General features: G+C 31.2%; 2 protein-coding genes across 2 annotated transcripts; one reads left to right on the forward strand and one right to left on the reverse strand.

Annotated features, from left to right (window-relative positions):
- Positions 1–19,692: 19,692 nt before the first annotated feature.
- LOC114939890 (proteoglycan Cow-like) lies at positions 19,693–112,223 on the forward strand. The gene is made up of 4 exons (XM_085479903.1): positions 19,693–20,381; positions 94,665–94,722; positions 102,269–102,371; positions 112,091–112,223. The coding sequence occupies exons 1-4, from the start codon at positions 20,268–20,270 to the stop codon at positions 112,221–112,223; spliced, it is 408 nt and encodes a 135-aa protein (XP_085336029.1). The 5' UTR covers positions 19,693–20,267.
- On the reverse strand, positions 38,125–38,844 carry LOC146724433 (KRAB domain-containing protein 2-like). Its single transcript, XM_085479899.1, has 2 exons — positions 38,344–38,844; positions 38,125–38,217 (listed from the first exon to the last, which is right to left on the reverse strand). Exons 1-2 carry the CDS (start codon positions 38,842–38,844, stop codon positions 38,125–38,127), a joined length of 594 nt encoding a protein of 197 aa, XP_085336025.1.
- Positions 112,224–116,188: the final 3,965 nt, after the last annotated feature.

Raw genomic sequence — 116,188 nt, forward strand, 5'->3', positions numbered from 1 at the left:
GTGACAGCAAATTTAATATTTTATTGTTAGAAATATATCAGTTTCTTTGTAGGAATATTGTGCAATATAGTTTAGGAGCAGTATATATTGCAAGATTTCAGCAATACAGATTGTAGGTAAATTCTTAACGTGTCTATTTTCCATGATACAATTTTCATTGCACATAACATTGTGGTTTTAGATGTATACACATATTTTATGCGGGAGTGAATGTAATGTATTTTTATGAATATGTATATGTACTATATGTGTGAGTAGGTCTCAGCTTAAAAGTAAAACATGTATTTTTAGGAATTTTTTTTGAAACTGAAAGATTTTTTCAAATAAATGATTAATTATTCGAATGTATACATTTTGAAGATTCTATAGTATTTTTTTATTACAAAATATTAAAAAACTAAAAAGATATCAGCAAGAGCATTTTTTTGTAAGTTTTTTGCGGTGATCACTGTAGCTTTGAGCTCGTTCATCTGAAATGAATAATATATTCGAGCGAATTTAGTTAGTATATTAGTTTATCTAGTGCTCAATCAAAAAATCAGAAATATAAATCGCATTCATAGGATGGTAGTGAACAATATAATTCTATTGCAGACTGGCATCACCTTAGCAATTATTTTAAAGAGCACTGTGACTTGGTTGCTTTCGAGCTGTTAACATCGTTATATACGTTCTGTCTGTAGTATGGCACTTTTTGCATTGTTCTTTAAAATAATTGCTAAGGTGATGCTAGTTTGCAATAGAATTATATTGTTCACTACCATCCTATAAATGCGATTTATATTTCTGATTTTTTGATGTATTTGAGAAGGACTGCAATGACGGTCGAAACGTCGTACTTATATTAAACAGTGTAATAAATTATTGCCAGTTTGGTCGACTCCTTTTGTAGTTATTATTGTAAAATGGATTTAATATTATATTATTTTGAAAACACATTAGATGAAACAAAAATATAAATCTTTATTTAAGTTTTATTTTATTTATTTATATAGACAACGCCATTTAAAGTTAAATGATTACTAAATACATCTTTTAGTGACAAATAATTATTTGAAACCTTTTTTTTCTAATTAATGTAAAGAAAACATAGTTCCTTTAAAAAGGTGTATATAATTTATAACATATTTTTTAAAAAGCAATTATGTGTTTTCTTTACACCAATTGATTGGTCTCATTGTTTTGTGCATATGAAAGTATTAATTAAGGTATGATTACTGAAAACTAAATATTTTGCAAGATATTTTGCATTTTATGTCAAAAAATTGTTAACTTTAAACTTTTATAATTCAAAAAGTATACTTAATGAAAAAATGTTTTATTATAGTGTTTTGAAAAGGTCTCGACATGAGATATAAGAATATGTAATAAAAAATGAGTTCCGCTGAATATTCTCATGTTAACCTTTACCGGGCTTTTCAAGGTCACCTCAAGGTCAAACAGATATCATCCAATAGTTTTTTAAGCTATACTTTTGTTTAAAATATTTTTTTATAAAATCCATATTTTTTTAGATATTTCCAGAACATTTGCATCTCCTTGTTTATATTTGATATTTTGAATATAATATATATATATATATATATATATATATAAATTTGTATTAGATTATTATATATAAATTTTTCTTACACAAAAATAATTTATAATTGTATTTGACATAAATAATTAAAAGAAGATAATATATTATCTATCTTATCTTTAGTAAAAAGAAATTAAAATGTGTTACACTATATATTACACTGCTTTTTTCTGAATAAGTTAATTTTTAGTTGTCAAAGTGCAGTTAACTGCATATTATGTATTATTAGAGCAATTTATATATAATATAAAGTGTGTTCTACTTATTGCCATTCGCAAGAATTATTTATCTGTTTTTGTTTAACTTTTAATAAACAATCAGAAAGAAAGGATCCTACAGCGTTGTAAACGTCAAGTGGAATATGTCTTTAATATTGCAGAATGTAATTTTTTGTCGAAAATAGGTAAAAATTTTTCTATGTGTACATACATATGTTATAAATAAGAAATAGTGACGATCGAGACGTATCTTAAATAAAAATTCTAAATATTTCTGTTTATAGTACATATATATGGTAGAATACTTTCTTTGTAATTGAGATTCAAGCTAAGCCACTATTTGAAATATTATCCCCATGTTTCTTGATATAAGATGTAACAAAAATGATGCAAAAATGTGATATGAAAAGAGGATAACAGAGATGTTGTAAATAAGAGATTTTTTAATGTACTTTGTATAATAATGCATTCAAATTTCAAAAATGTTATTTTCTAAATTCTTTTATTTCTCTTTTTCTGTATTATTAAGAATTTTGCTTAATAATACAGACTTATTTTAATAGAAAAAATAAAGAATTGAATATTTAATGTCAAATTTATATATTTATTATTATCTATTCATTTATTCATTATATATGCATTATATGGTAATCTTGTTTTTGACGCTAGAAATTCTCTTATATCGTTATATTCGCTTCATTCATATGCGTTTTATGATATTCGTTATTTAGTGATAGCTCCTTTTTGTCATAAATAGATCAACATATATCGAAAGTAGATTACCATAAAAATAAATATGGTATAAATCATTTTTATTTATGAAGAAAATGTTTTTATAATATTACAACAGCACAACATATCTGAAAGACATTTAGATAATATTCTATTTATGTATATATACATATATGTGTACAGGGTGTTCGGTAATTCGCGCCTCACCCGTCAGGTGCAGGTAGAGCAGGTCAAACTGAGTAGAAAAGTCCTCTACCATTTTGCAAATTCTCAATAATTAATTATATTTAATGAGAAATTAATTTATAAATCGGCCAATTCGCGTGCTTTACACAAACGCAAAAGATAATAATCGACAAAATATAATAACATGCATAAAGCTGGACCTTTGAATGGGCTGGTTTTTCTTGCCGCGCGCTACCACTCGTGTGGATTAGCCAAACTTTGTTAATTATTTTCTCCTTTATTATTGAGAAAATCGCTAAACAGTAAAGAACTTTTTTACTCAGTTCGACTTGCCCTACCTGCACCTGACGGATGAGATGCAAATTACCGGTCACCCTGTATATATGTATGTACCCAATAAACACTGTTCTGTAACTTTTACAGACCATTTACAAAACAGTTGTTCGCGGTTCTGGTAACCGTTATGTCAACTATTAAGTAACATTTAGATGGAAATGTCAGCAACATTATGCCTGTATATGATATGTAATAGATACATAAAATTTAAACGTAATAGATACATAAAATTGGATATAAAATTACGTAACTATTACAGAATCTATATTAAATATTATTTGTAACATTTACATAACATTTACAGAACATTTACAAAACATTTACATAACATTTACAGATAAGATATTCTCTGTTCAGGTAACCGATATGTCAACTATTAAGTAACGTTTAGATGGAATTGTCAGCAACATTATGCCTGATATGATATGTAATAAATACATAAAATTTAAATTAAGAGTTTAACTAGGCTCTGTAATATAAATATAAATTTAACATATATAAGATAGGCAATAAGAGCCAAATCGCGGATGACAGTGCGTTATTCTAAACGAAACTAAATTTTTTCGTTAGAATTAAATACCTGTGCACAAGGCACCAAATTTTACTTGGACACGGCCAAGATATAAGATTGGAATAATCTCTACAAGAGATTTTTAATTCCATGTATCCCCTATTCCCCCTAAAGAAATAAATGCGAGAGAAAAATATAGATCCGAAAGTCGCAGAATCGGGAATCGAACCCGAGACCTTTCGCTTGCCGGGCGACTGCTTTTCCAACTGAGCTATTCAGATCCTTTCGATTCTATACTTTTCTCTGTTATATATATATTAATGTTGGTAAATAAACGCCTTTAAGCCAGCGTGTATATAAATTAAGAGTTTAACTAGGCTCTGTAATATAAATATAAATTTAACATATATAAGATAGGCAATAAGAGCCAAATCGCGGATGACAGTGCGTTATTCTAAACGAAACTAAATTTTTTCGTTAGAATTAAATACCTGTGCACAAGGCACCAAATTTTACTTGGACACGGCCAAGATATAAAATTGGAATAATCTCTACAAGAGATTTTTAATTCCATGTATCCCCTATTCCCCCTAAAGAAATAAATGCGAGAGAAAAATATAGATCGAAAGGATCTGAATAGCTCAGTTGGAAGAGCAGTCGCCCGGCAAGCGAAAGGTCTCGGGTTCGATTTACGATTCTGCGACTTTCGGATCTATATTTTTCTCTCTCACTTTATTTCTTTAGGGGGAATAGGGGATACATGGAATTAAAAATCTCTTGTAGAGATTATTCCAATTTTATATCTTGGCCGTGTCCAAGTAAAAATTTGGTGCCTTGTGCACAGGTATTTAATTCTAACGAAAAAATTTAGTTTCGTTTAGAATAACGCACTGTCATCCGCGATTTGGCTCTTATTGCCTATCTTATATATGTTAAATTTATATTTACATAAAATTTAAACCTAACAGATACATAAAATTTTATAAAATTACGTAACTAATACAGAACCTCTCTATGATAACCATTATGTAATTTTTTTATAAAAGATAGCACATATTTGTTTTAGAAATGTTTCATAATAAGCAGCTCTCGGAAACGTTTTTACTGATTATTTATTCGAAAAATATTAAGGAAAGCGTTTTAGAGTTTAAGATAATGTTATATTAAAAAATTTTTATTTTATTCGTGAAAAAAGTTGTTTTTTTCACAGAAAGTAAATAATATAATGAAGATATTTTCACTCAGTCTCGTCGGATATTTATTTATCTGATTTCTGAGGAATCACTTTAATACTTCAATATCTGAATTGAATTTTCTTATGTTGAGATCATGTCACAAAGAATAATCTCATTATTCTTTGTGACATGATCCCAACATAAGAAAATTCAATTCTATATTAACACAGATGTTACCGTCAATTTCATCAACTTTAAACTTTCCTGACTAAAATTTGAATGCGAGATAGATAAAGAATCGTACACCGCGTAGCGGTAAAAGAAGAAACTAACAATTATTACACAACTATGACGTATCGTTTATGTCAATAACGTAATGAATCTATAATTCTTACATAAAATTGTTATGTAATTTTGGCGTTACTTTGTTATGTAATATTTATGTTTTTGGTTAATGTAAATGTGTATACTCTAAAAGTTTCGTAAATACTACGTAATTTTAATGACATAATTGTAACGTTATGTTAAATACATAAGATTTATGTATTTTGATTAATGTAAATGTGTATACTCTAAAAGTTTCGTAAATACTACGTAATTTTTATAACATAATTGTAATGTTATGTTAAATATGTAACATTTATGTATTTTGGTTAATATAAATGTGTATAATCTAAAAGTTTCGTAAATGCTATATAATTCTAATAACTATAATTGTAACATTATGTTAAATACATAACATTAACATTATTTTGTTGACATCAATGTATACATTCTGTAAAAACTTTATTATAACCGTTATATATAGTTATAATAACGAAATTGCGATATCTTTTTTCATTTAATGTGACATCGCAATTTCGTTATTATAATTATATAATGGTTATAATAAGGTTTTTACAGAATATATACATTGATATCAACAAAATAATTTTAATGTTACATATTTAACATAACGTTACAATTATGTCATTAGAGTTATAAAGCATTAATAAAATTTTTTAAATATACACATTTACATTTTCCAATATACGTGAATGTTACGTATTTAACATAACGTTACAATTATGTCATCAAAATTACGTAGTATATTCAAAAATTTTAGAATATGTGCATTTACATTTATCAAAATACATAAATATTACGTATTTAATATAACATTACAATTATGTCATTAAAATTACGTAGCATTTACGAAAATTTTAGAGTATGCACATTTACATTTATCAAACTACATAAATATTACGTATTTAACATAACGTTACTATTACGTAATTAGAGTTATGTTGTATTTATGAAACTTTTAGAGTATACACATTTACATTCACCAAAATACATAAATGTTACGTATTTAACATAACGATACTATTATATCATTAAAATTACGTAGCATTTACGAAAATTTTAGAGTATGCACATTTCCATTCACAAAGAAACATAAATGTTACGTATTTAACATAACGTTACAATTATGTCATTAAAATTACGTAGCATTTACGAAACTTTTAGAGAATGCACATTTACATTCATCAAATTTCATAAATGTTACATAACAAAGTAACGTTAAAATTATATAACAATTTTATGTAACAATTATAGATTCATTACGTTATTGACATAAACGATACGTCACAGTTTCGTTATGATGATCTGTAATATATACATATAAAACATTATGTAATTATTACGTAAATGATCCCTGCGTGTTTACTGGGTATGTATACAAGGTGGACGAAGCGTTGGAGAAAGAAATGTTTTAAATAAAAGTAAATTGACTTTAAGGGGGAAAGCGAATTGCATGATTTATGTTTTATTTGGAGGATATTTTCAAGGTCATTTAAAGGTCAATCAAATTTTTTTAATGAAAACCTATATTTTTTATTTTTTATTCTTATTCCTCGTAAAAATATAAGCAACCTCTGTAGGAACCATTTTTCAATTTAGCACATACTGTAAGTTTCACAGATATTTGAAAAGTGAAAATTGATAAAAGAAAGTAATACCGTACTGTACAGTACAATTTTATAAGCATCCGCTGTACATTTTATTATTATTAGTCGAAACAAAAAACATTAACATAATTTAATTAGGTTGCTGGTAGTGTTAGTAATTATTATAAGGAGTTTTATTCTCCACGTTGTCCTTTTATGGTATACAATATTTAGACACAGCGTATAAGTTTCTTCTAAGGTATGACTTATTTTGTGTACATTGGGCTTATCATTGTTATTAGTTATTAGTATTGCCATTCCGTTCGGACGTACGATCTAACACGTTTTCTGACATCGGCAATAGCTCATTTTTAATTTATTTATTATTAACTTTTGAATGAAATTTGTTTGCGTCTATGTGTTTATTTATTAATAATTTATTCCACTGTTAACCAATCGTGTTATTACTTACTACATATATTGTGAGTATTATTTCTTTTTTCTGCGTACTTGATTGTATTTTAGATAAACTTATACTGTTATATTTCTCTATTGTTATTTTAGATTTGCTTGAAAAGGACCTAAAGTTGAGGTCGAAACGCAGCAAATTAATAAAAATTATATGCCAGAGTGTCGAATAGAAGAGTATTGTTTTACTTATTATTTATAATTCTTAGCAATTTCAATAATTCGATTGTTAGTAATTATTGTCATTATTTAGACTCAGCAATGGAGTGTTTATCTGTAGAGGAAAAAGTCGAAATGGTTCTTATTTATGGAGAATCTAGGAGATATGTGCAACAGTTTATTCTCCTGTATGCCGAACGGTTTCCTGATAGAAGAACTCTATCACAAATATCATTTTATCGTGTTATAAAGCAGTTTTCAGAAGAAGGAAGTGTTCAGCCAAAAAAAAGAAGCCGTAAAAGAATCGCTACCGGCGAAAATAAGGAAACTGCAGTGTTAGCTGCAGTGAATTATGATCCCCATATAAGTTCCCGAAAATTAGTTACCAATTCAGGAATTTCTAAAAGCAGTATTCTTAGAATATTAAAACGGTACAAATTCTATCCATACCATGTGTCGTTGCATCAAGAACTACATGATGACGATTTTGTGAATAGAATAACATTTTGTAAATGGGCACAAGATATAATGCGGAATAATAATAACTTTTCTATCCGTATTATTTAGTGACGAATGTACTTTCACCAATCATGGTGAAGTAAATCGACATAACATGCACTATTGGGCTGTTGAAAATCCACATTGGATTTAAGAGAAGTGGAGCATCAGAGATCTTGGTCTGTTAATGTGTGGTGTGGAATTTTGGGAGAAAAAGTAATTGGGCCTTTTTTTTATCGATGGCACATTAACAGGAGAAATGTACACAATCTTTGTAACTGAAGAGTTGCCGTTACTGTTGGAAGATGTACCATTAGAAGAAAGGCAGACCATGTGGTACCAGCACGACGGATGCCCTGCTCATTATGCACGTATTGCTAGAGATGCTTTAAATCAGAATTACAATGATCGTTGGAAAGGACGCGGAGGTTCAATACATTGGCCAGCTCGATCTCCTGATTTTACACCCCTAGACTTTTTCTTATGGAATTATCTCAAAGATAAAGTTTACATCGATGAACCAACGACTCCAGAAAACATGCAGAGCGCAAACGAAATGCTTGTGCAAATATTGAAAGAGACGCACTTTTACGCACACATTAATCTTTTCTACAAAGAATTGTAAAGTGCATTGAGATAGAAGGGTATCACTTTGAACATTTATTATAATCTAATTGAATTATGTTAATGTTTTTTGTTTCGACTAATAATAATAAAATGTACAGCGGATGCTTATAAAATTGTACAGTACAGTACGGTATTACTTTCTTTTATCAATTTTCACTTTTCAAATATCTGTGAAACTTACAGTATGTGCTAAATTGAAAAATGGTTTGTACAAAAGTTGCTTATATTTTTACGAGGAATAAGAATAAAAAATAAAAAATTTAGCAAGGATAGAGAATCTATTGCTGAAAGAGCCAATATAGCAAATTTGCCAAGATGAGGAACTATCTCAAATCGAGATTTTATAAGCTCCTCTTTCCTCCTAACAAACTCCCTAAAATTTCCTAAAATTAATATAGACGAGAAAAATATATCGGTCCGAAAAAGTTGGCTGAATCGGGAATCGAACCCGAGACCTTCCGCTAAAAAATTTAGGTTTCCATTAAAAAAAATTAGATTGACCTTTAAATGACCTTGAAAATATCCTCCAAATAAAACATAAATCATGCAATTCGCTTTCCCCCTTAAAGTCAATTTACTTTTATTTAAAACATTTCTTTCTCCAAGGCACGCTTCGTTTTTGAGATATTTCACATTATCAACTTAAATTTGTGTATATATATATATACACTTTGTGTATATAATACACACTTTGTGTATATATATATACACTTTGTGTATATAATATACACTTTGTGTATATATATATATATATATATATATATATTTATGTATATATATATATATATATACATACATATATATATACATAAATATATATATATATATATATATATATATATATATATATATATGTAGGGTAAAGTGGGGTGTTGTGTGCCATGGGGTGTCGTGTGCCACTCAGTTTACCGCCATGTCGGATTAGTATGACGTCATCTACGTAATGTCAGCTTAGTTTCTAGACCTACTCTCACTTTTCATGAGCATCCGACGCTTGTGCACGCGTCCCACAAGTTTTACGAATTGTTCTCGTTTCGTTGTGCTCCGTAAAGTTTTCTAGACGATTCTTCTTCACGCAATTTTGCAGGCAAGAAGCGACAGGTAAATCTTCAAATATTTAAAAGTATCTATGGACTATTGCCTTCAAAATCGTTAAAGTGATTTTGTGCTAATGTAGCATGTGACGAGGTTATGGTGGCTATTTCGAAATGTAGCATATGGGGTGTTGTGTGCCACTCCATTTTCGACATTTTACCAACGCAGCATACATGTGTCATACATTTTAGACATTTTTAACGCATTCTTTGCATTTTTCATGCAAATGTAAAGTAATTGTAGTAATTTTTGAAGTGGAATTTTATTACTTTTTTTAAATTTTTGTTTCTTTTTCACAGGATTTTCATAGTCACTATGCCTCGCAATACTTACAAAAGTATGCCGAAGCAAATATTACGCAATTCATTGCAATGAATGCGATCGGGCTGTTCATCTAAAGTGTGCAAATATGAAAACAGGATATTTCACTTGTTCTCAATGCGAAGCGGCTGAAACTGATTAAACTTTTTTTCTATTATAATTATGAACGTATATTTTCATTTTTTCAAAGTTTAATAAAGAACATTTATCAAAAAATGCTATTTTCTACTATTTACAGTCGTAGCACACAACACCCCACAAATTTTCAAAATCCCAAATTTACACTGTTTTTTCAGAATTCGAATACAATTTCAAAATTTGCGAAATTCAAAAAACTGCTATTACAGGTTCTTCGGCAATAAGATAAGCTAAAAATAGAATGTTTAACATTACAACAATATGCATTTTTGAGAAAGTTATGGTCCAAAAACAAAACCCGGCACACAACACCCCACTTTACCCTGTATATATATATATATATATATGATTAGAAGTTAAAAAAACATATATATATATATAAATATATATATATATATATATATATATATATATATATTAAATTAAAAATATGAAATTTGGTGGATATTTTCGATTAATAAAAAGGATATTTATATTTTTTAATTTTCCTGTATTATTAAAAGTGGATGGAACTAACAACCCCTATTCAATTTTTTAAAGGAACCGAAATATAATCATCTAAAAATATACATTAGAAAACTTCTTTTTTTTAGAAATTTTCTTGTTTTATATTTTTTTCGTAAAATTAAGTTAAAAAAAAGAACTCATGGAGAGATATCTCAAGACAAAATGATATCTTGCACTTATTTCTCCGATTAGTATTATTATATGTGTGTATAGACTTTTATATTATTTCTGTCTCTTTTTTGCCATCACGTGAGTGTTTGCTGAAGTAATTGGACGTGTTTAATAGCGACAAGATAAAAGAAATCAATTTTTTAAATATTTGATGTAATGTAAGTTTTCTGTTTTGTTTCACTGTACGTGCTGTTTTAAGAGGAATATTATACAACATTATATTATGTTGGTAAGACCCAATACAGTTTTGTACTACATATTTCAATGAGTAGAAAAAGTCTACAAGATGATAGTCTTCTTGTAGCCATTTTTTTTCTAAAAAATGAGTGGGATAAAGCGGTTTTCGTTTCTTTCTAAGGCCTAGGAGATCACTTTGTCCCAAAATTTTTTAAATATATTGCTCTGCGTTTTTGTTACAGATATAATACAAAATGTCTAGATATCATTCTCGCAAAATCACAATAAAGCTATAAAACTCAAGTAAAATTTCAATGCTATATCTTTTTGTTAATTTTCTTGCAATAATTTTAATGGTGCACTATGATATAAAAATGCTAAAAATATTTTTTTGTCGCATAAATTCAAATATTATAAATATAATTATTAAATCTAAATTATTTGCATCAAAAGTATTTTGGATCTAGGGACTGGACCCAGTAAGCAAGACATATTTAATCAACATTTGAAAATGTTGATTTTATATAAATTTTCTAAACGTTATGATATAATGTTTTATAAATATGTTTAAAATATTATTAATAAATATTTTATAAAATATTTTAACTCATGTTTTATAAATGTTTTAAAAATATTATTTAATAACATATTGCTCTTAAAGTATTAATAAAATATAAAACGTTTTAATTTCAATATTACCGAAACCTCTAAATCAATGTCAAAGTTGTTTATAATTATGTTGCATACAATGTTAAAAACTACGTACTTGACAACAATAATAACGTTGTAACAATGATTTTTTGCTTATTGGGGAGTAAAATGGTCAATATGCAGGCATATAGAAAATGTTTGACTGCAAAAAAAATGAAGTAATAAACAATTTAATTATTTCATTAAAAAGAGAAAGAAAATATCAACTTTGCAAAGCGTGAGAGAGAAAGCAAAATTAATACACAAACAACTGTATATATTAATTTTTTCCTTAAGATGACTATTTTAACTTACTCTTTTCTGTTATACGTATATTTTATTTTGATCTAGAGAATTTGTTTAAAACTTATCATCGGGAATATTATAGATATATAAAAAGATATTTTTGTTTTTTGAAGATTGATCTTGTAATTAATTCATTGTAGCAGCTAAAATATTGATTAATATATGTATCTGAAACTTTGCCATATATTGATTAATATCAGAAAGTAATTTAATATTAATACTATCTTATATCGTTGAGATCAGTAGGCCTATTCTGTAATTTTTTAACGCTTGCGTTATAATTATAACGCACGATTTACTAGGTGTGGACCAATGAAATTGTACAGTTTTTAATAAATTATGCATTATAATTATAACGCTGTTACATATGTAATTGTATAGCGCGCGTGAGCTGTAATAGCGCACGCGTGAGTTCGAGAAGCGTTGAGCGAGCGGAGAGCGCGAGAGCGGAGCTCTCTCCCTTACCACCCTTGGAGCAAGACACTCGTACAATAAGCGAAGTCGTGTAATTCTTCCTATGATCAATTTATATATATATATATATATATATATATATATTCATATCTGTTTGAAGTAAAGTTAACGTATGATATAACAAGAAAGAAATTGTGATTATTTATCAAGCGATCATTATCCATTTCCTGCCGAAACCGAGAATACACGACAGATTGGCGACGAGGATGGGATCCTGCGATTTACGGTCGGTACATATTAGAATTATTCTGTTTTCGTCTGCGTAAGGTCAGAACGAAAAAGTCACAGAAAAAAAGGGTGGAGCAGCACTTGAATACTTCATTACAAAGAACTTTCGAGAGAAGCGATTAAAAAATTATCGCATCAAGATGATAGAGACACAGGCGCAAGCTGTGGTACACGGGAATTTTGCAATAGAAATTTTTGATCCGAACGTGACAAATTGGAATCGGTGGCTTAGACGTTTCGAAGGAGCAGTTACAGTTTTTAAAGTTCCAGAGCTCCAAAAGGTCGCGTATTTATTACATTTTATTGGCTCCACTTTTTTCGATTTTATTTGTGATAAACTGGCTCCGGTGGATCCGTATACGCAATCTTACGCGATTTTGACGGCAAAGTTAGCGGAGTTCTACGCACCCGCACCTCTCGAAATCGCGGAAAACTTTCGTTTTCATTAAAGGAAACAAGGAGAAAACGAAACTGTGCAACAATATGTTGCTGCATTACATAAATTAAGTATAAATTGCAATTTTGGACAATATTTGCAGACGGCTTTAAGAAATCAATTAGTTTTTTGCTTATTAAGTAAGCAAGCTCAATCACGGCTTTTGGAGACAAAGGATCTAACTTTTGAGAAGGCGGTGGAAATGGCAATGTCCATGGAATTGTCAGAGAAGGATGTGGATCAAATTCAAGCTAGACTAGCAAATGTCATCGCATTAAATCAAAAGGATAAATTTTCGAACAAGAAAAACGAATGAGCTACAGCGAGGAAGAAGATTCAAGGAAAGTCAAATGCGTTTGTTAATAAGAGACGAAACGGTAACAATTCGGGGACATATAGCGGTACCGATTTAAATGTTATTTGTTTTAGATGCGGAGATAAACATTTAGCGACTGTTTGTACTTTGGATAGGAATATTGCGTGTAGAAATTGTGATACAAAAGGTCATCTACAGAAAGTATGTAAAAGAAAAAGCAAAGCAGCGGCAAATGAACTAAGGGAGATTTTATCGACGCAGACGGAACAGAGTGAATTTCGTGAAAAATACTATGTAACCGTAAGTTTGGGTGATAAGGAAGCACGTTTTGAAATTGATAGCGGAGCGGCCGTTACCATTATAAATTTTTTGTAAAAGTTTTTTGTCCTAATGTGCGCGTCGAAAAATCGAACCTACAATTAATTACTTTCTGTAAAACGACAATTCCAGTTGTCGGTTTTGTTAGAATTCAAGTGCATTATGGCAGTATAGTTAAAATGTTAAATATGTACATTGCGAATACAGATAGAGAACCGTTGTTAGGCCGTGAGTGGATTAGGCAATTAAAAATCAATTATCGGATACATTAAATACGTTAAACACAAATTCTTCTAAAGAGTTCGAAAAGCTATTACGAAAATACAAACAGGGGTTGGATCCGAACTCATCTAAGATTAAAAAAATACAAGCTTGGTTATCAATTAAAGAAAATTTGCGTCCGGTATTTTTACGACCTAGAAAGGTACCTTTCAAATTAATGTCTTTGGTAGAAAAAGAAATAGAAAGATTAGTAGAGGCAGGCGTGCTTAAAAAAGTTAATTCAGCAGTATGGGCCACTCCTGTGGTACCTGTTTTAAAAAAAAGATGGTACAGTTCGTTTATGCGGGGATTTTAGCGTCACATTGAATAAGCATTTACTCATAGATAAGCATTTATTGCCAACAATAGATGAATTGTTTTACGCGGAGGAATCAAATTTTCAAAAATCGATCTTAAGCAAGCTTATTTGCAAATGGGGGTTCACCCGGATGATCAAGAAATACATTAAATACGCACCGAGGATTATACCAATGTACACGTTTGTTATACGGAATTGCATTGGCGCCAGCGATCTGGCAGAGAGAGATAGAAAACGTGTTAAAAGATATTCCCGGAGTAAGTTTTTTAGATGATATTAAAGAAAATTTGCCGATTAATTTCGGGTCCGACAGATCAAATACATTTAGAAAGACTTAAACAAGTATTAGGTAGATTAAACGAATACAATATACAAATTAATACAGAGAAAAGTAAATTTTTTAAGAACGGAATACATTATTGTGGTCATTACATTGATAAGACCGGTATTCACAAGGAAAAAGCGAAAATGGAAGCGATTGAAGATATGCGTCGTCCGCAAAATATTACAGAATTGCGAGCGTTTTTAGGTTTAGTAAACTATTATGGTCGCTTCATAGCAAATGCTAGTACGATGTTAAAACTGTTATACAAATTACTTGAAAGTAGACAAAGTAAATCAAGACCGCTTAATTGGAATGAGGCATGCGAAACAGCGTTCCATAAAGCAAAGAAAGAATTTATGAGCGACAAGGTTTTAGCGCATTACAATTCGAAGCTACCTTTAATAGTTGCGTGCGATGCAAGTGCGTATGGTGTGGGTGCGGTTCTCTCACAAAAACAAGCTGACGGAACAGAGCGCGTGATCCAATATGCCTCTCAAACTCTTTCGCGTACACAAAGGAAATACTCAGATTGATAAAGAGGCTTACGCAATTATTTTTGCAATTAAGAAATTTTACTAATATCTTTTCAAAAATTGTTTTGTATTATATACAGATCACCGTCCGTTAACGCAAATTTTCAGACCGGAGAAAGGGTTGCCGGCACATTCTGCATTGAGAATGCAACATTACGCAATTTTCTTGCAAGGCTTCTCGTATGATGTTAAATATAGAAATACTAAACAGCACGGTAATGCCGATGGGTTATCGCGATTACCAATTGCGCAAGAATACTAATACGAAAATGATGTAGTTGATAATTTTGAAATAAATGTAATAGAGTTTTACCAATTACGCGTTCTGAATTGTCAGCAGAAACGGAAAAAGATAGCGAACTACGAGCATTATATTCAGCGTTACAAAATGGTAGCAGTATTAAGCCATGTGAACGTTTCAATATTTCGATAGAAGAATTTAGTCTTCAAAAAGGTATTATTATGCGAGATTGTAGAGTAATTATTCCACAAAAACTTAGAAACAGAATTGTACAAGAACTACATTGCGAACACGCTGGCATTGTTAAGATGAAAGCATTAGCGAGGCAATATGTGTGGTGGCCACGTATTGACCTTTATCTCGAAAAAGTAGCAAAAGATTGTGCAAATTGTAATTTGGTACGAAATAATCCTCGAAAAACTAAAACATATGAATGGGAAACTGCAGAGTTTCTTTTTCAACGAGTACGTATCGATTTCACGGGGCCATTCATGGGCCATTATTTCTTTATTTTGGTAGATGCTTTTTCGAAATGGCCCGAGGTGTATATTACAAAGGATTTGACAAGTAGTGACTATGATACAAAAATGCAGGCAAATATTCAGTACATTCGGCATCCCGGAAATAATCGTTTTGGATAACGGACGACATTTTACATCAAAGGAATTTGCACAATTCTTACATTGTAATGGTATCACGCACAAAACGACGGCACCTTTCCATCCGGCGACAAATGGCCAAGCGGAACGTTTCGTTCAAACTCTAAAAATAGCTTTTAAAAAAAATGTCAAAATAATAGAGTACAGCTAAATGAATTACAGAAAGCGGTGCAACAAATTTTATTTTACTATCGAACGACACCACACTTCGCCATAGGAATGTTGCCGGCGGAAAGGATGTTTAACAAAAAATTACGTACACGTTTATCACTATTACTAGCAAGTACAAGCGAAATGAATACGAATAATAAAAAATATGTAATGCGCGCGAGTTTCAAGTTGGCGATAAAGTCGAATGTCGAAATTATTATGGAGCAAATAAATGGATGTTTGGAAGGATTGAAAAACGCACAGGATTACTACATTATATAATTAGGATGGATAATAACACTTGCTGGAAACGGCACATCGATCAAATACAAAGAGTGAGAAACGTCACGCAGAACTCCAAAATTTTGAAGGAGTTATGGGACTACAATCTGCCCGGGAAAACGGAATTATCCGCGGAACAAGAAGATCGGAATGAAATAAATCAACCACGAGAGGAGGAAGGTTCAAAGAACGTTAATAAACCTACAACTAGGAAAGACGCAAACAGCACCGAGGGAAATCGAGGCGAAAAGGAAGTTCCCGAGCTGAGAACGCCGCGAAAATCTATTCGATGTTGTGGCCCGCCTAAATGTTACCAGGCTTAACGATATATATATATATATATATATATATATATATATATATATTTTTTTTTGTTTTGCTATAATTCTTTGTTTTCCTCTCCCAAGTTTACTTTTATGTAGTTGCAAAAGAGAAAAAAAATTTTTTTTCCTTGAGGAGAGGGAAAGTGTTACATATGTAATAATCGTATAGCGCGCGCGAGCTGTAATAGCGCACGCGCGAGTTCGGGAAGCGTTGAGCGAGCGGAGAGCGCGAGAGCGGAGCTCTCTCCTTTACCAGCCTTGGAGCAAGGCACTCGTACAATAAGCGAAGTGTAATTTTTCCTATGATCAATTTATATATATATATATATATATTTTCATATCTGTTTGAAGTAAAGTTAACGTGTGATATAACAAGAAAGAAACTGTGATTATTTATCAAGCGATCATTATCCATTTCTTGCCGAAACCGAGAATACACGACAAACGCTTACGTTAAAAAGTTACAGAATAAGCCTGCAGGTTCAAGGGAATTCCTCAGCGAACAACGAATTCCGACGAAATAGTAGCGTCTTCATTTTGGAATTAAAAATATTGGTAATTACCGATTGATTTTCGAAGAATAATTACTGATATTTTCAATTTCACATTATAAATCAGATCAAACATATATTAGAAATCCATATATACATGAGTCACTTTTTGCTACGTTTAATACTATTATATAGGTTTAAACGTAAATATGTATTGACGTTTTTTGCTCTATTATTATATCTACAATGCACGCACACATACATACGAATCGTAATACAAAAGATACTTTTATGTTAGACTTCTAATCTAGATTTAGAGGATAACAGTGGTTTTTTCCATGAATCTTAATCCCAAGGATCTTGTGTTTATATTCATATAAAATGTATATTTTTTATATAAAGCACATAATATGGAGCTCGTTTGTCATTTGAAACGTGTTATATCGAGATAAAAATATATAAAGGAAAACTAATTTCGTAATTATTTCTCGTTTTTTATATGAAATCGAATTTCCCTAAAATCATTGATGTATGTATTGCAATTATAGAGAAGCATTTTTAATTCTGTCAAATTAATACGACAAAAGACTAGAAGTAGAAAAATAATAATTGGTTGATAAAATAGACAATGTGAAGAATCCCCTCGTTAGATAGGAATGGATCGAGAATACAGGGTGTGTATTTTAAGTAATGAGAATAAGTCCACAAAAAATAATTTATTAGAGATATCGCTACAAAACTTTAGTAGTTTTCAAAATATGCTCCTTGAGTATCAACACACTTCTGCAGGCGACGTTTCCACGCTTCGTACGCTCCCTGGAAGTCACCAACCGAAACATCCTTCAGAGCATGCGTGCAAGCCCTTTTGACAACATCCAGGGTCCCGTGGTGGCGCCCTTTGAGGGCGGTTTTCACTTTGCGGAAGAGGAAAAAGTCTGCTGGGGTAAGGTCGGGGCTGTAGGGAGGCTGTGGAATTGTTACGATGCCATTTTTTGAGTTTGGCGCAAATCTTCCTCATCCCAAGATCCTCACTGATGATTTTGTGCACAATCATTTTATCCATTCCTAGCGTTTCTGCGATCATGCGAACACTTAAACGCCGGTCCGTGTTCAGCAAATGAATCATTTCCAGCGTTGATGCACCCGATTTTCCAAGGCGAACGCAAAATTTGATTGCGTAACGCTGTTCAATGCTTTGTTGCATTTTGAACTTGCACACACTTTTTTGAAGACGTCTACGCCACGCGTGATCCTGCCTCAACCAAAGCCAGCAGGCGACCGCCGATTGGAGCGTTATCAAGGTCGAAGGCCCCACTACCGACTCCAACCGGTTGGAGCGCCCTCTGGCGTACAGCCGCGTCAGGACAAAAATATTCTCATTACTTAAAATACAAACCCTGTATGATTGTTTTTGTTAATCAATCGCCTGAAAATGTGTGTGTGTGGTCCAAAGGTTTGTTTCAAAACGATCAAATTAAATAAAGAAACAAAATTTAAAGAAAGGTAAATATTGTAGGCCAACTAAACGAGCAATTAAATAAGATCTAAAGATTTATTAATAATTAAATAATTAAATTCTCATTCCGTTAGAGAAACAATATACAGCGTAAACGTTTCGACTGCACTACAGTCTTTTTCAATACGTAAAAATCAAATATTAAAATACAAAGTTAAATATTAAATATTACAAAGTTGGTTAAACATTAAAATACAAAATTAAACGATTCTTTGCTGATGACCAATAGATGAGTAAGCCGATTGGTCTGAGATTCCAAGTTTTGCGACATTTAATCATGATTATCGTTTTAACAAGTTCTTCTTCTTGACATTTCAAGTGTGTGTTGCGAAGTCTAAATAACAAATGTCCTAGGACATTTGGTCATCAACGAAGAATCGTTTAACTTTGTATTTTAATGTTTAACCAACTTTGTATTTTAATATTTAACTTTGTATTTTAATATTTGATTTTTACGTATTGAAAAAGACTGTAGTGCAGTCGAAACGTTTACGCTGTATATTGTTTCTCTAACGGAATGAGAATTTAATTATTTAATTATTAATAAATCTTTAGATCTTATTTAATTGCTCGTTTAGTTGGCCTACAATATTTACCTTTTTTTAAATTTTGTTAATTTATACGAGTCTTTCATTAATTAAATTTAAATAAAGAAAAATCCAAAAACTTTGTTACGCTTAATTTCTACACTTGGTTGTTATTTTTCTATCAAAATTTCTATTCCAATCTAATGCTGTTACTTTAGAAAAGTCTACATGTAAGTATTATGCTAGCGCGATGCTCAATAATTGTAACGAAACTAAAAGAGGAGAAGGAAAAAATTGGTTGCGAAAATTCTTGGAGAATGGGACTAGATATATATTTTCTCGATGCCTTTCTCCAACATGAATTCAATATAATTCTCTTTCCCCTTTTTGTCTGTCAGGCCGTGGGCTACATCAGGTAGATAGGTAGGTGAACTAAGCAGTTAAAGGTATTGACTGGTGCAGTGTACCACCCGCTCGCTAATCCCGCTCGCCATCGTGCCGAAGATAGTCGAATAGATATATACGGTGAACAGCGGAAACGGCCGAGCAAGCCAAGCGAGATGGCGGCTCCTCGGTCTATACCTAACACGCGCTATCAGACCTTCCACCTCGCTCTCCCCTCCCCCTCCCGCCCACACGAGTACTGGCTCCGAGCGGCGTCGTTCGTCGGAATCCGACCAATAAACGTGCGCCCGCGCCAGTGATAGTGCAGCAGTGGTGTCGCCTCCACTTGGCGTAGTCACGTCACAACTTGTTCGGCTATCGAACTGCGTGTTTTCAATTCGTTTTCGGAGTCGAGTGACGTACGTACGGCGAGTTTAGAAATTTTGCGTGCGCGTGTCGTCGTCGGCTACATTTAATACGCGCGCGCGCGCACATACGCATACACGGTACAATTGTCTCTCGCGAATGATATCTCTCTTTTTCTTCCCTTACGTGTATGGTATATAATCGCGTGTGCTGACTTGCGCGCGCGCGCGCGTGTTTCCCGGTGTGAAATAAGTGACCGTTCCGGGAGTAAAAAGAGATAGAGGAGAACGATGGCAGGAGCCGTGCAATTTTCGTGGATATTCGCGGTCGCAGTACTTCTGGTTTTGACCGTAGGAGTGAAGTGCAAGAGAAAATTCGACGGGGACTTCGAGTTTGCCGAAGAGGTGAGTCCAACATTTATATACGATATGCGTTTTATATATTCCCGAATGTGTGTCTCTGTCCCTCTTTCCTCGCTTGCTCATGCAAGAATTATGGGCCATAGAATAGGTCAGCGAGACGTTCCCTTTTCTTCCTGATGATCCGGCAGAAAGAGAGAGAGAGAGAGGGAGAGAGAGAGAGATATGTGACAGAGAGACTTTCGTCTCTTGAATATATATTTATTGATTTGGAAAAATCATAATTCGCCATTTCTTCGTATTTTATAGGATTGATTTCATCATTGGATGAAATGATGGAAAAAACCAAAACTTCAATATCTCCGCAGGATAACGCGAATTTCATTGCGAATTGTTGTAAAATGTCTATTTTTTGACATTTTATTTCGAAATACTATGGTTTTTTGAATTACGAGTCTGATTTATTGGTTTCCCTTGCGTATTGAATTGATCTCTCTCTCCTTCCCTCATTCTCCTCTCCCTCTTTTCTTCATATATATATATATATATATATTCATATTCATATATATATATATATATATATATATATATATATATATATATTATATATATTCTATATTTACTTTATATTGAAATCATTGGGATTGCTTGGATTTTTCTGTATGACATATATTATTTTGTTAATAGTCACTGAAGATAAAATGAAAAGAAACTGAAACGTGTATCTGGATAATTATAAAGTGATTTTTTTAAAGATAATTATTCATGTCTCCTGTTTTCTTTAGCTCTCATTAACCTATTTCCTTCTTGTTTTAATATTAATTATATTAATATATTTATTCAATATATATTCTCTGTTGAATTTAAACAAATTACTCGAAGTCTCAATATAAAAATTATGTGTGTATGTGTGTGTGTGTGTGTGTGTGTGTGTTGTGTGTAAATCGAACTAAACTATTAAAACCAATTATTGAGCATCATAATTATATTTAATTCGATGAATTAAAATTATGTATATAATAGAAATTCGAGAATTAAAGTTATGTACATAATTAAAATTCAGCAGATTAAAATTATGTACCCTCGCGGAGAAAAAGTTTATTTGGCGCACGCGAAGCGTGCGCTTGTGTTATCTAGTTTTGTAAATTTATTGTTCATTGTTACTTCATAATTCTAAGGATATAAGTACTTTAATATTGCCAGAAAAGACAGTATCTGAATAAATTCAAAATAAATACTTCTATAAAATAAAAAAAAATATTACGTGTTAATTATTACATTTTCATAATGCGTATAATGTATTATAATTTATTTACAAAAAAATTATCGTGACTATCACTGAAGCTATTCGTTTTTTAAAAATAATTTGCAATAAAAATTGTAAAAATAAAGATAATTTTAAAAGGCGTAATTTCAAGGAAAATATTTTATAATATGCATGGTTTTAATATAGATATATGAAATAGATATATGAAATAGATAGATATATATTGTTAGAAAAATAATAAAATATAATAAATATTACAATATAAAATATATTTTTTTGTAATTTGTAATTTGTATTGTAATATTTTATATCATTTTTAGTAATAAAATTTTATTGCATATATATGCCAAATGTTTTTAAATATAATACACAAAAAACTTATTATAAGAGTTTAAAACCGTTTAATTATAAATAAGTTAAAACTTTGACAGCAAACAGAAATACATGTGCCAAATATATAAGAAAATATTCAAATTAAATGCAATATGCAATTAATCTCAATAAAATAATAAGTAAATAATAATAATAAATAATAAATAAAAAATAAATAAATAAAATAATAAAAACAAATCCTTGTTAAATGTTATTTTAAAAAATAATTATTCAAAATCATAAAATAAATTAATGTCGAATAACTAATTATAATTAATTATATACAATAAATTTATATATACTTAACTTTAGGATTTTGAATAGACTTTTAATTTATATAAACTAAATTTTACATATCTATAATTTATAATTTAATTTATAATTTATAATTAATCTAAAATTTTAAGATTAAAGAATGACACATCTGGACTTGCTCAGATTCGAACCATCACAACCTTTGCTCATCACAAGTACACATTTTAAGATCATTCCTGTCGACACAAACCGATAAAATCGTAAAAGAAGAAGAAAAAAAATACATATACAATCCGAATATACAGGGTGTCCCAGACCACCCGTACACCCCTTTTCTTTCAAAAACTAAGCATTTTAGAGAAAAACGTTTTAGACAAAAATTGTATGGTTTTGAGGGGAACATAAGATGGTGCCATTGATTTGACCTTGAAAAGTCAGTTAAAGGTCACGTAAAGATCAACTTCAATTTTTTAAATAAAACTTCCTATTTTTTATTACATATTCTAGTAGGTTATCTCAACAGCTGTACAAAATCCTATAACAAAGTATTTTTTTCATGGAGTACTCTTTGAGTTATAAAAGTTTGAAGCTAACAATTTTTTGACTTAAAATGTAAAATATTTTGTACAATATTCAATTTTCAATAATCATGCCTTAATACTTTTCTGTGCAGTATAATAAGATCAATCAATTGGTATAAAGAAAACAGATAATTGTTTTAAAAAGAATATGTAATATTTAACATGCAGCTGCATACTTTTTTTATAAGCAACTGTGTTTTCTTTTACACAATTTTCCCATTATTCCGTAGAAGAAAGTATTAAAGTATGAATATCGAAAACTGAATATTTTACAAGATATTTTACATTATGTCAAAAAATTGTTAGTTTCAAACCTTTATAACTCAAAGAGTACTCCATGAAAAAACATTTTATTACAGGGTTTTGGAAAGTTCTTAAGAATCTGTAATGAAAAAATAGATAGTTCCATTTAAGAAATTAAAGTTGACCTTCACATGACCTTCAAATGACTTCAAGGTCAAATCAATGGCACCATCTTATGTTCCCCTTAAGGGGAACCATACAATTTTTGTCTAAAACGTTTTTCTCTAAAATGCTTAGTTTTTGAAAGAAAAGGGGTATACGGGTGGTCTGATATACCGGGTAACACCCAGTATAAGCTTTTATATTTTATTTTAATTTTAAATCTATCTGTATATGCGTCTTAAAACTTGTGTTTGTTTCAAAGTCTAAATTGTATAAAATATGTTTTATATATGAACTAAAAGCACTTTAAATCTTAAAGTCGATTATACGAATAGTATACATGATCAAGTTGACTAACTATCGCATTTATGTTTTAGAATAGTCAATTTTTGAATAATGTTCAATAAAATAATAAATCAAAAACATTGATATAATACAAATTCAAATAGCCCCTCTTTTCATGTCTGAATTTGTAGAAGATTAAAAGATTAACTTCTGAACAGATTAATCAACAATACTTTCGTCATCAAAATCAACAAGACAAGATTATTCGCAAGCAAAACATCATATTTACATTACAGACAAGTATATACATATATATACATATATATTAATATATTTACATTACAGACAAGTATATTATATTTTAACTTTTCAATTATGGATACTCAAAAATAAAAATGATCTCTGATATCTGATATCAGTCCGGGCAAGTAAGAACAAACATATAAATGCAAATACATAGTTGCAGTACTAATAGTATAAAAAAATGAAATAGTACAAAAACATACAGTTATTTTAACAAAAAAGTATACAATTGTACATTGCAAATTGCAATTTTTTTTAATTGCAATTTTTTTAACAAGAACTTTTTTTACATCAATTAATTTATCTCATTATTTTATACAGAATATTAAGGTAAGATTATCGAAAAAAGAGTATATTTACAAGATATATCATTTTTTGTCAAAATTTGTTAGACTACAGTAAATTTTTTGACTATTTATACCAAACAGTTTTTCTTCCAAATTTTTTTTTCTACGAACAATATTTTCTGTGATTATTAACTTATTTCTATTAACATTTTAACTCTTTATTTACTTTATCCTGTATATATGTATACACACACGGACGCACGCGCGCACACACCTATACTATATATAAATAAGAAATTTCTTAATGGAAAAACAGTGATTTTGAATATGTAACATTTTTTTGCTTCTGAAGTGTTGTTAATGTTTTTCATGAAATGTTACAATTGCAATTGTTACAATTTTCCTACAATGTATCCACAATATTATATATTACATTGCAATTTACAAATGTACTATAATGTTATATATAATAGAAAAGTTCTGCATTCTGTATATTCCAAACGATTAGCGAAAACACTAAACGAATAATATTATTAACATATGCTAATGCGTGTACTACAGATAGAACAATGTAATCAATCATTAATAATGATTACTAGAATACAAATTTAGTAAAATAAATTTATAGTTTATTATATCATATTTGTATATGTTCTAGATATTTTATTTAGAAAAAAATAATTGTACTCTATTCCATGTTTATACAAACATTTCAATTATGAATATAGGAACTTGTAACTTTCTCTACTTATTGCTTCAATACACAAATTATACACTTTTATTATAAAAAATATTAAAAACCATGAGAGAGAGAGGGTGAAGAAAGAGAGGGAGAAAGAGTGAAGAAAAACGAAAGAAGGGAAGAGAGAGAGAGGGAAGAGAGAGAGAGATAAATATACATATATATATATATATATATATATATATATAATATATATAATAAGTCTTTTTATAAATTCCATCTGTTAGGAATAAAACTTTATAGTAACAATATCTTATTGCCATAATGTCTCCATGTATAATGTCCGTAAAGAAAATGGAAAGACAAAAAAAAATGGAAACTTGGATTTAATTTTTTATCGCTTTGTATTCCTTTTGTTTCTCTTGATTTTTGATGAATCTCGAGATTCATAAAAAATTAAAAACTTTCTAATGATCGTTACTGAAATTATACTACTAATATACATGAATAAATGATAAATAAATGTTATAGATATAGATACGGGTAGAAAGGAGAAAATGACAATAAGTGCAGTTATTTTTAATTTTAAAAACGTTCTCAAGATTGTAAGATTTAAGCCTTTTTTGGTTTTGCTTTGGAAATTGCAATTTTTTTATTGATCAAGGATCCCTCAGTAAACTACGAACTCTGACAAAATAATAGGGCCCTCATTTTGGAATTAAAAATATCGGTAATTACCGATTGATTTTTGAAGAATAATTACTAATATTTTGAATTTCACATTATAAATCATCCAGATCAAATATGTATTAGAAATCCATGTAAACATGGCATATATGGAGTGACTTTTTGTTATGTTTAATACTATTATATAGGTTTGAATGTATATACATATTATATATATATATGTATTGCTGTTTTTATTGTTCTATTATACTTACAATGCACGCATACATATGAATCGTAATACAAACTATACTTTTATATTAGACTTTTAATCTAGATTCCGAGGATAATAGTGCTTTTTTTATGTATCTTAATTTCATGAATCTTTCCTGCCAGCACTGGTACGTACGTGTCAAATACGTCATTATGACATGCTAATTCGTCACATGTTACGTTGCAACGACGTCACAAATAGTGTTTGAAACGTAATTATCACGTTACTGTCACGTAACTAACAGCCAAATTCTTGGTGATAGAAACGTTGTAGTGACGTGTTAAGCACCTATTCACGACCTAAAAATGAATGATCGGTTTTGAGAAATTAAGATTAATTTTTATACTGTCCAAAACAGCACAATAACGTTTTAAAAACGTATTAAAAAATATACATATTGGACGTTTCGTACATTTAAAACCATATTAGAATTTTAAACATCTTTTTAAACATTAGATTTCTTCGACGGATAAGAAAGAAAAAAACATCTTGTTAATAAGGCCAAAGATCGTGTCTCTTTTGAGATAAAGAAGGTGATGAAATCCATAATTGAGATACCTGCCAGAGAACATAGATTTATGAAAAGCAGTTGAATTCCATTTATTAATGACGATGATAATGACGTCCAAAAAATTGAGATCTAATCGATTGCCGATTTTCCTCTCTTTTGACAACTTTTATAATCGTGAACTGTAACTATTGATCGAAAGAGTTAAATGTCTTAAGTGTCATATCGAATATCGTAGAAGAATCCTTAATACATTGTCAATATAATGAAAATAATGCTACAATAAAATTTTGAACTAATATCCGTGATAATCGGTAGAGAAATAGAAAGAGCTCATGCCAAAATATGTTAAAATTAGTATTTAAATTATATATTATATTATAAATTATATAAAGTTGTTCATAAATATATTAAAGAAAGAAAAAAGTTTTATACAATATTTTCATTAATATTATTATTATTGGATATAATTAATTTGTTTTTTCCTTCTAATATTTTCTAGTAATATTTTTAAATATTCATGGAACATATCGAAGTTATAATAGAATAAAATTTTTCTGATAAAATCTTGAAAGAGAGAGGGAAAAATCTTATACATACAATATCCATTAAGCCAATGATTGTGTTTCCTTTATGGCAAAGGAAATGTTGATTCGTAATAAAAATAATCGGTCGGAAAAAACTAGGTTTATGAAATAAAATTTTATATAAAACCATCATTAATATAATTCTCATGTTTAAAAAAGTGATATTAAGAAAATTTGGTTTGTTCTCGATTCTTTATCCCGTAATTTAAATTATAATAAATGAAAAAAATTAAAAGTATTTAAAATGTAAAAAATGGTGGAAGGAACTGCTAAAACGCGATATCCACCAAAGAGAAAAAGGAAGATTTAATAGAAAGAAATTCAAATCTCTCTCTTTCTCTCTCTCTCCCTGCCCTCCCTCTCTTCACCCCCTCTTTCTGTCGCTGGGAGTGAAAAAGTTTTTCATTCTCTTCTCCAAAACTATCCATAGTGGTTCGGTGGTATTTTTTGGTAATTGTGCTGGCCAGGGAAAATATTTAAACATCTTAATAGCTTTAATATCATGGGACTGTAGGCAATTTTGAAAAAGAGTGAGAAGCAGATTTCCTCCAATATCTCTAAAGCAATTTGCAGATAGAAGAATGAGACAATATTTTACTGGAAAAAAAAGACAAATGGCTCGACATCTTATTAATAAACAAATATAATTTTTTTTTCACAAGTGTTTACATTATTTTGTCTACCTCCTGAATTTACTTATATTTTATCTTAACTTTATCTAAATGATATTTTGTGGTTATATGTAATAAGGAAAGAGTTGAAATTTTTTCTTAAATTTTAATAGACTTTGGATATATTAAGCAGATGAGTCATTGAAAATGAAATTAAGAGATAAATATCTTTTTTTATTTGAGCGTTTTTACACGTTTAAAGATTGAAACAAATATTCTTCGAAATAAATTTGGTCAGATTTACATGCAAAGAGCATATAATACGTTAAATACTTAAGGAGATCCTTCACGATTATCTGTTTTATCGACACAGTCGTATATTTTCGTATTTCTAGGATTTCTCTGCATTAATTTGTCAGAATATAAAATGCTTCTCTATAATTGCAATACATGCATCAATAATCCCATGGAATCTCAATTTTATATGAAAAATATGAAATAAGAGTTTTCCTTACTTATTTTCATCTCGATATGACATCTCGAATTGCAGACGAACTGTCAACCTCATCATAATATATGCTTTATATAAACCATATACATTTTGTACGAATAAAAAAGCACATTTTCTGGGATTAGGGAACATAAAAGAAAGCACTGTTATTCTCTAAATCTGAATTATAAGTAATATTTGGATTAGAAGTCTAATAAAAATGTGTAATTAGAAATACGATTCGTACATATGTGTGCGTGCATTGTGTATATGTGCATATGTTTTGGATATGAAAATTTTTTTCATATATTTTTTTCAAAAAAATATAGAAAAATATTTATTTTTTTTTTCTGTAGTATTTTTGCTTCAAATCTGTTAAAAATCTTATAGACATCGCAGTAAACTAATATTTTTCACGTTGACATGAGCTACATTACATTATGTTATAATATTATTGTGTATTATGTTATTTTTTTATAAAATGCCGAGGAGTTTTGTTAGAAAGAAAAAATCATATCTATCCAATTCTTAAATTATATATGTTTTTATTTTGAACCGATTTTAGTTATATAATCTATTTCAAAGACATATTAATAGTATGATTAAAATTTACTCGAATCTATTAGAACTTTACTTGCACGACTCATAAGAAAGTGAAAATATTTTTTACAGTTATAGAAAAGTCAATTAAAAGCAAAATAAAAAATATATATTTTTTCAATTTTTCCATTTTTTTCGGAAAAATATGAAAAATTTCACGGAAATTTTCTTCTTTTGTAGTTAGATTATGTTTATCTTTCACAAAACTATATTAATCTAATTTTTCTATCATTTCTATAGTCTAATCCGAAATCCTATTATTCGTGCCTCTCTACCCCTTCTCCTACAATTGGCTTCCTAAAATTTCGTACAATTATTAAATTCTCATGTCTCTTCACAGAACTTCTTACATATTCTATTTACCTATAAACCGCCTGCATACATTCTTCTTACTATAGTTAGAAATAGGTATATGGACCTGTGTATTACCACTTTTTATTGGTGAAATTTAACTAATTAGTATCTTGTCATTTTGCTGTAGATAGTTTTCTATATTTTATTTTTTTAAATCTTTTTACGCATTACAATTCCTACTTCCGAATGTTCTTCTATCTGTATATATTTAACGTCCTGAAGTCTCAGCTCTAAAAGTTCTCCACTTCTAGCTGACGCATCTCATTGACTATCATATCAAAATGCTAACCTATCTACTTCAATTTTTAAATTCTCTAATTTTTCCATTTGCTTTATACTTCTAACATTTCACACTCCGATTCGTGAAATGTTACATCTAGTATTGTACTCATATGTTACATCTAGTATTGTACCAATATTGCATTCACAACAGCATTGAACTCCGTATTGCACTTTTGGATGATGTTCTTAGAGTAGTTATTACATAAAGATCCGAATAGGGAACTATTTTAACTTCCGGAATATTTTACTTCAGAAGATGCCATCATTATGGATCAATACATTATACATACTTGGAATTAATAATGTAGTGGTTTTCCGTTGCCTTCTACATCGTAGGTCACAGCCACTCCAATGTGACTTCTATTTGGTAATGACATAGCTGCTGCCCTACGTCATGTTCTTTTAGTCGCCTTTTACGATAGGCAGAACCATGGTATACCATGGAACTATTTTGCCCCGGTTCCACGGAAAAATATATACACATATATAGATGCGTAAGAAGTCCCGAAACGGTCTAATATTTTGGAAAGGAAGCATTTTACAAGAAATTTTAAACAAAAATTGTAGTTTCGTAAATGTCTGAATAGCTCAGCTGGAAGAGGATTCGCCCGGCAAGCGGAAGATCTCGGATTCGATTCCCGATTCAGCCGACTTTCGGACCAATATTTTTCTCGCCTATTTCTTTACAGGAGAAGTTAAGGGAGGAACAAGAGAAATTTTTGAGATCCCAACCATAGGATACAAATTCCCAGATTTCTCAATTTTTCTTTCTTAAGTTTCGCAATAACGTCGCGTTTGGCTCTATTGGTCGAGATGGAGGAGGTGTATATTTGTGTTTTTGAAATTAGTGTTTAAAAAAACTCATTTTTAGTAATTCTAATGATTTGACCTTGAATGACATTACAAGATTATATCAAGATTATTTTTAAAATAAAATTATTATCTTTTTTTATATAAATTGATTGCTTCCTATATTCTCCATAAAAAGCTATATGGAATAGTATGAATAGAAAGTGAATAGTTTACGGGATATTTTATATACTTTAATTTGACATAATCTTGCATAAACTATAAAATACCTTGTAAACTATTCACTTTGACTATCTAATTCTTTCTTGACTATCTAACTTTTTATGCAAAATATTGTGTTTTGTTTGGCAATAGAGATATATGGAAGTAAGTCAGTTGAAATAGATATTCTGACGTATTTTTAGAATACGATAGAAATAGATGCGTCAATTTTTGTACATAGGACATATATGTAATAATGTAAATATTCTGTCTATCGTAAGAGGTGACTAAAAGAACATGACGTAGGGCAGCAGTTATTGGAGTGGCTGTGACCTACGTACTATGTAGAAGGCAACGGAAATAGTTAACAATAAGAATCAACAGTTTATCTGCGAAGCGTATGCTTGTAATATGAATAGGTGTTGTGTAATAAGTAGGGCAGACTAGTGACACAAAAATCTTAAATTTATATTTTTTTAATACTCTTAATACTCTTGAATTATAACTTCTTAAATTAACAAACTTGAATATATTTTTTAGTTAATATGTATTTAATTAGAAAGTATTTAATTAGATTACTTTTATTATTTCTATTATTTCTATATACTATTCTACTATTTAATATGAGAACATTTAAATAAGAAAAATAAATTTTTATTAAATTTCAAATTTATAAATTTAATTAAATAATTATGTCATTATATTATAGATTAATTTTTTGATACATTGCATATTTATAATGTAAAATTATTATTCTATTTTAATGAATAGATTAATTTTTAATTCAGATAAGGTTTGAAATCAGGATACTACACACATGTATGTACACATAATTTTTTTACATGTTTATCTTTTACAAGTGTGATGTCTTTTATAGAGTTAATAAAAGTTTATTTTTTTTTAATTTTTAATTTTTAAAAATGCATTTAATGTATTCAATCAAGCATTAGGCATTAGAGCGTTCACTTATTGCAGCCAAAATCTGAAAAAAATCTTTCTTTTCTAAATTTATCAAAATTAAAAAAAAATTTTAAAGCATTTAAAATAACAATTCTATATGTTCAGCGTTAATTCGATAAGATATTTTGGATATTCTTACTCCAAAGTAATTTTATTAGTAATTTTTTTATTCTGTTGTAGAGAGAATAGAATATGTTTGTAAAAAAAGAATAGTTTTAAATGCTCTTCGAGAGAACTGTTTAACATTTTATGTGATTGCTGCAAGGAAAATTTGTAAATGATTTTTTTAATCTATAAATGACATTTTTATTAAAATTACAAATTTGTCGATCATAGGTATGTAAATGTATTTAATAATAATAATAGAGAAACATTATTCAATAATATTTCTTTTATAACTCGGTTACCGATAATTTTGATAAAAGTGTTTTAAATAAAGAATGGATTATATTAGATATCAGATATTGTGATGAAAAAAAAACTTCAACAACATATGGAAAAAAATTTATATATAAAATACTAATTTTGATACATCAATAATATTGCTGAATATTCCATTTTAACAATTATTCTCTATATGTATACATATGACAAGATTGCATATTTTAATTATGTTAATATATTTTATAAAGTATTTTAACATAATTATTATTTTTATACAGATTTTTATACATATAATTATAATGTCTATTAGAATTAATAACAACTTACATTTTTACATTTTAGATTTTTCAATCTTTACATTTTTATAACTCATATTTTTACATTTTCTTTCTGATGAAACTATTACCTTCTTGTGGTTTTCATTGAGCAACAATATGTTCATTGTTATATATTTTGTTAATACAAAATAAATACAATGATAATAAATGCTCAACAATATTTATATTAAATCTTATGTTATTACAATTATTTTTATAAAGATAAGAAATTAAGACACACATATTGGCCAAGAGTGAATGTTTAAAATATACTTATAGTTATTTATTAATTTAATATTTAATTATTATTAATATTTTTAATCTAATTATTTAATTTATATTTAAAATATATTTTGTGCAACCGGCGCGCGAAAAGTTGCTCTTTACGCACATGATGGGATTTTAGAAAGGGCTCCCTTTCCATGCCGGTCACGCAAAATATCGTAGCCAACATGTGCGGGTCATAAATCGGCCGATCGTGCGGATTGTCTCGGCTTCGCTTCGTGCGCCAAACTTCCGCACTCTCGGTCGATTTACGATCCCCCGCACTTGTTAGTTAATATACTATTAATTTTATATTAATTTTTGCGATGTAAAATTTATTTTGTATGTTTTATAATAAACATCGCATGTTGCATCGCCAACTCACTAGTCCGAGATTTCGAGAATCCCATAGTTATATCTTCTACAATTCGAAAGAGTGAGAGACAGAATATCTGTCTTTTTCTATCGAAGTTAGTTGAAGCTATCGAGCGTACACGGACAAGGTTTCATGCTTTAGGCCCACTGAACTCTATTAATGGAAGAGGCACTATGCGGATCTGTAGGAGAGAGATAGCAATTTCGAGTAATCTGTCTTTCTTGTACAGTCAAATCGAAAACTTACGGGCTTAGCCAAACGAGACTAGAATTCGCTAGAAGTCACCACTGAGCTATATACTATACGATTGTCTCAAAAGACAAAAGGGGGATAATGGCAAACATCCTTAATATTGATAATGTAAGGCTCCTTATATTGAAAATAACTTTGAAATTAGAAAGGCTAAGAGCCGATCGCGGATGTATATGCGATGAAGATCGTGAAATTTTTCACTGCCTTATAGTAATGCACGAGGCACAAAATTTTGCTTAGCACATTGCTAAGACTTATTTAGAAATAATCCCTACTTAAGATATTAATTCCTATATTTTCCTTTTACCCCCTCCTCTTGAAGAGATGTATGCGAGAAAAATATATCGGACTAAAAGTCGCTGAATCGGGAATCGAATCCGAATTTTTCGCTTGCCGGGCGACTGCTCTCTCCACTGGTGAGCTATTCAGTTCCTTACCGAACCAACATATTTTTCTCGCTTATATGTATACTATTGGTAAATACCTATCCTTGCCTGAAAAGATTTTCTGATTAGTCTTTAGCTCGAGTAGTATACTATTACATTAGAAAAAGACAGGACTGATGGCAATTTTCTATCTCCTGTCCCGTTTCTTCTCATTCAAGTGAACACTCCAGTATAGTATTTAGCTCAGTGGAAACCACTGAATTCTAAGAGGGCTTAACTTTTGAGCTAACCTGTCGATCATGTGATTTAGAGCAGTGAGTGCAGGCGCAGACAGATCGAGAAGGATAGACTGCCTTTTCACAATCACTGCCCACTTATGTGTTTTGTATGGTGCCTCTTCCAGTATGTATAGAATTCAGTGTTTAGGCCTATCACATAATACAAAAGTACAAGCAACAGGGAATAAAAAATATCCACTAGTTGAAAAAGGAATATATATTATTTCTTCCTATTGGTGGATATTTTCCTTGTTTCTATGATCTGTATTTTTTTATTATGCGATAAGCCTTAGTGTGCGCTGTCAGCATACTTTCTCCATATGCTATAAGCATGCTGTTGCGTCTGTAATCTGGCATAGCTGATTATGCAGCCTTATATATGTATATACCGTTGCGGATATATTTTATACATATACCGAGTTTACTGCTGCACCTCGTAGTGGCTGAGATTCGCGATTTGCGCGAGTAAGGAATTGCGAATAAGAAAAAAATAATTCACTATTAATAATTTATTATAAAATTTATTATAAAGATTTATATAGTGTAGATTATTTCGACTTTGATATAAGTTAGTAGAGAGGTTTATTCCTGAATAATAAACAATTAATCAGCCGATTCAGTTTTTTTAAGCTTTTTGAGATATTTTATATTAGAATTTAATTAATTTTTAAATCACGTTAAAATATATAAGAAAAATAGCCTGAAAATATGATCTTGACTTTGATATGATGTTAGGGTGATGAATATGATGTTAAGGTGATGAATTTGAGTAATCTTGAAAATATTATATATTAATTAATTATGTATTTAACGAAATATTATTTATTAAAGAAATGTATGTATTAATAAATAAAATTGATGATGCAAACAAGTGTTAAATGTGATAATTTGCATTTTATCGAGCATTTTTATTAGTTGCATATTTGCATATTTAAATCAATAAATGCAGAGAAGCAAAGGGGATTTACTTTACTCACTGCACCTCAACAAAATTTATTTTAGTTTAATCTTTTTTCCATCTTATCTCTATGTAGTACTTTCCTAACACTGATTTCGCATTGCTTCAAGGGGCAATCAATACTACACTTTTTCAAAATGGTATTTTTTAATGTTTTCCATCCTGCTTGAAGCAAATTAAAATTTCATTGCTTTAGGCTGATAAATTCGGTGCCTCCAGCCCTAATGGTATCTGAAATACACTGTTCTGTTGAGAATTTGAATAAAATTTTCAACTATAACATTTGATTTCAGCCAATTTTGTTCTTTGTTTTGGCGATAAATGTGTTTTGGGTCGTCGCATTTTGCGACCCAAAACAATAGGAGCAGTTAGGTTTCTGATTCTATGGAAAACTGTGAGCTGTTGTGGCTGCTTAAGTTCTCTTGCGTCAAGAAGTAATTTATTGTATCATAATTTTTATTAAAGTTTAGAAATGCGAAATAAACTTTTGCTTCTATGTTCTTATATTATTGGCTTAATATGTGTGCAATTGACAACTTTGCTTTTAATAATTTTAAATTGTTTATTGATAATATTCTTAATGTCGATGAGTAAGCGTAATTTTTGACAAGCATAGCTGTTACTTGCATACAGTACAATTGGACTAAAATATTAGATTGTGAAAGCAATTAATACAAAAAGTTAATATCAGAAATGCTACACATTAAACAACAAAAAAACAGCTTGAACCTTATAGACAATATTGATTTATTGGACAAAGCATATTTCCCGATTTTAGACAAAATAAACAAAATATAAATAAATTTCACCTAATTCTAAATAATATATAAAGCTTAAGAGAGAGATTCTGCGTATATTCAGCCTACAAGTCGATAAAGAATAACACTATATGGAGATCGAGGCAAAAAATAAAAATTATAGGTGATTTGCAATTTAACAAATATTAAGTATATTTAATAAAATCCGTATAAATGTTTAATTGTACGCTATTTGTTAACATAGATTGAACATTAATTATTTCCGAGCACCGAAATTAATATGAAGAACAAGGACAAACTAGTATATATTACATTTGTTAATAAGAAAACTATTGCTTTAAGATGAAAATTTTTGATTGTTATTATATGTAATTGTATTGAATTCAGCGATTGAGAAGTGACAAGTAAGTGATGAAACGTCTTGTGCGAATTGTTTGCAATTTTTATATTAAAATACACTAATATTACATTGTCAACCATATTTGCTCGTCTAAAAGCCTTTTCTTTTTGAAGTCCTTGATTGTTCTTTATAAAAATGTAGATTTCCTTTCTATAGTTTTGACATGTGTCGTATACCGCAGGAATCCGTTTTTTTACGCCTACATACTGCCAGACAACATTGTCTAGTAGCTACGTTGTCTGTCCATCAATATATTGATTTTTGCTGTATGTTACGCGTCTGAAAATGGAAACTATGCACGCGCACAATGGAGCAATTCTATTATGTATACGGCTAAGATCTCGGCATTAATCTGTACATCCCCATTGCCTTTTCAAGCACTCAAACTAAAGTTTCACGGTATACTCTTTATTTAATTTGTATATAGCCTAATCTTGTTGCGGAGAAGCAGTCATTCTAAAATTCTTATTAATTATATCAGCCATAGATGATGTACAGATGATCATTGAGAGTGATTTCGTCAAAGACTCTTTATTACAAGAATTTAGACGGAAAAACTATTGGTACGAATGCAATATTAACAATAAGCCTCATTGCTTTTGTAAAAGATCCTATTTCTTATAAGATTTAATTTTTATTAGGCCTTTATTCGAGCAACGAAATTAGAATAAAATAAAATAAAAAAGACAAAATATAAAATGTAACAAATATAAGAGTTTTAACAAGGCTCTGTAATATAAATATAAATTTAACGTATAAGACGGGCAACAAGAGCCAAATCGCGGATGACAATCGCGGATGCGTTATCCTAACGAAACTAAATCATTTTTCGTTAGAATTAAATACCGGTGCACAAGGCACCAAATTTTTACTTGGACACGGCCAAGATTTTAAATATGAAATAATCTCATATTTTGAGATTTAATTTCAATACCCCTTTAACCCCCCTACGGAAAATAAATAAATGAATGCAAGAGAAAAATATAGATCCGAAAATCGCTGAATCGGGAATCGAACCCGAGACCTTTCGCTTGCCGGGCGACTGCTCTTCCAGCTGAGCTATTCAGATCCTTTCGATTCTATACTTTTCTCTGTTATATATATTAATGTTGGTAAACAAACGCATTTTTTAAGCCAGCGTGTATCAAATATAAGAGTTTTAACAAGGCTCTGTAATATAAATATAAATTTAACGGATTTAAAGGATCTGAATAGCTCAGCTGGAAGAGCAGTCGCCAGGCAAGCGAAAGGTCTCGGGTTCGATTCCCGATTCAGCGATTTTCGGATCTATATTTTTCTCTTGCATTCATTTATTTATTTTTCGTAGGGGGGTTAAAGGGGTATTGAAATTAAATCTCAAAATATGAGATTATTTCATATTTAAAATCTTGGCCGTGTCCAAGTAAAAATTTGGTGCCTTGTGCACCGGTATTTAATTCTAACGAAAAATGATTTAGTTTCGTTAGGATAACGCATTGTCATCCGCGATTTGGCTCTTGTTGCCCGTCTTATACGTTAAATTTATATAAAATGTAACATTTATTAGATGCGGAACGTTTCGTACTTTTACTTAAGACTTCTCCAGCCGCAATATACAGACGCAATCGTTTGTCCAAGTTAGAATAAATAAATTTTACAAATTGTCAAAAGGTAAAAACTATTCTGTATGTATACGTGTCAAAATTATTCGGTGTACAATAATAACGATTACTTAACAATAACTATTGAGTTATGTACAGACAATGACACTATTTCTTGTTGGAAGAATAAATATTCATTGGGCAACGAACTGCAGCAGAATCACATACTTATCGGCAAAGTTTAGTTTCAAAATTAAAAACACTAGTGACAATTGTATTACCGGGATGTATCATTATGCCATCTCTTAGTGCTTTAAAATCCTTTTTGGAAGTCAGTATTAGCGGTGGCAGTAGTAACAAGAACTTAACGCATACGAAATTTGCCATTCTATACCTCAGAATCCCGATCTCCTGGAAATGGTATCAAATATCTTGTAGCGCGAACTTTGCAAACAAAAATGATAGACACACACACACACACACACACTTGCTGCTCTCAATATATAGAGATCCATATTATAAAGTTGCTGTATTGTTTGCACACGATAGAATTAGATCAATTTCTAGGTCAATAATGGGTCTGCATTAGCAAGTGTGTAATTCTATACTGGTTCAGATTGATCTGTATTATATATATATATAAATTTTTTTTTGAAGTATTATTTATGAAGTGATCTACCCAAATTTTCAAAGTTTTCCAATCACGCTGAAATTTGCAGAAAATGTAGTTCTATCAAAAGTAAAATTATTCCTGAAGTTGTTTGGCCCACACCATACAGACTCTGTGTTAACAGAGACTTGAATTTTTATCATTTTGGCGGTTACGTCCAACTTCAAACGTTGATAAATTCCAGAAGATTACTCCGATTTTAAAAAATAAGATGTGATTTCGGAAGGTCTTTTTACGTACTTTAATCTTGTAAAATTAATTTTTTTTTCAATAACAATTTATATAAGATTTTCAAAAAACAAAGTAAAAATAAATTTTTTTCTCAAATTTAGACATCTTCGATTTTCTTCAAAAAAATCTTAAAAAAAAGTAGAAATCTTCCTCTTTAAAACACTTCCAAGGTCAAGGACAGGCTTTTAGTTTTCAAGATATAGTCCATTTTAGAACCAATCGTGTCACTCATGATGCAGTTCGGACGCTGTTACAAATACAGAAAGATATCTGGCCAGTTCTATTGCTTGCAGCCAAGCGTAGTAACTTCTCATATATATTATATATATATATATATATATATATATATATATATATAGGTATATATAGGTGCACCAAAAATTGTAAAAATGTCTAAAAGAACATACCCTACTTCTTTAGCCGTTTTGGTTTTTAATGGTCGTAGTTGAACAAATTTAGTTAGATGGTCTTGATACACAAGTAATTTATATTGTTCATCGGCTTGTAACTGCATATCTATAAGATCAACCTGACATCTTGAATTCATTTCATTACTTAAAATTGGTTTGACTACCAAGCCTTTCTTAGGAACATTCTGTTTTTTCTGACAGATTTCACACAAGTTCAAATAAATTACGATAATTTCTCTTGTAATATTTTTATATTTCGTACTTAATTCTTTTTCCATGCGGATTCTGCCGCCATGGCCAATAGCAATATGAGTATTGTGTAATATCTCAAATATTTCTTCAGTTTGAACATAATATTTAATCAAATTGTCTTTTACAGGCATAATTAATTTTTCTATTTCTCCGATAGATATAATGTCAAATCTACGTAAACGTTGATAATCTTCCGGTAACTTTGAAGTCATTTTGGTTTTTGACTCTGTCACTTTTTGTATCATTGTCAAATATGCTGATTTTGTAAAAATTTGAGTGTTTGGACCTTTTGCTGCTATTAACTCGTTTAATCGGTTGTTAAAACGGTCACTTAATGATTTCTCCATAATCGATGTTATTTAAAAAAAAATATATACTATTCTAAAAAATAAAAGCACAATTAAAATATTAAACAAGATGAACTACTTCCCACATAAATTTACAATTCAAAAATTTATGGACTTGTTTCCAATATAAATCAGTAATAAACAAAACAATAGGAACTTACATTATTTTATTAAAATTGTCCGCAATATATTAAACAGTTACAATTTCTCTGAATATCACTGTGTGTAATTATTGAAATTAGAATAAAGACTGATGTCTAAAATCCTGAACTTCAATTTTATAGATTTTCATTACATAAACAAATAACATGACTCTCACGTATCTATATTTTCTTAAATCTATCTATTATGTTTGTGTACATATGGTTAAGGTTATCTGTGTCTGTCTGCAAATTTAGTCCGTTAATCTGTCTCTTTATCACTTTGTCTAACTAGATGATAGCAATATTCCTATTGACCAGTCAATGTAATAAATTATGATAAACAGCATGAAATTTATTATATTGCCCAATTTTATTCTTCATAATGACTAGACATTATGAATAATGTCCGTATTTCTCACATTGTCCATAACGTATATATATATATACACTGTAATAATACTTACGATAGTCAAATGCGAGTGTTAGATTTGGGACTTAGGCATTCCCCTACATAAGCAGAGTTTTGTATATATATATATATATATATATATATATATATATATATATATCATGTTTAGATGGAATTACGCACTTGCTGATGCAGACACATTGTTGACGTAGATCAGTTTGCAATGCTTCAAATTTGATAGGAAATCATGATGTGGTAGGAAGTCGATTCTTATTACAACTGTTTGATCTCTGTTGCCACAAAACTCCACTTATGTAGGGGAATGCCTAAGTCCCAAGTCTAACACTCGCATTTGACTATCGTAAGTATTATTACAGTATTGTTTGCAATAAATAGTTTATAATTTATTGGACGAAAGGTCTATGAAAGTCATACACCTATTAATAACAGAGATGTTGGCTCTTGTATCAATAAGATAGATAGTACTGTCCTTTTTGTCATTAAGCGATTCTAGTGATTCCGTCTGTGACCGTTTATAATTGTTACGGTTGCTTTAGATTTCCAATGGTTTCTCTTTGTCCCATGTTCAAGGTATATCACCTTATGAACAAATTTATGATGATAGCAGTACTTCTTGCTGCTACTGTTAGATTTGCTTTGATAACGCTTTCTGAAAGTTGCTTTTTAGCGAGATCAGTTTTGCGAATGACATTAGTGTCTTAACTTTTTAGAAGATTTTTGATTTATTTCTTGAGTTTCATTATTTCATTAAATCCGTTAGCTGCGGTTTGTTAGCGACATATATATCGATTTTGCCATTTCTATGATTTTGTTAGCTTGTGTCGTTAATTCATTTAAACCAAGAACTTCATTTATTGCTAAAATTACGTGTATGTTCTTGCAATTGTTCTATAAACTTTGCGCGCTATATTTTGTCTACCTGCTTATAGATTACGTGAATATTGCAAAAAACACTGACAGCTCATGTGTACCAACTAATCTTCTTATTTGCGTAACACTTGACCCTTAATAAGGCTGATACAAGGCATTCTTTTAATTTTGACAATTTCTAAAAAAGTTGGCAATTAATGGTGAAATGTTCTAGTCGAAATGTACTATCCCATATCGATATCGCAATTTATCCTAATACGATTAATAGCAAAAGTGGCTTTGACTTGAGGTAAGAGATGCTTAGCAAAGATAAAGAGTTGTATAATATTTTGAATGGAGAAAGAAAAGGGCTGTTGTTTTTTTTGGGCTTTATCGTAAAAAATAGCTTATGTTTTTAAAACTTTATAACAATTTGAATCTGCTATATTTGCAATTTTGAATTCAAAATCATAATGTACGACCTCAAAAATCGCTAGATTTCGCCCCAATTAGTCTAAGACTTCGAAATATGTATATTTATGATGTATTATGTGTCACTATCGCTAAATGATTAACTGAATTTATTTCTTCGAAATGTAAAATCGTACAATAGATAGCAGACTTTGAAATTAGAATATGATTAGAACATTTATTATTAAACAAATAAACAACTGTTTCGTAGTAGCTTCGTAGTACTTAATATGATCGCGAAATCTTTGCATAATAAGAATATAAACTTTCTTTTTCAGTTAATTGCATTTTAAATTTAAAGAAAAATAAATACTAGCGTAAAAATCAATAAAATATTTGAATCTTTAATCGAAAAGAAAAAGATTAAAATTTTTTCTACTTATAATAAACAAATAATTTTTTGATTGTGGGTAATACATAAATTTTTATGGTTATCTTGCGATAATTATAGGCAACGTGTTGTGAACAAACCATACACATGTATGCAGTCGAAAGCATTTTAATCATTTACTAATGCTGGTGATATTATAACTTTAAAGCTTCATAATTCCGAACATACTTAATGACAAAATTATATTATAGTGTTTTAAAAAGCTTTCAAAGTAAGCTGCTAAACATAATAAATATAATAAATAAAAATCTTTCCTCAATGGTAAAAGTCGACCAAACTGGCAATCATTTATTATAAACAATTAGTTAAAATACAATGTTTCGGCTGTCATTGCGGCCCTTTTCACAAGTAAATCTATAAAAAGTTACATAAAAATAATTATAATTTTAATACATTTCATCGCGATAAATAATTATAAATTCATATACAAAAATATGTTACATACCAAACGTAAATGCATAATAAATTAATACAGTAAATCAAATTCACTGCATACCACCGACAATATTCACCATTGTTTTAATGAACAATGTAGACTTGGCAGAAGTAAGCAAGAAATAAATAGATGTTAACAGTTAGCAAGAATCTTAGTCACTACGCGTTAAGAAAATTGAGACAAACTAATGTGTCTTTTGCAATCTAAAACCTCATAACAAAGTCAAATAAATAAATAAATAGGTAAACATAAAAATAATTTAAATAGCGTCAAGAACACGATCATAAATCCCACTAAAATTCTTCGTATCTTTCTGTAAATTAATGCCTTTATTTTGTTTTTTTATATAAAACATTTCTGCAATTTCTCTTTTTCTTGTTTGTTTTTCTTGATGCAAGATCATCGGAGAATCCCAACAGAACTCATGATCGTTGCAAGTTTGATGCAAACTAACGACTGAATGCAATGTAGTGTCTTTTTTGATATTATTTCTATGTTTTTTGATGCGCGTTTCTAATGTCTTTTTGTCTGTCCAATATACGTAGAATCACAATTCGCACATTCAATTTTATACACGACATCGGTTCTTTTTACGTTGTCTATCCTTTCCTCTTTTTATCAGTGTGTCTAATTTTTTTGGAACGGTATATAATACATCAATTCCATTTTTATTAATGCAACGCGTAATATTTTTGCTCAAATCTCTAATGTAAGGAAACACCATACAAGTTCGCGCATCAAATTTATTTCGGTTGAATTAGCTAAGATTACCGCCAAAAAAGTGAAGTCACGTCCAACGAAATTATAATCTGACTATCGTCAATGTTTTTATCTTTAATAATTTCCACAAAGGACCAACTATCTTTGATATGAGATCGAGGTTTCTTGACTGCATTTTGCAGCATCTCACTCAAAAAAGTTGCAATGTTATAAACAGGACTTCCTACCGTTGAAATTATGATACGGAGAAGGTAACCTGCTTTATGGATCTTTGGTAAGCCATAGCTCCGACACAAATTACCATTCGTACACCTCAAATGTTTGTATGTGGTCTCATTTATGAGTTTATTGTCTAACCAAGATTTTAACAAAAAAGTAATTTTTGCGTTCAGTGCATTTAATGGGGTCTTATTAAGTAATCTATAAGTGGAAACGTCTTTCATTAAATTATTCATTTTCTCCACATAGTCTGTCCGACTCATCAACACCGTAACCTGGCCCTTATCTGCTTTGGTTACAAAAATATTTTTGTTTAATTTCAAAAATTTTGAGCATTCAGAATACCTATCAAAAATGTATTTGTCCATGTAACACACATGTTTTTGTCTACTCAAAAACTTGTGTACCGAGCACGCTATCGACAATCTCACATTATTAAGGTTATCCTTGGAAAACTTTCGATGATTGACTTCAAAATTTTTTATATTTTCCAATGCGGAGATTTTCCTATTGTTTTTATCATTTCTACATATGGGCACACCAAACTTATCACCTAAACTTAAAAAATTCATCAATGAATCAGGAACGTGACAATTACTGATATTCACAATCCATTTACTATAATTTATTTTTCTCAATGGATTCCGAACCCCATAATACTTTCGACTGATATATTCAAATTTGTTTTTTAGACGCAACTTCTCACTCTTATTATGTTTATGGAGGATATGTCTATTATGATTAAAAAAGCCGACGAGACAAACTCAGACGGTAAATTCTCAAACAGTTGTTTCTCGGTATAATTCAAATTGACACGCAAGACACGTAATTTACAATTAATATTATATCATTTATCTCTAAGTTTAATAAAGTAACTTTGCTACGATGCTGAAGATGTAGAAATATAATAAAAACTATAATAAAAAATGTTTTCATTTAAAATCTTGAAGTTGACTTTGAATGCAGCTTATCAAGATTGGTGGATAGTTCAGTTGGAAGAGTATTCACCCGGCAAGCGGAAGTTCTCGAGTTTGATTCCCGATTTAGCCAACTTTTGGACCAATATTTTTCTCGCATATTTCTTTACAGAGGAAGTTAAAAGAGGAACAAGGGGAATTTTTGAGATCTTAACCATAGGATACAAATTCTTAGATTTCTTAATTTTCTTACTTAATTTCGTAATAACATCGCGTTTGGCTCTATGACCGAGAAGGAGGAGGTGTATATCGTGTCTTATCAAGATTATTCTAAAGTCAGATAATGTCCAAATGCTAATATATTTTTTAAATCCTAAAAAATTTATTTAAAACAATTTTTGCTCAAATTCGTGTCTTTCGAAATATTTAATCATTTCAGAACTTTTGACACTCACTGCATATTAATTATTAGTTCCAATAGAATTGAACAATTGATATCACCATTAATATTCATCAAAAGATCAGTATGAGATATCGATTAATTTTTTAAACAATGCAAGTTAATAACTTACAATAAATGTGAATAAACATGATCATATCAACCTAGGGATTTATTGCATATGTATATTACATACATAGAAAATCCTAGTTTGAAAAATAACAGTCTCAATGCTGCAAATATTCTATTTGTAAAATTTATTTAAAATGATAAAGAGATTACATAAAATATATTACGTTTAAAAGTGAGATCATACTACGTATATGGCAAGCGAAGCGTAGCCGAATTTGAGAGAAGCTAGCACTTAAAAATACATATATACATATACACATCAACATAAATTCAAGAGATTTTAGAGCATAGTTAATAATGCTTTTACCAACTCAGGAAACTTTAAATTTACACATAAGAATCATATTAATTTGCGTTAATTATGCTATATGAATAATTACATAATAGTATTATATATTTTTATTCAACGTTATTTTTTGATATGCTATATTTGAAAAGATTGCAATTTACACAAAAATATATATGTATTAATGGAAAATACATAACACTCAACTATATTTAGATAAAGATTATTATTCTATAGCTAATGCACCAAAATCAAATTGAATTACAATAATATGAGAGATTAAAATCTGACAAACATAAATACTATTATTTTGTCTTTGATATATGAAACATTAACATATTTAAAATTAAATAGATCATTTATAGAAGGAATGAACAGGATCTAGATAAGACATGAAATTTATATGCTATGCTATCATATATTCATACTATCTAAGTCCTCCATCCTAATTTCTAAGTCCTAACTACACAAGAGAGAATGTTACCCTTTGAGAATGTAACAATATCTCTGAAATTAATTATTTCAAGTTTATACAAAATGTTAATGGCTCAAAATATCAAAAACCTCAGAAAAATTTCTTGAAATAACGTCATCCATGATGTAAAACGAAAAGTGTTACATTCCCGAGATGCGCAGAGAGATCAAAAATAGTGGCAGACTTTTGAACAATCAAATGCTTGCCTGTAATGCAAAAGTAACATGGCGCCTTCTACATAACATTACGTGCAAGTTTGATTGGCTGCTCCAAATTTGGCCGCCGTCATCATGCGCAATGTAATACCTTCCTTTTTACATCATGATCTTATCTTGAATTTTTTGTTTTTCACTCTTTTTTCTTTTTGTTCCTTTTATCTCTTTTTTATCTTTTTCTATCGTTTCTTCTGCTTAAAGTGAGGAAAATATTGGCGCCAGGAGAGAAGGAATGGGCTAAGAGACGAACTGGAAGCGGGCGTAATCAGGATGACACTGCTAGATAGTAAAATATTGGCCAGGCTGGCGGACGCCAATAAACGAATTTTTCATCGAACGTTTTCGCTTTGATGGCAACTGACGACAATAAAGCGACACTACTACTATCGCTTCGGTTTACATTAGGTCTCCACATTTTGCTTCCTCTTTTTTCTTCTCTCTCTCTCTCTCCATCTTTTTCTTTTCTTTTTTCTAGTTCTTTTTCCCCACTCGGTCAAGTCTTCAAATTTTTTTCTCTTGTTCGCATTCCATATTTCTTAATTGCTATCTGAATCCCAGCGAATCTGATCGATGATACGTGTTTCAGTTTTTCTTTGCTATTATTATTCTATATCAGTGTATTTTTCTATTGCTTCTTTTAAGAGTGATTTTATTTTAATGGATTGAATTTAATAGATGTGAGTAGATAAATGCGTTTTTTCGGTCTCTATTTAGAAAAAAATTATTTTAAGAATTTTTAATTTTTTTGTAAACTAATAAACACACATCTTTTGATCATCATACATTTTATTATTTGCTCGTTAAGTAGGCCTTATTATACCCTTTTTATTATGTTTTGCAATACACGAGCTAAGAAAATATCTCCTAATTTATTATTACGATTTAGATTACGCAGGCCTTATAATGCGTCGAAGTAATTTTAACAAAGAATACTACTCATACAACTATAATTTTACTTTTGTATTCCAAACGTGTAATTTTTTTGTAAACTAATAAACCACACATCTTTTGATCATCATACATCTTATTATTTGCTTGTTAAGTGGGCCTTATTATACACTTTTTATTATATTTGCTTTGCAATACATGAGCTAAGAAAATATCCCTTAATTTATTATTACGATTTTTAATTTTTGTCACAAAGATGAAAATCTTTAAAAAAATTGTAGACGACCAAACTGAGCAAAAAATATATTAATTTATTAGATCTTTCTTATTACGTTTCGACCTTTGGTTCAGGTCCTTATTAAATGAACAAACGTTAAATGTTAAAATGCAAGATTTTTTGATGCCATTATAATAAAATATGTATGATAGTCATCACTATAAAATTGAATATGTGTGAAAACACGTGTCTCACACACGTGTGTCTACTGAGACGTTTAGCTAACAACAGTTTTTTGCCGAGTTTGGTCGTCTACAATTTTTTCAAAGATTTTCATCCTTGTGATTATATTTACTGGAGCTTTCATGAAATTTTCTTCTTTTCTTATTTAATTTTTGTATTTAGAAAGTAGAAACTATGTGCTTTATTACTTAATTACTTATTTTTAATTAATTATTAATTAAATTAATATTAATTATGTAAATATTTTTATAAAAAATCAATGAAATTATGTTTTTCGACTCCTCAAAGTTAATTAGTTTGATAATTTTTTGCTGCGGTTTCCTCCATTTTTCACTACAATAATGCATATTTCTTAAAGTTAATGATAAATTATTTTGAGTTTTATATATGTTAATAAGTCAATAGTAAGCTAACATTTAAATGTAATTTTAAATTGGTTCACCATTATATAACTTTTACATGTAAACGATTTTTTGTAAAATGATCTTTTTTAATTTAGCTAATTTTTTACTTATAACAACTAATTACACATTTTTATTAAATTTCTAATCCAGATTTAAAGGCCAGATTTAACAGTGCTTTCTTTCGTGTTTTCTAATCCCAGGAAATGTGCTTTTTTATTCGTATAAAATGTATATGATTTATATAAAGCATTGTGATGAGGTTGATAGTTCGTCTGCAGTTTGAGATGTCATATCGAGATAAAAATACGTAAGAAAAACTGTTATTTTACATTTTTCATATAAAATCGAGATTCCCTGGCATGTATTATGCAGTTGCAGAAGCATTTTATATTCTGACAAATTAATGCAGAGAAATCCTAGAAGTACGAAAATATACGACTGTGTCGATAAAACAGATAATCGTGAAGGATCCCCTTAATAATTATAAATAAAGAAGAATTACATACAAATTTTAATCTGTACGATTTTAATTTCCGGATATTGATGTTTTGTATATATAAAATTTTGATATGAAGTTCTTGCCATTGCTTAATCTTACTCTTGGTATTTATGCCGTTTAAAGATAAAAACTGATTTTTTGATAGTAATTTTTGAGTTGTTTATATTTGGAGCAGGACTAGAATCAGACAATATTTTAAAGCTAAAATAGATTAGGACAGAGTTTTTCTATCTTGATTTTATAAGATATTTTTGTAGGATACTTTATTTTTGTACAATATTTTGTTTTTGTTAGTTGATATTTTTTAAAATATAACATACAATACACACACACATAGCTTAAATCTCTTGATTGTTCCCAAAAATAACGTAAAAAAATATTCAGTTCTGGTATATTAATTTTTTGATTTTATATAATTATTTAATAGGGAGAGTATTAATTTTATTTCAAGCATCTCCCCTAATAGTCCCGTAATCTTATTTACAAAATTCCTGCTAAATATAACATTAAAGCATTAAAATCTAGACTAGTGTTACTAAATAAGCATAAATGACAAAAACAAAATAGCACAATTTGGGCATATATTAAAGATTAATATTATTTTAGAAAATACATAATTAAGTAAAATAAATAAAATAAGAATAAAATAATAAAAATAAAATAAAATAAAATTTTAAATAAAAAATAAAATTTTAAATAAAATAATATGTAACAAAGAAAAAATACATAACAAAATGCGATTTTAAGAAAGTCTTACATTGTATATGAACAATAACGATTGTATTCTTATGTTCAGACCAGCAGAATTAGGTCGAAGAAAAGGGGGTAACAAATATCGCGAAATCAGACGCTTTTTGAGACGTACGATTTGGGTCAAACAAACTGTCAATTAAAAAATAGGTCAACAGTCGGAAAAGTCGATCTTATGCTGTTTATTTCAAACATTTGCTTAGTCGTTCCTTTTGATAAGAGAATTTAATTTTTTTATGTAGCACAAAACTAAAAATACAATCTTTAGCTAACGGGGAGAGGGGGGGGGGGTGGGTTAATGAACAAGTATTAATTTAATCATAAAGTTTACGTTTATTTGTTGAATTCAAAGAAATCTTTTAAATTTACATAATTAATATTTGATAAATAAATGATATTCATTAAAATAACTAAATAATCTATTATCTAATTTCTGTGAGTACGTATGTGTGTGTTCATATCACAATAGTACGGAGAACGTCAATTAGAATTAAGGAGAGTAAAGTATAACAAGATAATTAATAAGTCTTGATTAGATTTTTATAATTTTTGATTATAATAAAAATAATTAAGAGTTGTATAATTATTAGAGTTGCATAAAAGTGTATCATGTATATAGAAAGATATGTGACTAAAACTACAAGAACTTGATATCTATTGTTGATAAAAGGGGAGAAAGATAGGACAGAAGACATATAAGATCTATAGAGATAAACAAGGGAAATAAAAGATCGAAGGAATATTATTTGCGGCAAACGAGGAAAATTATTCAGAGTCTATGAAGTAATTTAAAAAGAATTCAGGCTAAAGCTAAAAATTTAGAAGATAAATCTGAGGAGCCATCTGTGATTAATGTGGTAGGGAGAGAAAAAAAGACGGAGAATCATTAACACGAAAGTGAGGGGAAGACGGAAAGAATTATCGTGAAGAAGAAAAAAAAAGGAAATACTTAGAGAGTTATTAGAAAGATGTTTATAATAAGGGGTAAAGAATGAAGGACTTCTCAGAACTATATTGTTATATTAAGATTAATAGGTGAATAAAAGGATGAGAAAATGGTGAATTAAAAGGTAATATATTTTTACTGTATATATTGTGGACATTGTGGTAATAGCAATTTTAATTAATTTAAAAGATTTTATTATTTTATTAGGTCATCTTTATCTATTAATAATTATAATATTAAATTTAACAATATTATATAAGATATAGATTTAAAAAAAATTTAAGTAGTTTAAAAAAAATTTTTAAGTGTGGAATTAAAGATATAAAAAATGAATAAATAATCTTAAATAATTTTAATTAATTTATATATTTATTTATTTTCATATTTAAATTATTTTTGAATTTTTTATTGATAAGATTTATTATAAGATATATAATTATAAGATTAATGATAGAATAAATAGATATAAATACGAAAGCCTTTTTCCGTTAGTTTAGCCACCTTCAAATTTATATTCAGCGACAACGATTTGTATCCAACTAGATGATGGAATTAGGAATAACACATCCACAAACTAGATTTAACAAGTTACACATTACCTATATGCTAAATAGTTGTGACCATATAAGTTGTCTTCTTCCTTCATGAGTTTATAAACATAGTTGTCATATCTAACAGGAGAAACTTACTGAACAAGATGCGGATAATCCATCTGATTTATATATAGAGAATAATACGTATCTCTAGTCTGATATTATACAGTTCTCGTAAGTGTCGGTTCAGTAGTTGTTTGAAGATTTCCCTTATTCTTGTAGAGGGTCTAATGCTTAAGCATTGTAAGCTTCTATATAAATCACCCTTGCAGTGCTCTTATTTGTTCGGATATTCCTCTCATTCTACTTAATTTTATGTTGTTTTTTAGACTACGCGCTGAATTTTATTAAAAAATGTAATTTAAAAAAATTTGATTTTTTAAAAGTACTATAATTTCTATGATTTTATGGATTTATGATTTTCGAATATTTATATCTTAAAAATGATATTCCTGAATTAATGCAACTCGCCTACTAAATTTCGCTTGATTTATTTCTAACTTTTCATAATTTTCCTAATGTTAAGATTAGGGAAAGAAAAGAATCTTGAAGTTCATAGGACATAATAGTATATGTATATGCTGTTGTGTACATTGTACATATATGTACGTACTATTATTATACATATGTATATCATCCATTATAGCTATCTATCATTGCACCTATCTATTATTGCAACATTATCGATTTATCAGCATGACTGATGAAAATAATTTGTAGTAGAGAAATTCAAAAAGTATATAGACATTCATGATTTTCAGGTGGTTGGCTTACAATTAAAGCACTAACTATTGCATTAATCATTCTTCAAAATATATTTGTTGTTTAGCTATCTTTTACTGTAATTTTAAGTCAATTTAAAAGTTAATGAGTATTCCGTTGTCTGATTACATCAAGGAAGAAATGTGAACAGTACTTATATATATATATATATATATATATATATATATATATATATATATATTATAACAGTACATATATATATATATATATATATATATGTTTTCTTTACTTAGAGGGATTGAAACCTGTAGAGATTATTCGTAGACTATAACAGGAAAACTGTTGTTTAAATTAAAGCAAGATCTATAAATGTATAAATTGTTTTAAAAACTATCAGATTTTTCTCTACGATGAAGAGTGCAGGTAAACTTTCCACTTCAAAGATATGCTTCAGCAATATTAAAGCAGTTGATCAAATAATTCATGATGATCGGCAAGTCAAAATTTATAAAATTGCAAGTGAGTTGAATATTAGCTACCGTTTTTTACTCATCATTTATAATCTATACTAATATATAAAGAGGTAAAGATTGTTTGTTCCATTGTTTGGGGTAATCTCAGAAACTACTCAACCGATTTGGAAAAATCTTTTACGGGTGGATAGTTTAGATTTTCTTGAGTAACATAGGCTATATGCAATTATCTTGCAACTTCTAAAAATGTGCGTACAAAATACGTTCTTTACGCTTTATATTTTTTCCAATAATTTTATAATTTAACGTTGTAGCGTAAATAATTTATACTATATTTATATAAATGTACTGGTGAAGATTTTATCAAAATCGGTCGTGTAGTTTTTACGTTAAATTATTAAATTACTAGATATTGCGCGCAAACACGAATTTTTTCTTAGCATACTGCTAAGATTTATTTCAGGAAATGTATCTCAATCCGAAATTACTAAATTCGCTTATTTCCCTTTGACCTTCCTGTAGAAAAAAGGCGAGAAAAATATTGGTCCAAATATCGTTGAATCGAAAACTAAACCCGAGTTTTTCGAATTTATATTCGAATTAGTATTTGCTTATCCTCATAAATCCGCAATTATATATATATATATATATATATATATATATATATATATATCAAGCGCGCGAGAAATAAGCGCCAGCTAGTTATCCATAAATCATTAAATTTTTGAAAAATGTCTGTGCTTGTAGAGTTCCACATGAACTGACAGGCTTGCAGAAATAGAATTGTTTGAAAATTTCGAAGAAAAGAAACATTTGGAATATTAGAGGATGAAATAGACATGTTTCTGATAAGTATAATAAGTATAATAACGATATGAACAAAACATTGGATCCATTGTTTCGGATTAAAGAGTAAGCGGCTGAGTTTAATGTAGTGTAAGAATGGCTGCGCACATGAGATCAAAAAGTTTCTTTCAGGACGGAATTTAAAAGCTTATTAAAAGGTAAATTAAGATATCGTAAGACGTCATGACGCTAAGTAAGTAGAAATCAATTTTATATATTCAATATTTTAAATATTACGTCATATTATTTTATTTACGATCCCTCGCTTCTATACGCATAGAAGCGGGGAGGTTTAAGTAGAAAAATAACTTACATTTTATGTTTGTAAGTACAATTATAACTTTTAATTTTTTAAATATTCCTTTACGTTTTAATTTTGCCTAATATAAAACACATTTACGTAAACAAAATAATATGACGTAATATTTAAAATATTGAATGTATAAAATTGATTTCTACTTACTTAACTTCATGACGTCTTACGATATCTTATTTGGTTAGCTTTGGGTATTTCTGAGACATCGATTATTTTAAATATTCATTTTTTAAAATGTTTTAATTAATTATAAAATTCAAGTTTTTTTAGCAGAAAAAATAAAATACAATACATTTTTTATGTAAACTTAAATTATAGTGTTTTTTTTAAAATCAATTTTTTTTTTAAATCCAATTATGTAGCTTACGGAATTATAAATTTTGGAGTATCAATTTTTCTATAACTTTTTATTATAGATTAATTTACTATAGATCAATTTTTCTATAACTTTGTACTATAGATTGTTAGTACACGCTGAAAATATTGAAAATTTATTTTTACTTTTTTAAAAGTAGTTTAGATAAAAATGATTAAAAGTATTTTCTAATGGATAATAAGTAAGTAGTTGTCGATAATTACTTTGAGAGTTATTCTTAAATGAATGCTAACATTGATAGATGTTAAAATAACAAAACAACCAATTGTTTTTATAATTTTAATGATAAGTTATTATAAAAAAATTTTTGAATTAGTGTATTTAATTTCAGGAACGTACATAAATATATTTAATGGCTTTTATGGTTCGAAATTAGTTTATTAAAATATCAGAAATTAGTTAAAATTTAGTTATTATTTATTTTAATCATAATTCTTATGTATATTCCTTATATGAAAAATTTGGTAATAATTATTTGGTAATTAATTAAAACTTTTGCGATGTTATCTTGGTATTGAATTAGTTTTAATAATGCTCATAAATGCGGCGCATTAGTCGCCGGAAAAATTGCTCTCGTTGGAACTCATAATCATTATGCTACTACATATACATATATGTATAATTATAAGTTTCAGCGTGTTCATTATATCGCGTCAGACGAATTTCTAAGCATTATGCGGGTGTAGTCAATTTGTTTGAAATTGCATTGTTATAACACATTTGAGCGCATTGTTTTATAAATGTATTCATATCTAAAAAGAATGTATGTAATTTGCAATATTTTTTTAAATAAAGCAATTGTGTTTTCTTTACATCAATTGATTGATATCATTATTCCGCGCAAAGTAGTAAAGTATAAAAACTGAATATTTTATAAAATATTTTACATTTTATGTCAAAAAATTGTTAACTTCAAATCTTTATAACTCAAAAAGTACTTAATGAAAAAATGTTTTATTATAATGTTTTGGAAAACTCTTGAGATAAGCTACCAAAGTATGCAATAAAAAATAGGAAATTTTATTTAAAAAAGTTGTAGTGGCGATGAGATATACGAATCGTGCACAACTTATACGTATGCGAACCCAATCATAATAAACAAAGCGTTATAATATACACGTACGGATTCTCCGTCGTGCGGGCGGTCAACGGCATTATACAAATACGTCACGAGAGTATCAATATGTATATCGGCTCGGCGGCGCGATCAAGTAAACGATGCGATCCGCGGTACATCTAAGGATGCCGAAACAGCCGGACGGGGCCAACGTAATTGGCCGAAGACAAACCAATAGTTTTAAACATGCGGTCAGGCGGGCTGATGAGGCGTCATTAGAATAAGCAAGAGAAGGGATAGCGGACCCTAGAAGAAAGGGAACGATTGTCTGTGCGGACAGTTCTGTTCTGATTTTAGCGTACTAAGCTACGAGTAGCTAACGATTAGTCATATCGAAATATAAAAGCGCAGTATACACGGAATTGTAGTTCGTGAATTAAGTAATAATAAAGACAATACAAAACATATACGAAATCACGGTGTAATTGAATCGGAATACATCAACCACATAACATTTGGTGCCTCCTGTGAGGTCAAGGGCCTCCACAAGCAGAGGGAGAGAGGAGATCGGCTCGAACACGGGTGCCAGGAAGAGGAGATACGCAAGTTACGTACACAGCAGAATATTACGCAAGTGAATCGTTCGGATAGTGCCACGATGGCTGATAGGGTAAAGCTATTAGTGCAGAAACGTACGTCGTTAAAAACACAGATTACGTCGTTATCTAACTTAATCGATAAAAATAAAATTAACGCCACGACGTTAAAACTTCGGTACACACGTGTAAATCAGTTGTATCAGGCGTTCAAAGAGTTCAATGACGAGTTGATTGTGTTAGATCCTAATGCCGCGCATAATAGTGAGTTCGAGAACGTGCAAGAACGATATTATGTTTTAGCGAGTAGAATCGAAACGATGATAAACAGTGAAGGAACATCCCGCGAGAGTACGGGCACGCCCGACGATACATCACGTTCGAACAGTAATTAAGAAGCGACACATAAAGTTACCCGAGGCGCCGTTGCCGAAATTTGATGGAAAGTACGAAAATTGGTTATCATTCAAAAACGCGTTCAACGATATGATCGGGATGCAGTCAGATTTGTCGGACATAGACAAACTTCATTATTTAAAGGCCGCACTCGTCGGTGACGCCGTGAATAAAACGAATATTCTTGCCGTCGATGAGGTAAATTACATAAACGCATGGGAGTTATTAAAGTGGTCGTATGAAGTGAAGCGCATTTTAATATCACGGCACATAGCATCAATTCTTAACTTCCCGGCTCGACAAAGAAACAATCAACGGGTTGACAAAAATCGCGGACGACGCGCAGCAACACGTAGTCTCGTTACACGCGCTAGGAGTCGATATTAATAATGAGATCGTGGTGCATGTTTTGGAAAGTAAGATACCGAAGATCACACTAGACAAATGGGAGGCTACACTTGATTGCGACGAATTCCCGAAGGTAGATCAGATCTACGAATTTTTATATAAAACGGCAGTGTGCGCCTCGAAACGAGAGCGTATAAAGGCGGGGGAGACGCAAGGAAGATTGTGCGAGATCGCAATTAAAAAGAGATATCCCGGCGTCGCGAACAAGGCGTTCGTAATAAATACGGCACGTGGTTGCATTATGTGCAAGAATAAGAAACATCCTTTGTTATGCGATAGATTTAAGGCGCTCTCGGTCGTGGATCGGATTGAGACCGTGAGAAAGGCAAAGATATGCTACAATTGTCTGCGTTTGCATCGTGATCAAGCCTGCAAATTTTTGAATTGCACCAACTGCAATAAGCGTATCTGCATAATACGTTGTTGCATCGGGAGGATCTATCAAACGCAAATAAGACCGACGCGAAAGTGAACGCGAACGTAAATACGGTATGACTAGACGATACGGACGGCAAGCAAACGACAGAGCGGACGTTGGTATCGCGAGACATAACGCCACAATTAGTGACCAGTGCGATGATTTATGTTGAGAACAATGCGAGCGATGTCATTAAATGTCGAGCGTTATTGGATACGTGTGCTACGGCTAATAATTTCATTTTGGAAAGCTTAGTAAAACGGTTAAGATTGTCGGTGAAAAAACAAAAGACAACCATAAGTATGATCAATTCGCTTCATACGGCATCAGAGGGCATCGTAGAAATTACCATATGGTCAACGTGTACTGAGTTCAGTAAAGAATTAACATGTATTGTGATACCAACCATAGTTAGTTTAATGCCGTCCGAAATTATATCGCGAAGAAATATTAACATCCCACCGAACATTAAGCTGGCTGATCCTAAGTTTCATCTGCCGCGCGCGATAGATGTATTAATCGAATCCGGCGCTACGCTGGCATTATTTTCAGTCGGACAAATTAATTTATTGGTCCCGGGACACGAGCTGTATTTACAAAAGACGAGATTAGATTGGGTGATTGCAGGTAGTATGGCATTGTCGACATCAACGGTCAGTAATACGTGCTATTTAACAAAACTCGAGAGATAATTAGAGAAATTCTGGGTGGTCGAGAACGTCTCAGATAACGCATCAGGGGGAGATGTTGAATGCGAGCGGCACTTCCTAAACACCGTTACTTGCGACTTGCACGGACAATACATCGTTCGGTTACCATTCAAAATGACAAATAAACAACTTGGCGACTCGCGGAGCGCAGCGTTGAAAAGGTTAGTGGCGTTAGAGAGAAGGTTCCACACGAACGCAAAATTGGAGAGCGAGTACAATCGGATCATAAAGGAATATTGCGAACGTAAGTACTTGACAGTACTCGACAATGTCGACGACGACGGTTATTATATGCCGCTTCATCCTGTGTTCAAAGAATCAAGTAACACGACAAAGATTCGCGTGGTTTTTGACATGTCCGCGAAGACGAACACGGGTGTATCATTAAATGATCTGTTATTAAGCGGGCCAACAATACAAGATAAATTATTTGCACATTTAGTTCGGTTCCGGACATACCGATATGTTATGACTGCAGACATAGAAAAAATGTATTTGCAAGTATTAGTACACAAACAGGATCGCCGTTATCAGCGAATTTTATGGCGCATAGACGATATGATAAGGACGTTGCAATTTAACACTCTCACGGCGTCGCATCGTCACCGTTTCTCGCGATACGAATTATAAAAAAATTGGCGGATGACGAACATGATTCATACCCTTTAGCATCCAAGATCCTTCAGACACATCTATACGTAGATGACTTGTTAGCGTGGACGAAGCGCGGGCGATTAGAGAGGAAATAATCGAATTGCTTAAATTGGGCGGTTTTGCTATTCGACAGTGGGTGTCTAATGACGAACGCCTGACTAGTGGCCTTGAAGCTACGGCATTGCATGCATGCTATACTATTGGTAAAGAGCAACACTTAACCACGCTCGGTGTGACATGGCAGGCGCGTGAAGACGAAATACGATACGATGTACGTAAAATCAAATCGACGGATAAGATAACGAAACGAAACATTATCGGAAATAGCTAAAATATACGACCCGTTGAGGTTGTTAGGGCTTATAGTAATGCATGCGAAAAAATTAATGCAAAATGTGTAGCGATGTGAATTGAAATGGGATGAATCAGTTCCACAGGATATACATTCGGCGTGGATATCCTTTCGACAACTAGAATTGATTAATCAAATCGCGTTCGAGCGTAGAATTTCGTTAGATAATAATCATGACATACAGTTGCATGGATTTTGTGATGAAAGCGCCTTCGGATATGGAGCTTGTATTCACGCGCGATCGATTAACGATAATCAGACGACCAATGTAAGGCTCTTGTGCGCTAAATTGCGAGTAGCCCCGATAAAACAAATGACCATGCCACGACTTGAACTTTGCGGTGCGTTGTTATTGTCCCGATTATACAGAGAAGTGAGAAATTCATTATGCGACATACGGCAATTTAAAATCACATTCTGGTGCGATTCGACGATCGTACTTCATTGGATCCGAATGTCCCGGATTTATTAATTGTTTTCGTATCTAACCACGTCAGCGAAATTCAAGGGCACATTAATCCGGAGGATTGGTGGTACGTTCGTACAAACGACAATCCGGCCGACGCGATTTCTAGAAGTCAAGAACCGCGGGCGTTTTTACGAAACGAAATATGGTTCACGGGACCGAAATGGCTCGTCGAAAATGATGACAGGTGGCCCAAGAAAACTCCGCGATTAATCGAAGTGCCTGAAGCGAAAGAAAATGTGTGCGCAATAACAATGTTACAAGAACCGACGATCTTTGATAGATATTCATCGTATTCTAAATTAATTAGAATTGTTGCATATTGTTTACGTTTTTGTCCCGCGAATAAATGTACAGGCGAATTAAGCATAACGGAAATTGACGCAGCAGAAATCCGAGTTATAAAAATTATACAAGCCGCAAGGTTTTCGGACAAAATACATAGAATTACGAACGTGTCGTCCAGATCGAAGGGTAAACTAGACAAATTAAGTTCCATGTTAGATAAAGACGGCCTGCTGCGCGTAGGCGAGCGCCTCCAAGCAAGCGAATCGACAAGAAACACCCAATATTACTACCGAGTCGTTATAAAGCTACAGATAGCATAATTCGCGAGATGCATAATCGATATCATCATACCGGGATTCAGTCAACCTTACATCATATCAGACAAAAATTCTGGATTGTAGACGGACGCAATCAGGTACGCAAGGTGATCCGTACATGCATGCGCTGCTTTCGCGTAAGACCCGGTATGGTTGAATATAAGATGGGAAACCTTCCATTGAGTAGAGTTAGCCAGTCAATACCGTTCGCACATACCGGCGTCGACTTTTGCGGACCATTCTACACAAAAGAAAATAAATTTCGTAATTGCGCGCGTATCAAGGTATATATATGCGTGTTTGTTTGCATGGCAATCAAGGCAGTGCATTTTGAAGTAGTCAGCGACATGACGTCTGAAGATTTTTTGGGTGCATTGAGACGATTGATCGCGCGACGGAGTGTCCCGGAAAACGTGTGGTCCGACAATGGGACTAATTTCGTCGGAGCAAATAATGAATTAAAGACACTGTACGCGCATTTAAACTCTGACGATCATAAAAAAATGTACAACGATTCGCCACACAACACCGTATTGTGTGGCATTTTATACCATCCATGGCTCCGCATTTTGGCGGACTATGGGAAGCAACAGTAAAATTATACAAACACCATTTTAAGCGTGTAATAGGCGACTCACTCTTTGCATTTGAGGAGTTAAATACATTTACGATTGAAATCGAGGGTATACTAAATTCTCGACCCGAATGATTCACTTGCATTAACACCCGCTCATTATTTAATTGGCAAACCGTTAACTGCCCTCCCGGAGGGGGATTTGTCAAATATTCCAGATAATCGGCTATCTACTTGGCAACAAATCACCAAGGTTAGACAAGATTTTTGGTCACGATGGCATTTGGAATACTTAAATGCAAATAAGGAGCAAATGGGTCAAAGACGGACCAGCGGTACAGAACGGGTCAATCGTACTCCTCAAGGAAAAAAATTTGCTGCACCCACACAATGGACATTGGGCAAGATCGTAGAAGTACATCCCGGAAAGGATGGAACCATAGGGGAACAAAATACATATGTCCTTTTCCTGTCGATACGTAATGACAAACGATATGATTGTACTATACTTGTACTTATAATTCTATCCGTTCTTACAGTCAAAATATAAGCGAATTATACGTATAATCAGGGCGCATGAACACAATTACGACTCAGACATGCACATAAATATGGTTACGGAAAGCCAGTCAACCCAAGGCGTCGTCGTGAACCACAACTCCGACAACATTCTCCTAAGCGTAGTTGAAAAAAAAAACGACTCAGAGATGCTGTCCAGGCGTTGTTGTGGGTGAATCATGCAGGAACCAGCCCTAATGCTATTTCATACGCGTAATCACTACGTATACGGTGATAAATATTGATCGATACCTCTCAACGGGGGGAGGATGTAGTGGCGATGAGATATGCGAATCGTGCACGACTTATACGTATGCGAACCCGATCATAATAAACAAAGCGTTATAATGTACACGTACGGATTCTCCGTCGTGCGGGCGGTCAACGGCATTATACAAATACGTCACGAGAGTATTAATATGTATATCGGCTCGGCGGCGCGATCAAGTAAACGATGCGATCCGCGGTACATCTAAGGATGCCGAAACACAGCCGGACGGGGCCAACGTAATTGGCCGAAGACAAACCAATAGTTTTAAACATGCGGTCAGCCGGGCTGATGAGGCGTCATTAGAATAAGCAAGAGAAGGAATAGCGGACCCTAGAAGAAAGGGAACGATTGTCTGTGTGGACAGTTCTGTTCTGATTTTATCGTACTAAGCTACAAGTAGCTAACGATTAGAGTCATATCGAAATATAAAAGCGCAGTATACACGGAATTGTAGTTCGTGAATTAAGTAATAATAAAGACAATACAAAACATATACGAAATCACGGTGTAATTGAATCGGAATACATCAACCACGTAACAAAAGTTGATTTTGAAATGATCTCTAAATTTGACCTCTAAATCAAAGTCACTATAATAAAACATTTTTTCATTGAGTACTTTTTCAGTTATAAAGATTTGAAGTTAACAGTTTTTTAATATAAGATGTAAAATATTATATAAAATATTCAGTTTTTATACCTTACTACTTTTATGCGCGAAATAATGAGACCAATCAAGGTGACCATTAAGTGTCTAATTTTGAACCCTACAACTTTTGTATTTAACATTTTTTTTATAGAATTACTATTACTTTCAGCGATAAGTAGTCGTTGCCGGACAACGGCAACTTATATATAGGATATACAGGATGGTTCAAAAGAATCATCCTGTATATCCTATACTGAGTGTCTTGCGTTTTACACGTTAATGAGAGATTCCTGAGGCAATTTGGAGACGATTTTTCCTCAGCGAAAATGATGAGAAAGGTCATCATTTTTTTAATGTTCCCAATTTTTGAAATCATGTATCTATGTAACTAAGCCTTAAATTAAAATTCTATTACAATAAACTTTATCTGGAATTATCTAAAAAAATGTAGTTTTGTTAATAATTTATTTTTACAAGGTTTAGTTTACAAAAAAAGCTCTTATTTTCAATCATTTATAACTAAAAAATTGGTGTTTGGACATTTTCGCTGAGGAAAAATAATCTCTAAATCGCCTCAGAAATCTCTCATTAACGTGTTAAACGCGAGTCACCGGACACCCTGTATAAGTAGAATACAATCTGTAATTATCGTATTCCTTTAAACAATAAATAGTATTGATCTTTGATTATATAAGTATGGACCGCCAGCGAACTGCATATCCTAGTGTTTTTAAGTATAATGGTTTTGATTGCTGCAATTTACGCATGAAATTCAAATAATTGTTAGGTATATTTTTCAAATTCTTTTTTTTGTTTATTATTTCTACATTTTAATTGTTACTATATTACTTTTACATAATATTTTTGATTACTTTTTAATTAAGAATAAATATATAAATATATATATAAAATAAATGTATAAAAGATAAATAAACAAATAATTAGTTAAAGAGCTTATACACGCCTTTGCTTTATGAGAATTGGAAACTATTTGGAGTAATCGGGTGCAGCACAAACTGTATCTAATTTTTATTTTATTGTGAATGTTCTTATTTGATAATCAACTTGAATACAGCAACTGAATATAGTAAATTTATAGTAACAGTTTATAAGTACGTTTATACTTATATATGTACAGTTAAAAGTATTGATATAGTATCATAAATTTCAAGATTGATAATTTCAAAAGTATACTAAAAATATTTTATTTAATTAAAATAGGTTAATTAGAATAGATTGAAAACATCTCGATATCAATTTTAAGAATTTTCAATAAAAATAAATTATAAAGAGAAAAAGGAAAAGTTTACCGGAGTATTTTGAAAGTGTGCGAAAGTTATCTAGTGTTTTATTAAAATATTTTTTTATTTAGAAATGATATTTAAAAATTTTCAGAGTGAGTCTTTCTTCTGACGTCACAATTCCAACATGACCGACGAAAGTCTAGGAGCGTTAAAAAATTATAACTTAGAAAAAGCTATATAAAGTGACTATCCTACACTTTGGCAGTGAAGTAAGAAAGTTAAAGCAGCGGTTCCAGATCGACACTGTAATACGTAATACTGTATCACACAGTAATGTACTGTGTATGGCTATGTTCTGTTCCTGAAAAGCCTAAGTGCCTGCTTTCTATAAATATTGAGAATACATTCATATTTGGTTTCAACGATATTTATACCAACGCGTTTATGAGAGAAAAGAATTATATAAAAAAGACAATTAATTTAAATTAATTTAAAACTATTGTGGCTATAATTTGTCACTTTTCTCATTTTGATTGCAAAATATGTGTACATTTTTTGTTCTCATATCAGATTTGAATATAACTTTTTGAAAAAAAAAACAATTCTTCTAAAATTTTTCAAATTGTTATTTTATATACACTCGTATGTATATAAAATGATATGAGTGATGAGATATAAATAGCAAATATATTTTACAAATTTAATCTAATTAATAACTTGTGCGCAATTTGTTAGTCGTTTTATTAATTTCTGGGTTTTCAATAACTCCATCGAGTGCCTCTTGTTATGCTTATGTACATGCATATGCAATATTTGTTGTAATGCTATTCGATTCCATTGTCTGTTTATATGTAGGTACTTTAATTTATTGATTCTATCTAATATACATAGTGTAAGGTTGATATCTCATTCAATTGAAATTTAATCTGATTAAGTACAAGTAAATATTATTACATCATATAGAAATGCAATCAACTGGTACTGCACGCTTTAGACTTTTAAAATTTATTTCAGTATCTTTGATCATTAATGCCATGATTTTATTGGTATTTTCTATAACCGCGAAAAGAAACGTTTATAGATTTTAATTCTTAAGAACAAAAATATAAAAGTTGCTCAAGGAACGAACTATTGGTTTTTTTAGGATTTGAACAAAGTCACATTATTATCCTTTCCGCAGCGATGAATAAATATCGATTTTGCATTCACTGAACTGTGAGAGCATTCCGTGTTTTCCGAGCAGCCAAGTGTCTAATTCTACGTTAATGAAGTAGTAACTTGATTGCTCGGCTGACTTTTGATGTTTGCGTTGTCGCATTCTCCATGGTAATTGCGATTCAGATTTGCAAATATGTATACATCTAATGGTTATAATTTTGCTCTTATTGTTAGTTGAACAGTTTGCTTGTGTAATTTTTTAAATATATGATTTTACATTTCGAAAGGATGGATTCAATTAAAGATGAACCAAAATATGGAAGATAAAGAAGAACCAAACTAATGATAATAAAGCTTGAGAGATTTCGCCAACAGTTATGGAAAACCTCATATGCTTATTTCGGAAACTCAACAAACTTCGGATTTGTATAAAAAAATTATAGATTAGCCAAAAATTGAATAGTTTACAAAATATTTTATATTTTGATATAATTTTTGATATAATTTTATGTAAACTATAAAATATATCTCGTAAAATATTTATTTTTTGATTTATTTTACTTTAATACATTTATGCACAGAATAAGGAGAGGAATTGATATAAAAAAATTGGTTTTGAAAAAATGTATATAATTTACAATTTTAACAGCTTAACTATTTTTTACTAATATTTTTAATACCAATTGATTCGTCTCCTTATTTTGTGCATAAAATTATGAGATAAGATCATCGAAAACTGAATATTTTATAATTTATGTAAAATTATAGCAAATTAAAATAGAAAATATCTTATAAACTATTCATTTTTTAAGACATTTTAGGATGCTTATCAAACTCGTTTCAATATTCGCTAAAAGATGTGCGTAAAAACCTATAGGAATATTTATAAAAAATTTAAGGTATTCAAAACTTAAAAAAGAACAATTGATAAAAAATATATTAGCTTAAGATTATTTAAGATGATAATAGAGTCTCTTGAATTATACAATGTAAAAAAAAGATTAGTCCACAAATAATAGAATAATTTAAGATGATCATATTACAAAATTCATTTTATATGTTAAAGTAATACTTTTTTGTACAATTTCTTGAACTGTGAGCTGGCGTCTTGTTTTTATCTTTTTGAGAAAGGAATATTGAACGCAGAGCAAGTTGTGAAACATTAATTCTGTTTTCATATATACATATATATATCGATCGTTTGACACAAATTCAATTGAAGAATGATAATAGTAAATTTTGATAGCTATTTTCTATGCTATTTCGCAATTTAGCCCTGGCAAATCCATTCATGTGATGATTTCCTCAGTTCCAGAGTCTTGAGTTACACTGGCGGAATTGTTTGTCCCGACAGAAACCAAACAGCTTTCGAGTATCTAGGTGAATGGCTTTGTCCCTGATATCGTTATCTATTCGAATTTCCTCTCTCAATTTGCTTTTCCTGTAAGGCATGTTAGAATCAGTAAGTCATTTGTTTTGAATCTCAAAAATTAAACGTCTTATTTTGTGCAATTATCCGCTTCGGTAGGATCATTATATCCAAATGTTTTAATATTTACAAGTACTTTTCTAAATTTTTTATGTGAAGCGCTTGGGATTACTCAATAATGATCGCATTAACATGTAACGGATTTATAATAAGTTCCATAAAAATAAAAATATAAAAAAACTGATAAAATATCATTGAAAATAAAATCACTGATAGAAAATACTTACAGATTTTTTTAAATTAAATGTAAATAATAAAAATATATTAAATAATCGAAATATTTTCTGGATTTTTAATATTTGGATTAGTATCTAAAAAAATGGCCTAAGAGCCATACGCGGATATTCCTTGCGTACATTTTTAACGAAAATTAATTTTTCGTTGGAAATAAACGAAATGTGCACAAGGCACGTATCATTCTTAGTGTGTTATCAAGGCTGTAAGGGATAATTACGGGAGAAAGGGAAAGACAAACTTAGGTACGAGGTAAACGTAAAACATAAGTATAATATCTTCTTTATTTGGGCCGAAGGTTACACCGGGACGCGATCTTTACTCGATTAGGCTGAGCTGAGAACTCCTTGACGAGCGTCGAGCTCGTCATTCGTATACTGAAAAATCAAAGGGTCGCCGATTTCCGTCGGTCGCTGGTCGGTTTCGATAAACAAATAAATCGACCACCTGCTTCATAGCGTTCCGCAGGAGATAAGCGGATATGTATACTCCGCCGCGATTGCGCGTAAAAGAAACCGAGACGAATATCGTCCGCCGATAAGCCTGCGGTATCTATCCTTGTATATATATAGATCTCACTTACTTGAGCGGTCGCAATTCCGCTACAATTCGGCCAGCCTGACAGTTAATCGTCTCGATTAAAGCTCGAAAAACATAAGTTTAAAGACAATTACAAATATGAATAGGAATACAAATTACATTATTCATCTTAACGTAGGTTTGACATGAAATTTAAAAGTAGAAATAACAAAAGAGGAATACATGTATATTTTCGTCTTAACTCGCATAGTTACTAATTCTAGATTAAACTAACTCGGCTTCCACAATCGCATATTCGCTGCCTCTCATGTGCCGCAATAGGGAGTGTTTGTTAGCTGATGATTCTCAACGTCGGTCAACACATAACGATCATTTTTTAAAACACGGCTTACTTGATAGGGTCCTTTATAGCGGGGAATTAATTTTTGTGACGCTCCAGATGTACAATCGAAATTTCGGATCATCGCTTTGACACAGGGAAATATTTTTATCAAATGAATTATCTTTGACGACTAATATCTGACGATTAAATGCGTCGATGTGTAGCATACGCGAACCGGCTCTATGCTCTAAGCTATAATCGAAATTCTGCATTTTTAGTACCCAGCGTGCGATACGCGGATTCGTCTCCTTTTTATTCAGCGTTAAAGTCAGAGCTTGAGTCGGTGATAATTTTAAACTTGATTCCCAGCAAATAAGTACGGAATCGTCTGAGCGCATAGATTATTGCCAGTGTTTCCAATTCATAACTATGATATCTCGACTCGACGTCCGTCGTCCTCTTCGAAAAATAAAAGACCGGGTGTAATCTTTGATCCGATTTCCTTTGTAATAAAATTGCGCCGAAACCGACAGCGCTCGCGTCGCAATGTAATTCGGTCTCGCTCTGTGGAGAATAAATAGGCGCGTTTAAACGATCTTTCAACGACTGAAATGCTCGATTCTCCGTCTCTCCGAATTGAAAATCAGTACTCTTTCTAGTAGAGTCGTACAATGGTTTAGCTATAATAGAGAAATTCTCTAAAAATTTTTGAAAGTAGGAGCATAAGCCTAGAAAGCTCTGCACGTCTTGCTCGTTTCGCGGCATAGGGAAATTTTTTACCGCATCTAGATCTCGATCCGTCGGCCGGATACCTGTATTGGTAATGGTGTAGCTTAGATAATCTAGTTTTGTCTGCAAGAACCTGCATTTATCTAATTGCAGCTCTAATTGATTCGCTACAAGTAACTCGAAAACTTTTCGTAATATCTTGAGATGATGCTCAATGGTCTCCGTCGCAATGAGAAAGTCATCTAGGTAAACCGAAATATCGCCAGCGTCAATCTGTTCTTTGAAAACCTGTGAAATATACCGCTGGAACTTGAGGGGGGCGCCCTTTAACCCGAAGGGCATTCTTAAATATTTGTATTGCCCGAACGACGTAAAGAACGAGGTATATTTAATTGATTCTTCGTGCATTTTTATATGGAAAAATCCGTCCTTAAGATCGAGCGTAGAAAAATATTTCTTATTCTCCAGCAAGTCTAGCTGATCCTCGATTAACGGAAGTGGAAAATGATCAGGCGTTGTGACTTTATTGAGCTTCCTAAAGTCTACGCACATTCTTAACTCCCCGGTTTTTTTTTGTTAACACGATAGGTGACGCGTATTCGAATGCACTCTCTCTGATAACGTTCTTCGCGATCAGTTTATCCAAAATTTCCCGCAGTTTATTCTTTTTATAATACGAAAGTTTACGCGGCTTGCAATAAAACGGTTTATTATTCGTAAGAGTAAGTGACATAATATTTTCCACCGCCGGTTTCGATGGCTTCGGGGCGTTTATATAACTCGTTTCGAATAAATCGCGTGCTCGTTGCCTCACCTCAAACGAAAGATCATCATTAATTTGCATATCATGTGCCGACACGCTGACATCTCTTTCAAGATCGATATTCATAATATCGATTATCTCGCAATCACTACTTATCGACAATCTTGCTTTCTTCATAAAATCGCGACCCATTATAACTGAATTTTGCATCGTATCGTCGGGGACAACTCGTAACACTATCGCGTATTTTTCATGCTCGAAAATAATCGTCGCATTTACACAACCTACCGTTCTTAGGCCGCTGCCATTTATTCCGACAAATCGGTCACAATCTAAATCGGCGATAATATATTTCCGCGGAACGTAACGCTCTTTAACGAAAGAGATAGGACTGCCAGAATCGATCAGTGCATTAAGGTTAATACTAATGACTTCGTCTCTATCACTTATCTGAAATTCGATATATCGCCGAAAATCGCAGCTCTCCGTCTGCTCTCTCGCCAAACAGTGAACGCCTTCTTTAGTTGATCCGTCGTTATCGTCACACTGGGCTGCTCGATGCCCTAGTTTACCGCACTTGTAACACGATCCTCGTTCTCGCCTAGGCCTCGTGCACTTAGCCGCGATGTGGCCATCCTCGTTGCAGTTGTAACATCTAGGGCTCGTATCCTTGAACTACTGTTCCTTACTCTGCACCTTATTCTGTAGCTTACTCTTGCCCGTCATGGTAGCCGATTGACGAAGGGGAGCCCTCTTCGGAGCAGGGACGTTTACAAATGCCTTCAGTATCTCGTCTGTTGACTGGTAACATTGTACTCGGGCCTGCGTGCGTAATTCTTGGCTTGGCATGCCTTCGATGATATAACTGATCATTTCTCCCCCTGTTACCGGCACTCGATTTGCGAGGGTCACCTTATCGTGGAGGTAATCCGCGAAGGTCTCGCCTACACTCCACATTCTCGCCTTCAACTGGCGTCGCAACATCAGTGAATCCACTCGTTGCCCGTACATTCTTCGTAGCTCCAGGAAAAGATTGCCACAATTTAGTTCGACGCAATCGATTCTCGAGTGATACCACTTGAGCGCCTTGCCGGACAGTTTGCTACATATCAGGGCCTTGGCCTGATGATCGTCTAGACTGTAGAAACCGAGCAGCGTCTTCGCCTGCTTTTCCCAACGGTCATAATCTAGTTCGCTACCACTAATGAATTCACTAATGAGGTCCTTGAGGTCCTGTCACTTTCTCACGCTTGCTCGTTCGGATACGTCTCTTTCTTGTGGTGGCGTCATTCTTGCTAACTCGAGTTCCCTTCTTAAAAGCTCGACTTCGCGTTCCGCTAGATCTCGTTCCTTCCTTAGCAACTCGATCTCTCTCGCCGATGGGACGGTGCCCTCGTCACTTGCACCTGCCCAAGGCTCGTCGTCCTGTAGCTCATGCGTTTTGTTTGACACTTGTCCCGCCAATACCAGTTCCTTGGGTGGCACTTCAGCGTCTAGTAGCCGCTTCACCAGATCAGCCTTCTGGCCCGCCGTCGACAAGTTCTTACTCTTTAACTTGTCCTTAAGCTGTACAATCGTTAAGGTGCTCACCGTGACTCGTCGTCCGGGACAGTATCACAATCGTAATCACCACGTCGTCTTCGTTACCTAATCACAATTCCGTGATCACAATCACTCTTGAACAGGTCAACGTAGACGCGTAATAATGTTTATAAATGGCACATAAAACTTTCTTTTGACATAATTTGTTGTACTGAGACGCGCTGGTGGAATCTGTTCTTGGACAGATGAGACCAGGGAGGGAGGGAGGGAGGGAGGGAGGAAGGAGAGAGAGAGAGAGAGATAATATAATTAACACGAATGTTACATGTAAAGTACACATTAATTGTAATTTCTCACTTATACATGTAACTTTTGTATTATAACATATGTTACATTGTAGTTGTATTGTTATTACATTCCAGATATCATTGTAACTCATCGATAAATATCGTAGGATATTGAAAATAATCTTTGGATAAGTTATTGTGTTATCTGGAATATAATTATTATAATATAACTACAATGTAACATATGTTATATTACAAAATATTACTTTTACGAGTGGGAAATTACAGCTAATACTTAATATGTAACATTTACGTTAGTTACATAGCAGTTATGTTATATAGCAGTTATATAAATAAATGTAATTATATTATAATAAATAAGTAATTATATTATAAAAGAAATTATATTATAATAAATGTAATTATATATCAATATACACATTAGTATATATCAATAATATACACATTAGACCTCTTTCTTTCTTTCTCTCTCTCTCCCTCTCTCTCCCCTCTCTCTATAAAAGTATTCTTTTTTGAATTTATCAGCTAAATTTATATTTTCTCTTGGTCGTTTAATTACATCTAATATGTACTTAATATGTAACATGACATTGTAGGGAATAATATAACCTACATACATGTTACATGTCATCAAACCTGACACACAACCTAACATCATGGATCATGGAGCGACATTAATACAATCTAGCGTTGACTGCTCGAACAGTACATTTTCGCACACATGCGCATTGAGAAGGTCGACGACGATGACCAAAATTTTCAATTTTATTATAAAGTCAAACTTTACATTGTAATATCTCTGTATACAGGGTGTCCGGTAAGTGTTGCCTCAACCGTCGTGTGCAGGTAGAGTAAGTTAAACCGAATAGGAAAGTCCTCTACCGTTTTGCGATTTTCGCAATAATTATTGAGTTATTAAATAAAAAAGATCGGCCAATCCACGCGAATAGAAGCGCGCGACGAGAAGAAACGTCTTACTGTAACACAATACATGGCGCGCCGCAAAGCGGAAGGAGGAGCGAACGATGACTGTCTACGAATTGTATTCGAGAAATCTTCGTGTATCGTGTTACAGTAAGACGTCTCTTCTCGTTGCGCGCTTCTATTCGCGTGGATTGGCCGATCTTTTTTATTTAATAACTCAATAATTATTGCGAAAATAGCAAAACGGTAGAGGACTTTCCTATTCGGTTTAACTTACTCTATCTGCACACGACGGTTGAGGCAACTCTTACCGGACACCCTGTATATAATACGTAGAGCAAAAGTAAAGACAGTTTTCTAATACAATTTCAACCCAAGCTATCGATTAAGTCTATCGAGAATACGATCAGTTCAATCCTTCTATGAGATCTGATAATATAAGATGCTGTCAAAAGTCCGACTCGCGTAAAGATACACGGAAGTACCTCGCTACGATTTTGTGACTTGTCGCGAGACACTACCGTGTCTCTTGACTATTACAGAGCCTTGATATATTTCTTAGTGTTTATGCCGGCCGAAAAGGCGTTATTCAGAGTGTTTGCAAGCAGAGAAAAATATAGAATCGAAGGGTCTGAATAGCTCAGTTCGGAGAGGAGACGCCCGGCAATCGAAAGGTCTCGAGTTCGATTCCTGATTCAGCGACTTTCGGATCTATATTTTTCTCTTGCGTTTATTTTTTTAATTCTTTAGGGGGGAATTGGTTTATGAAATTAAATTTCAAGTATGAGATATTTCATGTTAAGTCTTGGTAGTACATCAAAAATAATACGTGCCTTGTGTACATTTCGTTTATTTTCAACGAAAAATTAATTTTCGTTGGAAATGTACACAAGGAACATCCGCATATGACTCTTAGGCCTTTCTTATTTATATTTAATATTTATTATTACAGAGTCTATATTTTTTTAGAGATTATTAATGTTTTAGTTAACAATTATACGTCGTTGTGTTTTCAATTTAAGTTTTATAATAAAACAAACTAAATATAACAAAGAAAGTATTTTTGGTGATAACAATTCTGTTATCATCCTATATAAAATAATTTATAGTACATTTTGTATTAACTAATTTTATTGGATTTCCAAATAACCTTGATTTTATGAAGATCTTAAAAAACTTTATGAAGATTGCTCAGTTATATCTTCAAATTTGACTAAGTATTTTATAATATACAAAAATACTGTTATATCGAACTTTTTTATGACTAAAAAACATTATTTTATTTAACGAAATGAGACTATCTTTGTATATTTTATTTTATTATAGTATAATAAAAGCTAAAACTTTTAATGAAACATTATACGGTGAAAGTTGATAAATATAGTTGATAAATATAGATTTTGCAATAGTTTTTAGCACTGAAATATACGATAAATCTGTCAATATTGTTTTAAACAATAATAATATTGTAAACAAGAGGGAATTTAATGTACAATATATCATTTGCTACGCTTGTAGAAGATGTAATTAATTGAGGTATTTTTTATTACAATTTATTGTGATGATTATTACATTTTTTATAAAGTTTTATGATTACACAGCTTACTCTAACATCTCATTATATGGACAAGATAAGGAAAACAGTAAAGTGTAATAAGTTTTGTAGTATACTATGTAATACAAGCGCGCGCTTCGCGCGCGCTAAACAAATTTTTACTCCGCGAGTGTACATACATCTCACCTCAAGGCGACAACCACGACAACGTATCTTACACAGAAATTTCAATATTGAAACTTTAACATAATTATATATTTATTTATAATATACGTAGAATAATAATAAAGACGTTTTTGTTATATAATTCAATGTCAAACTATAAAGTCTTGTTATAAAAGCTATAAAAATTCGATCCGTTCAGCCGTTTTTAAGAATCAATAATCTAAGTATTCGAAAAACGAGGCAATCGCGTAGGTACACGGTTGGCCCTTCATGTATACACTTGGCGTTAGATACTACCGTGTCTCTTGATAATAGATATATACATATAAATAGATAGATATCTACTTTTCTCTCAATATTCCCTTTATCAAAACAGATATAATGGGGGGGGGGGGGGGGGGGCGTTAGCCTACAAATCAATTATCAACAGCATCACTTGCCGACATCCCATTTGCCAACATCTCATTTAACTACAAAAAGTATTGTCAACAGATCGATTGCCTACTAATGCTATTGCACAGAAATGAAAAATGAAGAGACGGACGTATGTTTGCACACATAACAGTTTTGCGCACAAACCGTATTGTACACAAAAATTGTTGCCTACAGATCGAGTGCCTACAAGCTCTATTGTGCAGAAATAACAAAATAAAAGACGGAAGATCCTGATGAAGTTCCGAAAAGTACTCACCCCTAATTTTTTGAAACTCAGTATTGTTACGTATTTTGATGCGCTGATTATGAATATCATAGTGAAAATTGGCGACTATTTAATTTTTATGATGAACACCATGAAAAACCATTAAAAAATTAAGTTTTTTTAGGATTATTTCAGTAAATACGGAAAATTATGATAAATATTTTAGACAAAAGTTTTAAATCTTACAGAGATAAACATTTTATATTTTATTCATTTTTATTGTACGAGTGATAGTTTTCAACAAAAACAATGGAATTTAAATTTTGTATGTGTTCTTCTATCTAAGCACGTACTTTGCAGTGTATACATGATTCTACATGGGTGTGCAACTTTCCACGCATATCTATTTGTGTAGTTTTGTTAGTGGAGCCCCCCGCAAGGAAACAAAACCCACTGTTTCCACGCATACACTTTTCCACACGTTTTCTGTAAGATCTAAAACTTTTGTTTAACATATTTGTCATAATTTTCCGTATTTACTGAGATAATCCTAAAAAACATTTTTTATTGGTTTTTTATTGTGTTCACCATGAAAATCAAAAAGTCGCCAATTTCCACTATAATATTTGAAATCAGCGCATCAAAATACGTAAGAATACTGAGTTTCAAAAAAATCGGGGGTAAGTACTTTTTGGAACTTCATTGAGATCTTTCGTCTCTTATTTTGTTATTTGTGCGCAATAGAGCTTGTAGGCAATCGATCTATAGACAATAATTTTTGTGTGCAATACGGTTTGTGCGCAAAACTGTGATGTGTGCAAACGTACGTCCGTTTCTTCATTTTTCATTTGCGTGCAATAGCATTAGTAGGCAATAGATGTGTTGGCAATACTTTTTGTAGTTAAACGAGATGTTGGCAAATGGGATGTCGGCAAGTAATGCTGTTGGCTGTTGAGACTATTGTCTTATTTTGAAAAGCCCCCTCTTTCTATTTTTTAGTTACTAGTCTCGTTGTTGGCGCGGTCAGCATTTACGTTTTTTTTTGTTTTAGGCGCATCTACATTATTATTGCACTTTCTGTTCTTCCTAGAGATGAGCTAAATGGTTATTTTTCTGTAACGGTTATGACGGTTATCGTTATCCACAAATAACTGAATAATTAAACAGTTATTTTATAACAGTTATTTTATACGATCTATTAAAACACATTTACAAAATAATGTATGCATAGAAAATAAAAATTATCTTATCATATTAAACTTATAATATTTGCTTTATTTAAATGATTTTGCAAATTTGCTAGAGATTTCTAAGAGATAAATCTGAAAGAATGTTCTAGGTAGATAAACATTGTAAGAATTATTGCAACAAATATTTATTATCTATGGATATTATATATATATATATATATATATATATATATATACATATATATATACATATATATATATATTACATTATATTATTATTTATTAATTATGTGTACATTTATAACGTAGATTAAATCACAGCTATTAATCACATAGTTCTATAATTGCATTCTTACATCACAGTAATTACATAGTAGCTAGATTAATCTGTTATTATAGTATTTCATAAAAATAAAAATAAATCATAGATTTTTTTAATTACGAAGAAGAACAATATCGAATAAACTTTGTACTTATCATATAACATAAACGTACACATACATATTATATAAACTTTGTACTTAAAATTATCTCTCTGAAATTAAGTTACTACATAGTATACATGTAAATTACACTTGAAAATTTAGATACAAACTTATAATATCTGCAAACAAACTTTTATATAAAAGTATCACATATAAAATTTAGGAAAATACGTTTAAGAAAACAAAAACAGACATCCAACATTTGCTTTATTAGTTTGTAAATTTGTATTATAGTTTGCACATATTATAAGCTAAATATAAAATAAAATTTAAAAAAAAATAAAAATAAAAATATAAAATAATAGCAAAATTGCTAAAATTGCTAAAATAATAGCAAGACTATGTTTTGATATTCGTATTTAAAAATAATGTTTTCATTTTGTTTATACTCAATCGACATCTACGATCTGTCATAAAGAGACCTGCCTTTAAAAAAAGTCTTTCACATGGAACAGATGTTCCTAAAGCACACAAATATCTTTTTGCTAAATTTGAAAGATATAGGAAATATTGCGCATTTTCTTTCCACCAATTATTTGGATTTTCTTGTCGTGGAAGTATTTCTACTTCATCAACATATCGTTGAATTTCAATTAAAGCTCTGCACATAGGCGTTTTTTTTGGTTTAGTAACAGCAATGTTATCAAACTTGTACCATACAGATAATTCGTCTTCTAAATTATTTTGATTTAATGACCTATTATTTTCATTTACACTATTATATCTTGTGTGTTCAATGTCCACACTGTTTGTTAATGATGAAACCACTATTCTTTTTGCATGTTCAGCAGCGTTTGTGTTAGAAAAAGCTAACATTTTGAATCTAGGATCCAAAAATGTACATATTGATAACGTAGTACTACTCTCTATATTTCCAAGTCTCACATTAAAGCCATGTTGAAGTTTAGAGATTACATTCAATAGAAGAGGTGAGAAATTCTTTGTTGGTAAAGTTGTACATATGTTTTGTAAACCATTTGTTAATGGAATGACTAGGGATGCAGAACAATATTTTTCTCCACTAATTGTTTTTGTCACTGCTTCAAATGGCTTTAATACCTGACACAATTCATTAATTATTTTCCATTCTTCTATTGTGAGTATTGGAAGGTCTTTATCTAATACAGCTAAAGTACTACGAATAGCAGTTTCAAGTTTGGAAAATCTTTCTAACATGAAATAAGTAGAATTCCATCTAGTAGGTACATCCTGAATAAGTTTTAAAGGTTGATCACCATTATTTTTTTGAAATAACATTAATTTCTCATTTGAGATACAACTTCTTTTAAAATGAGCAACAATAATTTTAATTTTCTCTAAAATTTCAGGAATTTCATCAGTGCGTAGAGCATCATTAACAATTAAATTTAAAGTATGAGTAAAACAACTAAGGTGCTTCCATCCTAGTTCTTTAGAAATAGCATTTTTTATATTACTAGCACTATCTGATACTGCTAACACAATTTTTTTTTCAATATCCCATTCTTGTACAACTTTTCTTATTTCATGTGCCAGATTTTTACTTGTATGGTTTGTAGACATTGCTGAACATTCTAATCACAGATATTAATTCAAAATTATGATTAATAAAATGAACTGTTACGGCAATGTAACTTTCAGTATTTCTTGACGTCCAGCAATCAGTAGTTAAACAATAACTTAAGCCAGAATTGACTAGTTCTTTGGTGTTCGTTAGACATTCTTCATAAAAACTAGGTATTGCCGTTTTAGAAATAAAATGCCTTGAAGGCATTTTATAGTTTGGATTTAGTGCTCTAATAAATTCTATAAATGCTTTTTCCTCTACAATACGGAATAGATGGAAATCTTTAATAAATAACTGTAATAACTTATTATCAATTATTTTTTTCTCTTTAGTAGAAAGTTGTTTTGGTATATATGATAAGATGTTCTCACGTTGAGAAATAAATTTATTTTCTAATATTAATGCATTATTTCTACCTATTTCGCTCTTGTTACTTTTGTTAGTATTTTCTGAAGTGCTTGATGATATACTGTCCATGTCCATCGAACTCTTTCTTAAACTTGTGGAAGATATCATTGAAGATATTGTAGAGGTATTATCTGTCCAACTGCTTGAAGTTTCAATCATTTCTTCAACCGAACATGGTAAAGAAATATCCTAAAAGCAAATTTATTTTTAGCTAATAATTCTCTGCTATTAATTAGAAATATCAAAATTTTTAATTCTAGAATTATGGAGGAATAAAACAAACAAAATAATTGATCTTAAGATACATATATTACTATTAATAATAGAAAAATAAAAATATACAAAATATAAATAGAGTTTGAAGAAAATATATTTTAATAATGTATATATTTTTTAATGAGAATTAAATAAATAGTCTTACCTCATTTTGATTGCTGAATACTGAATTAATTGCAGGTACTTTATTTGTAGATAAAGCAACTGTTGAATGTCTCGCTAAGATGTGTTTTCTTAAATTATTTGTTGTGCTTTTGTATGAAATTTTATGTTTGCACATATTACACATTGCAAACTCATTATCAAGAACAGTGAAGAAAATCCATATATCACTAGTTCTTCTTCTTATTTTTTCTTTCGACATCTTGCCGAAAGAAACACGTTGCACAGTGGGCGATAGTAGCGAAGCAACGAGCAAAAATAATATCGTGAACTGATAACGTTTCTTCGTATAAAAACTGGGATAAATTGATGAATCAATCTCGACGATTTAAACAAGTACAGATTAAGCGCCATTAAGCGGTATCGCGAGGACGATAACGAGCAGAGGAGATTGTTATCTAATATTCGTGTACGCATACACTCGCGTGTTCGAGTACGCGAGCACTTGGTAAACTCGAGTAAGCGTCTTTCGATTTGATATGATCGCAATTGTAGTTGTGCTTTATCGGTTATCGCGTAATATCGGACGCGTGTGTATAACTTCCTCGATTGTTCCGTATTCTTATCGCACATAAAACATGAAATGCATAAAAGAGTAGCATAACATAAGACTTTATGCTGGATCTGGATGCTCATTGGTCTTATTGACCCAGCCAATGAGCGGTGTGCTTTAGAATATACCCAGTACCCACCAGCGCCCCAGCGCAAATCAATCAATCATGTCAAGCAATAGGGCAACTTGTTCGAAACGACGAATGAAATATAGACAAGTTATAAAATAACCGTTATTGGAGAAAAGTGGTAACTAGTTACAACGTTACCTGTCGATAACAGTTACAAAATCACGATTACCAAAATACTGCTCATCTCTAGTTCTTCCCGCCTTTACCACACAAATGTAACGCACCACGCTTGTATTCAGAAATATATTTTTTTATATTACCATAATCCCGAGTGAAAACAGATTCATTCCATAATTCTCAACAGGTTATGGGCTCAGTTGTATCTGGTGGTGTATATTTAAGTGATATTGAATGATGAGGAAAAACTTGCGGTCGTTACAAAACAAGCGACGCATGTAACATAACCTTCCGCCACGTGCAAAAGTGAGGAAGAGACGATGAAAAACGAGCTTGTGAAAATCGCGCATTTGAAAGGAGCAGAGAACTGGACCTCATGGAAAGTTCCAAGTCCGTATCATCCTGAATGCCAGCGGCGCATGGAGTGTCGTGAGCGGTGAGACAATTCGACCCGAGGTTGTAACGAACGCGGCTACTGCCGCGGAAACGATGGTACGCGAGAAAGAAATCGCAGCCTGGTTGAAAATAGACAGCATCGGACAGAAGGTCATAGGTACATCAGTAGGTCCCCAGGCTCTCTTGCACATCATAAATTGTGAGACCGCCGCTGAAATGTGGAACAAGTTAAAATCTGTGTATGAACAAAAATCAGAGGTAAATATACACATGCTGCAGCAAATGTGGTACAGCGCAAAAATGATCTCCACGGATAGCGTTGCATTATACATAGCGAAACTGGAAGACATTGCACACAAACTAGAGGTCATGGGTGAGAAAGTTTCCGATAACATAATAATAACCAAAATTCTCATGACTTTACCCCACAGTTACCATCGTTTTGTAAGCGCATGGGAATCAGCGGTTCAAACAGAGAAGACTCTGGCAAATCTCACGTCCAGACTAGCCATTGAAGAAATGAGATACAACGCCAAAGAGACTCAAGAAGGAAACGCCCTCGTTACGAATAAATCCCAAAGGAAAACGACCAGAGGAAAGGGCAGAGGAAAAAATCTTCCGAGGTCAGATAAGTGCCATTTGTGCGAAAAAACTGGCCACTGGGCAAGAGAATGTCCTGAGAAGAAGAAGGCTCCTGGCACCGAAACAAGCGGAAAACCGAAAGGAGACGCCCTACTAATCGAGATCCTGGCATCGACCACAGAGCAGCAGAAACACAGAGACAGATGGTTCATGGACTCAGGCGCGAGTAAACACATGACAGCTCGACGAGAATGGTTTGTTAACCTTAAATCTTTTAAGAGGAAAATACCGGTACGTTTTGGCGATGGAAAACATATCTGCAACTGGAAAAGGCGATATAAATATTCTTGCATATGATGGTCACACATGGAACGAAAAGCACCTTTCTAACGTGTTATACGTACTTCAACTTAAATATAATTTATTGTCAGCAGGAGCGGCTCTAGACAAAGGATTACATTTACACTCGGACGATGAGATGTGTCGATTTAAGAAAAATGGAGAAACCGTTCTAGTGGGTGAGCGACAAGGAAAACTCTACCATATGAAAATTAAAAACATCACTGCAGAGGCAAATCCCGAAGCACATGCGAACATATGCACGTTTCAAGAATGGCATGAACGTATGGCACATCAGAATGCGAGGCAAGAACTTCCTAAAACAAGTAAGCATTGAAACATCAGTCGAAAAGGATTTTCTCTGCGAGTCGTGCATTCTTTCCAAAAAGCACGAGGAGGACGAGCGAGGCTGGAGAACTCATACATGCGGATCTTTGTGGACCAATGCAAGAAAATTCAGTGAGAGGTTCGCGTTATTTCCTGTTACTAAAGGACGACTACTCACATATGAGAACAATGTTTTTCGTTAAGCATAAATCCGAGGTAAAGAATTATCTTCGAAGCTTCCTGAAACGGTGCGAGAAAATTCTGCCACTTGGTGTTCAAACTCTGAGAACGGACAACGGACTTGAGTTCGTGAACCACGAAGTCAACGAGCTAACAAGGAGTCTAGGAGTAAGACACAAGAAAACCTTAGCATACAGTCCCGAACAGAATGGAGCGGCGGAAAGAGAAAACCGGACCGTTGTCGAGGCGGCGAGAACTCTACTACACGCGAGAAGACTGGACATCAAGCTGTGGGCAGAAGCTGTGAACACAGCGGCGCACGTTTTAAATAGAACTGGACCAAGCACCGTAAAAGGAGTTACGCCTTACGAGTTATGGCATAAAAAACAGCCCGAAATAGGTTACTTAAGAGTTTTCGGAGAGGAGGTTTACACCCACTTATCTAAGGAAAAGAGACAAAAATGGGATCCTAAAGCTGAGCGGGGACTTCTGGTCGGATATGATAAAGAGTCGAAAGAATATCGTGTCTGGTTTCAGCAACGAACACAAGTTCGCATCTGCAGGGATGTAAAGTTTACACATAATCGTACTGAAGAAAAGATCCAGAACCACAACTACATGCTCCTCGAGATTCCAAAAGGAGCGCCAGTGTCGGAAGAGATGGAACGCGATATAGAGGAACACAATGCGGAGGAACATGACGATAATGATCAAGAGCCATACGAAGCCCAAGACAACCAAGAGCAGCACGAGGTTCAAGATGGTCAAGAATTGCGTGGAGTTGAAGACAATCAAAGGCTGAACGACGCTGCAGTGGAGTAACCTCAAGGATACAACCTGCGAAACAGAGATCAAAAAACCCGCAAGATACAGCGATGCTCAGCTATACTTCATGGGCGAGAGCGATGAACCATGCACATATGAAGAGGCCATAAACTGCGATGAAGCCGCATCATGGAAGCAAGCCATGAACGAAGAAATAAAGTCACTCGAGAAAAATCATACATAGACTCTCGTGGATCTACCAGACAACCAAAAGGTCATTGACAATTGATGGACTTACAAGATAAAGAGAAACGTGGACGGTAGCTGTCATTGCTACAAAGCAAGACTGGTAACGCGAGGTTTTACACAACAACGGGGGATTGACTATAGAGAGACCTTTAGCCCAGTAGTAAGATTCGACTCGATCAGAGCAATTTTAACGATCGCCGCATGCTGGAAAATGAAGTTACGACAGTTTGATATTAAAACCGCTTTCTTATACGGCGAATTAGAAGAGACGATTTTTATGAGGCAACCAACAGGTTACGACGACGAAACCAACCGTGTTTGCAAACTCAAGCGCAGCTTGTACGGTCTTAAACAGTTATCGCGTTGCTGGAACAAGCGATTCACTGATTCACTAAGCAGGTTCCGCTTAAAAGCTACTGAGGCAGACCCATGCGTGTTTACCTCGAGTAAAGAAGAGTCTCGACTATTTTTGGCCATTTACATAGACGACGGACTGATTGCAGCGACGGACGAAAGACAGATAATTTCTTTGTTACAGGAGCTGCAGAGGGAGTTCGAAGTCACCGAAGGGACATCGGATACTTTTCTTGGCTACAAATCGAAAGAAAGAAGGATGATGACATATTCATACATCAGGAGGCATATACAAACCGAATTCTGGAACGATTCAGGATGCAAGATGCGAACCCAATGGCGATACTAGCGGACAAACAGCACGACGGTTTGGAGGTGAGCAGCAAGGAAGCCGTGGAGGTACCCTACCGACAGGCAGTCGGGAGCCTCATGTTCTTGTCTATAGCTACAAGGCTGGACATCACATACGCGGTCAACAAAGCCAGTCAGTTTCTCGAGCAACCCACTAAGGCAAATTGGAATGCAGTCAAACGCATCCTTAAATACCTTAAGAGCACACCGCGCCATGGACTCTATTTCGAGAGTGGGAGCAATATAGAAATCATTGCTTACAGCGACACCGATTATGCTAGAGACGTAAAAACCAGAAAATCGATGACCGAGTACGTCTTAAAACTGGGACTGTTTACAATTGTTTGAGGTTCACAACGGCAAAAGATTGTGGCGCTATCGACGACAGAAGCAAAATACAGGGTTTGTCCGGAAAGTAATGCGTCGCATTTTTTTTAAAAAAGAATTTATTGATCGCATAGGTAAAACAACTTAAAATTGTTCGAAGTATGACCCTTCTGCGTCAATACATTTTTGCCAACGCGATTTCCATGCGTCATAAGATTTCTGGAACTCCTTGACTGGGATGCTGTTCAGGGAGGCCGTCGAAGTAGCTTGTACGTTGTCAACCGACTCGAGCTGTTGTCCTTTGAGCTCCCTTTTCAGCCGAGGAAATAAAAAAAAGTCCGCCGAACGTTGTTCAGGAAATTGGGATTATCTGCACAGAGTTGCTTGAGTTCTTCACAAACTTCCACTCGGTGTTGCTTTTGCGCATCGGTCAACACTCTGGGCACAAGTTTTGCGCAAATCTTCCGCATGGCCAAGTCTTCCGATACAATCTCGTGAACAATCGTTTTCGGCAAGTTCAATAATTCCGACATTAAGCGAACATTCATTCGACGGTCTGAATTCAATAATTGGCGCACACGAGTCACATTGTCGTCCGTTCGCGATGTTGACGGGCGTCCTGCGCGGGCCTCGTCGGCGACCTCCTTCCGACCTTCTCTAAACATCTTGTGTCATCTGTTTGACTGCGATTTGGAAAGGCAATCGTCCCCGAAAACTTTCTTGAGCATTTCAAAAGTTTCCAGCGGCGTCTTGTCCAGCTTCACGCAAAACTTTATCGCATAGCGTTGCTCTATCGTTCTCTCCATCACAAGTTCGACGCGACCACTAAGCAGAGGTTCACAGAATAAGCCGTCCTAACCCTCCAAGCGCATGGAAACAATTGAGCGACCTACCGTTGGAAAGCTAAGGGTACCCCCCTTCCTCCCCAGCCGGTCCCATCGCTCTGCGATGTATAGTCGCGTCACAAAAAAATGCGACGCATTACTTTCCGGACAAACCCTGTACGTTGCAGCGTGCCAAGCAGTCAAGGAATTAATCTGGTTGAAGAGATTTTTTCATAGCCTAACATCTACTATACTGAAAACAAAACATCGAGTTGACAACCAGAGCGCTCTGAGACTAATTAAAAACCTGGAATTCCACAAGAGAAGCAAGCACATAGATGTGAAGTACCATTTCATACGAGATATATACTCATCAAAGAAATTTATCTTGGAATATATCCCTTCAAATGAACAACAAGCCGATATATTCACCAAACCACTCACCAGAAACACATTTCAGCAGCAAAGGGACATGTTGCATATTTTGAACAAATCCACCACAAACTAGTCACGGAAGCATGACAAAACAACGGAGACACCTAAGTGCCATGGACTTTCTCATACGTCAAAGTGGGAGTGTTGAGACTATTGACTTATTTTGAAAAGCCCTCTCCCCTCTTTCTATTTTTTAGTTACTAGTCTCGTTGTTGGTGCGGTCAGCATTTACGTTTCTTTTGTTTTAGGCGCATCTACATTATTATTGCATTTTCTGTTTTTCCGCCTTTACCACGCAAATGTAACGCACCACGCTTGTATTCAGAAATATATCTTTTTATATCACCATAATCCCGAGTGAAAACAGATTCATTCCATAATCCTCAACATTGGCAATTGAATTGTAGGCTAACGGGGCCCTCTCATAATTGGATTTGTGACAAAATTTTTCTTTTATTTTATTTAGTTTTATTAAAAACTTAGAATTTATCGGAATTTTATTTTTAGAACTATTTTTTATCTGATCTTTGAAACAATAAAAAATTGATTAAAGTTTTAATTTTATATATATATTTTATAAATTAAACTTCGGCTCGTATACAATTAAAATATGTGATATAATAAAAGGCCAACTTAACGAGCTTATATGCTATTAATTGAAAAATTTTTATTTATTAATTTACGTCATACTATACAAAAGTTACGATAAACGTTTCGACTGTACGACAGTCTTTCTCAATATCCTAATAATATGTTAACAAATTAATTTAGTCATTTCGACATCATAAATAAATACAACAATTATAAGATTATATGACGAACGCAGTACAAAATTCATGATTGTTGGCATGAGTTAGAGCGTCAGATGCTGTTATATTATGTAACGACACTGTGAACAAATTAATATATCCGCTCAAATATTACAATACATTTAGATTTTTAATAAATAGTATTAACTTACTTTTTTGTCAACGAACATAACACCTTTGTTAAAAAATTATTTCTTTTTACTTAACATAATCACAATGTGTACTTTTTTAAAAAACAAATCGATATCTGTATCTTACAATGTCGGCGCGCTGTATATATACCCAATTTTTAAGATGACGTAGACAATTTTTTTAGAATATCATAATAAGAACCGTCAAGACGCTCGGTGTCCTTTTTTAGGTTGATACTGTTGTTTTCTTCTTTAATATATATCATTTCTGATATCAACCTTTTATAATAATTCTTTTCATAATCTAGGATTTTTGTGTCGTTCCAATTGAAATTGTGTGTAAATTTTACAATATGATCAGAAACCACCGAGTGCCTTGCTGAATCTAATCTAATATTATTTTTATGTTCATTTACTCTTGTACCTAATTGTCTTTTTGTCTGTCCTACATATGTAGCATCACAATTATTACACGAAATCTTATATATGACCCCCGAATTATTTTGGAGCTTATCTCTGTCTTTTTGCGTTTTTATGACTCTGTTTAATTTCTTTAGACATCTGTATCCTACTGTTATATTTGATTTCTTTAATTCTGATGCTACTAGTTCCGAGATTCTTTCAATATAAGGTATCGCTATGAATTTTTTATTATTGTCATTATTTATGATTTCGTTATTTATATCTTGAGTCATTTCTTTGTTTAATCTATTAACAATAAGGAACTTCAGTCTATTATTGATTTCTGAGAAAATGAGATCAAGAGGATAACTATTGCTCAATAAAATCTCTATGATTAATGTTAAATTTTTACTATGAAAACGGGGATGTGATAATAATATTGACCGGTCTACTAAATTATATATTACACTTTTTTTGTGGCATATAGGATGATTTGAATGATATGAGAGTGTTCTACCCGAAAATGTTTTTTTCTGAAACCAATCTATGTATATTATGTTATTTATAATTTTGAGTGAGATATCTAAAAAACTTATGCTACGGTTATCCTCTCTTTCTATTGTGAATTTTAATCTATCGTGACAATCATTAAATTTTTCTACTAGATATGTGACTTGATCTTCCGGCAAGCAAAGCAAGATATCATCGACGTAGCGATAGTAAAACCTTATATTAACCTTTATAGTTTCAAGAATCCTAGTTTCTATATCTTGCATGACAATATCAGCAATAATTGGAGATAAAGGCGATCCCATAGGAGTTCCATGTATTTGTTTATAGATCGTTTCGTTGAATGTGAAGTACGTTGAAGTCAAAATAAATTTAATTACATTAACAAACTCATTTTTGTCTATTGATGTGTGGTTTTCAATGTAATGCCATCTATTATTTATGCTGTCTATTGCAAGGTCCACAGGAACATTTGTGAACAACGATATCACATCCAAAGATACGATTGTTTCATTGTTATTTAATTTAAGATCAGACAAAGCGTTGCACAATTCAAAACTATTGTTAACATGACTTTTGCCTTTGGGTAAACTTGTCACTAAAATGTTGTGTAAATATGCAGCTAAATGATGTAGTGCTGTATTGACCGATGATACTATTACTCTGAATGGAACATTTTCCTTGTGAATTTTGGGCAAGCCATATGCTTTAGGAAGCACTGAATCACTGGAACTTAAACAATAATAGTCTTTTTTTGTGATCCATTCATTTTTTAACCATTGTTTTAAATTTTTGTTAAGGTCTTTTTCTATTTTTATTATTGGATTGTTTTTGATTGTCATATAATTATCTTTGTCATTTAATAATTCTTCAACTTTGTCTATATAAAATTCTTTGGTCATTGCTACGGTCGTGTTTCCCTTGTCTGCTCTTGTGAAAATGATGCTGGGATTTTGTTTACAAAATGTCATGGTTTTTTTGTACATAAAAGTAAGTTTGTCGTTAATTATGTCTTTCCTAGTATTGTTGTTTAAAAAAACAAAGAACTGTGGAATAGCTATGTTTCTTATTGTCGTGAGATTAGTTATGTTATTCGAATTGCTTTCTATGTCTTTAATGAATTCATGGACAGCTGTTTTTTTATCAGTATTAATAGGAAGGCTAAATTCACTACCTAATTGCAATAAATTTGTGACATCAGTTGGAATATCTACATCAGTCAAATTAATAAACCATTTATCATTGGTTTGTTCTAATGGATTAATAGTTCTGTTTATAAAATTTGTTGCGTTAATGTGGTTATTAATATATTTATTATTTTGAGAGTTTACACTATTTTTCTCTGAACAAGAAAAAACTATGGGTTTAATATTATTATAGTAATCCGATTCTTTTTTTTGCAATAACCAACAGAATTTTTTCTTATGTAAGTAATGTAAGTTTAAAATTTGTTTTTTGAATAATCTACTATGGTGGTTATAAATCTCTTGCCATACCTGGGATGGGATGTTGTTATTTAATCTTTGTGTAAAGTATCTTATGTTTTTGTTAAAATACCCTATTTGTCTGTGCAAGTCAAATATCTCTATGTTTAATATTTCCATTCTAAATTTATGCAACACACTGTCTAACCTTTTTTTTGATTTATAATGACATACGTTAATATTACTATTGTCTGATAGATGCTTAGGTAAAACTCTGAATGTCCTACATTGTTTTAAAAATATTAATTTGGACACAGTTCTTATTTTGCCATAATTCGCCCCTAGCCAAGATTTTAAATCTTCAAAGCTTTGTTGTCCATAATTATGTTGTACAAACTTAAAATTAAATTGGTGGAACTTAAAAAGTGTATAATTATTACGCATTGTAAGGCCAGCGTGAATTAAATATATATATTTTATAAATTAAACTTCGGCTCGTATACAATTAAAATATGTGATATAATAAATGGCCAACTTAACGAGCTTATATGCTATTAATTGAAAAATTTTTATTTATTAATTTACGTCATACTATACAAAAGTTACGATAAACGTTTCGACTGTACGACAGTCTTTCTCAATATCCTAATAATATGTTAAAAAATTAATTTAGTCATTTCGACATCATAAATAAATACAACAATTATAAGATTATATGACGAACGCAGTACAAAATTCATGATTGTTGGCATGAGTTAGAGCGTCAGATGCTGTTATATTATGTAACGACACTGTGAACAAATTAATATATCCGCTCAAATATTACAATACATTTAGATTTTTAATAAATAGTATTAACTTACTTTTTTGTCAACGAACATAACACCTTTGTTAAAAAATTATTTCTTTTTACTTAACATAATCACAATGTGTACTTTTTTAAAAAACAAATCGATATCTGTATCTTACAATGTCGGCGCGCTGCATATATACCCAATTTTTAAGATGACGTAGACAATTTTTTTAGAATATCATAATAAGAACCGTCAAGACGCTCGGTGTCCTTTTTTAGGTTGATACTGTTGTTTTCTTCTTTAATATATATCATTTCTGATATCAACCTTTTATAATAATTCTTTTCATAATCTAGGATTTTTGTGTCGTTCCAATTGAAATTGTGTGTAAATTTTACAATATGATCAGAAACCACCGAGTGCCTTGCTGAATCTAATCTAATATTATTTTTATGTTCATTTACTCTTGTACCTAATTGTCTTTTTGTCTGTCCTACATATGTAGCATCACAATTATTACACGAAATCTTATATATGACCCCCGAATTATTTTGGAGCTTATCTCTGTTTTTTTGCGTTTTTATGACTCTGTTTAATTTCTTTAGACATCTGTATCCTACTGTTATATTTGATTTCTTTAATTCTGATGCTACTAGTTCCGAGATTCTTTCAATATAAGGTATCGCTATGAATTTTTTATTATTGTCATTATTTATGATTTCGTTATTTATATCTTGAGTCATTTCTTTGTTTAATCTATTAACAATAAGGAACTTCAGTCTATTATTGATTTCTGAGAAAATGAGATCAAGAGGATAACTATTGCTCAATAAAATCTCTATGATTAATGTTAAATTTTTACTATGAAAACGGGGATGTGATAATAATATTGACCGGTCTACTAAATTATATATTACACTTTTTTTGTGGCATATAGGATGATTTGAATGATATGAGAGTGTTCTACCCGAAAATGTTTTTTTCTGAAACCAATCTATGTATATTATGTTATTTATAATTTTGAGTGAGATATCTAAAAAACTTATGCTACGGTTATCCTCTCTTTCTATTGTGAATTTTAATGTATCGTGACAATCATTAAATTTTTCTACTAGATATGTGACTTGATCTTCCGGCAAGCAAAGCAAGATATCATCGACGTAGCGATAGTAAAACCTTATATTAACCTTTATAGTTTCAAGAATCCTAGTTTCTATATCTTGCATGACAATATCAGCAATAATTGGAGATAAAGGCGATCCCATAGGAGTTCCATGTATTTGTTTATAGATCGTTTCGTTGAATGTGAAGTACGTTGAAGTCAAAATAAATTTAATTACATTAACAAACTCATTTTTGTCTATTGATGTGTGGTTTTCAATGTAATGCCATCTATTATTTATGCTGTCTATTGCAAGGTCCACAGGAACATTTGTGAACAACGATATCACATCCAAAGATACGATTGTTTCATTGTTATTTAATTTAAGATCAGACAAAGCGTTGCACAATTCAAAACTATTGTTAACATGACTTTTGCCTTTGGGTAAACTTGTCACTAAAATGTTGTGTAAATATGCAGCTAAATGATGTAGTGCTGTATTGACCGATGATACTATTACTCTGAATGGAACATTTTCCTTGTGAATTTTGGGCAAGCCATATGCTTTAGGAAGCACTGAATCACTGGAACTTAAACAATAATAGTCTTTTTTTGTGATCCATTCATTTTTTAACCATTGTTTTAAATTTTTGTTAAGGTCTTTTTCTATTTTTATTATTGGATTGTTTTTGATTGTCATATAATTATCTTTGTCATTTAATAATTCTTCAACTTTGTCTATATAAAATTCTTTGGTCATTGCTACGGTCGTGTTTCCCTTGTCTGCTCTTGTGAAAATGATGCTGGGATTTTGTTTACAAAATGTCATGGTTTTTTTGTACATAAAAGTAAGTTTGTCGTTAATTATGTCTTTCCTAGTATTGTTGTTTAAAAAAACAAAGAACTGTGGAATAGCTATGTTTCTTATTGTCGTGAGATTAGTTATGTTATTCGAATTGCTTTCTATGTCTTTAATGAATTCATGGACAGCTGTTTTTTTATCAGTATTAATAGGAAGGCTAAATTCACTACCTAATTGCAATAAATTTGTGACATCAGTTGGAATATCTACATCAGTCAAATTAATAAACCATTTATCATTGGTTTGTTCTAATGGATTAATAGTTCTGTTTATAAAATTTGTTGCGTTAATGTGGTTATTAATATATTTATTATTTTGAGAGTTTACACTATTTTTCTCTAAACAAGAAAAAACTATGGGTTTAATATTATTGTAGTAATCCGATTCTTTTTTTTGCAATAACCAACAGAATTTTTTCTTATGTAAGTAATGTAAGTTTAAAATTTGTTTTTTGAACAATCTACTATGGTGGTTATAAATCTCTTGCCATACCTGGGATGGGATGTTGTTATTTAATCTTTGTGTAAAGTATCTTATGTTTTTGTTAAAATACCCTATTTGTCTGTGCAAGTCAAATATCTCTATGTTTAATATTTCCATTCTAAATTTATGCAACACACTGTCTAACCTTTTTTTTGATTTATAATGACATACGTTAATATTACTATTGTCTGATAGATGCTTAGGTAAAACTCTGAATGTCCTACATTGTTTTAAAAATATTAATTTGGACACAGTTCTTATTTTGCCATAATTCGCCCCTAGCCAAGATTTTAAATCTTCAAAGCTTTGTTGTCCATAATTATGTTGTACAAACTTAAAATTAAATTGGTGGAACTTAAAAAGTGTATAATTATTACGCATTGTAAGGCCAGCGTGAATTAAATATATATATTTTATAAATTAAACTTCGGCTCGTATACAATTAAAATATGTGATATAATAAAAGGCCAACTTAACGAGCTTATATGCTATTAATTGAAAAATTTTTATTTATTAATTTACGTCATACTATACAAAAGTTACGATAAACGTTTCGACTGTACGACAGTCTTTCTCAATATCCTAATAATATGTTAAAAAATTAATTTAGTCATTTCGACATCATAAATAAATACAACAATTATAAGATTATATGACGAACGCAGTACAAAATTCATGATTGTTGGCATGAGTTAGAGCGTCAGATGCTGTTATATTATGTAACGACACTGTGAACAAATTAATATATCCGCTCAAATATTACAATACATTTAGATTTTTAATAAATAGTATTAACTTACTTTTTTGTCAACGAACATAACACCTTTGTTAAAAAATTATTTCTTTTTACTTAACATAATCACAATGTGTACTTTTTTAAAAAACAAATCGATATCTGTATCTTACAATGTCGGCGCGCTGTATATATACCCAATTTTTAAGATGACGTAGACAATTTTTTTAGAATATCATAATAAGAACCGTCAAGACGCTCGGTGTCCTTTTTTAGGTTGATACTGTTGTTTTCTTCTTTAATATATATCATTTCTGATATCAACCTTTTATAATAATTCTTTTCATAATCTAGGATTTTTGTGTCGTTCCAATTGAAATTGTGTGTAAATTTTACAATATGATCAGAAACCACCGAGTGCCTTGCTGAGTAACTCATGCCAACAATCATGAATTTTGTACTGCGTTCGTCATATAATCTTATAATTGTTGTATTTATTTATGATGTCGAAATGACTAAATTAATTTTTTAACATATTATTAGGATATTGAGAAAGACTGTCGTACAGTCGAAACGTTTATCGTAACTTTTGTATAGTATGACGTAAAATAATAAATAAAAATTTTTCAATTAATAGCATATAAGCTCGTTAAGTTGGCCTTTTATTATATCACATATTTTAATTGTATACGAGCCGAAGTTTAATTTATAAAATATATATATTTAATTCACGCTGGCCTTACAATGCGTAATAATTATACACTTTTTAAGTTCCACCAATTTAATTTTAAGTTTGTACATAATTATGGACAACAAAGCTTTGAAGATTTAAAATCTTGGCTATGGGCGAATTATGGCAAAATAAGAACTGTGTCCAAATTAATATTGTTAAAACAATGTAGGACATTCAGAGTTTTACCTAAGCATCTATCAGACAATAGTAATATTAACGTATGTCATTATAAATCAAAAAAAAGGTTAGACAGTGTGTTGCATAAATTTAGAATGGAAATATTAAACATAGAGATATTTGACTTGCACAGACAAATAGGGTATTTTAACAAAAACATAAGATACTTTACACAAAGATTAAATAACAACATCCCATCCCAGGTATGGCAAGAGATTTATAACCACCATAGTAGATTATTCAAAAAACAAATTTTAAACTTACATTACTTACATAAGAAAAAATTCTGTTGGTTATTGCAAAAAAAAGAATCGGATTACTATAATAATATTAAACCCATAGTTTTTTCTTGTTCAGAGAAAAATAGTGTAAACTCTCAAAATAATAAATATATTAATAACCACATTAACGCAACAAATTTTATAAACAGAACTATTAATCCATTAGAACAAACCAATGATAAATGGTTTATTAATTTGACTGATATAGATATTCCAACTGATGTCACAAATTTATTGCAATTAGGTAGTGAATTTAGCCTTCCTATTAATACTGATAAAAAAACAGCTGTCCATGAATTCATTAAAGACATAGAAAGCAATTCGAATAACATAACTAATCTCACGACAATAAGAAACATAGCTATTCCACAGTTCTTTGTTTTTTTAAACAACAATACTAGGAAAGACATAATTAACGACAAACTTACTTTTATGTACAAAAAAACCATGACATTTTGTAAACAAAATCCCAGCATCATTTTCACAAGAGCAGACAAGGGAAACACGACCGTAGCAATGACCAAAGAATTTTATATAGACAAAGTTGAAGAATTATTAAATGACAAAGATAATTATATGACAATCAAAAACAATCCAATAATAAAAATAGAAAAAGACCTTAACAAAAATTTAAAACAATGGTTAAAAAATGAATGGATCACAAAAAAAGACTATTATTGTTTAAGTTCCAGTGATTCAGTGCTTCCTAAAGCATATGGCTTGCCCAAAATTCACAAGGAAAATGTTCCATTCAGAGTAATAGTATCATCGGTCAATACAGCACTACATCATTTAGCTGCATATTTACACAACATTTTAGTGACAAGTTTACCCAAAGGCAAAAGTCATGTTAACAATAGTTTTGAATTGTGCAACGCTTTGTCTGATCTTAAATTAAATAACAATGAAACAATCGTATCTTTGGATGTGATATCGTTGTTCACAAATGTTCCTGTGGACCTTGCAATAGACAGCATAAATAATAGATGGCATTACATTGAAAACCACACATCAATAGACAAAAATGAGTTTGTTAATGTAATTAAATTTATTTTGACTTCAACGTACTTCACATTCAACGAAACGATCTATAAACAAATACATGGAACTCCTATGGGATCGCCTTTATCTCCAATTATTGCTGATATTGTCATGCAAGATATAGAAACTAGGATTCTTGAAACTATAAAGGTTAATATAAGGTTTTACTATCGCTACGTCGATGATATCTTGCTTTGCTTGCCGGAAGATCAAGTCACATATCTAGTAGAAAAATTTAATGATTGTCACGATAGATTAAAATTCACAATAGAAAGAGAGGATAACCGTAGCATAAGTTTTTTAGATATCTCACTCAAAATTATAAATAACATAATATACATAGATTGGTTTCAGAAAAAAACATTTTCGGGTAGAACACTCTCATATCATTCAAATCATCCTATATGCCACAAAAAAAGTGTAATATATAATTTAGTAGACCGGTCAATATTATTATCACATCCCCGTTTTCATAGTAAAAATTTAACATTAATCATAGAGATTTTATTGAGCAATAGTTATCCTCTTGATCTCATTTTCTCAGAAATCAATAATAGACTGAAGTTCCTTATTGTTAATAGATTAAACAAAGAAATGACTCAAGATATAAATAACGAAATCATAAATAATGACAATAATAAAAAATTCATAGCGATACCTTATATTGAAAGAATCTCGGAACTAGTAGCATCAGAATTAAAGAAATCAAATATAACAGTAGGATACAGATGTCTAAAGAAATTAAACAGAGTCATAAAAACGCAAAAAGACAGAGATAAGCTCCAAAATAATTCGGGGGTCATATATAAGATTTCGTGTAATAATTGTGATGCTACATATGTAGGACAGACAAAAAGACAATTAGGTACAAGAGTAAATGAACATAAAAATAATATTAGATTAGATTCAGCAAGGCACTCGGTGGTTTCTGATCATATTGTAAAATTTACACACAATTTCAATTGGAACGACACAAAAATCCTAGATTATGAAAAGAATTATTATAAAAGGTTGATATCAGAAATGATATATATTAAAGAAGAAAACAACAGTATCAACCTAAAAAAGGACACCGAGCGTCTTGACGGTTCTTATTATGATATTCTAAAAAAATTGTCTACGTCATCTTAAAAATTGGGTATATATGCAGCGCGCCGACATTGTAAGATACAGATATCGATTTGTTTTTTAAAAAAGTACACATTGTGATTATGTTAAGTAAAAAGAAATAATTTTTTAACAAAGGTGTTATGTTCGTTGACAAAAAAGTAAGTTAATACTATTTATTAAAAATCTAAATGTATTGTAATATTTGAGCGGATATATTAATTTGTTCACAGTGTCGTTACATAATATAACAGCATCTGACGCTCTAACTCATGCCAACAATCATGAATTTTGTACTGCGTTCGTCATATAATCTTATAATTGTTGTATTTATTTATGATGTCGAAATGACTAAATTAATTTTTTAACATATTATTAGGATATTGAGAAAGACTGTCGTACAGTCGAAACGTTTATCGTAACTTTTGTATAGTATGACGTAAATTAATAAATAAAAATTTTTCAATTAATAGCATATAAGCTCGTTAAGTTGGCCTTTTATTATATCACATATTTTTATTTTATGTTAAGATAAAATTATTTAAGATCCTTTGAGAAATGTGATTCTTATTCTATAAAAACAGAAAGAAAAATGTGGAAATGTGAAAACAAAAGAAAAAACTCTTAATATTAAACACTGAATCTTTCTAAAAGAATATATGATCAAGAATACTGATTTTATATACGCAGGTGGGATGAAAAGTAATGCATAGCACGATTATTTTAAGGACAAAAAAAGATATTTAAATAAACAAAAAAATAGAATAAAAGTATAATTTATTGATTACAAATCTACATACTTATTTTTCATATATAGTCATCATTTAATTTTTATATACATATAAATATATATATTTTCATATATAGTCATTATTTAATTACATTTTCCTCAATAAAAGACAAATTTTCGCGTGTTGTCAATGAAAAATTTAAGTGATTTATTCTTGATTCATAACTGCACTGTTTGTCACTTAATTTATTCGTACACACATGCGTTCAAGTGGTGCAAAGAAAACATGTTTTTAAGAAAAAATATGTAATTTGCAAGTAGCAGCTATATACTTTTTCTCATAAACAACTATGTGTTTTCTTTATACCGATTGACACCTTTCATTATTTTGTTCATAAAATTAATTAAGTAAGATCGTTGAAAAATAGATATTTTACAAGATATATTTTCTAATTTATGTAAAAATTTGATAATTTATATCAAATTAAAGAATAAAATATCTCATAAACTATTCATTTTATGGTCATCTTACTCTTATAATTTTTTATAGTAAATATTGAGAATAATATAAATATAAGAAATATAAGAAATCGTTGCAATTTATATATACAGGTGTCACTTAATTGGCGCCCAATATTTATATAGCGATATTCTTCGTGGAAAACTGAGTCGAAAAGTCCTGTACCATTTTTTTCTGTAAGGCATAATAAAGTAGTAATTATTCAATAACGTATTAACGTTACTAAATAATCACTATTTTATTATGCCTTACAGAAAAAAATGGTACAGGACTTTTCGACTCAGTTTTTTACAAGGAATATCGCTATATAATTAGTTTTTTCTGTAAGGCATAATAAAATAGTAATTATGCCTTACAGAAAAAAATGATACAGGACTTTTCGACTCAGTTTTCCACGAGGAATATCGCTATATAAATATTGGGCGCCAATTAAGTGACACCCTGTACATAAAAGGTAGTTCATATAAAAAGACGTATATGGCCTTCAAATGACCTTAAAAATCGCCCTTTAAGAAAAAGTCGCACCTTTTTCTTGTAACTCTTTACCCTTTTCTTGTGTCCCCTTGAAATCATACATCTTTTGTACAAAGAATATTTTATAAAAAACTTAGAGTAGACATTAAAATGGCCCATTTTGTACAAACAGGTAATTTCTGAATTCAAAGCAAAAACTGATACAGTGATTTTAGAGTATGGAAACAGATAAAAAATATTTAATAAACAGATTGAAAATATTTAATAAACATCCGAGTTCGAATGGAGTCAGAATATTAAAGTTGCTTTTGTAAAAAAAATAGTTGTTTAATATTTGTTATTTTCTTTAAAGCTTTACAAAGTGTTTACAAAATTTCTTCCGTCGACTTTGGCACATTTTCTAAGACAAATTAATCGATGTTTTTAAAAAAAATGTTTGAAATTTTGCAGATGGTTTTTTATTTTTCTATTTTTATCAATTTTGGTTTGAATTATTCTTGTTTGACAATGTAAAAATATAATCTTCAAGTTTATGTTTTACATTTGCATATATTCTATTATATCTAAGAAGTTTATAGTTTATGGAATACACACACATTGTCACACATACAAATAAATAGATTTTTAATATATATCAATTTTCTCTCTTTCAGGATGACACCCGCATAATTAAACTTGGAGATAAGAAACATTGGATACATGATCCTAATAGTAAGTAGTTGAAAATGTCTGTATTTAATAGTATTTTTAATTATTATAATGCGCATTTCTATTATTTATTATTATTAAATTATGAATTTTTTTGAAAGATAGATAAGTAAAAACAATATTTGGCATTTTTTAAAAAAATTTTATCAATTTTTGATATGACAGGGTGACCTATTTTAATTTATAAGTCAATATATCGTCTAAATAATTTTGAATTAAAAAATTGAACACATAGATGTACAAGATTGAAAAGGCCATTAGAACATCGCAAAGAAAAAAAATGATATGTGGAGGAGTCTTGGAAATTTTAAATTTATCTTTTTTTTAAATGGAATCATGATTTTTTTATATAAATCGATCATTTGCAATATTTTGCATAAAAGGTTAAGGTAGAATAACCAAAAAAATGAATAATTTAAAAAATGTAAGTAGGTAATAGTTAAAAATTACATACTTTTTCTTAAAAACAACTATGATTTTTTAAGTTGATTGCTCTTAATTATTTTGTGTATAAAATTATTTAAAGGTAAACATATAACATTGTGGCAGGAACTAACACTATCTTTCTCCTTCAAAATTGTCGTCCCGACAAACAGTAAAAGAACGTAACACCGGTATTCCAATATCGAATCTGAGGCTCCAACGAATCTTCTTGCTCTACCCTGAGCTATTGCCAAGGTTACCGAGCAGTACATTGGTTCCAATCGACTATATTCCACTTTAATGTCTAATTTAAAAAATCTTCTTGCGCTACTCTGAACTGTTACCAAGCAGTTTATTAGTCCAAATCGACTATATTCCACTTCAGTATTGAATCTAAGGCTCCAATGAATCTTCTTGCTCTAACCTGAGCTGTTGCTGAGGTTACCGAACAGATCACTCATGAGACTCATGGACTCATCTCGAAAATAACATCAATAAGTGGGGCAGTCTTCATTTCGAAAAATAACACCATTGAGTGAGACTGAGTGAAATAATCTTCATCCAAAGATAACACCATTTTAACTCTTTTTTTCACGATAATGATCCTTTCGAACCTGAAAAGATACCACAGACAAGACAATACTGGCAAAATGTTACAAATATCATAACTAATACAATTAAATTAGATTTTAATTAAAATTGTTTCTCATAAAATGGAGCTAGTCTATCGACATGAACGATTTACTTCTGTCTATTTGATTTCTAAATACCAAAGACAACTTCTCTAAGTTTCTTAACTACTTTATAAGGACTTTCCCAACTAGTAATTTGGGAACCCTTCCCTTGATCCTACGAGGATTATAAAACCAAACATTTTGATATAAATTAAAATGAACCTGTCAAGCTTTCTGATCATAACGCATTTTTGACCGTAATGATTGAATGTCAAGACGTTGTCGAGCAGAATTATGAATATCTTCTAATTTCCTTTTTAATTTACGAATGCAACTACCAACCAACACCTTATTTTCCCGTTCTGGGACTTCCTCTTAAATCTAAAGGTAATCGAAGATCCTAAGCAAAATATAATTCTGCTGGCGAAATACCAATAGTTTCATGTTTTGATGATAGGCTAATAAATACATTGGAATCCAACTATCCCAATCCCATTTTCTGAAATAAACTTCGTTAAATAATTCAGAATAGTTTGTGGATGGCGTTCCACTTGCTTATCTGACCGAGGATGCAAAGTAGTAGTCCTAGTCTTCTTTATTCTTAACAAACGTCTCATTTCTTGAAAAATCCTAAATTTAAAATTCTTCCTTTGATCAGTATAAACTTCTAAAGGTACTCCATGCCGAGAAATAATTTGATTCACAAAAGCTGCTGCTACGGTACTAGCTTTAATATTCTTTAACGCAACAGCTTCAAACCCATTTCGTGAAACAATCTATTACCATTAACAAATATTTATTTCCTACTGTAGTAGTAAGAGGAGAACCAAGCACATCCATTTGATTCTTTCAAATGGATATCCTACATTATTTTGTAACAAGGACTTCCCTTTCCTCGAAGGACTTTTCTTTACTACACTTTATAAGAACGGCATCAATCTTCCACATCTTGTTTACACATGGCCCAATAGAAATGTTTGCGGATCTTTTCCAACATCTTATTGATTCTAAAATGGCTCCCGGATGTAAAATCATAAGCTATTTCAAGTATTTGTTTAATGCAGCTTTTAGAAACAATAATCTGAAAAACAACAGATTTAAAATTTGAAGATTCCTATTTTTTAAATAAAACACCATCTTTAATAACTAAAGCATCCCAATAACAATCAAATTTTTGCAGAAGAATCTTGCATTGCAATTTCTTGTCGAAGTGGACGTTCTTCTAATTCCTTCTCTCTCAAGAAAATTGAAACAATTGGATCATCAAATTGTTTTTTCTATTTTTCTAGGTTTTCTTCTGCCAAAACTATCCGAGCTACCAAATTTTCCTTCGTTTCTACTGTAGCACAATAAATACATTTTGACTCTATACAAGGGCGTCTCGACAATCCATCAACAATCTGATGTAATCGTTTCTTTTGATGGATTATTTTAAATTCATATTGTTGTATCCTCTCTAACCAACGAGCTAATTGTTCTTCTAAATCTTTAAATGCTAGTGTAACCAGCGAAGCGAAACATGATCAGTATGAATTAAGAATTTCTTTCCATATAAATGATAAAACGACTTCATTGATTCCACAATAGACAACAATTCTCGTCGTGTCACACAGTAATTCCTCTCTAACTTACTTAAAATTCGACTATAGTAAGTAATCACTTTTTCAATACTTTCTTGAATTTGAGATGATCCTGTTCTTATCCCATGATTAGACGCATGCGCATCGAGAATGAACTTCCCTTGTTCCATTGGAAAAGAAAGAATTGGCGATGATATTAATTTTTGTTTCAGTTTTTCAAACGCCTCTTGACAAACAGAAAATCATCCAAAAACTTGATTTTCAGTTAACATAAATAGAGGTTTCGTAATTAAAGAAAATCCTTTCATAAATTTTCTATAATAAGAGCAAAATCCTAGAAAACTTCGTACTTGTTTCTTAGTACAAGGAACTGGCAAATCTCGCACAGCAGAAACCTTTTCAGGATCTGGTAATCCCTTTTTTAGAAATAACATGACCAAGATATTTAACTTGTCTTCTTAAGAAAGAACATTTTTTTAGACTGATTTTTAAATTATTCATTTGAAAATGAAAAATTTTCTTCAAATTAGCTATTATTTTTTCAAAGGTTCTGCTGAAAACAATCACATCATTCAAATACACTAAACAAATTTTAGACAAAATTTCTTTTAGAGCTCTATCCATTAAACGCTCAAAGGTTGCTGGAGCGTTGCACAAACCAAATGGCATTACCGTGAATTGTCATAATCTGTTTCCTATAGAGAACGCCGTTTTCCTTCTATCTGCAGAACGAACCTTAATCTGCTAATATCCATTTTTTAATACAATAGGAAAAGGCTTTTACAACGAGCAAATATATGATTGACTATGTAAAATTACTGTATTTAAATATAAAAATAGCTTAGTTGGTAAGAGCAGTCGCCCGGAAAGTGAAAGACGCGGGTTCGATTCCCGCTTCAGCGACTTTTCGGACTTATATTTTTTTCGCCTATTTTCTCCATATGTAAGTTCGAGATTAATTTATATATGGAACTTAGTAATCTCAAACCAAGAGATACAGTTCCGAAGAATTAATTTTTTGCGGTTGGGCTCTATTGGCCGATTTAAAATATCATATATTATTCTTAATATTGAGAGCCGATAAAAATATTTCTCATTTAATTAAATATAAAAATTACAACAAATTCGTGCAAGACGTTTTGTCACTTACTTGTGACTTTTTAATCGCTAATTTCAATACAATTACATATTATAACAGTTTATAAATTTCATCTTAAAGTTATAGTTGTCTTGTTAGCAAATGTAATATGTACTATATATGTCCATGTTCTTCGTATTAATTTTGGTGCTCAAAAATAATTACTGTTCAATATATTTTTATTTTTTGCCTCGATCTCCATTATAGTATGTTATTCTTTATCGACTTGTAGGCTGAATATGATATTCAGCCTACAAGTCGATAAATGAATATGATATTCAGCCTACAAGTCGATAAAGAATAACACACTATAATGGAGATCGAGGCAAAAAATAAAAATATATTGAACATTAATTATTTTTGAGCACCAAAATTAATACGAAGAACATGGACATATTAGTATATATTACATTTGCTAACAAGACAACTATAGCTTTAAGATGAAATTTATAAACTGTTATTATATAGAATTGTATTGAAATTAGCGATTGAGAAGTCACAAGTAAGTGACGAAACGTCTTGCACGAATTTATTGTAATTTTTATATTTAAATACAGTAATTTTACATAGTCAACCATATTTGCTCGTTGTAAAAGCCTTTTCTTATTGTATTAATTGTCATTTGATACGAGCTTGAATATCACATTGTTTTAATCCATATTTTAAATCTAAGGTAGAAAACAAATAATTTCCTGACAATTTATCAAAAATCTCTTCTATTCGTGGTAATGGATACTAGTCTTTAATCGTAACGGCATTCAATTTTCTATAATCTACACAAAACCGCAACGAACAATTCTTCTGTTTAATTAAAACTACAGGAGACCCACGGACTTCGAGATTCCTCCTTACTTCTTTCGATTTCATATCCTGAATAATTTGGTTCATTTCTTCTCTGAGATGAATGGGGATCTTTCGTACCACATGCTTAATAGGTTTGGAATCTTTAATAATTTTAATAATATGCTCTACAGCCTCACAATTTCCTACAACAATGTCTTCAGAAAATACATCTTGAAACTCATTCAAGAATTCAGCAAAAATATCCTTTTGTTTAAAATTCAAATTCTCTGAATTTTCTTCAAAAAGCCTTTGCAAAAATTAGGAACCCTATCTTTCGATTGAATGCGACAACAAGAAAATTCTTTACATTTCTGAATATCTTCAAAACAGAATCGAATATCTTTTCTAAATTAATCATTTATAGGAAGTCAACTCCTAAAATACAATTGTTCAAAATTTCAGTTACTAACATACTAAGGAACTTCTAGAGAATACCTCTCTATATTTCCATTTTTACAACAACTTCAAAAATTCCAAACGTTTCTCCTATAAAATATTTCAAATAAGAATCATTTTTATTAATTTGTCGACTAAACTCCTTAATTATAATCTCTTACTTAAAATCGAAATTTCTGAACCTGTATTGATTCTAAATTTACAAAATTTATTATTTATTTTTCCTTTAAAATTAAATAAATTTTTATTAAGCTTATTTATAGCTGAACATTTATATATAATTTTCGGGGCATCAATTTCTCTAGCCGAAATTACTCCGTTTAGCTCGACTAACCTTTGTTTTCCTCGTTAAAAACAGGACATTCTGCACCGAAATGTCCTTTGACCCTACATTGCTGAAATTCTTTATTTTGAGAAAAATTATTTTTTTTTTTATTAGAAGGATTTTCTTTATTATTATGTCCTTTTTTTCCTCCACTTTAATTTTATTGTATGTTTTCTTTATTAATCTCGAAATTCCTAAATTTATTTCTATTTTTAAATTAAAAATTTCTTTTATTTTCACCATTTTTTCGAAAACTATTTTCTTGTATAACTTTTTTAACCGCCATAGCTCTTTCCACGGTTGATCTTAAAGAAGTCATACTTTCTAATTGTAATGTGCGCTTAATGAATTCATCTGATAGCGCAATGATAAATTGCGCACAAGCAATTTTGTCCCTTACTTCATGTGAATACTCCGGATAAGCTAAATGTAAAAGTCGTTCTAAATCCGCGTCCAACATTGCTATAATTTCTGAAAATTTTTGTTTCCTATTTGTAAATTGGGTATAATAATACATTTGGGCCAAATGCCCTTCCCCAAAACGTAATTCTAATCTTGATTTTAAATTTTCAATATCAGAAATTCCATCTAAAACAGAACGGCCTTTACCTCTCAAATACAGCGCTAATGCTACCGTTTTTTTATGAATCATTTTATGAATCAGACCATGCATTCGCTTGTGCTATCAGCTGGAACTGTGTGAAAAATTTGCGTAAAGACGTACTCGCATAAAGACTATGATTAATTTGTTCGTTAATATCTCTATTTCTAGAAGGACTTAGCTGTGCGTTAGCCATTTGCTGTTGTCGGTATCTCTTCCTCAAAACGAAGAAGCTCGTCATCTCTTTGGCGTAATATTGCCTCAAATTCGGCTCGTTGTCGTCGTCCTTTCTCTTGTAATTGACGAATCTCGCGAAAATATAATAATATATGCATGCAAGGAAAACTCAATGGTCCCAAAAAACATCCGTACGAATCGGTAGCTCAGATCAAATCTGAATATCGCCACGGAAAACATTCGTCCATCGATCAATCAATAACTCTCTTGACATTGATGTTTTGGGAAAAGAACTTCAATCTTTGCCGCAATAACATTGTGGCAGGGACGTAATAATATTAGCAAACGGGGAGATTAAAAGGATTTTTCAATCTATATAGCTAATAAAAAGATTCATGGTCGAATTCAACTTCGCGCTGCTACCAAATGTTCGGACAATCTGTTCTATTTAATTAAAAAAAATAATGTTATATCTATAGCAATGGCGGAGAAAATAGAGAACTTACGTTTATGAAAAAAATTTTTTTTCTAGATATAAATCTAAAGTGTATAAACAGGCAATAGGAGCCAAATCGCGGATAACAGTGCGTTAACGAAACTAAAATTTTTTTGTTAGAATTAAATACCTGTGCACAAGGCACCAAATTTTACTTGTTGGAAGAGCAGTTGCCCGGCAAGCGAAAGGTCTCGGGTTCGATTCCCGATTCAGCGACTTTCAGATCTATATTTTTCTCTCGCATTTATTTCCTTAGGGGGGAAGAGGGGATGTATGGAATTATAAATTTTATGTATAGAGACTATTCCTATTTTAAGTCTTGGCCGTGACCAAGTAAATTTTGATGCCTTGTGCACAGGTATTTAATTCTAACGAAAAAATTTTAGTTTCGTTGAGATAACGCACTGTCATCCGCGATTTGGCTCTTATTGCCTGTTTATACACTTTAGATTTATATTTAATATTACAGAGTGTACAGAGTACTTGTTAAACTCTTAATTTTTTTTAGATTAATGTTAAATAGTAGGTTACAAAGCAATTATTTTTAATTTTAAAGCTTTATTTTTTTAATAAATAACTATTTCTATTAATTTTAATTTTACATTTTTATTAATCTTAATTTTACATTTTTATTAATTTTAATTATTAATTTAAATTTTATTAAAGTTTATTATTATATTAGTGATTATTAAAAGATAAGATATATTAAAAAATAATAAAAATAAAATTTTCGGAGATTTTTATTACATCTAAATTTTTAGAGTAATTTAGAGTAAAAACAGACAAAAAACGTTCCTTTGATAATGCCTCAAAGTATAAATCTAATTTCATTATATGATCTAATATCTAATGGATGATATATTATAAAAACGATTCTTGTTTATATTCTGTATTAGATGAACTTTGTCGCCCACTCAACTGCAAAAAGAAAGAACTTTGCCTCTTGGAAGATATGTTTACTGCTGTCTGCGTTTCAAAAAAGGAGCTTCATAAATCAGGGTAAGTATTGAGTTTAGTTATAAATTCTTAAATTTTTTAAAAACGTTTTAAGATAAAATCAAATTGAATACTTAAAACGTCGCTAGTGGTATTTAAAATAGGAACAATATATTTAATTCGACCCAAACTAACCAAGAAAATTTTTATTTTATTTCCACAACGTTTCGACCATCTGTTTTTGGTCCTTTTCAAGTGAAAAACTAGAATGGTACAATTATTTAAAATTAATAAACATTTTTGATGTTAAACGCAAGAATTAAAATTTTTATACATACTTCCTTGATAAAAGCGTAGTTAGTTGACACTGTTGTCATGATTATTAAACAATATGATTATCGGACTTTTTTTAAAAACATTTGAAATAACTTTTGAAAGAAAGTAACCGCATCTTATCGTTATGATGGATCGTCAAAAAACTGAGTATATAAAATTTTATACGACCTTTATAATTTTGTCATAGATGTTGTTTAAGTTCTCTGTGTCTTTATGTAGGTTAACCGTATTATTAACTTTTTTGATAAAAAATATCTCTGCGATTTCTCTTTTTCTAACATGCTTTTCATTATGTAATATAACGGGTGATCAAATTCATATCCCAATCAAATTCATATTCCGACTCTTCATATATCAACGGTTTCTACAAAATGATTTCTGAACGATTTGACATCAGTAACACACGTCTTTTGAAATCATGGATAAACTGCAAGAAGAAAATGCTTACTTCTAACCAACAACTAATATTTTTATTACGATGTAGAAGATGCGATTTAATTCCGTCACATATCAAGAACTTGAAAACTAACATCGTTTTTCATAGCAACAACGTTATTCGTAAGTTTAACAACGGTATTTTGAGGAATCAATTTAGATTGTTGAATTTAGAGATTCAGGATGAAAATATTAACTTAAATTATCTACGTATAAAGATCAAAATTATCGAAGAAAAACTTTTTGATAGTTTGCCACATGACTTAGTGATTGGTTTTTTCCAATTCAATAAACAAAAAATGTTGACATTTAAACTTAGAAAGAAAAACAATGCGATTAAGAAATTTAACAATTTAAAACAGTTTCTGACCTTTTAAGCTTAGGTGATAATTTTTCTTTACCTGTTGACCAATCTCAAAAGAATGACCGCATAAATTATGTACTTGACGTTGTTAAAATTTTGAATCAAATTGTTAAAATATTCCTAAGGATTCCATTGAAGTAACTCGACTCTCAGTTGCAAATACACTTCAAAGATTCCTTTGTGAACGGAAACATATTAATTATTTAGATAGATACATTCAAAAAGAGTTTTCAATTTGCAAAAAGTTTTTACGTGACAATGATTCTTGTCACGAGAGCTGATAAGGGCCAGACCACTGTCGTCATGGATAAGGTAGATTATTTTGAGAAAATGGAACTTCTATTAAGTGACCACTCTACTTACAAAAAATTAAAGAAAAATCCTATTAAGGCTCTAACGAACAAATTAAATTTCTTAACAAAATCTTGGCTTAATAATAATTTAATAGATGAATTTACTTATAAAAAACTCAATTGCAGTAACGGCAACTTACCACGTTGCTACGGGTTACCCAAGATTCATAAGATAATTGGTTTTCCATTGAGAATTATTGTATCGTCAATTGGTAGTCCACTGTATAATTTCTCGAGCTACATTCACAACATATTGTACAGCTTTATTAAAAAACCGAATTCCCATATTAAAGATGGGTGGTCTTTTGCAAAAAACATTAAAGATATGCCTATTAATGATGACGATGTAATGATTTCTTTGAATGTTAGTTCCTTATTTACAAATATTCCCAAGGAATTAGTTATAGACGGCATCAAGAAGCGCTGGAGCGACATAGAGAAAAACAAAATTTAATTTATCTCAGTTTATATACGCAATTGAAATTATTTTGGATTCGACCAGTTTTAGCTTTAACGGACAATTCTATGAGCAAATTTTTGGTAGTCCTATGGGTTCCCCGTTATCACCAATTTTGGCGGACATTGTAATGGACGACCTAGAGACACAATGTTTGAGTTTATTAAACGTTGATGTACCTGTATATTATAGATATGTTGATGACGTCTTTGCAATTTTGCCACGTAAAAAAATATATGATATGTTATCAATTTTTAACAATTATCATCAAAGATTGAAATTTACATACGAAATAGAAAATAATTCTGTAATTAATTTTTTGAACACTAGTGTCATTCGCAATGATAAAAAGCTTATTACGAATTGGTACAGAAAACTCACCTGGTCCGGAAGATATATAAACTTTTACTCCAATCATCCGTTAAAATACAAAATCAACACCATTTACAATCTCATAGATCATGCCATTTTACTATCAGATGATCATAATAAGAATATTAATATAGTACAGCAGACTTTAATGAACAATTGCTTTTCAACACATATTATTAAACGACATATAAATAAAAGAATTAATTATCTAAAAAATAATAATAGTAATAATGTTACAAATGAGACTTACGAAGTGCGAGAAAACAAGTCTCCTTATATTTCATTGCCGTATGTCAAAAATGTTAGCAAGAATATCGGTTGTTTATTGAAAAATGCTGGCTTTAGTGTAGTCTATAAAACAGCCAAAAAATTGGACATATTAATAAAACGATAGATTACCTAACGACGATAGAACTAATATTGTGTATAAAATTGACTGTAAAAATTGTGATTCCTCATATATCGGTCAAACAAAAAGACATTTGCGTACTCGTATAAAAGAACATTCTAACAATATAAAATTACATGTAACAAATCATTCGGTCATAAGCAAACATAGACAAGAATTGGGACATGAATTTGATTGGGTATCACCCGTTATATTACATAATGAAGAACATGTTAGAAAGAGAGAAATCGCAGAGATGTTTTTTATCAAAAAAGTTAATAATACAGTTAACCTACATAAAAACACAGAAAATTTAAACAATATCTATGACAAAATTATAAAGGTCGTATAAAATTTTATATACTCAGTTTTTTGATGATCCATCATAACGATAAAATGCGGTTACTTTCTTTCAAAAGTTATTTCAAATGTTTTTAAAAAAAGTCCGATAATCATATTGTTTAATAATCATGACAACAGTGTCAACTAACTGCGCTTTTATCAAGGAAGTATGTATAAAAATTTTAATTCTTGCGTTTAACATAAAAAATGTTTATTAATTTTAATTAATTGTACCATTCTAGTTTTTCACTTGAAAAGGACCAAAAACAGATGATCGAAACGTTGTGGAAATAAAATAAAAATTTTCTTGGCTAGTTTGGGTCGAATTAAATATTTCGTTCCTGTTTTAAGATAATATTTGTAATCTTATAATATTTGCAATTATATATTTTTATATAAAAAAATGTGATATTTTATAGTATCAATATTGTTTATAATAATAAAAAGGTAAGTACTCGATTTGAGAGTCTCGAAAGATGGGGAGAATCAATTTCAATAATCATAATCTTGACATATGTTATCAAGCTGATAATTCTAACAATAGTTACATTTGGAAGATTTTAATCGTTGTTTATTGTTTATTAAAAGTTACTAACAAATGAAAATTAACATAAAGAAAGGATCGAATAACCTTTATGTTTACGTATACGGATACTATTGTTTATATTGTGAAGGATTTAATAATAAAAATAATAACAGCAATAACAATAACGACGACAACAACAATTACAACAATAACATCAACAATAATAATAATAAATAATTTTATAATAATAATAGTAATAATAAAATACAAAGAAGTCATGAATAACAGTAAAGCTATTACAAGATTGATATAGGATTAATCGCTATTAGAAGTTTTAGAATTTGTTTTGCCTGTGAAATTAATTATTAATAAATGTATCTTGTCAATCATACTATCAGCTATACATATATAGTCAATCTTTTTCTTTTCATCTCTAACATGCCTAATAAAATTATTCTAATGCTCAGTTGTGACTTGTTCAAACAATAATTTTATAACTAAATAATGAATTTAAGGTTGCTGACTCTTCACCGACTATGTTGGAATTGTGATGTCAGAGGCGAGAAAACACACGTTAAAAATTCTTAGATGCCATTTCGAAATAAAAAGTTATTTAGATGAAATTTAGTGTAGCATTCATCATCCACACCTTTCATTTACACTCTACACTTTTATTACACCTTACACTTTTTACTGCACTTTTACACTTTTTACATCTTTATACATTTGTAATAACTTCAATTCATTAATTAACATAATGTTTTTAAGAAAAATCAATATTTCCATAACAACACATTTATTATTTATTTGTTATATATTAATTCTTTTTGTCTTTCGCTTTATACTTTCAATGAATAAACATTACTTTCTTAAAAAGATCTGGTGAATTTATTCATAAGTCGCTACATTTTTGGTGACCCCGACGTGATATTAAAGCCGACGCATTTTAAAAGCTGATGCGGAATAAGTGTCAAGTGATCGTCGTATTTGACGTCTACGAAATATTATCATTGCTTGGAGGAATTGCTGGATATTCTGATTTTAAGAGATTCATTCTCTGGATCTTTGAAACATCAGAGGCGAATTAGTCCTTCACGGAAATTCTCAAATCATTTTATCGGATTCCTGGAACAAGAGGAAAATGCTAATCGATAGATCACCAGTTAGACTCTCTACGGATACACAGATTGATATGGATTTGGCGAGCGGATCAAATCAGGTTGGATCAGATAATATTAATATTTTACCTTCTCAAACTGGACATCAAGTGAGTGATCCTATGTTACAAATTCACTCAAATGAGTTTAGTTTATTAAAACTACCGACTTTCTGGCATAAGCAACCTAAACTCTGGTTTGCTTCTATTGAAAGTGAGTTTACGGTTTATCGAATTCGATCAGATGATATTAAATATAGTTCTGTCATTCGTCATCTTGATGAACAAGCCTTAATAAACATATCTGAAGTCATTGAAAATCCACCTAAAACAGATAAATATAATTATTTAAAGAAAATAAATCGCTTTACGGATTCAGAGGAAAAACGTTTGAGACAAATATTAGCTGGAATTGAACTTAACGATAAAAAGCCTTCGGAATTACTTCGAGAAATTCGTCATTTGTCTGGAGGATCTTTTAGCGGATAGTGTTTTGCAAATGATTTGGCTTCAACGCTTACCACATAGAATTCAAACGACTTTAGCCGTAGTAGAAGATGTTCTTCTTGTTAAACTTGCGGAATTAGCCGATAAAATTGCTGATCGGGACGGCGGTTTGCAAGTCGCGGAAGTTTCCAATAATGCAAATAATAAATCTTCGGATTTCGCAGATTTGCTACGAAGAATCGAAGCTCTTGAAGTTTCTCGTCGTCGAGATCGTTCCTAAAGCCGGTCTAGAGAGAATAGAAGATTTAGATCGTTATCGCGTAACAAAGACAAATCAAATAAAGATATTAAAGATACATCAATTTGCTTTTACCATAAGAAGTTTGGTGATAAGGCTAACGATGTACTTTACCTTGTTCTATGTCCAAAACATTCTTGGCTTCACAGGAAAACTAAAAACGCCGTTTAAGACTGAGGCTGCTTACGACGGTGTTTCTAACAATCGCCTCATTATTTTCGACAGACATTCAAATTTGAATTTTCTTGTCGATACGGGCGCTGATATATTGTTATTACCTAAAAGGGTTTTATTGAAGCCGTGGCATACTAATTTAAAACTTTTTGCCGCAAATGGTACTCAAATTAGTACTTACGGTTCTAAAACTTTAATTTTGAACCTCGGTCTTAGGAGAGAATTCAAATGGAAATTTTGTGTCGCGGATATTCAACGTCCTATTTTAGGCGCCGATTTCCTTTGTCATTTTAATCTCCTGATTGACATTAAAAACAAGAAATTGATTGATAACGTTACCGGTCTTATGAATACTGGAAAATTCAAGAAGTTGCGCATTTGTCATTTTTACCACATCTCCTGATTCTGTGTACCACAAATTTTTAACCGAATTTCCAGGACTCACCCGTTTTTTCTCCAATTTCCTCGGTAAAAACGCATGGTGTTGAACATCATATCTTTACGGAAGGTTCTCCTAAATTTTCGACTCCCAGAAGACTTACTCCTGAGAAACTTAAATGTGCCAAGGAAGAATTCAAGTCTATGATGGAGCAAGGAATTTGCAGGCCTTCAAGCAGCTCCTGGGCAGCCCCTCTACATACCTAAAAAGGAACAAAATTCTTGGAGACTGGTGGTGATTATCGTGCACTCAATTCAGTGACTATCCCGGATCATTATCCCTTACCTCATATTCAAGATTTTTCTTCTTCACTTTTTGGTAAGAATATCTTTTCTAAAATCGACTTAGTTAAAGCGTACTATCAAGTACCCGTTGCTAAAGAAGATATTCACAAAACAACTGTTACTACTCCATTTGGGCTTTTTGAATTTGTCGTAATGCCTTTCGGTTTACGAAACGCAGCCCAAACTTTTCAACGGCTCATGAACTCTTTACTTAATGATTTGAGTTTTTGCCTTTGTTATCTTGATGACATTCTTATCGCTTCTAAAGACGAGAAAGAACATATTGCTCACTTACGCATTATTTTTGATCGTCTTCAACAAGCTGGAATGACAATCAATGTCGCTAAATGTCTTTTTGGTCAAAGCGAGATTTCTTTTCTTGGTTACTTAGTTTCTAACCAAGGAGTTTAAACCTACATCCGAAAAAGTGAAATCAATTACTTGATTATCCTAAACCTAAGACACTTCATGAATTACGCAAATTCTTAGGAATTATCAATTATTATCGTCGCTGTCTCAAGGATGCTGCAAATCATCAAGCTCTGTTAACAGAATATTTAAAGGACAGTCGCAAGAGGGATAGAAGAATTATATCTTGGACTAAAGAAGCGGAATTAGCTTTCGAGTCATGTAAAGAAGAACTTTTACAAGTTACTACCCTTTCTCATCCTGCTCCTCATGCTCCTCTTATTTTAAACTAGTGATGCTTCTGACTTTGCTGTTGGTGCATCACTTGAACAGTCTATGACGACGATATCAAACCAATAGCATTTTTCTCAAAGAAACTAGACAAAGCTCAAAGAAATTATAGCACTTATGAGAACTTCTTAGCATTTATTTGGCTATTAAACATTTCAGACATTTTGTTGAAGGAAGACAACTGATTATCAGAACTGATCATATCCTTGATTTTTGCTTTCCGTCAGAAATTTGGATAAAGCGTCACCAAGACAGATCAGACAATTGGACTTTATTGCTCAATTCTCTACAAAATATTACCTATATTTCTGGAAAAATGAATTTCAGTTGCTGATGCTCTGTCAAGAATTGAATCTATTTCAATGCCTATTATAGTTTCTTTAGAAGAACTGCTAATTATCAGAAAGAAGATGAAGAACAAGTTCAAGTTTTACTTCAAGTTTTACTTTCTTCAAATTCTTCACTTCTGTTGAAGAAAACTTATTCTTTCAGGGATCAACCATACCTATTTATTGTGATTGTTCTTCGGAATTAATTCGTCCATATGTTCCCTAAACTCTTACGCAAGAGAATTTTGATGTTGTTCATGGACTCGCTCACCCCCAGCGGCCAGATTGACATCTAAACAACTTACTATGAAATTCATTTGGCCTTCTTTGAAGAAAGATGTGAAGGAATGGACTCGAACTTGTCTTCCATGTTAACGTGCGAAAGATTTTCAAAAACACACCAGAATTCTCTAATTAAGATTGCAATTCCTGATCAACGCTTTCAGCATGTGCATTTAGACATTGTTGGACCACTTCCTATTTGTCAAAATTACAGTTATTGTCTTAATATGATTGATCGTTTTTCCAGATGGCCTGAAGCTGTTCCTATTTCTGAGATTTCTGCTGGAAACTGTTTCTACAACATTTTATTCACATTGGGTAGGCACGTTTTTGGTTCTCCTATCAGCATTATAACAGATCAAGGTTCTCAGTTTGAAGCAGCTTTATTCAAAGCTTTAACAAACCTAATTGGCTGTCAAAGGATTAGAACTTCTGCTTATCACCTGCTTCAAATGGAATTCTGGAAAAGATGGCATAGAACTTTGAAAGCAGCGATTATGTGCCACGAAACAACCAATCTGGATAGAATCGTTACCTTCAGTTTTTTGGGATTACGTTCGTGTTTCAAAGAGATTTAAAAGCTTCACCAGCAGAACTTCTTTATGGATCAATCTTCGTATTCTGGAGAATTTTCATTGAAGAAGATTTTCCTGCAGATCCTGAAATCTTTCTTGAAAAACACAGGATTCATATGAGGAATATCAGATCATCTCCTACAAGTCATCATTGCAAAGATCACCTTTCGTTCACAAGAATCTTTTTTGATTGTACTCAGTTTGGATTCGAGAAGATGCTGTTAGGAAGTCACTACAACTCTTATTCTGGCCCTTTTCCTATTGAGAAACGTATCTCTGATCATTTATTGCAGTTAATGTTTCAGGAAGAGTTGTCAATATTTCGACAGAACGTCTTAAGCCAGCCTTCATTCCTAGAACTTCAGATTCTACTGAACTTTCTACCAGATCTTCAGCTCCTGTTCCTGCTACTTCAGCTCCTGTTTCTGCTACTTCAGCTCTTGTTTCTGCTACTTCAAATCCTCCTTCTTCTTTCTCTACTGTTGGAAAAGCTCTACGTATCTACCCACCAAAGAAGAAGAAAGTCCATTTTGCAACGAACTATCGTTACTTGGGGGGGAGTTTACTGTAGCATTCATCATCCACACCTTTATTTACACTCTACACTTTATTAACCTTACACTTTTTACGCATTTTTACACTTTTTACATCTTTATACATTTGTAATAACTTCAATTCATTAATTAACATAATGTTTTTAAGAAAACTCCAATATTTCCCATAACAACACATTCATTCATTTATTTGTTATATATTAATTCTTTTTGTCTTTTCGCTTTATACTTTCAATGAATAACATTACTTTCTTAAAAAGATCTGGGAATTTATTCATAAGTCGCTACAATAGCACTTCAGATAACTTTAGCATAACTCTTACAATACCTTGACAATTCATTTTTTCTTTCTAATCAATCACAGTTGTTAAAGCGACTGCAATATGATGCCCATTTGTTGATCTGTGCACATGCGGAGTCATTCTGCATGACTAATATCACAATCATTTTTTTGTTTTTTAATCTGATTTCACATCATTTTATGGTGTTAATTGACAAAGGAAAAAAAAATAGTTTTGATATATTCTAAAAATGTGCTAAAGCCATATGAAGTAGTATTTTATTGAAATATCTTTCAAGCCATCTGAAGTAGTATTTTTATTGAAATATCTTTTCAAGCCATCTGAAGTAGTAGTATTTATCGAAATATCTTTCATAGAAAAATGACATTTAAGAATTTTCAGCGTGTGCTTTTTCGCCTCTGACGTCACAATCTAATATGACTGCAGTGAAGCAGAATTTAAGCATTAATAAGGCTTCTATATAATATAATTAAACATTAAATAGGCCGTAAGAGTCAAACGCGGATGTTGATGCGTTAGTTTCGATGAAAATTAAATCCATTTATATTATATTTAGAAATATTTTAAGGATTTTGGCAAATAATAAAGTTAAATTGTCTTTTGAAATCAATTATTATATTTTTTTATGATAATAGAGTATTTTTTATAAATTATATAAATCTATTTTTAGGGACATAGTGATTCCAAAGTCTCGTGCAAATCAACAGCGACGCATGAGAACTGAAATTCAGTTGATTCAGATGACGATGATGCCCTTCTTTGATTCCGAAGACGATGATGATGATCAGGACGAATCAAAGTAAGTAATAATTTTATTATTCGCTCAATCAATTGTAATATTTTTTAAGTTTTGAAAATAAGATACAAAGGTTCTTGATAGCAAGTATTTTTTATTTGCGTAGAATTTTTTATTTTTAATTTTATCCGAAGAATATTATCTTCTTGAATAGTATTCTTGAATAGTTTTTGCGATATAGCTAGATTTATTAATATTAGTGGAATTTGAGCAATAAATGCGATTTCTATATATCATGTACACTAGATATTTTTTGAAATAATTCAACAATTTTATTTATAAAAAAGCCACATTGTGTGCGCATACTTTTTGTTTAATATAACAAGTTTCAGAAATAATTAATTTTGAAAGTAACATTTTTGTTTTGAAACCACATGTTACAACTTTCAAAGAGAAGAAAAATTTCTATTATAAGAACAGAGAATTTTCAAACATTTTATTTTGTAATATAATTTTGTATTTATCTATATATATACAAGGTATCCCGCAACGTGATATCTACTAAAACTGTATTTTCTTGGTGTCATTCTAAGTAAAAAAGTCTTAATACACATATGCTCTAAATTCGATTGTTTAAAGTTACAGTGAAAAAATTGCATAAAATAAGAATAGTATTATTTATTGAAGGTAATAATATTAAGAGTTTAACAAGGCTCTGTACATATAAATATAAATTTCAAATGTAAGACAGGCAATAAGAGTCAAATCGCGGATGACAGTGCGTTATCCAACGAAACTAAATTTTTTTCGTTAGAATTAAATACCTGTGCACAAGGCACCAAATTTTACTTGGTCACGGCCAAGATTTAAAATTGGAATAATCTCTACAAGAGATTTAATTCCATACATCCCCTCTTCCCCCCTACAGGAAATAAATGCGAGCGAGAAAATATAGATCCGAAAGTCGCTGAATCGGGAATCGAACCCGAGACCTTTCGCTTGCCGGGCGACGCTCTTCCAACTGAGCTATTCAGATCCTTTCGATTATATACTTTTCTCTGCTATATATATATATATATATTATATATATATATATATATAATAATATAATAATGTTTGATTAACAACGCCTTTGTGTCGCCAATGTATCGTATGTGGGGCAAATCAAAAGATTACTCAAGACGCGTATTAAGGAACATTGCAACGGACCATCAAAAAGAATTATACGCAAAATTCGGTTATCATGATCATCGCATTTCTGAACAACATTATTTTGATTGGGAAAATGTTAGGATATTAGATAGAGAGCCACATTATTTAAAAGATTAACATCTGAAATATTTTATTAAAAGACAAAAAAATGGTATTAACTTGCAGAGCGACACAGAATCTCTCCATTTCTCATATTTCCCTATCATTAATTCCTTAGGAAAACTTTGAAAAGAATAATATGTTTTTTATCAGTGGTAATAATCGATCCGATTTAATTGATTAATGATTAATTTGACGGCTTTCATTAATTTCTTTTAATTTTTAATAATGTGACTTTTTCATTAATTTATTTCAATTTTAATATTTTTGACATTTTTATTAATTTATTTTACTTTAATATTTTGACTTTCACTTAATTTTGTTTATATTAATTTATTTTTTTTGACGACATTTATTAATTTATTTCAATTTTAATAATATCACATTTTCATTAATTTATTCAACTTTAATAATTTGGACTTTCATTAATTTAGTTTAATTTTTAATAATTTGACGGTTACAATTTTCAGTAAACTTTCTCATATTATTTTTTAATTTAATAATTGACAGGTTACAATTTTATCGGTACACAAATCGGAAGATGTTTTGCCTATCTATTTGAACTCGATGTTTTTAGTTATTTTGATCGAGACCAACGAGAATTTGACACAGTCTGTAAGTGAGTCTCGTGAGTTAAGACGTTTGACCACATGGAAGATATATCATGGCTTTCCAAATCTCTGGGTTCCTCCGCTTTGTAAGTTGACATTTTTAATTACTTTTATTTCCTAACATTTATTTAATTATCTTCTTTAGGCGGTTCAACATACTTATTTAAACTCAGAAATAAATATTTTTATCGGCTCTCAATATAAAGAATATAAATATGCTGTTTTTCTAAGTCGGACAATAGAGCCAAAGAAACGAAAATTAATTATTCGGAACTGTATCTCAATTTGAGATCCCAAAGTACAGTTCCGAGATACAGTTCTGAATAATTAATTTTTCGTTTCTTCTGGCTCTATTGCCCAGCTTAGAAGAAAGCATACTTATATTATTTATATTGAGAGCCGATAAAAATATTTATTTCTGAGTTTATTCACGCCTTGGGCTAATCACGGCGGTATTTACTAACATCTACTAAAAAGGCAAATGAAAAATATAGGATCGAAAGGGTCTGAATAGCTTAGTTGGTAAGAGCAGTCGCCCGGAAAGTGAAAGACGCGGGTTCGATTCCCGCTTCAGCGACTTTTCGGACCTATATTTTTCTCGCCTTATTTCTCCATATGTAAGTTTCGAATTAATTTATATGTGGAACTTTGGGATCTCAAATTGAGATACAGTTCCGATTAATTAATTTTTCGTTTCTTTGGCTTTGGCTCTATTGTCCGACTAGAAAACAGCATATTTATATATTTATTTTAAAGTCCTGCCAGTTTTTGGGCAAATTTAGCCGTTTTTAAGGGCAAGGAATGTTCGATTTGCGAACGGTGGGATCTACGTCTAAGTTCTGCATTTAAGCATGTTTTGAGCAGCGAATTTTCAATTAAGTTATCATTTATATATGAATTTGCGTTATCACTTATGTTAATATCCAACCTTTTGGGGTTTGTTAAAGTATATGACATTTAAAAGAAACCGAGAATGGATTGAAACGTTTGTCTAGTTTATCATTTTTTTTATTTATGTTTTCCCATTTGGGTGTTAAAGTCAAAATTTTTTCTTTAAAAAATTAAAGCATTATGATGTACTCACGAATTTTAAATTTTTAAGCTCCTTTTCCCAACATAAATACTTTTTTAATTTACTTTTGCATTTTTTTGAAAAATTACTTTTAGTGTTTTTAAAACAAATGCGATTGGTATGTGTAAATATAAATATTCGCGTCCAATTTGATGGAATGATAGAAAACAAAGCGGTAAGTGACTAAATTTGTATCAATTGAAGGAGAAGGTGATGCCACAACCTATCTTTAATACAAAAAGCATTCGAGGATTTGCGCGAGATATTTCTATAAAAATTTGCCGAAAGTTTGGTAGGTACACTTTAAAAATTTTGTAATGAGTATGTACAACACAAAAAAAGCCTTATAATTTTTTGTAAATGTTCAGTTTTAATCTTTACTATGTGTTGCATAAAAAAATAAGCTTACGTTCTTCAGCGCCTCTACGAAGGAGGTTAGAAATCTTCAAATATCCCAGACGGGGAAAACATAATATTTATGATAAAAATTCTAAATATTTATGAAATATTTTTTTTCAAATATTATTATAAATTTTTTGAAAATGTTTTATAAAAGTTTTTATTTAAAATTTTTAAAAGCATAGTTTAAATAAAAATTTTTTTGGGTATGAAAGATAAATTTTTATAGTAATTATTTTGTAAACATTGTAAGGGCCTATTTCCCAAAAAGGGCCCGGGGATTGCTCGTCGGGATCAGGATTCGAAAAGGGGGGGGCGGAGACAAAACACGCGTCTTACGTACAAGAGAAACCGTTATTCAAAACAAAGTAAAGTCATGAGTGTTACACAGGGAGAAAATAAGCCAGGTACCACGAGGGGCCCACCGGGACGTAATGCCGATCGATAAAATACCCGATGCACATGCGACGGTGGGGGCCGTTGACCTTTCCGGAAAATTAATTTCCACATACTACATATAATTCAAAATAACTATATTGTTATTTTTTAGAAAGTAATAATATATTTAATTACCATCTTCAAAATTTATTAAAAATTTTTTATGAATTTGCGGCAGAAAGTCCCCCTTTTACGCACATG

This window comes from Nylanderia fulva, unplaced genomic scaffold (genome assembly GCF_048542155.1).
Source record: "Nylanderia fulva isolate GAGA-0341 unplaced genomic scaffold, ASM4854215v1 Scaffold132, whole genome shotgun sequence".
NCBI lineage: Eukaryota > Metazoa > Arthropoda > Insecta > Hymenoptera > Formicidae > Nylanderia > Nylanderia fulva.

Coding starts and splice junctions, on each gene's coding strand:
- LOC146724433 (XM_085479899.1), bottom strand. CDS start 38,844: ATGACTTCAAAGTTACCGGAAGATTATCAACGTTTACGTAGATTTGAC. Junction 38,218..38,343: donor ACATTTTTACAATTTTTGGT/GCACCTATATAT, acceptor TATTTGTAACAG/CGTCCGAACTGCATCATGAG.
- LOC114939890 (XM_085479903.1), top strand. CDS start 20,268: ATGGCAGGAGCCGTGCAATTTTCGTGGATATTCGCGGTCGCAGTACTT. Junction 20,382..94,664: donor ACTTCGAGTTTGCCGAAGAG/GTGAGTCCAACA, acceptor TCTCTCTTTCAG/GATGACACCCGCATAATTAA. Junction 102,372..112,090: donor AAGGAGCTTCATAAATCAGG/GTAAGTATTGAG, acceptor ATCTATTTTTAG/GGACATAGTGATTCCAAAGT.